Genomic DNA, 121,896 nt, shown 5'->3' on the forward strand with positions numbered 1-121,896 from the left:
AGTAAGAGGGAAAATGAATCAAAAGTGTGTAATTTTTTAATTTTATTTTTACTACATTTCTGCAGGTTTAATAGAACTTTAGTCAGAAATAGGGAGCTCATAACAAAATTACATGTAAACACGGGATAGAAATCGGATTACCACGACAAAATGGATTTTTTTCTTTACGAAGCGGCGCAAAGGGCATACATATGCAATTTAATTTGGTCCTGTCAAGACCAAAGACCTGCTAAAAACCAAAACAATGTGAAGGAAACATGTCTATAGGCGTTGGTTTCTAATTGGCATAAACTCTTTCATCAGAAAATTAAACCAGAGTGAAAGCAACGGAGCGGGACGACCATCAGTTACTAGTATTAGGACTTAAACATGCTAGTCAAACTAGTCAAAATGTAATTCATTAATTTGAAAATTTGAGAATTTCACTTTTTCCTAGTCAAAAATATCACTAACTTGGACATATCCATATTGTTTCTGATTTGTGTCTATTGTATGAAATCTTGTATTTAGTACTTAAAAAATTCGTCTTAACGGTTGCTGTTGCGCGATCGGTAGGTCTCCATATATGATCTTTAGATTGAGAACTTTCTAGCCGATATATTATTATTATTCATTTAGTTTGTTTGCGAAAAAAAAAGAAGTTTTTTGCGATTGTTTTTTTTTTTTGTTTTGTTTTGTTTTTTGTTTAAGTGGTTGTGGATTCCCTAATAGAAAAACATTCAGGGATCCCCCATTTTAAATGTCCCCTATTTGGTAACAAATTGCAATCAATTAAAGTATTGAATCCTTGGTAAAAGTCAACCCATTGTGTTTTAAGCACAAGAAGTCAAATGCCTCCGGAAATGGGCGATTGTTGGAGCTTCCTCCTTTGAACAATGTAAGCACGTCCGCCTTATCTTGTCTAAAATGTTGTTTGATTATTACAATAATTTATATGTATCTATTGAGCGCTGCATTTTAACATCGATATCCTAGAAAATATAATCCTTCCTTCTTAGACATTACGTTAAGAAGTAAGGTGTTTATGTAAATCCAATGACAAATTAGAATGGATGTAAATAAACTTTACAATGAAAACATACTCTAAATAAAGCAATTTTATTAATTTAAAGACTATTGAATGTATATCGCCTTCAATCATATGTTTAATCTCATAACAAACAAATCAGTCTGTCAAGGAGTTGTATTTTTAGTCCCCTACCGGTGAAACCGGAGGGGACTATAGGTTTCCTCTGAGTCTGTCCGTCCGTCTGTCCATCCGTCTGTCTGTCTGTCTGTCTGTCCGTCTGTCTGTCTGTCTGTCTGTCAGTCTGTCCCACTTGGTTTTCCGCACTTTTTTCCTACACGCTTGCAGATATTGAGCTGATTTTTGGTATGTGAGTGTATCTTGATGAGTTACAGATCAAGTTTGCATTTTGTTCCGCTTTATTGATTTTTGACGGAATTACGGCCTTTTCAATTTTTACGGGTTTTCCGCAATTTTCTTCTAAACGCTTGCAGATATTGAGCTGATTTTTGGTATGTGGCTTTACCTTGATTAGTTATAGATCAAGTTTGCATTTCTTCCCGCTTCATTAATTTTTGACGGAATTATGGCATTTTCAATTCTTACGGGAACCAGATTACACTTGCCGGTAGGGGACTAGTATTGCTAATGCAATACTCTCAGAATGCTTGTCTTATTTATTATTCATTTGAAGCATGCTCCATACGCATTTTGAAATCTTCATGTCTTTGTCATAGAGAGTATACTAGTAGTTTGCGCTATAATAGATTACAAACGTGCATATTAAAGTCTGACATATATATAAATATTTACGCAATAAATGATTTATTTTGTTTGTTTACTCTATAATGCAATGTGTATATTGTAAAAAAAAAATGGAATAAAGAACTATTTCAAAGAAGTAATCTCATTAAGAATTGCAAAGCAAAGTCAGACTAGTTAAGTACATGTACTCGTTTACTAATTAACCGATTACCGATAAGTTTGGTAAAATGTTGAATGTCATAATGAATACCGCCTGATTATGAAGGTCACTGAATTGATATATATAGTATATCCATTATTTTTAATTCTGTTAAAATGTTTCCTAAATACGTAAAAGTTAGGAGGTACATAAGTCTTAACATTTTCACCTAAGAAAATCCGCTATCCGCCTCTCAGAAGTTTTCATTCAAATTTTGACGCCAAATTTGATTTTCTGTAATTTGACTTGTTGACGATTTCTCCAACACTATAAATAGTTCCACAATAAATATGTGTTCATCAATATTAAACGTCTCTTGGAATTAAATTCGAATCCTTCTTCTCTCTAACATTATTAGACAATAGACATATAAACATCACTATAAAAAAGCACCTATCCTGGTGGTGAGTGGGAGAGAAGTTTCATCAAACTTTTGACAGGAACTATACTACCCTGGGGCGACAGGAACTACTACTCTGGGGCAAGCGAGTTTGATAAAAAGAGCCATCTTACTCACAGCCATCCGCGTCTTCCTATTTTTTTACGCTCTTTAGTACAATGTAGTCGTAATCAAGAAAAAAAAGTTTACCCAATATATACTAGTAAGTGTACCTTACATATGTATACATATGTCTTGTTTTTGTCTGATGGATTCTTTTACCACAGAAACTACGTATATTGACAAGTGATATTTTTTTTTTACTCTAACTTTATCAAATAATCCAATTTGGTTAATGTGTTGAAATTTATTAACTACTAATAAGAACTAAAATGGAAAAATCTCGCTCAAAGAGGAAGAAGTCAATTTATTGTCTGTCCTTTTATTAAACCCTCTATTTCTATAAAATGTGTGACTTTTCTTAACTCTTAGTTAGACAGAAACCACCATTATGTCCACTGTAATCCAGAAAGGACGTTAGAATCCCCTATTTTGATAAATAAAAGGTTGATAACAGAAAGACCTCTCTTAATTGTTTCAAGCAACAAATTTCAAATGAGGTTAGGCCTTGAGACAAGAAAAATCAAGGAAGACATTTTTCGTCTGCAGATATTTTGTGAAAGTATATAACTCCTTCCAGACAGATGACGGATGTCCGCTATGTTCTGCAAGTATAGAATGTGTATACCTTTTTTGGATTAGTCATTTTACAGTGGATCACTCTAAACAATGCATAAAAAAATACAGACATCTATTTTAAATATGAACAAATCATTGCTTTAAAGGTTAAATCTTAAAAGATATCATTGGTTAAATATGTCTGAAAAATAATTGGAAAGGTTTGTTGCAATTTTCAAATATCAACACAAATACTTAAAAACCATTCCTTTTTGCAGAAAACAGGAATAGGTGAGCACAATTTGTAAAGAAATAAAAATTTTAAGAAAATTGTCAAATATTTCACATGGTTTTAAATAATTTATGCTATCTTGTCAAGACACACGAGGCAGTTTCCGCACTTGTAGTGCAGAGAACATTTTTGACAAGAGATTTTAAGTGTTCAATGACTGCGTCACCCCAACTTCCTATTTCGCTGAAGCAAAGCATACAAGCCGGAAAAAGAGAGGAAAGAGGATTTCAACAAGAGAGATCCTGATAAACAATGGCGGAGATTGCAGCAATCCCTCCATTCGGTTGACACGAGACGTGGGATTTATGACGTGGAAGGAAACGAAATAATCGCCACCCAATGAAAGCTCGCTACGCTTTGTATCCTGTCTCCTCGGGAATAAAAGGCCACCATCGGAAAAGCTGAGAGGTTGTAGTTGAAGAAGCGGTAGACAAAGTGTGTCTAGCAATGTTTCATCGTCTTTGTTGAACTTGTAGCTAAAGTTGGATTTAACTCTTACGTTGTCACTTGGCTTCAATTTTTGCTCATTACGCACTGAGATAGCCATATATGGAATATATTCTGTGAAAGGATATATGCTGCATTGCATGGTTTGTTTCCTGGTTTGAACCTCGAGAACGCTGTTAGAGTTCCTCCAGCCGACGTCCACCATATTGGATGCAATAGAAGAAGGCTTGAACTTTTCTGCTAACAAGACGTGTCATGACTTACCTCTTTCTCTTCTGGTTGTTGAGCCTTGTTCAGTTGGGTTGTTGCGTGACAGCTACGTCACAACCTGCTTGAATGAGGCTTGACGACTCAGTACCCTCAGCGGCAGACGACACCATGCATGGCTTTTATATTTATTGCTTTTTGTGATTATTTTATATTTTTCTTTGTATTCAAAATGAATTCTTTTCAAACCATTAAGCATCACAACTAATACACCTACTTGTTAATATAACATTCTGATTCTCAGGTATTTATTTTGCATGATTTGGCATATATCCATCTTTTTTTTTAAATTACGCAAAGAGACGAAGAGAGGACGAAGAGTGTGATTTTGTACAGGTCCTTATTCAATCTGGTTGTGGTGCCCTATTCACCTTCATCACAACCTCCTTGAATGAGTGTTCTTGCAAAAATTTGACCAACGTAACCTAGGAATCAATGGTGGGCGTCGTAAATAGCAGTTGTTTTTATGTCAATACTTTGGTGTTCATCAATTTGACATTCCAATTCTGGACAACAATATGCCCGTTTTAGAAAAAAAACAAAAACAAAAAAAAACAGTAAAATTAATGCACTGTTGATAACGGTCATTTTTGTCTGAAGACGTCAGACTTACAATGGTTAAAATAAAATGTTACAATTATCACATGATTATCATAATATCTCCTAATTTCTTGTCTGTAAACTTCCTCGTCACATTGACCTAGCTTTGCATACATGTTTGTCTCTTGAAGTGTCTGATATATATATATATATATATATATATATATATATATATATATATATATATATATATATATATATATATATATATATATATATATATATTGTATTGATATATTGTTTGTTTTGTATCAAAACAATAAAAATTAAGTGACAAACACGAGATATACACTCTTATCCTACATACACTCATGCAGCTGTTTTCATGATAGTTCCAAAAAGTGCATACATGTATAAGTGTGTGTGCGTGAGAGAGGGTGTGTGTGTGTGTGGGATGACACAGGTCACTATAGAGTACATATTGTAAATCTACTACATACAGCGTAAGACTGACGTTTAAAAATAAGCTAGCTTAGTCAGTTTTTTTCCCTGGTACGTTTGTCCGACGAAGGAGGGGTACGAATCGGAAACACTTCACTTGCGGTGATGATTATACATGAAGTATTATTATTTAAATAGTCATCCCCTGTAATATTGTTGTTTGTTTAGATGCTGCTACGCCTTATAGGCCTAAATCGTCTTTCCCGAAATGAAAAGAAATCCATATGGTACATTGTAATAAATGTAAATTACATGCATTCAAGGAAGGCGGATCCAGGATTTGTACATGTATCGGGGGGTGTGAGACAGACTTATAAAGACACAAACAAATGCAACTTTTTGCTAAGAGTCAGCTTAAGTACCAAACCCCTACCCCCAAAGCCATTTGAAGGCTCTCCCCTTTCTGAATTTAACAAGTTCTTAATTACTTATGACCATCGATAGGCTGACATTTTGTCGATTCGGCATTAAATAATATCAATCAATGACATGAGTACAGAATAAAACATTGGAGACGGAGATAATATAGGAGGGTTGTCTGGTAAAATCGTGGACCAGGGGTGTGCAATTAAAAAATCAAGTACTAGCCCACGGGCTAGTGGCAGCAATAAACTTACTAGCCCCAAGTAAAAGTTACTAGCCCAAATGTGGGGGGGGGGGGTTAACAACTTATATTGAAAAAAAAGATTATCGTTGAAAAAGTTAATTAATTAAAGTTGAATTCTCACTAGTAAAATTGAATCATGTATAAATTAATTATTATGATAGAAAATAAAAATGAATTTAAATAAATCATTTTTCCTTTTTCTGTGCATTGCACTAGCTCATCTAAAATGAAGTGAAATCATTTTTTTTTTCATCTTAAATTATTAAAAACACTGGAAATATATTTTATGTAAATCACATAACATCTGTCTTTCAGTTGATTGAGTGATCGTAAATAATTTAATGAGATATCTGCCTTTATTTACCATAAATACATGGATGGAGGAAATTCGGATTAGAAAAAAAACGGTCGTTTTTGGAAGTAAATAAGTCAGGAAGTGCTGCAAAATGGATAAGATTATGGAGATTTACGAACAATCGGAGCATGCTGCCTGGAAACTTTTCATTGGTTGGGAATTTAATAGCAAAAAATGAGTGAAAATACCGTTAGTGAATTTCATATACTACATTGGTATTTTTTAAATTTTACTAGCCCAAGGGGCTACCTGCATGCAGAAAACCACTAGCCCGACCCCCAAAAATGGTAGCCCCGGGCGTCGGGCGATGCTAATTGCACACCCCTGTGGACAAAGCGTTTTCATCGAAAAATAATAGGCACACTAAGCTGAAATTTTTAGCAAATGTTAATTTTATTCATCATATAAGTACATTTTAATTTCTTTGATAAAATGTAGACAAAAATAATTTTTTTATATTACTTAATGTGTACAGGGTACGGTCCTACGGCGCATGATCAACAAATGCACGTTTCGAGTATTATTTCGAAATAAAGTATTACGTAGGTATGGCTGGGGTAAAAATATATAATATTTTCAATCCACTATCTATGGTGGCATATTTCTGCCCCTTGTGTGCAAGTTATTTTTCCATCAAATATGTCGACATGCAAGATAAATATGTTGACATGCAAGATAGTTATGTCAACATGCAACATAACTATGTTGACATGAAAGAAAATTGCAATCAAATAAAAATTATTAAAAATCTTCAAAAATCTCAAAGGCAAAAATATGCCACCATAACTATCTATTATGTAGTAATATGGAAATTTTCAAGGCATTTGCTTAATTTTTAGCATTTTCCAGACCATTTGAAAAGGGAAATTGGCCAACACAACACACGAAAAATGGCGACGTTTGACGAAGTTACGGCGCCCCGGATCTAGCAGTTCAGTTTGATTTAGATGTAGTAATGACGCCCTAAGAGACCTTAAATGACTACAGAAGAAAAATACCTATATATAATTATCGCTAGATCTTTAGTATACAAGCCAAATTTTCTAAGCGGAGGCTTTTTGATCGAGTTACCGAGTAGAACAAAACGAAAGCCGCTGCATGAACAGTCACTGAAGACTGTCCTTATAAGATTGCCTATTCAGTTGAATGATAGTGAGTGTACTGTTCATAACTTACTAATAAATCTTCAGATTGGTTCCTCGACTGTTTATGGAGGAGTAAAGGGAAACTCGAGTATGTGCATCAATGAAATTCCCGAATTTAAGTGGGGCTTATGACATGGCCGTAGGAACCGGGGGGGGGGGGCGTGCCCCCCCCCCCAATAATTTTGCCGATATATAGATTACTATAGTAAACATAGATGATATATGCTTGTGCCCCCTCAATAAAAACGGCTGATGACTTTTTTTTTTATTGCTTGTCAGGAAATTTTTGGTAGTGCCCCCTCAACTGTCAACTGAAAAATGTATGGCTGTGCCCCCCCCCCCCCCCCTAAACTGAAATTGCTTCCTACGGGCCTGTTATGTATCCAACTTTTTTTTTTTTTATTTTTTAGCAAAGAAGAAACTTGACGCTGCTCTAGACACTTTGACGTTATCATCTGTGCGCCTAAGGCGATACCATACATAATATAAAATCTCATATTTTGTTTATTTGAGCAGATATCCATGTGAAATTTGCTAGGTATATTGATGAAAAATATTCTAAAAAGTAGTGAAAATTTTAGAACGCAGTGATGATTATTTTTCATTCTTGACAACTTGTCCACGATTTTACCGGACAACCTTTGTACATTGCTTGTATACCCTCTGTTCACTTTTTAAAGACCTGAAATTTTCGCATCTGAAAATACGTATGGTATATATTTATTATATAAATTGTATTTTAGAGGAACTGGGATTTAATTCTACAGGTGGAAATCCAACTTTTACCCATAGTTGGTGCTTAATCTTTCAAACTTCACAAGTGTATTCCTTGTGACAAGACCTTTCTTTTGATACCAACAACTTTGACCTTTGACCTTGATTTGGAGTTTGACCTACTGTTGAAAAACTTTAGCCTTGGTCTTAACTTTCGAACAGTTTGTGCTAGGGCTTTCGTACTTCACATGTGTATTCCTTGTGACAAGACCTTCCTTTGCATACCAACAACTTTGACCTTTTGACCTTGACCTTGGAGTTTGACCTACTTTAATTTTGAAAAACTTTGATTTTGGCCATAACTTTTGAACAGTAGGGTTTTCATACTTCACATGTGTATTCCTTGTGACAAGACCATCTTTGGATACCAACATCTTTGACCCTTTGGCCTTGACCGTGGAGTTTGACCTATTTTTAAAAAAAACTTTAACCTTGGCCATAACTTTTAAATAGTTAGTGCTAAGGCTTTCATGCTTCAAATACGCATTCCTTGTGACAAGACCTTCCTTTATATGCCAACAACTTTGATCCTTTGGCCTTGACCTTGGAGTTTGACCTACTTGAAAAACTTTAACCTTGGCCATAATTTTTGAACGATTGGTGCTACGACTTTCATATTTTACATGTGTATTCCTTGTGAGAAGGCCTTTCCTTGGGCACCATTAAGTTTGACCTTGACCTTGATGTATGACTTACTTTTAAAAAAACTTTAACCTTTTTCATATCTATTCAATAGTTGCTGCTAGGTTTTTCATATTTCACAGGTGTATTCCTCGAGAAAAGACCTTACTTTGGGTACCACCATATTTGAATTGCATATGAGAAAGTTTAACCTTTGCTATAAGTTGCCATACGGGGACATCAGTGTTTCACAAACAAATCTTGTTGTTAATAGTACTAAAACAATGTTTAAGTTCATTGCAATTTTATCAGTGCAAGCTTAATTTTAACAAGCTATTTCAGATAATTTGTGTCCCCCGCTTTAGGAAAAAAGAAGATGGTGGAAAAATGGACAAAATTTTGCAGATGGAGGATAAAAAGGGTCAATCTTGACATTTCAGGTTTTGGCCTTCAAGTCAATAGGAGGCTTTTTAAAGCTAAAGAAATTCATGACCAAAAGTTTTTTCAGAGAAGAACTAAAATTAATATCTGAAAACTATATATGTAATTTATATTTCTTACCTTGACCTTTGGTTTTTCTGAGGCCACGGGGAGTTGTGATATAAAATTTCATTGCAAAATCTCAAAGTCTTTTTAAGATATAGTTTTGGAAAAAAGTGGTACACAAGTAGATTGATGAATTTATTACCTTGATCTCTGATCTTTTGACCTCAAAAATCGATAGGGTTCTTCTTTAGGCGATAGGAAGTTGTGATATTAAAATTTATCGAAGAAAGCTCAGAGAAAACTTAAGCTGTGTTCTGGAAAATGTTATTTGTAATGTCTAATATTTTACCTTGAACTTTTGACCTAAAATCAAAATTAAAAAGTGTCTTCTTTAGACTAAAAGGAGTTGTGATATAAAATTTCATTGCAAAAGTTAAGACTTTTAAAGATATTGCCCGGAAACAACGAAAGTGTTACACACAGACAGGATGAATGAATTTATGATCCTCACCTTTAACCTTTTGAGCTCAAAATCCGTAGGGGGGGTCTTTAGGCCATAGGAAGTTGAGATATAAAATTTAATTGCAAAAGCTCAAAGGCTTTTTGAGATATCACCCGGATATGAAAATGTTATACACAGAAAAAATGTATGAATTCATGACTTTGACCTTTTAACCTCAAAATCAACTGGGGTCCTTTTAGACCACAGGGAGCTGTGATATAAAATTTCATTACAAAAGCTCAAAGACTTTTTACGGTATTGCCCGGAAACGAAAGTATAACACACAGACAGAATTAATGAATTTATGATCTTCACCTTTGACCTTTTGACCCCAAAATAATTAGGGGTCTTCTTTAGACCACATGGGGTTGTGATATAAAACTTCACTGCAAGAGCTCAAAGACTTTTAAAGATATATCGTCCCAAAAAGATAATGTTTTACACAGACAGAAATACACAGACGAACGGACGGACAGACAGACCAAAATTATTATCCCCCACTTCAAAGAAAGCGGGGGACAAAAAGATAGATGAGCTAGCGCTGTAGCCATCATAAAACACAGAAATAGATATCCGAACCATTGGTTTAATTTGCTGAGTCGATTAATTATTAATAAGAAGATACAGTGGTGCAGTGGGGGTGGTATTGCCGGACGGGGAGATCTCAATTCAGAATGGAGTAGGCGTATTATTTAGCGCCTAGTTTATAATACTCCAGTGTAGTACTGTTTTATAGCAATCCCATCTTCTCGGGCCTTTCCGGCCTGCTCGGAAAACATATCCGAGGTTTTTTTGAGCTTGCTGGGAAGATATGGGACTTTCCTGTAGATAAGTAAAGCAAGGTTTTTATTATAGTTTTAGAAATAACCGATCTCTACAGTCTTGGCATAATAAGACCAAGTATTTATATTAATACTTTTTTGTATATTTGTTTACAGGTTGGACAACAAAACACAAAACTTCAGCTCAAATGTATTTTCAGATAATAAAACGAAATTGATATAGTACTTTTTAATTACAAGAGTATTCCCAGAATACCCTGATCTGAAGTCGAGCATGCGTATTTCAGAACTAAACAAGAGGTCCAGGGGCCATATCGCTCACCTGAGCACTTTGGCTAGGAAAAAGCAGAAATAAGTTCAGTATTGAAAAACTTGCATATAAAAATGGTTCGGGGGAGGGGGGTATGATTTGAACAAACTCGAATCTACACTTCCTAAGGATGCTTTTGAATTAATATGTCACATAATGGCTTGCAATTGCTGTTCTTAAGAAGAAAAATTTTATTGATTATATATCCTATATATTCCTTTGTATAACTATGATCCTCTAATATAACCCCTCTATTCTCCTGGGAGTCATGATTTGAAAAAAATTGAATCTACATTACCTGTGGATACTTTTATATTATTATGACCAATCATGGCTTTGCTGTTCTTGAGAAGAATTTTAAAGTTTTTTCCTGTGTAGTCCTCTGTAAAACTTTGATCGCCCATTGTGGCCCCACCCTACCTTCGGGGGTCATGATTTGAACAAACTTGATTCTACACTACCTGAGGATGCTTCGATATAAATATGACTAATCATGGTTTTGACGTTCTTGAGAAGAGGATTTTTAAAGAGATTTTTCCCTAGGTATTCCTATATAAAACTTTGATCGCCCATTGTGGCCCCACCCTACCCCCGGGGGTCATGATTTTAACAAATCTAAATCTAAACTACCTCACAATGATTCCATATAACTTTCATATTTTCAAGCACAGTGGTTCTCGAGAAGAATACTTTCAAATGATGCCATTAATTTTTCTTGAATTCATTTTTATATCTCACCTTGGAAGAAAGTGTGGCCCTTCATTTGAACAACTTGAATCCCTTTACACAAGGATACTTGGTGGCAAGTTAGGTTGAAATTGGCCCTGTGGTTCTTGAGAAGAAGATGAAAATGTGAAAAGTTTATAATTTCAATCCACGGGCACTTGACATTTTAAATCTTTCTCTTTAATTATGGATGAAAATATCACCATAATAATGACCTTGTTATTATTATTTTTATCAATAAAGAGAAAGATTTAAAACGTCAAGTGCCTGTGTTTCAATCTTAGTGAGATTCCAGCAAATTGTGGAGATTTTACATACGGTATACTTTAATTTTAGATGAAATATCAAAGAAAATTTTGTTATAATTGAGATTTAAATTTTCACCTTCATGTTTGTTGCACTGTGGGCATCGCGCTCACCTCTTTTAAGTTCTATGTTAGATAGTTTGATAACTGACATTCTCTCTCTCTCTCTATATATATATATATATAGGAGAGAGAGAAATTCTGTTATTAAAAAAATAATGTGTTATTCGTGGGGTTCGAACCTAAGCAATAAAAATCCTGAGTATATATATATATATATATATATATATATATATATATATATATATATATATATATATATATATATATATATATATATATATATATATATATATATGGGGGGGGGGTGAGGGTGTGTGTGGGGGGGGTGAAGTAAAAGACAATGTTTGACATGTCTCTTTCGAATTAACAATCAGCGCTAAAGTGTCGTTTTCAGGATTGACTCTCTGCCCCTTTGAAATCCTAGATGGAACACTGAATAACTGCACTCCCTGCATTCATTTATAGTTTGTATACATTAATGGCATGTTTTTATTATATCCACGGAAAAATAAAAATAACATTAAGAAAAGAATTAGGGCTATAGACATTACCATATATATGTATACATGTATAATGAAAAGTAAAGAAAAATATCAAGTTATAATTATATATATATTATTTCTAAGATAAACTCAAAATGCGTTGACAATATCTTGCTTAATGTTTAATGGCTATGAAAAGGTTGCTCCTATCTCTACATACTGAAATAAAAGGATCTATGAGAAACGAATTAGTACATGTATGTAGCTTAAAGTCTTTGACCAGAACGAAAATCGAAACCTTTTTGTAAATTAAAACCAATCCCGGCCCTATATAGGTCATCACCCCATTTATGATGAAGTGTTTCTTAAAAAGCTATTTTTCAGTAACAACAAAAATGTCCACCGAACCTGATGTTTATTAAAAGAGAATCTTTGTATATTACAAGTATTTATTTTCCTGTATTTTTCTTTTTTTCCCAATTCAAATCACATGGCAACATTCTAGAAGATAGGAAAGTTCTCCTCAGTGAACAATTAGTCAGCTTTTTCTTTCTTTCTTTCTTTTTTTTTCAATTTATTAAAATCTTTATCTATTTTTATTTCAGAGCACAACAGATATGACACCCCCTTCCACCCTCACCCCCCCCCCCCCCCCGAAAAATGAGAGAAAAAGAGAGAGAGGTTGAAAAAACTCAAATTGTTCTCTTCTCTGAGAAATTCCGTTTCTGGTTTCAATTTTAAACGTTAAATTTAGGATCACTTCCCCAGATTGCTACAAAATAGGTGCTCATTGGATCTACTGATCTTTAATTGTTCACCTCAAATTTGAAATTACAGTATTAAACTACAGAATTCTTAAAGCATAGTTAATGAGTTAAGCCATTGTCAATGTGATTTAAGCCCACTCTAGATTCACCATTCTGAATTGAGACCCATCCTAAACATCACCCCAGGTGCACCACTACATGTCGTTCTATTAATAATTAATCGGTTCAGCAAATTAAACCAATGGTTCAAATATCTACAAATATCTATGTTTTACAGCGCTAGTTCGCTTATCTTTTTTTAAAGATAAGCTTGTATTGTATAATACCAAAAATACATTGTAAACTCGCAGTAACTGCAAAGATGTACCTATACTGAATACTCCGTTAATTGTCAACACATTCCATGCAGAACCGGTATATTGACGATCACAAACGATTTCCAAAATTGGGAGTGGGTTCAAGTGAAAGTATTAAAGAAAAAACTCCCGGTTGCCCAGACTCGAAAATCCTTGGGGGGGGGGAGCAAAAAGGGGGGGGGCTTCCCAAGTAAATCTGACAAGCAAGAGAAAAAAACACTTAAACTGACCAAAAAGTGAGGGGGCCAACTTCCCAAATAATCTGACAAAGAAAAAAAAAAGAAAAAACATAATCAACAGTCCAAATCCTGGAATATGCCAGTGTTCGACCTTACTGCAATAAAAAGTGGGGGGAGGGGGTATAAAGGAAAATTTACTACAGCAAAATACTATATTCAGAAAAATGGGGGGGGGGGGCGCGTTCTACGGACCTGAAGCAAAAAATAAAAAATTAAAGAAAAAAACTATACCGGTTCCCAGACTCGAAAATCCTGGCGTGAGGGAGGTGGGGGTGACTCTTACTTTTGGACCAAAAATTTCGATTAATACCATTACATGGTCCGAGATTTCGACCGAACTCCAACGTAACAAGGGGGGGGGGGGGCAAGCGGCCCTCAGCAAAGGACTGCCCCCCCCCCCCTCGGTTCTGCAGGCCTGGGATAAACTCGATAATTCTTTTGACCATCCGTTTGGTTTCATTAATTCTATTTAGAGGAGAAGGAAGAACAAAAAAAAAATCTGCAAAAGGAAGAATGCCTACAAAAACATCATAAATAAAAAAAAAAAAGAAAACAGTGTAAGTCCTTTAAAGGATCTCTAACTTGACTCATTTCTGGTCTGTAGGCTTACAATTGATATATGGAACCATTTACGACGATAATTATACCATGTATACATAATGATAATATATAATGCGTCACTAAATAAAATTTTACGAAAGCTGAGTGTTCACCTTTTAAGGTGTTAAAAATAAAAGCTATGATTTCTAAATTTGGTTCGATATATGTCCAAATACATAAGATTGCTTTACATCTGAATGTTTTTGATTTATCCACGGTACCGTCTATCTGAGTCACACACCCATATATGGAAATGGGTCGAAAATATTTTATGGTTTGAGCATGCGGCTTTTCATTGATTCGAAGGGGATCGGATACGACAATGTTATTTTGTGTATACTGATTATTAACTTAGTTAGTAATTTATATAAATAAACGATCAGTCATACCATCAAACATTCGAATAAATGCATATATATATATAAGTTGAAAAAGTTACTATTCCAAATCAAAAGTTATAACCCAAGTGAAATTAACTACTTCCGGTGTAAGTGAAACATCACATTCCACTTCCTTTAGCAAGAGGCGTAAAATTCGGGAGGACTGAATATCGAAGCCAAGTAACACTATTTTTATCGAAAATGCCGGGTGGTGGAATGTCTGGAGTTACTGTGGCGGATGATGCTGTAACAGTTTATCAATCTTTACAAAAGAACAAAGAGCATAGTTATATCATTTTCAAAATACAGGACGAAAAGAAAATCATAGTGGCGGAGACAGGGGATAAGAGTAAAACGTGGGACGATTTGGTCTCCCGGTTACCACCTCAGGATGGGGCATATGTTGTATACGACTTATCTTACAAAGCCAAATCAGGAGCAGAAAATAACAAACCCATATTAATAACATGGTAAGTTACGAGGAAAACCGCCAAATTCCTCCTTTTCTTAAAACCGGAAGTCGGTGCCATTATGTTGCGCGGAACTGAAGTTAGCTGTCTTTATCGAGGCTAATTGGTATTAAACACTTCTAGTATTAATACCCCAGTAAGATAGGCATCAGAAAGGACAGACAATTTAAAGACAAAAGTAAACAGTATTAAAAAATCATCATTAATGATCCCCAATATATTTGTAAAACGTAATCAAGTGGTATTTCGTAACGAAACGGTTCGGCCCAATCATTTTTCTGTATAACTGTCAAACAAATCATGAACTTTCATTGGGCCAATGAAAGTTCATGATATTGACTTGTTTGACAGTTATACAGGAAAATGATGTGTCAAAATATTTTGACACTTAAACCCAACAACCAGATTGACCACTGGACTAGTTTGAGCATGGAAATGATGATATGTATACTAGTAATTTAAAATAGGTTTTCAGACAGGTTTTTTTTTTACTTAATGTAACATATTAAGTATTTTTAGAAAGGTGTTTTTTTTAAAACTAAGTAAAGTTAATGTGTCTGATATTGAAACCATTAGGGAAAGCACAGTTTCATTTCTGTGATGATTAAGAATTCTGTAACTGACGCTATATCTTGGAAATCTCATTTTGCATACTCCTAAATATGTCACAATTTTCAGTAAACTTTTGTATCGAACATACAGCTAGCCTAGCTACTAAGTGTTGAATTTCGAATAAAAATATACCAGTAAAAACTTGTTTTTTTGGAACAAAAAGAGGCTATATTTCAAGTGAAAATATATATGTGAATTTATATTTAATTAACAAAGGTATAGAAAACAATCCAGCATTTTTTTCCTTATATAACAGGTACCAATAAACTGTACCATTCCCAATGCCAACAAATGTTAATTTTTCGGATGTTTCTAATTTAGAGAATTCAACTGCAGAAGAACAGACTAAGATGACATCTTTTCTTTTCATATGAAACATTGTACGAGTTAACTAAAAATTTTACTTCCTCTTAAATCGAAAGTAGAGATCAGCAGTAATATGGCGGGACGCGTGCTGTAGACATTGTCTAACATTTTTGACAACTTGAAAGCTTGACAACGTGAAAACAAGGGACATTTATATGTCAAACATTGAATATTTGTAGATTATTCTTTAAAGCCTGACTTTACAGGTAGTGAGGTTAGAATAAATTTCATTTGTTGACATGACAGGAATTCCCCTTTGTTCCATTTCATTGCTATTTTTCCCAATTTGAAGCGGTGCCGGTCCCATTCCCAATAGGTAGAAAAAAATCACTGCAATCTCTCTTTTTGTTAAAATCTTATGTGCTGCAAAGTGGTAACTGAGAAGGCGATCTTGGATTTTGTACTTGGCATAGAATATTTATGCCAGCAATGCTAACTTAAAGTTCAAGATTGTAATTGTATGTAAAGGCTACTCTCTTGAACGCACTCCTGAACTGAAAACTTGAGCTTTTCTGATCACCTGTCTGGCACCCATCCATATGTCTGTCTGTCTATCCATCAGTCTGTAAACGTCTTACATGTTTGACTTCTTCTCAAGAACCACTGGGCCAATTTTAACAAAAGTTGACACAATGCTTCCTTGGGTTCTAAATTATTCAAATGAAGAACTAACCCTTGTTCCAAGGGAAAGATAATGGAGAAAAAGTAGAATTAAAGTTGGATCGATAAAAAATCTTCTCAAGAACCACTGGATCAGAAAAGATGAAACTTATATGGAAGCAGCTTGATGTAGCTTAGATTTAGAATTGTTCAAATCATGGCCCCTAGGGGAAGGATGGGGCTAGGGCTGTCACAGTTCCAAAAATTTTTTGGGTTGGGTCAGGTCAGTAAATTTTTAGTTCAGTTTCTGTTGTTTCGATTGTTTATTTAAATCTAAACTTTAATTTCATGAATTAAAATCGAAAATTTTTTATTTGCTACATTGAATTCACTGTAAAAACAAGTCTTGACCATGTTAACGTCTTGATATCAGTGTTTAGGACTAGTTAGCTGACTGTTGGCAACATATCACTCTTGCTCGTTTCGCTAATTATCGTATCATGACAAGTGTTTTGTCATGGATGAAGTAGATTACAGATGTGATGTGATGTTTATCACTATTATTGTTATCATTCTTTTCATTATGATGCCATTTTACCCAAATCAAAATCTGGAAAAATGGAACGGAAAGGGAACCGAACAACTTGTACTGCAAGTTTTGGTTATTTTGTGGAATCGTGACAGTCCACATGGGGCCACAATAGGGATCAAAATTTAATATTGAAATATATAGGAAAATTATTGTTAAATCTTCTTCTCTAGAACCATGGGACTGGAAACAATGAAACTTAAGTTAAAGTATCCTGAGGTAGTTTAGATTCTAAATTTTCAAATTTAGTCCCCTGGGGGGGAGGTTGGACCATTTTTTTCAAAATCTTCAAAAATCTTGAGAACAGCAAAGCCATGATTAGTCATTTTTATATGGTAGGGTCTAGGAGTGAAACGGTTCACCGCAGTATCTATTCACCGCGGTATTTTTTCTCCATTTGATGCAAAATCTCTAATTTTCGGTTCGGTTCATTTTTCGGTCGGGATCGTTATTTAGTTTTGGGATAAGGTAAAACACATAGCCTGGTTCCCTGTCCCTGTTTGCTTTCTGTACTCCGCGTCACTAGGGCCAGGTGGACTACAATGGATTCAGGGCGAATCTGCCCTGAATCTGAGCCCATAGTGACGTCGCATTTAGCTGCACTTCCGGTGTAGAAGTTCATTGTGACGTCATATTTTTCTAGGCTGTGGATGTAATGAATCATTGTGACGTTTATATTTATTTCCGTGGTTAACGACAACAGCTCAAAAATGCAACGATTTAGCACGATTGTTCGACCAATTAGGGGACAGCATAGATTGTAATCCAACTGGCTCTCCTGCCTTGGCAAGGATGAGTCAGGGGACCAGGCTAGTAAAACACGTTACTCAGTCATTCGTAACTACTTGGCCATTTTCCGAGGGAGAAATAACTGTCGTTCACGGAAATGGTCGAGTAGTTACGATTGGTTACTCAGTATAAGTAAGTATAGAAAACGTAAATTTTTGAGGACTGATAGTTTGCAAAGTAATTGTTGACAGTCAAATAATTCTAATCAATTTTTTTTAGTCAATTTCCAAATAAAATTCGTAAATTGTGACTAAATTTAGTAAAAGAAAGCATAAAACAACGTTGAATTTGTTTCCTTCTATCAAATGTATTGTATCGAAAATAACCGTACCGAGACAAAATTATACAATACGTATTGAACCGTGAAGGAGGTGTATCGTTTCATCCCTAGTAGAGTCCTCAGGTAGTGTAGATTAAAATTTATTCTAGAGATGAAACTATACACCTCCTTCATGATATGATACGTATCATATATTTTTGAATCAATATGGTTATTTTCGATACAATTTGATAGAAGGAAGCAAATTCAACTTTTTTTCATGTTTTGTTTTACTAAATCTAATCCCTTAATCTACGTGCAGATTGACTAGAAGACATTGATTAGAATGAATTGACTGTTAGAGATTATTTTACAAACTATCAGTCTTCAAAAATTAAAGTTTTTAAAATTTAATTATGTGGACTGAGTAGGGTGTTTTACCTATGCCAAACCTGACTGAATAACGATCCCGACCGAAAAATGAACTGAACCACAAAATGGATATTTTGCATAATGTATCAAACCAAGAAAAAATACAGCATTTATCGATACCGTGGTGAACCGTTTCAACCCTAATTTATTCAAGTCATGACACCAGGAGTAGGGTTGAGCCACAATGGGTAATCACAGTTTTATCTAGGAATATATAAGAAAAATCTTTTTAAAATATCTCAAGAACATCAAAGCCGTATTTAGTCATATTTATATGGAAACATCTGCAGGTAGTGTAGATTCAGGTTTCTTCAGATCCTGACCCCTCGGGGTAGGGTGGAGCATAAATGGGCCATCAAATACTGTACATGAAAAAAACTTTCAAAAATTTCTGAAAATGTCAACAGAAAATAAACTGTTACAAACAAAATTTAAATCAAAATAGGATAGATTTCTTGGTAAACAAAAAAAAAGAAAGAGAAATTAAGATTTGGGGGATTGGAAATGCATCATACTTTGAAAAAAATGGCCTGTGGAAAATACTGCTTATTGGCATACCATAAATATGCCAGAAAATAAAAAATATTTGGTATAAAATTTATTGTAGACAGTTGTGTAAGTGAAAAGAAAAAGCTTTAAAAAAAAAATTACTCAGAATGAAAAGTTTCCTCTGTAGACTAAAACACTTGCTTTTCCTGCAGTTTTCAGTTGCATACAGTTGCCATGCAGTTTTTAGTTGCATATAAGTTAAGTTGTTTTGGTGGGAAAAAAATGAAGATGTTCATGTATTCATATTTTGCAGGGCTCCAGACAACGCAAGTATAAAGGTAAAGATGATGTACTCCTCAAGTAAGGATTCACTAAAGAAGAAACTCGGGGAGGGTTTGGGCATTGAAATCCAAGCCAACGACAATTCAGATTTGGATTTGAATGAAATCAGGCAGAAACAAGAAAGTAAATACTAGTAGACCTTGACAAACCACTATTTGCGTAGAGTGATCTAGACTTTGCAAAGATGACAAAAAGCTTTTCTTGATGACTTAATTTTATTTAATATCATCAGTCTAGTGCTAAACTCAATTTGAAGATGGGGATATTATGTGATTTTAATATCATGTATTTTTTTTTTTAATTTTAGAAAATGTCACATGCTTTGTGGGCTAAATTTTGATTTTTCTCTAAGCTGAAGTAAATTTTGACGGAATTTCAAAATCATGCTATATACACAGAAATTGTGTTGGATTAGTTGAATTCTTACTTAGCAAGAAGATAATTTGTATGAAAAAAAAAATAATTGTTGATAAATATGACACGCTTAGTGCTTGTACTGTATTATAAGATTTTATACAATTATCAAGAATTGTAAGTCCAAATTTGTTTAAATTGTGTGCATTGTTCCGAAGCGGGCTTATGACATAAACAAGTACAAGTGGTGCCATAGAACATAACTTAAATTGGACTGTGTTATTGGACAGAAGAAAATGACAAATCTTTGTTAGACACTTTACAACAATGAGATAGTGAACATGTACTCGATTTGTAGCTTGTAATACTATTAAAATGCACTTTATACTTCTGATTGTGATTAATCATTTCATTCTAAATTATTTTTTTAATTATAATTAAGACAAGACTTTGTGAATCAGACATATCTCTCGTGTGGCATATATACAGAGGTTGTTTTTCCAGACAGGTATATTTGCAAATTTTACATGTAAAAGTTGTTTGATATTTTTTTTTTCTTTTTTTATGAAATGAAAATTAGGAAAGTTGTGTTTTGTTAATAAAGTAGTTTCAGGTCAGTTTGTCCCCACCTATAAAAACAGTTGTCAAAAATGTAATGTATCTACAGAGTAACCAATAATATCGAGCTCAACTAAAGTAATGTAGTAACATACACTGGGATGGTATTTTTCATATTCATGTAAATTACAAATTTGTATGCAAGAATAAAAACATTTCCATTTGCAGATTCTTGTCAGTTCTTTATGATGGTATTTGTAGAATAATGATTCAGGAACAGCTGTACAGTTCTAATCCACACTTTGCAAAAGTGTGTCCCTTTGCAGGGTTAACCAAAAGGTCAAAAAGGAAAGAAACAATATTTCTCTTCTTTTTGCTATCAACCATTTGGACATGCTCTTCAACTAAGAAGTAATTATTGTAAATAATTTTATTGGTCGGTCAATTTGAATAAAAGAATTAAACAGGAATTTTTGATGTATAAAAAGTACTTGAATAGTTTTTAGATGGTTTTGAGTGAGCTTTTCTAATCAAAATTTGTCTACCCTTGTCTTCATTCCTTTTATAAACTTTTCACAATTTCATCTTCTCCAGAACCACAGGGTCAATTTAAAAAAAAATCTACTCAAGAACCACTGGGCCAGAAAAGATGAAACATGAAAGCATCTTGACATCATGCAGTTTAAGTTTGTTCAAGTCCTGACCCCTGGGGGTAGGGTGTTGCCACTATGGGCAATTGAAGTTTACACTGGTATATATAGGAAAAATCTTTAAAAAGAACAAGTCTCAATAAGGCTTATCTGTGGTCCCCGGTTACTCGTCAAATTTCGAACATTTATTAAAAGATTTAAAAATTAAATTTTATTATTAACTAATGTCTTCATTATTTGAATCATCATCTAAAAATGTCAAACAATAGATATAGGCAGGACACGAAGCTGCGTGTTGAAGATAGGGTCCTTTGATTTTCATGAATATCAAAAGAAATCAGTGACACGTACACACTTCAAAGCTTTCGTAAACACCGAGCACAGGTTTGTTCAGAGTCGAGTTTGAAATATAATGTGTACATTATATGTGTAAAGGTTGAGTGAAAATATCTTTGTTGAACAACCTTGTGCTCTATGCTTTCTAATTAGAAATATTGTGATTTTGAATCTCTTCGCTGACTTCATTTACATGCGATTAACCTCTTTATGACCTGTTTAGAATCATAACAAGCCACGTGGATTTGTATCGTTACGGGTAATTGCCCCCAGTAAACGTGCTAGCTCTCAGCTGAAACGTACTCAGTTTTATATCTGTCAGCATTGACTTGTTTGGTTCATCTTGATATAGCGTTTTATTGCCAAAGATTTGTAAACAGAAGATTGTATTTGTGTTTGATTGTGAATCTTGAACATATAATTCGTCTTTGAAAGAAAAATGTCACATCAAGATATTCTTTTTATAGTATCTAATCTAAATGTCTCCGCCCATTTCCATGTAATAGAAGAACCGTAGTCTGATCGGGGGAAAATGTTCCGGCATTTTTTAGTGCAATAGGTTTAAAAAATTGGATTGTATTTTTTGATACGTTTAATTATTCATTATAAATACACAATGCTTTAATTAGAAATACTTCGTTATACACAATGAAAACAAACAAAATACCGTATGCTAATATTTAACCGGTAAACCAAGGGTGTAAAAAGGGACCACACTACTATACTTAAGTAGAATACTCCTTTCTTTCCAAGAAAAGCAAAGCCATGATCTTTCAATATAGAAGCATCCATGGGTAGTGCATGTTCAGGTTTGTTAAATCTTGATCCCTGGGAGGTAGGGTGGGGCCACATTGGGCAATTTAAGTTTTACATATGAAAAATCTTTGAAGAACAGCAAAGCCATGAGCAGTCATTTAGATGGAATCCTCTGGTAGTGTACATACAAGTTTTTCAAATCAATGGTCCCTAGGGGTAGGGTGAGGCCACATTGTGTAATCAAAGTATTACATAGGAAAAGTCTTAAAAATACTTTTTCTCATGAACAGGAAGGCTATGGTCAGTCATATTTACATGTACGTGGAGGCACTCACAGGTAGTGTATATTCAAGTTTGTTCAAATCATGACCCCTGGGGTGGGATGGGGTCATGGTGGGCAATCCCAGTTTTACATAGGAATACATAGGAAAAAAAATTTAAAATTCTCCTCAAGAACAGGAATGCCTTTATAAGTCATATGGAAGCATCCAAAGGTAGTGAATGTTCAAGTTTGTTCAAAATAATCATGGTAAGGTTGGGTTACAATGCAATCAAAGTCTCTAAAAAAAATTTTCCCATGCTCAGCAAAGTCGTAATTGGTCATATTTATATGGAAGCATCAACAGGTAAGGTAGATTCAGGTTTGTTTAATTCATGACCCTGGAGGGTAGGGTGGGGCCACATTGGGTGAATTAAGTTTTACATAGAAAAAAATCTTGATTTTTTGTTTCAAGAAAGGCAAAGCCATGAGCAGTCATATGGAAGCATCATCAGGTTGATCGTTTATTCAAATCATGACACTTTGGGGGGGGGGGGGGGGGGTAAGGTAGGACTTCATTGAGCATGCAAATATGTAGGAAACAGAATCTGGTAGGGCCATAGTTTTCTCAGGTGAGCATTGTGGCCCATGGGCCTCATGTTTATCTTTTGCTGAGTTGTCGTTCGTTCCTCTCTCAGACACCTCTACAATGGGCTTGCATAAAGATTTCTGACATAAAGTAAAAACATGATATTCCAAGGATTGTTTCAAATTAAACTAATATAGTTCAAGATTTATTTAGTAAATATCTGTCTTTAACCAAGACGGTGACCGCCAAGTGTTCCGACGGTCCGGTAGTCCGACTGTCCTGTTGTCCGACTGCATGCCCGATAGTCCGACGGTCTGATAATTTGTGGCCACATAAAAGAAAGAATGAGTGCACTTTAGTACGTCATTTGGAACCTTTTCGGCTACCCATTTTAAGCTTTACATTACAATATATTGCTTAATTAATCTATGATTATTGTGCAAGCATATTCTTTTGATATTTATTCCTTGAATTTTTTGTCATACATATTTCTATAATTACAGACAATGTCATTGAAAAGAACATATACAAACCTTAAATTCCGGAAATTTGAACGGGACCACTTACGAATTTAAGGTATCCGCAAATAGGCGGAGACATTTAAATCGCATGGATGTGGAATGTAAACATTAGCACATATATGATTTTTTTTCGCACTGCGAATTTAAATGGAGAAGAGAGAGATTGTGTAGTTTTATGGTGCACAAATAATAAATGATTCTAGTGTTTAGGGATGGGGAAGATGTCTCGCCCTGCAGACCATTATACAGAGGCGACATGAGCCTGTACATGTACTTACTAATCACACTGTCAATACCAGAATTCTTTCAAAACACCCGTAATGAAAAATACAAAGTAAAATAAGAGACATATAATCTTCAAACCCTATTAAAATTAGCGCAAAAATCTTCCATAGTTTGAAGTTGAAAGTACGATAGATACTGTCACAATAGAAACTTTCAATAACAAACACAATGAAATGCTCAATGAAAGCCTTAGCGTATTGATCAGTGGAATGTCACGTGAGTAAAGTGATTATAATATCAATCGTTGACACTCAGTGAACTGTTAATTTAGTGGCTAATTCGACCGTAGTTTGGAGACTTTTTCAAAAAATTAGATATGAGCCGCAATTGTCCAACATTGTCCTTTGGATATGTTGAAGTTTAAATTAAAATACACATTCTGTGCAAATGAGACCAATGGACAAGTTGCGGCTCGATGTAAACAATGTCGTTGAAAACTGGTATGCATATGAATAACAATAGAAATGTGACAAAACTGTTAGACCCCCGTCTCAAAAGCTAGTGTCGCTCGGCATTATTTAATACTTTCATGTAATATAATATACCAAAACCTGCTTTTAAGACATTGTTTAATACCTATAAAACGTAAAGTTTATGAACTTTGGAATTTTATTTTGCGCAAAACACCGGGACCCAGCTCTCATAGCTTAAGTGCACCTTTCTTTTCTAGCTACAAGAGAGATTCATATAGATATTTTGAACGTAGAGAAACTGCAAAGAACACAGTTCAAATTGATTAAATTGATTAAATAATGTAGGATATACCTGTTATGATGGAGATATACAGATTTCCAGTAATAAATTCATCAGCATTTGTTTATCCAACAAACTATCAAGACCTCCATTGCACCTGATCCCACCTCTGATGTTTTAGAGGTCCATGTTTGCTCTGCTCCAAAATTTGTATTGTTTAATGGACTTGAATGGAATGAGCTTGAATACTGTTCGTTATCTCCATACACTTCATGACTGAATTATTCCGAGCTCTCTAACTGGTTGAGATCAAACTTTGTATAAATAAAATACTACCTTGTGTTCGCCTGACCTCCCGGGTAACATAAGGATTTATTTTTTTTTTCGTTGGACTAAAATAGATAGGGAAATTTCAAATTGATACAAATATTTTTTTGAAAGATATTACGCTTGCACCTGACCATTCCACTTAGGTAGACATGTTTTTTTAGGCACGTAAAATTGGAGGTTGGTGTTTTCGGACTGCAGGGTACCTGTTCCCTCCCCACACTTTTTTTCTGAAAGTAGATTTTTACTTTTAATTTTGAATGAAAATGTTTATTGAAAGGTTATTCCCCTCCCCAAAATAATGCAACTTAACGTCCCAAAATAAAAGCTAGAGTCTAGGGAAATCTCTTTTTTCTGGAGGAAGGGTGGCTAATTCAAGATATTTTTCCCGGAAATTTTACATTTTCCCCAATTATGCCCCCGGCCTTTTAAAAGTCTATCTTACAAGCCTGACATTTGATGATTTATTCCCACATCGCACTAAAATAGATTTTGAAAATAATACAACTGCTAATGTTTATTTTAACCTAGCCTGTCTCAGTTGCGTTTGACTAGGACTTCAGTGAATGTAAACAAGACTGCATGGATTGCATAATGAGTTTGTATAATTTGATCATTGAATAATATAAAAAAAATTTGCTGTTTTTTTTTTTTAGCTCACCTGAGCTGAAAGCTCAAGTGAGCTTTTCTGATCACCGGTTGTCCGTCGTCCGTCTGTCCGTCCGTCTGTAAACTTTTCATATTTTTGACTTCTTCTCAAGAACCACTGGGCCAATTTTAACCAAACTTGGTACAAAGCATCCTTGGGTGAAGGGGAGTTTAAATTTTAAAAATGAAGGGCCAAGTCCTCATCAAAGGGGAGATAATCAAGATAATACAAAAATTGGGTGGGGTCATAAAAAAATCTTCTTCTCAAGAACCACTGGGCCAGAAAGGCTGAAACTTATGTGGAAGCATCCTGGGGTAGTGTAGATTCTAAATTGTTCAAATCATGACCCCCGGGGATAGGGCGGGCCACAATAGGGAATCTAAGTTTTACATTGAAATATATAGTAAAAATCTTTAAAAATCTTCTTCTCAAGAACCACTGGACCGGAGAAGCTGAAACTTAAGTGGAAGCATCCTGGGGTAGTGTAGATTCTAATTGTTCAAATCATGAACCCTGGGGATAGGGCGGGGCCACAATAAGTACTGGGGGGGGGGGGTTAGAGAAATCAGGTGAAAAACAGCAAGGCCAAAGTTACTCAGGTGAGCGCTGTGGCCCATGGGCCTCTTGTTTCAGTCAGTACGATAATTTAGCCACCGTCCTTCGGGCTCAGGGAATATTATACTAATGACTTACTGGTAATCATTATACACCCCCAAAACAGCAATATTTGTATAAAATTACATTTTTGATCGATTTGTTAGTCAATGGTATCTGATAACTATATTGCAAAAAAATGCATAATAAGGGGAAATTTTCTATAATTCTCATTTTTACTAAGAAATCAAAGAAATGGAAAGTTGCTTCTGAGTAACATATTGTTTCTCGGCTGTTTAATCCTAAAAATTCTTTGATGTAAACTATTATAAACGTTTTCTTCGTCACGGACACCATTTTATGGCATGGAACTGCAAGTTACAATCTTATTCGGTAACAAGTGATATTTTGAGTTTTGTACACATTTTTGGAGGGATATTTACCAGCACAATACTTTATTTGTAATAAAAATAATGTTTTCAATTGGGGTATATTCCACGTTTTATTGTAACAGCTTCTTCTACAATAAGATCACTTTTTATATTACATTGGAAGGTAGGTTCTTGGCTCACCTGAACAACGACTGGGGCTCTGTTTTTGCCTTGTTTGCTCTGTTTGTTTTTTAAAGACTTTTTTCTACAACCACCAGAATTAATGCTGCAATCTTTAAAAATCCTCTTCTTTATTCCTGAACATCATGAAAACAAACTATTGGCATAATTGTAATAAGCATTGGGCCTTAAGTGGGGGGGGGGGATTATAGTGAAAAAATTCTTTGAAAATCCTCAATTGGGTGCATAGTTATGATGATGAGGGTACCTCTTCCAAATTTGTGAATTTCATGACCCTGGGTCATATGTTCTGATGTTAGGGTAGGGCTGTGTTGAATCTTTAGTCGTACAGTACTTGCATTACGAAAAAAAACATTAAACGACGAAATATGCGATAAAAAAAATGAAATTCGGAAGGATGACTTTATCATAGAAACAATGTATCTGAATGATCAATGATACGAAAAATAATTTCAATGCATATTTAAATATACATGTATATACACTTTTAATAATATATTTTCCCCCTTTTCTTAAAATTGACGTTCACTACAGAATTGGCAAAGAGGCGGCAAAACAAAATGAAAACCTGAAGAGCAGAGATAAATTACACGAGCCGAATGATCAACTGACATAAGAGGGAAGGAGATCAATCAAATTTTAAGTTTTTAGTTTTAAAATATAGAGTTTATCTGAAAACAGCAAAGCGAAAAAACATAGAGAAAATCAACCAAATTCAATAACAAAACGAATCCGTTTTAATAATTTTGTTTCGTTTTATTTTTGGAGATGGACTAACAACCAGGTGGATCGACTGACATGATACGTCTGCCTGAATTGCCTATTTTTTAAAGAACATCATAGACTCCGGCCGATACATATACGTACCATACATAGCATAGCTTAACAGAACAAGAGAATTGTAAATGCAAGAATTTTTATTTTATAAAACAAAAATTACTTTCGTAATTTTAATGATCAGATAGATTTTAAACAATAGATAAATGAAAATGAAACAAAAATAACTTATTAAATGTTATTCAAAGATCAAGGGAGGCCACTGTGAGAGGTTATAATATCGGGTTAAAAATAGTACAGAAGCACAATCAGATCTTTGTTACGCTGTACAGCGACTATCAGAATTTCGGAGTGTAACAAAGATCTGATTTTAATCAGATTGTATTTTGCCTGTACTTCATCAGTTAGCAATTTTATTTTTCATAAATACCGGGTTTTTCACACTGATTTTTGACAGAAATTGATTGTCTGATTTATAATCAGGCCGTGGTTTCTCGTAATTTCCTTAAAATAATGTCCGACAGAAATAAAACTCTATTAAAATTTTCGGTGATGGTCAACATGTCGGACTACCGGACCGTCAGACTACCGGACCGTCGGACTATCGGGCCGCCGGACTATCTGACCGTCGGAATACTAGGCTTGAACTTGAAGGACAAACATTAGCGCAGATATTAAATTTTAATGAATTCAAACAAACGCACTATTTCTCGTGCTTATCACTGTGATATACGCGAGCAAACGAAAGAGATGAATTTATGAGCCGATGGTAGAGAGTGATGGTCAGGTAGACTTGTAAGTAATAGATAAAAAAACCCATTTGTTTGTACATTAAATATTCTTCAAAGACCAAGAGAGGCCAGTGAGGGAATGCGAAGAATCATTAAATAAATACATTACTATGTATAATGATAGTGTGTGTTGATACGATCTCCTTTATGATTTATTACTGAGAACTACACTAACTTTCGTTGATCTCTTGATAATCTTTTTTTTTTTTTTTACTTTGGGGTAAAATATCCTCATCACTTAGTTTATCTTGTTTTATTTGACATTTTAGTGGATCCTTTAGAGTAGTGTATTATACTCAGGTGACCGGTAAGGCCATCGAGCCTCTTGTTCAACTTAAATTTAAATTGTTTTATTTTTTTCTTGTTTCAGAATTTAACGTTCATGTTGGATTTCTCTCAAAAAGCACAAAAAAAACGTTTGTTTAAATTTGGTTGAAATTACTCTGCTGTTTGAAGGGCTTCAAATTTATCTAGATCTACACTCGGCACTCAGTGTCAAGTGTGCAGTGAGGGTTTTTAATCGTGCCAACGGGACCTCGGTTTTTAAGGTCTCACCCGAAAGACCCGTGACTTTCACTTCTCCTCCGGGCGCTTGGCAAAGGAACTGTCACTACCTATTTGTTAACCTATTAGATTTGACGCGGCGCGGCAAACGAGAATCGAACCCTGGCCTACCGATCACGAAGCGAACGCCCTACCACTAGGCTACCGTGACCGGTTATTTCGAATAAGAAGGGACTTAAAATCATCAAATTTTATTAGTTGGCCGCATCTTGGGTCCACAAAGTGTTTCAACTAAAAAATAAGGTCACCGTTACCTATTTTTGGAATTGCACATTTTCAATTTTTTTCAGTTGCTGTATCCTGGGTCCTCGTGTTGTTTCAAGTAAAAAAAAAAAAGAAAAGAAAAAAAACTGCTGTGACTATAATTTGGAATTTCACACTCTTATCTCAATATTTAGGATACTAAAAGGCTTAGAATTGCTAAACTTTGTTAGTTGACACAATTGGGTCCTCAGATTGTGTTAACCGAAAAGTAGGTCACAATGACACATTTTTGGAATAAGGCTTTATCTAATTATTTCGGATAATAAACAGCTTGGAATCATCCACCTTTGTCAGTTGATGCATCTTCGGTTATCATGATAGTGTTAATCAAAAAGTAGGTAATTTTGGCCAACTTTTGGAATTTCAAGTCGTTTAGAATACAGTTGTAGAATATATCAGAAGCGCGATTCTAGACCCTTGAACCTCTTTAAATTTAAAATAAAGTAGGATTAATTAATAAATGCACGCTTAGCTAGCGCTATATATTATTGTCTGTGCCGTGGGGATGCATCACAGAGGTGCAAAAGGACTCCAAGTCGGCACTAGTTATGTAATAGCACCTTGCAAAAAGCAAACCGAAAAATCCCAAAACTTTCAAAATGATGCGGACAATATAATTAATATATGTATATCAAAAGAAATCAAGCTTTTGTAATTTTTTCGCTCAATAAGTTTTAAGAATTCAAGACTTTGAGACTATCAAAAACGAAAGAACCTGCAGTAATTAGATTGTATTGCATGTACACAGTCCAGATAAAAATCCAAAAATAGTATATAAACTATAAGAACGGCACTCAGAAAGAACTGCAACAATCTTGAAACAAACACTCATGATGTTACTGAATAAATTATTTATTTTTCGGGCCGGGGTGGGGATGAGGAGTAAAGGACATTGTAATCTCAGGTGACCTATTGCTATCTGTTTTCGTCTGTCGTTGTGCGTTAACATTTGTACTTTTTTAGCTTCTTCTCTGAAACCGCTCAACCAATTTCAACATATAGCATCTATGGATGAAGTGGGAAAAAATTTTGAGTTTCATGGTCCCTACCCCCTGGGACCTTAGGGGTGGGGCCAAAACCACTAAAATTAATGCAATCTTTAAAAATCTTCTTTTTTACTCCTGGACATCAAGCAGTCAAACTGCTGGCATGATTGTAATAAGCATTCTCTAAGCGTCCTCTACCAAAATTGTGAAATTCATGGCCCTAGGGTCAGGGGTTCTTGTGCTAGGGTGGGGCTCTGTTGAATATTTAATTTCATTAATAGATTAATTTGTTTCCTGAATTTTATTACAAAATTGCTTAATTTTAACATTGAGGGGCACAAAAACATATACAATTCCTATCCAAAATAATCTTTGTGCACGTCTTTAATTAAGGTGAAAAACAACTTCAAAGCTGCTCCATTGTTGAAAAACATTTTTTTATTTTTTGATAAGTGACATTTGTTGTTCACAATTCTAAGTACTCAGTTTTTTCTCCAACTTTCACATATGTAAACATACATATTACTGTGTTAACCTTTTAACTGGAGAAAATATAAAGTCTATTGCATTTCTCTCCTGAGAGGAGATATCTGGATGCCAAAGGTCCACAATAAGCACACAACGAGACCCCTCCTCCTCCCTACCCTGGTGACTGACTCCATGGAGAAAAGAATCATTGAACAACAAACATTTTCCCACCTGCCACTTGTTCTGCATCCCAGAAACTGTTAGAATACACTCATCAACAGTTTTTAGTCCTGGAAGATAAAATAAGACAAAACATTCAACGAACATTGCATGTCACAATTCCATTATGTTTGCAAGCGTGTATAGTTATCAGCGATGATGAACCCCGCATCGATGGAGCGCAAAATTAATAACCAATTATAAATATAACAGAATTGCTTCATGTAAAATAGCAACAATTCGATTATTGCATACAGTAATTGAATTGATGACCGTAATACATGTACTAGTATTTCAATTAAAGATAGCAATACATGTATTTCAATATCTGAGCGCATTAATTCAAATTAATTGTTGCTCATTAATTTAATTGTTGATACCAGACAAAGGAAATGTATCCAGATTACCTACAGTCTTTCAAGATGGTAATTTATGTTTTTTGGCCTAGCTCTTCTTTAAAGTATTTGCTGGGATTACTTTTGACCTAATTTTAAATTGAATTCTATTAAAATGATTCATTTTCTTCATAATTCAATTACTAGTATAGACATTAAGGTGGGATTCTTGTCAGATTTCTGACTTCTTAAATTTTTAAAGTATTCTTAGATGCCTTTACATTGAAACAATATGAATTAGAAAAATCATAATTTCTTTCCTTCTTACGGCCTTACAACTTGTTTTAGAAAATTGTATCCTGAATGTAAAATCCAGCTGGGACTACTAGTTTATTTTTAGCAGAACAGCAATGTAAGAAAATACATGTACCAAGTTTTCCTTATTATGTTCCCCAAACGAAGTTTGGGAACATATTGTTTTTACTCGGTTTCTTATTATTATTATTATTATTATTATTATTCTTTTTATTCTTATTTCTTCTCCGGTACTTTTTTGTCCGCGAGTGTTCTCGGAAACTACTCATCCGATTAAGGTGAAACCTTTTTAGGGTTAATAGGCATGTTATGTAGATTTGCGGAACGAAGGTCATTTTGCGCGCACGCGCATGCACGTGCATGCGCGTGCAATGCGTAAAATGACCAATATACTTGATATAGCTATAACTTTTATATTTTTTGATGAAATGCTTTGATACTCAGAATATAGGGATATATTAAAATTGTAAACAAGATGACATGGTCAACATGCACATGCATGCACGTGCGCGCACGTGAAAAGCGTAAAATGACCAATATACTTGATATAGTCGTAATTTTTATACTTTTTGATGAAATGCTTTGATACTCAAAATGTTTATATATATTAGAAGTGTTGACAAGATGACATGGTCATCATGCACATGCATGCATATGCATGCACGTGCGCGCGCGTGCAATGTGTTAAATGATCAATATACTTAATATAGCCGTAATTTTCATATTTTTTTTAATGAAAAGCTTTGATATTAAGAATAAACAGATATATTAAAAGTGAAGACAAGTTGATTTGGACATCATGCACATGCGCGCGCGTGCAATGTGTTAAATGACCAATATACTTAATATAGCCGTAACTTTTATATTTTTTGATGAAAAGCTTTGATACTAAGAATAAACAGACAAATTATAAGTGTAGACAAGATGGCATGGTCATTATGAACATGCATGCAGATGCGCGTGCGCGCAATGCTAAGATGACCAATATACTTGACATAGCCGGAACTTATGTATTTTTGAGGAAATGTTTTGATACTGAGAATATAAAGATGCATTAATAGTATAGACGGGATGACATGGTCATCCTGCACATGCAAGCACGTGCGCGCGAGAGAAATGCAAAAAACGACCAATATACTTCATTGCCATATTTAATGAAGCTTACACGAAATAAGACCCCAAAGGGGTGTTGGGGAGCGTTTGGGGAACATCTGTAACGGTCCCCGTTACAATTATAACTAGTTGATAATGAATTAAGTTCACAGGTGCTTGACGTTTAAAAGAAAAAATTATAATTTACCGGTCTTCCTGACCATCAAAAACTATGAAAGCGTTTTTTGATTATATATTATAAAACATAGGTAATCGGAGATTACAGAGCTCACCTCAACGAATGTTGCCTTTAAGTAAGGCAAAGTCCCACACTGAACTAATAATCTAGGAGTGTGCATCCCTAGATGCAACATTTATGCAATTTTGGTCTGATAGGGCTTGTAGTTACTTGGTAATAGACTTATCTGAAAACTTAAAACTAGTCACTCATCCAGAAAATGTAAGTCAAATCCAGCATCCGAGGCAAGTTTTGAGATTGATCGTCCCTTGATGCATCATCCATGCAAGTTTGGATCAGATAGGCCTTATAGTTACTTGGAAATGAGATCTGCTCCAAAAATTTTAATCTAGTAACTCATCCGGAAAATGTAGGTCAGATCCAGCATCTGAAGCAAGTCCAGTAGTGTGAATCCTTAGATGTATCATCCATGCAAGTTTGGTCAATATAGGGCTTATAGTTACCTGGAAATGAGATCTGATCCAAAAACTTTAACCTGGTCACTCATCCGCAAAATATAGGTCAGATCCAGCATCCGAAGCAAGTCCAGTAGTGTACATCCTTAGATGTATCATCCATGCAAGTTTGGTCAATATAGGGCTTATAGTTACTTGGAAATGAGATCTGCTCAAAAAACTTTAACCTGGTCACTCATCTGGAAAATATAGGTCAGATTCAGCATCCGAAGCAAGTTCAGTAGTGTGCACCTTAGATGTATCATCCATGCAAGTTTGGTCAATATAGGGCTTATAGTTACTTGGAAATGAGACCTGCTCCAAAAACTTTAACCTGCTCCAAAAACATTAACCTGGTCATTCTTTAGCTGAAATTGCAGCATCTGAAACTTTGACTGGTACAATGAAACACACTAGAAGCATCCTCCATGCATCTCTGACTAATAATGGCCATAGAAGTACTTGAAAAGAAAACTGCTCCAATAACCTTAACCTGGGACTCCGACACCGACGCCGAGGGTATTACATAAGCTCCCCCAACTTCGTTGAGGTGAGCTAAAAATTCTTGTATAAATCTCTTATTCAATTGACCTTTCAGTTGCATCATTAACAATGGTTAATTATCAAAGATAAATAGCAAAGGGGATCGAATAACCTCTCAGTATAATGCAAATTAATTCATCCCTGCCCAGCACCACTCCACTCTCTACCATCGGTTCATATATATATGTACCTCTGTCGTTGGCTCGCGTATATTATGAGAATAAGCACGAGAAATAATTCATTATAGTTAAACACCTGTGCTAATGTTTTTTTTTTTTTTTTTTGTTTTTTTTTTTTTTTTAAGATGGATACATATATTTATTAAATAAATCTAGAACTATTAGTTTAATTTGAAATAATCTATGGAATGTCATGTGTTTTTTTTTTTTTAAATTATGTCAAAAATCTTTGACGCAAGCCCATTGCAGAGGTGTCTGAGAGAGAAACAAACGACAACTCTGCAAAGGAGGTTGGCCCTGGCTGAGTAGTCCAGAATTTAAAAAATCTGGTAAAAAATAGCTTTACAACTTAGTACCCTGTTTGCCTCCTAGATGCCCAAAGCAGAGATTTTAAATAAAAACAGGTTTATAAAGGATCAAATCACGCGACCAGCCCCGTATTTATATCCTGATAGATGTTTACATGTAACAAGATGCCCATGGTCCACAAAGCTCACCTGTGATACTTTAGCCCTCCAGAAGATTTTTATATTCCCTTGAAAAATTGTGACCCCATCTTATGGCTATATTTGAGCCACGATACGATATGTATCACGATACATGTATATTGAATTGGCTATAAAATTTTTTTTTGTATTGAACAAAACATTTCTTCACAAATGAGAATAATTTATTCAAAGAAGTTGTACATGTGTATCTGTTGTGAAACAAAATTATTTTACACAAGTGGTGTTAATTATTATCATGTATTTCTTATTTATATTTATCATATTCATTTTATATACTAAACCAAAATGTTATAAGTTAACAAAAAAAAAACATAAGTCAGAATTTTTTTTGTTGTTGCAATATTTTGATATTTCTTCATATGTATCGATATGCGTATCATCCTCACACAGAATCGATATTATCGATATCTCGTCCCAGCCCTACTTATGACCCCACCTTAACTCTAAGGGGTCTCTGAATCCAAACATCATGGTGTTTCTTTAATATCAATATGACTAACATGACCTTGCAGTTATGGAGTAGAAAATGCTTTACCTGTAGTATACATGTACATGTGCATGCAACATGCGTCATTTTAGACAACTCTAACTCAGAGTTCCTTATTTTAAAAGCAAAAGCCAGAAACGCTTCAATGCCATTATTCACAAAAAATAATTTCAAAGCTCCTTTTGAGTTTAATATAAAAGTTTAAAATGTGATAATTAAATTTTAGAGGCCTTACATGTATGCCATTGTCCGAATAGAGCAGGGTTCGAATGACCAGACACAGTCGAACATGTTCGTACTGAAAATTAACTCATCTCTTTTCAGTCAGTTGAAAAACTATGAAGGATTTAATGAAAAATTACATTGTTTTTATGGAGTACAAAAAAGCATGATAGATACCACAGATTTACATAAAAAATAATAAAAATGATTATTAGATTCTCAATTTCCTATGTTTAAAATTTCAAGAGCATGTATCTAATACTTTTTATTTTATAGCATAATTAATGACCCCTCTTAAAGAACTTCGGTTATTCATAACGTCAAAAACACACTATAACGACGTCTTTATTACCCATCATTCGAAAAATCGTTTTAAAAAATCAGTTATTTAAAAACGTAATTAGATTTTTTAACCTGAGATTTTCTAAATTTTTTTAATTTTTATAAATTATGTAAAAATAGTTGCTTTCAAAGAGTAAATACACTTTATGTTACTATGCTGCGCGAAGTATTGCGCAATGAAGACCTCAGTCGGCCCCCTTAAATTTTTGGTTCACCAAATTCATTTTTGCAGAAAATTGAAAACTTCAACATTAGCAGTAATAAAAAAGTTAAATTTTTTATTTATTTTTGCACAAATTGGGTCAGCAACAGTAGATCCATACACCAACTTGATAAAAACAAGAGGCCCATGGGCCACAGTGTTCACCTGAGTCAATATGGCCCTGCTGTTCTTCATCAGCAGATTTTTTTATTATATATTCCTATGTAAAACTTTTATCCCCATATTGTGACCCCCCCCCCCATTTTTATAGATGTAGCCCCAACCTACTACTCAGAGTCATGATTTGAACAAAATTGAATCTACAATACCTCAAGATACTTCCATATCAATGTGACTAAATATGGCTTTGCTGTTCTTGAGAAAAAGATTTTAGAGAATTTTTTCCTATACATCCATATGTTAAACTCTGCTGGTGCATTGTGTTCCCACCCTACCCATGGGGATCCTCATTTGAGCAAACTTGATCTACACTACCTGAGAATATTTCCATATCAAATGACTAAACATGGCTTTGCTGTTTTTGTGAAGATTTTTGAGTATTTTTCCCTATATATCCCTATGTAAAACCCTATAGTGACTCACCCTACCTCTGGGGGTCAAGATTTGAACAAACTTGAAATTACACTACCTGAGGATGCTTCCACATCAATATGATTATTCATGTCTCTTTTTTCTTTAGAAGAACATTTTTAAAGATTTTTTCCTATATATTTTCCTTGTAAAACTTTGATCCCCCATTGTGGCCCCGACCCTATCTCTGGGGGTCATCATTTTAACAAATTTGAATCTACACCACCTGAGGATGCTTCCATATCAATATGACTAAACATGGCTTTGGTGTTCTTGAGAAGGACAATTTTTGAAGATTTTTTCCATCATATTTCTATGTAAAACTTTGATCCCCCATTGTGGCCCCACCTTACCTCAGGGGTCATAATTTGAACAATTTAAATCTTCACTACGTAAAGAAGGTTTCATATAAGTTTCTACTTTTTTGGTCAGTGGTTCTTGAGAAGATTTTTAAAAGATACAACTAAATTTTCACTAATTCTTAATTATCTCCCCTTGAAAGAGGGCATTGCCTTTCATTTGAATAAACTTGAATCCCCTTCACCCAAGGATGCTTTGTGGCAAGTTTGGTTGAAATTAGCCTAGTGGTTCTGGAGCAGAAGTCAAATATGTAAAAAGTTTACAGATGGACGGACAGCTAGATAGACGGAAGACGGACAAAATGTGATCAGAAAAGCTCATGAGTTTTCAGCTCAGGTGAGCTAACAAGATGTCAATGAGCCACATCACTCATCTGAGTACTTTGGCTGGGAAATTAAAAAGTTAAAATATATAACTTGTCTCAATCTACCACCCAGGGGGGATGATTTGAACACACAAATCTACACTATAACTTCCATATTTCTTTGACTAATCATACCTTTAGAAGATTTTAAAAGACTTTTTCCTATATATTTCTATGTAAATGTTTGATATTCTATTTTTGCCTCACCCTACCCCCAGGGGTCATGATTTGAACAAACTTGAACAAAGCTTGGTTGAAATTGGCCCAGTGGTTCTGCAGAAAAAAGATGAAATTGTAAACAGTTTATGACAATGACAGACAACTGAAAAATGTTGTTCAGAAAAGCTCACTTGAGCCTTCAGATTAGGTGAGCTAAAAAGGCCGTACTAACCCATAATCATGATAATTATAATATTAATTATAATATTAATTATAATATTAATTATAATATTAATTATAATATACCCATACAGAGTTTGAAATGAGACTTTAGTACCGAGACAAGATTTGTTCAGTTCTTTTCTTTAACTTGTAAATGTTTTATTTTTCAAACTCTGGCATAAGTTAAATAGGATTTGTTATACAAGGGAAAACATATTTTACAAAAGTTTAAAATTCTACCTAAATGACATCGGATTCTGATGTTTGTTGGTCCACAGTGTGTTGATATTGTCGTTCCTGGGTTGACAACAGAAAACAAAACATTTCCAAAGACATTTCTGTTCATTATATTATGTAATTTTGTTATTATCCCAAATGTTTTTTCACATATGGCAACATTATCTTGCACAACCCTTCCCTGGTTTATGAGATGAAATACACACCACTGTCCATTTGGAGTGTTATTCTTTGACCAAAGGTGCTGATACTTTGGCTTACTCACAAACAGAAAATCAGAAAAAATTGTTTCTTTATTATATTCTAACAGTCTGACATCATCTGCGAATTGGTGACATGATTGCGGGCTGTAAACCGCTTCCAATTTCAAATCTTTCAGGTGAAAAACCAAAGGATCTGTGGCACTGCCATTCAGCATTTGTCCATTTGACCCATGAACCTGCAAAGATTGTTCTACTCTGCGTGTTGATTCTAGTGTTTCTGTCTGAAACTTACAGAGTTGTTTATATCTCTGACACGCTCTCACTGTAACTTGACGATACAGAGTACATCTTACACAGTTAGGGTTAATGCAAGAAGAAAATTCACTAACACTGTCATTGGTCACCTCTGTCTCTCTTAAAATCCGTCGTAGTAAGTAAAATATGAACAGGGAACACAGAAATGTTGTAACTGTTACCACAAACAAATGCTCAAACATTGCATTTACAGTAAACTAAAGTCTAACGTTAAATAGAATCTACGTTATGGGGGCAGACATATTGGATTTGCTATCGGGTACTACTAAACAGAGTTCGCTAGAGTACGATCGATAAAGTACTTTAGAGTACGCTGGTACATTTTTTATAATTTAATGCAACTAAATTGTTTATTTATATACATACACCTTAAATAAACATTATTATAAAATAATATTGCAATATTTGTCTCATGCATCCCGATCCCGATTATATTTTGTTTTGAGAAAATATTGAGCGACATATTTCATCGATGACTAATCCAGGATTAATACTTTCTCTGAATAATTTAATTTATTCAAGATCTTTGATTTACTTGTTTTCTTTTCCTATTTTTGTTTAATTGTATGTTTTTAATCTTGTCTTTTTATTCATTTTTTCTTTCTTTCTTGATTGTTTTTTCCCTTTCGCGTTCTTTTCTTTTTCCCCTTTTTTAAAAGCTGTAGAAGAAAATAATAAAAATAAATCTATATTTTTTCTTATTTTCTTCAAGCGATCCATGTAAGAATGTACGCCAATCTGGGTAACATGGGCCCTAAGAGGTTAGATCATGATTTTTGATGTGAATGGGCATGGAAATTTTGGTAAAACAATTAAGTGACAACACTATACGAGTTATAAGTATTTTATACATGGCCGTAGGAATCGGGGGGGGGGGGCGTGCCCCCCCCCCAATAATTTTGCCGATATATAGATTACTATAGTAAACATACATACTATATGCCTGTGCCCCCTCAATAAAAACGTCTGATGACCTTTTTTTTGGGGGGGGGGGCTTGTCAAGAAATTTTTGGTAGTAGATAGTGCCCCCTCAACTGAAAATGTATGGCTGTGCCCTCCCTCCCCCCCCCCCCCCAACTGAAATTGCTTCCTACGGGCCTGTTATATATCGAAAGACTCTAAAAAAAAGTTGCAGATAAGTCGGACTAAAATGAAGTCGAACTAGATCTAGGTCTCAAAATACAGGTACATTTACTATAGGTTTATAAGGAAAAGTGCAAGTTTTTGCTCTTCAAAGCAAATTTTACGATTATCCCCGAGTACCCAACCTCCTATTCTCTTTAGAGAAGTGGACAGGCTTTCGCCTACATCCAAAAAGCCTGTCCACTTCTCTTAAGAGAATACCCAACCTCCGCCACCATTAGCGGACCGCATTACTCTCCAAATATATCTTTTGATTTGTTCGTGCACGGATCTAGAGGGAGGTCGTGGGCAGGGGGAGGGGGGTGCCCCCTCCCCCCCCCCCCCCCGATTTTGCAGAGTAAGTAAAAGTATATACTGAGGCAAAATAAACAAGATGTGTTTGTGAAACACTGATGCCCCCGTATGACAACTTATAGCGAAGGTTAAACTTTCTCAAATGCAAATCAAATATGTTGGTACCCAAAGTAAGGTCTTGTACCGAGGAATATACCTGTGAAATATGAAAGCCCTAGCAGCAACCATTGAAAAGATATGGAAAAGGTTAAAGTTTTTCAAAAGTATGTCAAACATCAAGGTCAGGGTAAAAATAAACGGTGCCCAAGGAAAGGCCTTCTCACAACTTGAGAAATACACATGTGAGGTGTGAAAGCCCTAGCACCAATCGTTCAAAAGAAATGGCCAAAGCTAAAATTTTCCAAAAGTAGGTCAAAATCCAAGGTCAAGGTCAAAGTTGTTGGTATCCAAAGGAAGGTCTTGTCACAAGAATGACATATATGAAGAATGAAAGCCCTAGCACCAACCATTCAAAAGATATGGCCAATGTTAAGTTTTTCAAAAGTAGGTCAAACTCCTAGGTCAAGGTCAAAGGGTCAAAGGGGTTGGTATCCCAAGGAAGGTCTTGTCACAAGGACTACACATGTGAAGTATGAAAGCCCTAGTATATGGAACGCCGGGACTGTCTTATATGAGTATTAAACATTATATGCAGTGTTCTCTTCATTATATGTGGTATCATTTTAATTATATGAAGTAGTTTTTACAGTTTATCATGTGCAACTTCCATTATATACAGTACTTTTTTCATTATATGATGTAGATGTGTCATTATATTATGTACATCTATCATTATATGAGGTGTTTTTATCATTATATGAAGTGCTTTTAACATTATATGCGGTAGATCTAACATTATATGCAGTAAACACAACAATATATTATGTACGCCCCGATAATTTTGAAGGAAAAAAAACCACACACACACACACACTCACGCACACACACACACCCTCACACACACAAAGAAATGAAAAATGAAAGAAAAATAAACGAGAAAAACAAAATTACAACATTTGTAATGGCAATATCTGTGGTCAATGGAGCGGCGAAGTGTGAAAGCTATTGTTTACACAGACGCAAATTGGGATGTACATGTACGTGTATATTATATACCTGTACCTGGCGTTTGTAAACAATAAGCATGATATCCATCTCTCTACGTGCAAGTTTGCTACAAAGTCTTCATCAGGCCCACAGCTAGCAACGTTTTTGGAAATTCTATTTTTTTTTGGGGGGGGGGGGGACTCTCTAAGTTGCCGGAATTTTTTTCTTTTCAATTCTTTTGTAATTTACCCGATTTCGACCTGACAGCAACAGAAAGTGTGTATGAAAGGGGGGGGGGAGCAGCGTCTAAGTTAATGAATTTCTACATATCGAAACTTAAGCAAAAAAAAAAAAAAAAAAAAAAAAAAAATTCTCAGAAAAAGTGGAGAAATAGGTCAAAAATTAGAGCACCCCTTCCTGACACCTTCCCCCAGCGTATAACAGGCCTGTTCATTGTCTAATGAATTGGTCTATCGATGTTTGGAAATCTTTGATGAATCGAAGTTGTAAGCTATTAAAATTAAAGCAATATACTAAAATACTGGGTAACAAATACCATTTAAGGATGGATTCTTGTCAGCATTTTACGTCGTCAATGGGTCTCCATAAATTATGCAAGTCGTAAAATGCAAAATTCATATTTAATTATACTGAAGGAAAAACTATTAGTTAATTTGTCAGTTTAAGTAATGTTGAATCTATTTCTTTTGAAATTAATAAATTTTTCGTAATATTTTCTTTGATTTGCGACAATCGTCATAATATTCGCAGTTCGGTAGCGAATGTCAACATGTCCAGATCAAACCCCGAGAGGGTTGTTTTGTAAAATCAACAAACTGTGAACATTATCGAAGCATTGCAGAAACCCAGGGACAGTTATGACAAATTAAATCATAGTTATTTATGCTCGGGAAATTCCGATCAGCCAAAAGGGAAGCTTGAACTTGAAGCTAGGTCACAAACATGTGCAAGATTGCAGATCCACGTTGCCTCGTCTGAAGTCATGTCGTGTGCAGTGAGCATGTAAGTTAGTTATATATGTCTGAAGATTTTTATAATTTTGAAATTGAATTCAATTACATGCTGGTTTGTATTGATTTATGGGAATTCGCACGGAAATTATAGTCCTGTTATCAATATTTCGTCTGCTTATTCCCGCGACTTGTCAACATTTGAAGAGGATATATTTCGTGTGTTCGTCAGGTTTATGAATTCACAAAAATAGCATTTTTTGTATATGATTACAACAAATTTTATATTTTAACTAGCCTACTTTGTTCAAGACACAACAATCATCAAGTTATTAAAAAAGTAAGGTGTCCCGCTTGGGTACAAATCAAACGGAAAAATAACTTGATATTGTATGTGGAAATATCAATAATATTGAAACACACAATTGTCTAATAAATAGAGCAAAATGAAACATTATTGTTAAAAAACTATTTATATTTATTGTTTTTTTTTGGAACACTTCTAGTATGCCGGTCCCCATAAATATGGCGCTAAAATATGTGCCGCCGAAGGCGGTGTATTATAATAAAGCGATCGCGTGAGCGATCGAAAAAAATCAATAAAAAGGCCAAAAAACGTCAAAATAAGCCCAGAAATGAATTCCTTGTAAAAAATGAGGTTTAAAAAACTGGTTTTTAAACACAGTTTTTTAAATTCGAAGTAAAACATAATCCAGAAATAAAACTACACGCTTCTTGTAAAATCGACTTTTAATGTTGTCAACTTCGAAGGTTGTCTCGAGCGCGTTCTGTAGAAATAAATGAATATTCATGAGATTTTCGTCACTGATACATACTAGCATGTGACGTAATTTGTAAACAGAAACAGCTGATTGTATGAAATGCCGGTGAAATTAAAGGATATTTACCAGAAAAGCGCCGATTTAACTTGTTTAATTCAGTGGTTAATTGGATTGAATGTTCTGATTGATTTAAATGGGGAAACATGTAAAAGTTGTGAGACGGGAAAATTTGGATTAAGGAAGGATTCTAGTTATTCCAGAGACGAACATGTTTGGAGATGCTCCAACAAAAAATGTCACAAGAAAGTGTCCGTGAGAGTTGGGAGCTGGTTCGAGAATCATAAATTAACTCTGGAAAAAATTCTTTTAATTACTTATTTTTGGGTGTACCAAGTAAGTGAATTATTTGTCAGACACGAACTTGAAATTGCATGTCAAACCATCGTAGACTGGTACAATTTCGCACGGGAGGTTTGCACCTGCGTATTAGAAAAGGAATCTGAGAAAATAGGAGGAGAGGGGAAAGTTGTCGAGATAGACGAGAGCAAATTTGGAAAGAGAAAATTTCATAAAGGACGAAAAGTTGAAGGTGTGTGGGTGTTTGGAGGGATAGAGAGAGGATCAAAGAAGTGTTTTTTCACGACAGTGACAGATCGCTCGAGAGAAACATTACTCGGCATCATAAAACAAAATATTTTACCGGGAACTACTATTATATCTGACTGCTGGAAAGCATATGACATTCTCGACCAGGAGGGATTCGATCACTTAAAGGTTAACCATTCTCTGCATTTTGTTGACCCTACCACTGGTGCACACACAAACACGATCGAGTCAACTTGGAGAGCATTGAAAAAATCACTGCCAGTGAGCGGGACTGTTAAATCTCTCTATGACACTTATTTTAGCCAGTACTGTATACGTAAAAAATACTTAAAAGATTCCTCAGATCCTTTCCTAAAATTTCTAGAACTTATAAAGTCCGTGTATAACCCCCAAATTCTCATCCCTCAACTTACTTCCGACAAACCTACATCGCCTAAGAAACAACGACATGTGCTACTGCCTATTTTGTCTCCAAATATTAATGACAGCATGGATGATTTTGATATTTAAGGTAAGTAGTGTTTTTATTTTTTTGATACCGGCATTTCATTATTACCTAATCACTCGATCGAATGCGTTTTGTTGAAGCGAGGAGAAAATGGCGGTTTGTTTACATTGTGCATAGCAACGGCAAGGGAAATAACCGCTCATGCGCAGTCGCGTGATTCTGGGGACCGGCATACTAGAAACTTCCCTTTTAAATTTTTACTTTTCTGTACTTTTAGGATAAAAAATGTCTATTTATTTATATCCAATACATTATAATATAAGACATTATGCATATGGTAGAATCTATTAAAATATCTTCATTCATTTAAATCAATAAATGAAATACAGATGAGATAAGTTGTTTAATCTTATAATCAATTTCCATTTATTTAATTTAGAAAAATAGTCTAAGGGATGTTCATGTTTAATTCTTAGGAGAAAATCAACCCTACTTTACCCTAGACTAGAAAAAGACTGGAGGTCAGAATGCAGGATGATTGAGCAAGGAGTGCTGGCAGATGGACTATTGAGGTACATGTATAAGAAATATGGACACAACTTTATCTAACTATCATGTAATGCAGCATCTGTGTTGCTATGTAAAATATATTACTTTTTTTTAAATTATAGGTCAACAAAAAATTTGGACTTTCATCAGGTGGACACATGTTCAGCAAGAAATTCTCACATCAAATGAATGATGGCTGTCTGTGGAAAAGAGATTTTCTCAGAATATATCACAGATCAGAGGCAGGAATTACATATTTATCTGATCAAAGAAATGTTTTTGTAGAAATATGGAAGTCAATGCAATATGTTATCATAGTCACTGCTGCTAAATGTTGCATGATTCCATTCTTGATTTTTTTCAGGAACTTTCAGTCAAAAATAGTTTTATTTATAATTATATAATGTTTAATTATGTGATTCCCAAGTACCCGATACAGTGGACACTTTGTAGAATGTGATTACTTTGCAAAATCTTTGATTCAGATTTGAAATCTTACTCCCAGAGTGAATTTTTCAAGCATTATCTTTCATTAGATTACAATGTGAAGATTTACATGTACTGGCATTACAACAACTTGTAAATGATATATACCTAGCTCTATGTATTCAGTTGTTTTACATTTTCAAATACAGTTAAAATCTTAAAATACAGTTCTGGAATACATAAAAATGTGCCTGCTTTAGATCATTTAGTTAAAGGGTGATTTTAAGCAAGAGCATGCCGAACAAAATTGCTGGTAGTGGCCGGGTTAAAATTTAGATTTTTACAAATGAACTACATACATGTACTTGCAGTAGAAACCCTCAAGAGGTAATTTTTAATTCATTTCAATATAAGTTATTGACACTGATCAATAAATGTTTGTGCTACAAATTCTTAAAAAGAAATTTCATCCTTGAATAAGTATTTTGCATCTAAATGTGAAATTAAGTTTGATAGCTGCATGCATATTATTGTTACAAAGTTCAAGGATGTCATTTTCAGGCAAAGATGTCAAAGGGCATTTGATTGTCATAGATGGCTTTTGTTATCTTAAAACTCCAGCAAATTTTACGCAATATGTGATCACAATGAGGAGTTATATTTATTGGTGCTGAACAAACTATATACTTATAAATGTGTGTAGGTATTTATTGTCCCTCGCTTTCGCGAAAGAGAGGGGACATTAAATCTCATTCGTCTGTCGGGCTGTCTGTCACAAAAACTTTAACCTTGGCCATAACTTTTGAGTGAGAAGAGATTGGGCTTTTGTATTTCACATGTACATTACCTGTAACAAGACCTTTTCAAATATACTGTGAATTTTGATCCCGTGGCCTTGGCCTTGAAGTTTGACCTACTTTTCAAAAAAATTAACATTACCTTAAATTGGTCATAACTTTTGAATGAGAAAAGATAGGACTTTCATATTATGCCTGTTTATTACCTGTGACAAGACCTTTTGAAATTATACTATGACTTTTGACCCCGTGACCTTGACCTTGAAGTTTGACCTACTTTTCAGAAAATTAACATTTCTTTAAATTGGTCATTAAATTTAAATGAGAAAAGATGGGGCTTTCATATTAAATATGAACATTACCTGTAAGAATACCTTTCCAAGTGTACTATGATTTTTGACCCCATGACCATTACCTTGAAGTTTGACCTACTTTTCAAAATTTTTATCTTTGCTTATAACTTTTGATTTAGAATAGTTAGGGCTTTCATATTTAACATGTGCATTAGTAGTGACAAAGTGTTTCCAAGCATGCTATAATTTTTTACCCCTTTACCTTGACCTTCATGTTTGACCTAAATTTCAAAAATTTTATATTTGGTGATTACTTTTGAATGACATATGATAGGGTGTTCATATTTGACAAATGCATTACCTGTGTCAAAATGTTTCTGAATATGCTATGATATTTGACCCCGTGACCTTGACCTTCCAGTTTGACCTAATTTTCAAACATTTCATCAGTTTGCTAACTTTTGAAGGAGTAAAGATAGGGCATTCATATTTGACAAGTGCATTACCTGTGACAAGCATTTCCAAATGTACAATGATTTTTAATCCCATGACCTTGACCTTGAAGTTTGACCTAATTTTTAAAAAGTTTATCATTGCTAATAACATTTGACTGAGAGAAGAGATGGTATTTACATTTGACATGTGCATTACCTGTTTCAAGACCTTTCTGATTGTATACTCTGGTTTCTGATATTTTTTTTACATGTGCATCACTTGTGAGAAGATCTTTTGGATTTTATTATGATATTTGACCTCATGACCTTGATCTTGAAGTTTGATGTAGTTTTGAGAAGCTATAGTCTTTGCCATAACTGTTATTAATTCAATAATTTATGTTTTTTTTTTTTGTATGATGCACAGATAAGACAGGACAAACAAACAAGACAGTTAAAATATGCCATAAATAATGGCATCCCATCCACTAAGACATCGAAAGCGGGGGACCACAATTCTTTGAATTTGCTTGTTGTTTTCAAAACTCAGTTTACAAATGTAAAATATCCAATAATAACATAATACCAGGGACCTATATGTATATAACTACATATACATGTATAGGTATATATATTAGTTCCTCTAATATTCATATATTAAGCTTTGAATGGCATGTTCACTATACATGTATATTGATTTCATGTTTATGTCATAAATAATGTATTGAAATCTTTTCTAGTCTATGAAAATTTTATATATGATTTTTCTCATAACTTTTTGGAAGGTTTATTATTTATTCCTGGTTATATTAAAGGTTAAGTTGCTTTGAATTAGTCCTGTGCATGTGAAGAATTTATGTGATAATTTTTCTGTAATTGCCACTAGAAAATTGATGTATTTTATAAAATTGTCAAACATAACATTCATAAGAATAAAATGACAGAGGAAATTCGAAATGAATATTTTGAATATCATTAGTGTAAAATACCATAAAAATAGAATGTATAACTGGGAGAAATGAATTTATTTATGTCACAATTACACCAAATTGATATGTTTTTGGGGATTAAAAATTTTTTTTATAGACATTTAAAACACTCTGTAAAATGAAGATTTCTGAAAGTATAGAGCAAATTCGGGCTAATTTTTTTTCCGATAATTTGCCTGATTACTATATCTTTTTTACCTTGTAAATTAATCTTGAACCTTTGAATATTCATCAGACAAAAATCTAAATATTTGACATTATATGGTCAATTGTAAAAATTGAGATGAAATTTCATGTGAATTCATAAAAACTGAGAATTTTGAAAAAATTTCGAGGAAATTCGGATTAAATATATTTATTGAATATAAAGGATTTCATGTTATCTTTTCACCAGCTCATTTCATATGAATTAGTCATCAAAAATAAGTAGCAACTTTAATTTTATTGTGAAAGATATTTTTTCAGTCAGCAAAATTTATTCATATGCATAAATTTCAAAACTTCTCTGTGTAAAAGTACTATTTTTAGGACTGACTTTCAAATGACCTTGACTGTAAATCAAGGTCGATGACACCAAAGTTTTTGGATGTTAAAAGAGTGTAAACAGTCTGAATATTGAGTATTCAGAAAATCAAGATTCTGCCATTATAGGAAATATGAGAAGAATCCATCCTTAAAACAACTTCAGATGATTTTTTTTATGTCATACACATTTCTGCATTTCAAAAATGGGGGGGGGGGGGGATTATGAAGGATTAATCACCCTGTTCATTTTAAATTTCATAACTATGCATTCTTTCGGCGAGTAACAAAAAATATTATACAATAATAGAAAATTATATGTATTTTAATCTTTAACTCATAAACCCTTCAAAGTTCTTTCTATGCCGTTTCGGAAAAAAAACCACACACTAGCTCCTAGCTATTTTAAAATATTCCGGTTTTTTAAATCTATAATACATATATACAGATGATTTATTGCCATTCAAGGGCCCCGAGAGGCATAAAACAATGAGACATGTTAAATTAAGCATGGTAGTAAACAGATTTGTATAAATACAGCCTAAAACAACAACAGAAGGTACCAAGGGACGATGCTTCCGGAACATACGTGAACCTATATATATATATATATATATATATATATATATATATATATATATATATATATATATATACATACACACACACATAGAAACATGTTTGACTCATGCTGGGACATTTCAGTAATTTTACCTTTTAATACTATATAGTATAAATTGTATTTAAATATGTTCCACCTCGTACCTAATGTGGTTGTCCCAGGAAGTGTATACAATATATAAATTACATCTATAATTATGAATATATACAGTACAGTTTAATAATTTGGAAAGATTCCATTAATCACAATTCAGGTAAATGAATTTTGCCAATTGCAGTAACACCTTTTTAATTTCATTGTTCATTAGCCAAACAAATTTATCAATTGGTTGTAGGTTAGAAAAATTGTAACATTCTTCATTTACAACTTTCAATAATTCTTGTCTGTCTACCTTGTTTTTCTCACAAAATAATAAAAAATGCATTTCATTACCAATAGCATTTGAATTACAGTGTTGACAAATTCTTAGCTGTGGTGGAATTTTCTTATAACTTAAATCACATAAAACATTTTTTTTTTGGTTGCATGTTTAATTGTTCTTAATTAATCAGAAAATAAAAATATCAAAATTTTGGATGAAGTCTTATTTTAGTTGGTTAGGACCCCTTTTCGATCCAGTTCGCCTCCCCAATGTCAAATTCTTGCCGACGCCCCTGTTTTTTATTATCTTTTTTGACATTGATTGTCCTATATATGATATGAATCTTTTTGAAAGTCATAATGTTCACAAAAAAGATAGAAAATGCTTCAAATTTTCTTCCACTCCCAAAATATTTCTATCAACAACCCCCCTCTCTCTCTATTTACTTCATACCATGAAATAGAATGCATGGATTTTATTTTACTCTATTACCCTACTTCATATCTTTAACAAGATGTGTTTGTGAAACACTGATGCCCCCGTATGGCAGCTTATGGCGAAGGTTAAAGTTTCTTCAAATGCAAGTCGAAATCCAGGCCAAAAGATAAAAAATGTTGATACCCAAAGAAAGGTCTTGTCTCAAGGAATACACCTGTGAAATTTGAAAGACCTAGATACAACTGTTCAGAAGTTATGGCGAAGGTTAAAGTTTTTTAAATAAAAGTCAAACGTCAAGGTCAAGGTCAAAGTGGTTGGTATCCAAAGGAAGATCTTGTCACAAGGATTACATATGTGAAGTATGAAAGCCCTAGCATCAACCATTCAAAAGTTATGGCCAAGGTTAAAGTTTTTCAAAAGTAGGTCAAACTCCTAGGTCAAGGTCAAAGGGTCAAAGTGGTTGGTATCCAAAGGAAGATCTTGTCACAAGGATTACATATGTGAAGTATGAAAGCCCTAGCTCCAACCAATCAAAAGTTATGGCCAAGGTTAAAGTTTTTCAAAAGTAGGTCAAACTCCTAGGTCAAGGTCAAAGGGTCAAAGTGGTTGGTATCCAAAGGAAGATCTTGTCACAAGGATTACATATGTGAAGTATGAAAGCCCTAGCTCCAACCAATCAAAAGTTATGGCCAAGGTTAAAGTTTTTCAAAAGTAGGTCAAACTCCTAGGTCAAGGTCAAAGGGTCAAAGTGGTTGATATCCAGAGGAAGGTCTTGTCACAAGGAATACACATGTGAAGTTTGAAACCCTAAGCACCAACTGTTCAAAAGTTATGGCCAAGGTTAAAGTTTTTCAAAAGTAGGTCAAACTCCTAGGTCAAGGTCAAAGGGTCAAAATGGTTGGTATCCAAAGGAAGGTCTTGTCACAAGGATTACATATGTGAATTATGAAAGCCCTAGCATCAACCATTCAAAAGTTATGGCCAAGGTTAAAGTTTTTCAAAAGTGGGTCAAACTCCTTGGTCAAGGTCAAAAGGTCAAAGTGGTGGTTGGTATCCAAAGGAAGGTCTTGTCGCAAGGATTACATATGTGAAGTAGGAAAGCCCTAGCTCCAACCAATCAAAAGTTATGGCCAAGGTTAAAGTTTTTCAAAAGTAGGTCAAACTCCTAGGTCAAGGTCAAAGGGTCAAAGTGGTTGATATCCAGAGGAAGGTCTTGTCACAAGGAATACACATGTGAAGTTTGAAACCCTAAGCACCAACTGTTCAAAAGTTATGGCCAAGGTTAAAGTTTTTCAAAAGTAGGTCAAACTCCAAGGTCAAGGTCAAAAGGTCAAAGTTGTTGGTATGCAAAGGAAGGCCTTGTCACAAAGAATACACATGTGAAGTTTGAAACCCCAAGCACCAACTGTTCAGAAGTTATGGCCAAGGTTAAAGTCTCATAAAATTTTGCAAAAGTGGGTCAAACTCCAAGGTCAAGGTCATAAGGTCAAATATGATGGTACCCAAAAGAAGGTCTTGTCACAAGGAATACACATGTGAAATATGAAAGTCATAGCTCCAACCAATCAAAAGTTATGGGCAAAGTTAAAGTTGACAACAGACAGACAAACAGACAAACAGACAAACAGACAAACGGACAAACAGACAAACAGACAGACAGGACAAAAACAATATACCCCCGGGATCTTTCGATCCGGGGGCATAAAAAAACATTTTAACCTGTTCACGGAGCATTAATTGTTATATACGCATGCTTTTATTGTACTGAATTCAACAGGTCGGAATTCTCAAGGTACCGAATTTTTAACAGAGAGTCCCAAAAGTTACATTCCGAAAGATCATACACATAAAGAAGAAAGCACCGCATATAATACTGTGTCTACATCATAACGAAATGCAAAATCTACCGCACGGAATGCTAACAGGACCGGACATAATATTTAACGATCAGTATCATCATAATAACAGAAATACTACATATAATGATGAATATACTGTATAAAATGTGAGAAGTACATAATAAATTGTTGTGTTCACTGCATATAATGTTAGATCTACCGCATATAATGTTAAAAGCACTTCATATAATGATAAAAACACCTCATATAATGATAGATGTACATAATATAATGACACATCTACATCATATAATGAAAGAAGTACTGTATATAATGGAAGTTGCTCACGATAAACTGTAAAAACTACTTCATGTAATTAAAATGATACCACATATAATGAAGAGAACACTGCATATAATGTTTAATCCTCATATAAGACAGTCCCGGCGTTCCATACTAGTATCAACCGTTCAAAATTTATAGCCAATGTTAATTTTTTTCAAAAGTAGGTCAAACTCCAAGGTCAAGGTCAAAGGGATTGGTATCCAAAGAAAGGTCTTGTCACAAGGATTGCACATGTGAAGTATGAAAGCCCTAGCATCAACCGTTCAAAAGTTATGGCCAAGGTTAAACTTGGAAATTTTTTTTTGTAAAACTGGGTCAAACTCCAAAGTCAAAAGGTCAAATATGATGGTACCCAAAGAAAGGTCTTGTCTCAAGGAATACACATGTGAAATATGAAAGCCAGAGCTCCAACCAATCAGAAGTTATGAGCAATATACAGTGCACTGATTCAATAACAGTAAATTTAAAACTTTTTAGCATCTTATTTGCAAATAAAACAAAAAAAAATCATATAAAAATAATTAAGAGCTATAATATCAATCTTTACATGCTGAAACCATATTTCAAATGAGATCTCTTAGAGATCCATTGACAGTAAGTAAAATTTTGGTGTAGCATTTGCTCTCATACTTAGTTTTGACGCCATCGGCATGCCATAGCCCGTCAGGAAAAAAAAATGCCAGTAGCAACGCGTTTAAACAACATGGCGGCCTAAGTTACTGATATTCATCCGCCATAAAAAAAATTAGAGGTAATTTTTCAACAGAAAAATTGTACATCATAAAATAGAACTGAAATCAAATTATATTACAACTTTTGATATTTCAAAAGTAATAGAAGGCTTATATACTCTTTATGAAAGTGTTTTAACTGAGAACTTTTTAATGCGGATGTGCAACACTTGACAAACTAACCCACTGAAAGAAGCAGGTTGTTGTGCCGAGAAATGATAAAATGAAAAAAAAAATGTGAACAATCGATGAAGTTACCAATTATTTGATCATCAAAATGGATGATCCCAGATTCGAATGGGTTGGTAAACAAGTGGCTTTGGCGCTTGACATAAAAGAGCCCGAAGTTTTCGAAGAATTGTTAGAAAGAGACGATGGCGTTTTTGAAAGAGGGTTAGGAAAATTTCTCAATGACACACCCGAGGAAAACGAATCTTCTATTTTATTTTATAAAATAATCAAAGAAGAAGAAGAGGAAGTAGAAGTAGAATGTGGTAGGTTATAGATATATATCTATATGATAGCTTTTACCAGGTCCAGTACAATCTCTTTATTTAGCTATATAGCTTGAAATAGCTATATAGCTTTATTAAGCTATTCAAAATAGCTTGATTTAGTTATTTATATGCAGATTTTCCCAAATTTTTTTTTGTATAAAATAGACAAAAAGTCGCATGTATTTGACTATTCGTATACGTACTATGGGCTATCAAAACAACAACCAAAATCAAAGATAGTTTTATCTTTGCCGCTTTTGAATACTTTTAAGCAAAAGATAAATTTCTATTGTTTGAGTAACTGTCCACTACCTTGTGTGCATTGAGGCATGGATAAGTATGATTGCTTCTCATTGTACTGAATTATTACCAATCTTGTTGACCATAATTGGCCTCCTTTATAATTTCATTGAAGAAGTAACTGTATCAATTGTGTTATATAGCCCCAAAACTCTTAGAACTTTGAGTACAAAGTCTCTCAAGGAGACACAATTTGATGAGTGATTTTTACATGCATCAATTTCAGAAGAGTTCAAGGTTGAATATCATCACTGCACCAAGGTGCGACTTTTTGTACCTACTGAGAAAATTACACATTTAAGAAAAAAGTGTGATAAAATAGCTAAATTAAGCTATTCTGAATAGCTTAATAAAGCTATATAGCTAAATAAAGCTATATAGCTAAATCAAGAGATTGTACTGGACCTGTTTATCTGTGTCTTAAATTGGTGGATAAGGGGAAGGGTAGAACACTGTAGAATGGTGCAATTTCGACCAATTATTTCTTTTTACTTGAGTTTCAAGTATATCACTGTCTGTTTTGCTACAGGTTTTACTGGACTAGGTATGACCTACAAAATGAAACAGTATTTAAAATTTATTTACAAAACAGACACAATAAAATTAGAAAAACAGCTCGTGGACCTCCGGCCTCTGATCCGAGGATAATATAAAAACAATATAAGGCCGAAAATAAAATTAGCTTTGTTTGGCGTTGCCGGCCGACTCACATAAATCGGTGCGGTCCGAAGAATTTTTTCAACAGATACTGATCATAATTTTTATTTCGTTATATTCATCCGGATTTAGGTGTTTGTACGTTTGCGTAATATATAAAGAATGGGAAACAATCATGTAAACGCTTGATTGATCACACAGTTTTCATTTATAAGCGTCTACGTGATGTTGAATAAATGCGTGTCACGCTGTCGAAAGCGGTAAAATGTAAACTCAGTATAACAGAAGTTGATGGCATAACTCTCTGTGGTAATGTGGTTTTAAGAGTAAACTGATGAATAAGATATACCAGTTCGAAATAGAAATTTCACGATACAATGTCCTGTTCAATTTGCTAGTCTAACTGCCATGCTTGGATTCGTGCACATGATTCGAATTTACACTAATTTAATGTCAGTGATTTTAAATACTATGTATATTAAAGGTTTAAAACTAATAGGGTTTTAATATCAATGACAAAATCAATGAATTCGGACTGTGGTTGTTGTTAAACTTTCAGAAACCCATGACGTTCGGATACTAACAACATGTGCCATTTCTGAAATTTAAATAAAAAAAAAAATATTTTCCCTACCTACCGACCCAAACGTATAAAGACTAAGTCGGCAACGCCAAACCAACAATATTTTAATTGTGGCCTAATCTGAAAAATATAAGGTATTCTCGAACCCGTTTTACTAAAGAACTTATGACTAAGATCAGAATGTTATTATTCGAATAACTTACATTCTTACATTAATTTCAAAATGGTTTTAATCTTTTTGAAAAGATCAAAGAATAATAATTTATGCAATTAATTTTTTAACAGAAACCCAAGTTCTTTAAGATTTTACAATCAGCTAAAGTTGTTGATCTAAGTCTTAAGTTCTTTTCTTATATTTTTCTGGTCACATTGTTTTTAATGTGTTTAAATATAAGGTATCCTGAAGGGCACCTTCAGAATACCTTATATTTTTCAGGTTACATTGTTTTTATATCCTCGAAGGCCGGAGGTCAACAAGTTAATTGTTACCCTTATTTGATTGTGTCTGTTTTGTAAATAAATTTTAAATACTATTTCATTTTGTAGGACATACCTTAGTTATAAATATTTTTTTTTTTCAATTGAACTGATCGTTTAGAAAAATCATGCCTTTATTGATTGTTTACTAGGACTGCAGGGCTAGACAAATAGAAATTTGCAGTACTTGCCCTCGGACAGGTTACAATCGTAAAATTACTTGTCCTACCAAAAACTATGCTTGTCCCACTTTTTTCTTAAATTACACAAAATTAAAGCATTAATATTAAAATTATTTCTTGACTGAGACACTACACGAGGACCAACCTAGATCTAAAATCCCACGGATAAATTTTTGGGGCTAATTTTAAGGAACCTTCTTCCTCAAAATTCTTCAATAAGATCCTCTTTTTTTAAAAATTAATGTGTATTTATTTGATGAAAAATGTGAAAATAACGAACAGTGATCAGTCTCAAAATACCTACAAACACTACAAATCTGTGAACACTAGACTGCATGTCGATTGAGCTATCTACATCCTGGCTGTGTGATTGCCAGGGAACACCAGTCAGTCAATTTTGATACCACTAACTCGTCTGTATTCACAGTATGAATTTAATATTTGACAACAAAAAAAAGTCTAAAATCCCATTCAACTTTTTTGGCAACATCGGCTAGCTACCATGTTTTACGACTTCTGTATATCTTAACAATACGTTAATCATGGGTAAATTCTAGAGGAGTTCTGACCGAGTATTCGATGTAGTGGTCAACAGCAGTGAAAACAGGTGCTTTGCTGTGATAAATGATACTTTAAAAGTGATAACACAAAAGACATTTGAGTAAATTATTGTTTTTTTTTGATAATTGGTAATTTGATAATTTGATAAGTCCGCGGGCAGGCGCCACTTATCAAATAACTTGCCCAAAAAACAAAATTGGTCTTCCTGGGCGTTGGGCAATGCTATTTGTCTAGCCCTGGACTGGGACGATACAACTTTTTCTTTATTGATACTTATGATATTTGATCCACGATATGATTTGTATCATGATATGTTGAATTGATTATAAAATCTTTTTTTATGTATTGAAATGAACAAAACATTTCTGTACAGATAAGAAAAGAAGTTGTATATCTGCTGTAGAACAAAATTATTTTACACAAGTGGTGTTAATTATTATGTATTTCATATTTAATTATTTATCATATTTATTATTAATTTATATATTAAACCCAAAATGTTAAGTAAACAAGGAAAAAACATATGTAAGATATTATGTTGCGATTTTTCAATATTTCTTCATACACATCGATATGCGTATCGTCCTCACACAGAATCAATATTATTGATATCTCGTCCCAGCCCTTTTGTTTACATCTTGTCAAAGTACTGGTATCGGGTGGTTGCATTTGGATTACGTGTTCGACCCAAGTAGTTTTGTCCTCCTTATCATATAAGCTAACAGGTGTATACACACAGTGTGTAGTAAACACACTGACATATGGTAGCTGTCAATAGAGAGCAAATGGCTTCAAATATATACTTGTCAATTAGTTCGTTTTCATCAAGCGAATAGCCCTGATAAGAAAAAACATTAATGTAGAGCCCTGAACTTAAATAAAAGGATTCCTTTTTGCATCATGTCAAAGTGGTTTCTGTAAAAAAAAAAAAGAATTGTGACTTGCCTGGACAAAGTTTTTTGCCATGGATAGAACAAGTTCAGTTTTCATAAGACTTCACTTTATTTCTTTAATTTGGCAAAAAGAAAAGTTGAGGTCATGTGACCCTTGTGTTTGGTTAGTTACCTCACCTATTCAACTTCATACATATAGAACCAGAAATCCCAGATATAGAGGAAGAGGAGGAACCTACAGAACAACCTGAGGAACCAAAAGACCCAGAAGAAGGAGAGCCATTAGCAGAACAGCCCCTGACTGTTTCAAGTCCTGCAGAAGAAGAAGAAACGTCTAGAAAAGGTATGAAGACTAATTTGTTTTAAAACTTAAATAATTCAACAGTTATATATCTGTTGCATTTTGCTTGTATAAAAATGATTTTTTTTTTTATCTATTTAAGGAAATTAAACTGTTTTCCATTCTTCAAACATTTTAATGTTAGAGTTTTTCCTTACATCATTTCTTGTTAGCCTGCCTTAGTTTATAAGTCTAAAGTGATTTTTTTCTGATCAACATTTTTCTGTTATCCATCCATCTGCCTTAATTGTGTCTTTTAACTTCATAATTTCAAATTTTTTCTGTAGTACCAGTGGACCACCCAAATATGCCACAATACACAAAGCATTCTTGGGTGAGGGGATTTTAAATTTGTACTTATGAAGGACTATGTCCTTTAACAAAGGGACATAATCAAGAAAAGGCAAAAAATCAAGGAGGGGTCATTCAAAAATCTTCTTTTCAAGGACCACTGAACTAGAAGAGATGAAACATATGTAAAAGCTACCTGACATACTTGTAGTGTAAATTCAAGTTTGGGGGATCAAAGTTCTACAAAATTTTACATGTACAATTGAGAATAATGCAAGCATTATGTAAAATTTGATCCCAGTTTTAAGCCCCAAACAACCTTAGGGTCCATAGTTTGGAAATAATTTCAATACACAGACTTTATGAATATGAATTTGATATTATTACATGAATGCAGGTGATCAAAGGTTGATAAATATTGTCACTTTGAGGTTCTTGTGCAGTGACACTTGCATATCAACATCTTGGTACATGGGTTGAGCACCATTTAAATGTCCAGGTGAAGGTGCTAATGAGATAAGGCTAGGGTATTCAAAGCCACTAAAATTGAGAGTAAATTACAATAGAATATGCACTAGGGACTGCATTTTGACTTTGAGAGATCGAGGGTTTTGAAAGATTGAAGCTTTGAGAAATCAAGAGTACATTTCTTTATCTATATAGGAGAAAAAATCAAGACCAGTGACTCATTTTGAGAGATCAAGAACTTCGAAAGATCAAATTTCGAGGCAAGGCCTTGATTAGTCATATTTACAATGCAAGCATCCTTGGGTAGTGCAAAAAATCAAATTATTTTCAAATCATGGTACCCTAAGAGAAAAGGGGGGGGGTTAAGATGTGGCCACAATAGGGGATCCTCTCACATACAAACAGGGATGGGGTAATCGTAATAGAGTAATCGTAATCGATTGTAATGATTACTTTTTTTCAAGTAATTGACAGTAATCTGTAATCAAAGAGATTTTCGATTACTTGTAATCGTAATTTAATCGATTACAGCTAAAATTTTCAATGTAATTATAATTACTTTTTCAATTACTTTCGATTATTTTATACATAAATGGATATTATTTTGGAGAATTATTTCCAATCAGTCACATATAAATATCAAATATAAACCACCTAGTGTAATGTTTGGATTTCCTAACTTTTATTATAAGTTTAATAATATTCTCAATAAAATTTGCATTATAGACCTACTGGTCTAGTATTAAATAATTCAGAAGTGTATTTCAACCATTTATTAATAAAATATACAGATTTTTCGTGTGCATTTTACATTTGACAGAGTCCTCTTGCTGCATTGTTCTTTTTCATATTTCAGATCTTGAAAAACTTTGTCTTGTAATAAAAAATTATAAATAGCAAAAACAGATTTAAATGCTGTATTAAATATAAATAATTTGGTAAATAAACTATACATTGTACTCCAAAAAAAAAGAGAAGAAGAAGGAAATACTTATTCATTTTTGAAAATGTTTAAAAACTTCAAACTTTGCAAAATATTTCTCATGTTTTCATTCAAAATTGTAAGGTTGTTTTTATATCAATGAGGGGTTATAAGTGTCTGTTAGGGAGGGAGTGTCACTGTGTTTGCTTATCTTGGCTAATTAATTGACTGAGACATCCCTGATTTGTAGATAATGAGGTGTAAATTGTGAACTACCTAGTGTTTAACTCTTATAATTGATAGTTCCATTGAAGACAAATAATATCATTATAAGAATTAATAGCTCTCAAAACACTTATTTCAATACAGAATGAAATTGTGCGATTAGTTAAATTACTTGAAGACACATTTAATTTACATGTTTATTAAGTACTAAGAGTTTAATTGTTCTAATTTATTTTTTGAAAAAGACACATACAGGAATGTTTAATGTGTACTGTCAACATACGGGCAGCCCAAATACTTCTAATAAAGTAATTCACAATAAAATATTAAAAAAAATTTTGCAACAAGTCAATAAATTTGGAGGTTCAGATCCAAGGTTGAAAGGAATAATTAATTCCTTGCAGATTTTATTGTAGGAATCATGTCTCCTCTCCATGGTAGAGAATCCCTCATTTGGGCATTTAGTGAGAATGTTAGCCAGAATAAAACCTTAAAAGAATCTGCACTGAAACTGCAGGAACACATTCAAACTTCAGTGGATAACATCAACATTTACCATTTAAATATTGCTTTGATATTTGAAGGGATAAAAACTTGGAAGTAATCGATTATTAATCGATTACATCTTCCAAAGTAATTGATTACAATCGATTACAGGATAAAAATGAATGTAATCGATTAATAATCGATTACACCAAATTCCTCTAAGTAATCGATTATTAATCAATTACATTTTTCAGTAATCGTGCCCATCCCTGCATACAAGGGAAAAAAATCTTTGATTTTATATCTCAAAAACTGCGATGTCATGATTTAATAATCATACTGACAGGTCTAGGGGGCCTTCAATTTTGGAGGATAGTCAAAATTCAATATGGCAGCCAAAATTTTACAATTATATATGAGAAATTGCAATACATTATGGGATACCTTATCCTATTTTTCAGAGGATAACACAGGTAATTTTCAAAAGCTTCATGCCTACTATTTATAATAAACAAGAGTATACACAAGAGTACATGTAAATAAAAACTTCAAACATTGAACTGTTACTGTTCTTTGTCTGGTTAATCACTGTTAATAGCTCACTGCTCTTTGATTTGAAAAGTGTGGAAGGTAGTGAGACATCTTCCCTCCAATTTCGGAGAATAAAAACTATCCTCTGAAAATGGAGGCTGCCTAGATCTAAGACTTGTTCAACAAAGTGAATGTTTGCAAGCGCTAGCCATAATTCCTTAGGCCTAGAAAAAAATATGTTTGTTTCAGCTTTCCTGAGGGACCCTAATTTATAGTGCTGACCCTAAACCTTTTTTTATATGCTTTTGTCCCATGCCACATGTGCAAGAGCTACTTGGGTGAAATAGTCGCCAACTTCACAAACTTTTCAAGACAGAGAGGTTTCAGTAGCCTTTTTATTAGCTCACCTCGAAGAAGTCAAGATGAGTTTATGCTATACCCCTGGCGTTGGCATCCTAGTTAAAGTTTTAGGAGCAAGTCCATTCCCAAGTAACTATAAGCCCAACCTGGACCAAACTTGCATGAATGAAGCATCTAGGGATGGACACTACCACACTTGCTTTGGATGCTGGATCTGACCTAGATATTCAAAATGAGTGACCAGGTTAAAGATTTTGAAGCAGGTCCATTCCCAAATAACTATAAGCCCTACTGTGATCCCTGTCATGTATGAAAAATTCTACTATAAATTCAAGTCACAGAAATGTTTCAAAGCACCATTTCTTTTGTCATTAATGTAGATGTTTTGATTCAAGAAGTAAGTAAAAAATAAGTCAAAAAAAAAATTGTCTACCTAGCTACCGGGTACCTACCCTATTTTTTTCAGGAAACAAACATATTTTTTTCTAGGCCTTATCCCTCTGACAGAAATGTTTGCTTGTACTCTGATGAACAAGCCTCTGATTTTTTAATATGCAAACATCCAAATTAATAGATAGTACAGATTCAAGTTTATTCGTATCAGTGCCCAAATGGAAGGATGGGACCACAGTAGGGGATAAGAGTTCTACACAAGAATACATGAATATGTGAAATTTAAAAAAAAATTGAATGGTATAGTAGAATCACAATAAATAATGTAATTTAGTCACTAAATTAACATTCCTAATTAATTTCTGTTGATTGAAGTTATTTATAAATGTTGGACCTTAGGGTTGATTTGGGCTTAAATTGGGGATAAATTTTTACATAATGCATGTACACAGGGAATTTTTTGTTCTCCAGAACATCATGGCCATTTGAGTAATATTGTTTGGGCTGTCAAAGTTACACAATTTTACTGGTCAGTTTTGTTCAGTAAATATTTTATTCGGTTTCAGTTTGGTTCTTTCTAGATATTTATTTTAAACTTTATTAATTTTATGAACTAACTGAAACAACTTGATTGGTTAAGTAAATTCAATTTCAAAAATAAACACAGTGTTTTAATTTGATTAAGATTTTTAAATATCTTAATTGATATTGGTAGTTAGTACAAGTCCAGCTATTAGTGACAAAAAGGCTACTCTTGCTTGTTTCTATATCCCATCCTTTTGTGATTTCTTTTAATTGTCATGGATGAAGTAGATTTAGTTCAATATATTAATTGTGTTATATTTAATACAGTAACTGTAATTTACATCATTTGTAAGTCCACACTTTTGATTTTGATTCCTTTTTTTGGAAAAGAGAGTTTAATATGCATTAACCAGACTGGGAATTGAAATCTGGAAAATTTGAACCAAACCCAAACCGAACACTTTAACAGGGGTTTTCAAACATATTGGGAACCTTGGCAGCCCTGCAAATTGATATTGAAGCATCCCCATTTTGTATGGATTAAAGTTCAGTTAAGGCATGACCCCTTGAGGCTAGAGTGGGGCTATAGTATATGTAGTAAAAACTTTTCATGAGATAGAAGGGGAAATCTTTATAATCCTCTGATGAAGAGCAGCAAAGCCAAGGTAACTCCGGTGAGATTTGTGGCCCATATTCTATTATACTTATTAATATTGATATATATATTATATGTAATATGTATGTATTCTTATGGACAAACTTAGGCCACAGTAGAAAAGGTAAAGTGGTGGGAGACAAATAGGTAGCTAGTCAATATGAAAATATTTACTGGTTTATATATATGTTTTAAATGTAAGTTTATTTAATTTGATTGTGTTGGTGGTGTGGTGGGATAGATAAGTAAAATGTACAGGAGTACAATTTACTGATTTAGATGCTAGAAACAAAGGATGGTGAAAGGCAGAGTGTCAGCTGACTTTATAGAATGTAGCAATTATTTCAAAATTATAAATGCCTGTTGTATCTGTTGGTGACCAATTTTGATGAAAGTTTGCTCATTATTATAGCTTATTTGACACAAGAAACATATATTACACAAATTTGTCTGTTTTTATCTTGGTTTCCAAGGTAACAGCCAGAAAAATTTGAAACACGGATATTTTCAACTACTTTGAATCTTTACAGAGTAAAGAATAAAGAATAAGAAAAGCAAATTAACCACGCTCGCAAAAACATTACACCTTGTTGCCACCTATGCTGTAAAGAAATTAATAAGAATGTAAATAACCAGTCAAATAGCTCTCATTTCACTTTTAATACTTATTTTCTTATATTTAATTGTGCTGACTTCAAACAAGGTCTTTGAAATCCCTGACACATCAACTCGATCAGTAGCCTGTCTCTTTTTTAAAAATGATTGTAAAGGTAACCTTGGATACATTTTGAATACATTTTAAATGCTGAAAAATGATCAATATTGACTAATGATAGGTATTACATGATCAAATTCAATCAACAACACACAAAAAGAAACAATAAAAATATTTGACTTTATATTAAAAGGTTATATAACATTTTTGAATAGATTTTTCTATCATATTACAAATGTAATATGTTTCACTAAATACCCTGAAGAATGCTGATCGAATCACACCAGAAACAGTTATGGCATAATTTAAGCCAGAAACAATTATAACACACACTATGGTGACATGGTATAATTTTTCAGCTTTGAACTCTTCTGAAAACAATGCATGAAAAATTTGCTTTTCAAATATTGTGGCTCCTTCCGAGGACTGCCATCATAAGTTTTTAAAGTGACATACGCCAGAAACAATTATAACACATGCTGGAAACATAACACACAACTGAAATAGTTATAACAACCTCCTGATCATTCTTGTGTGTTTTAATGCTACACATTATAGCTCAGGTCGGAGATTTAATGAAGTCTGTTGCTAAGCAAATGTAAACAACAGATCTTAGTTAAAAATGTCAACAAAAAAAACCCCCACCTTTAAATTATTTGTCTAAACTTAAATGATTTAAATGTTTTTGTTTTTGTTTTGTTTTTTTTTTTGGTATTTTAAGAATCTTATTTAAGATACACCACATGACTTCTCTGGTGACTATTTATATATACCAGAATATTTGCCCCTTGGTAACAGTAAAGTCCTTAAATGTTATGTCAACCTTTGTCTTTGACATTAGGTGACAAAACACTCCAGGGCTTTCCTGTCACCTTGGGGTAAATATTCTGATATGTCACCCTCAGAGCCATGTGATATGTATAATAGCAATATTTTTCTTAAAATAACTTTCACTGTTGCCATGGAAATATAGAATAGCCGAATTTGTTTCTAAGTTTTGATGAATGCTACTATCTTAAAAAACATGGAAAATCAAGATTGCCAAATATATATCTCTAGGACACAGATAACATAAAAAAATTGGGATTAATTTCTACACTGTAGTAAAACCATTCATTTTCCCCCTTTATGTGAAAAGGATTGTGAAATAAGCCTTATAAATAATTGGTAAACTTTTATAATATTATCACTAGGAAGATTTTCCACTAAGACAGAAGACCTTAATAATAAAAAAAAAGTAGAAAAGGAAGACATTGAAAATAACAAACAAAAGAATTGTTTCCCAGCCAACTTACAAGACTCAGGAGCATGATCTGAATACTGCACTGTAAGGTCTTTCATTGGAAATTCAGGAGACCTTGAGAAGGAACCAAGTAAAAAAATTGTTCTTTTGTTTGGGGAACATAATAAGGTCTTCCAATCGTTGTTCAAGCCAGAACTTTGAATTGGAGAAACTTAAGATTCTAGTATACAGTAAAACTAAAACACCATTATAGTAAAACTTGTCTAATCCGGACATCACTGGTTCCAAAGAAATTGACCGGATTAGGCAACATTCAGGATTAGACAACATCTTAAACAATTGAATTTATTGAACGGGACTTAAAGTTTTCATCGTATTAAAAAAGATTTCAGAATATACAACATCTGGATTAGACAAGTTTCACTGTATATTTAGCATGCTTACAATGAACTGATGCTTATGGCTAACTTCACCATGGTTAAGTCTTAGAAATGAAAAATTCCTTTCTTGGCTATAAATAACTTTAAAGCAGATTAAGTCAACAGCAAAAAAAAAAAAATACTATACACAAGTGCAATCTTCAGAGATTGCCTGTGACCAGACAACCCTGCACCATGGTCATGGACAAGGACAAAAGTGTAAAATTGTAGCAATATGTTCTAGCTGATTTTGTAATGGAATAACATAGGGGGTCATACTTTTCCTTAAGATTGATTGATTGTTTTTTGCAATTAAATTGATCTTGGTTATTTGAATATATATAGGGACACCTTCTTCAGGTAAGCTAGCTCCACAGATTTGAAGTAGATTTAACCCAGACTTAACACTAATGTCTATAAGTAATTATGATTAACAACTGTGATTAACAAGTGGCAAGACTTCATGCAATCTATACAACTACGTAGCAATTTCAGATTACAAAAGCCTTTAAATCAGATAGCCAAAAACTATAAAATACAAGTGGTAAAAAATTTATGCACTCTGCACTTTAACAGGTCAGAAAATTTACCTTAATTTGCTTGGAAACTATGTGATTCTGTTCTATATGACATAAAATCAACTTGTATTAAATTAAGGTGCAAGAAATAGCTGATTTTCACAACCTTCTTTTACTCACAAATATTTATTGTCATGAATCATTATTTTAATTTGTGTTCATGTAGTCTAAGAAAGGATTCTAATTAGCTCTACTGCTCAGCGACCAGAAAGAGCTTGTGCGATAGTAAGGTGTCCATTGTCTTAATTTACCATATGTCTGTCTGTCCATTTGTAATCAATTTTTTTATACTGCTGCTACTCCTACAATTTTGGTCTGATTTCAATATAACTTGGCACAAGTAGACTACACTATGATGCATAATTCTCTTTATCATTTTTTTTTTATTTTTCAACGAACAGTGTTGCCATGGTAACTAAAAAAAGAAGTTTTAGTTCAATATAACTTGGCACTCAAGAAGACTACACTAAGATGCATAATTCTATGTATCGTAATCGATTACTTTGAAAATCCAAAGTAATTGTAATTTAACCGATTACTTTTGAGAGTAATGGATGCAATCCCTGCATGGGCATTGGATGTAAAAAATGTACCTCGATCTATCTGAAATAAAGATAAATATTGTCTATTTGACCTTAATTTGGTAAAAATGATATTTCAAGAGGGTGACATATATCAAGGATTCAGTAAAAGCAAAAATTACGTGTAAAATTCAGATTTTTTTTATTTGTTAATCTACGAGGGGGTCTGTAGATATCCTTTGTTAAAACACAATCTTAAAGAAATTAATTGATCAGATTGGTGGAAACAAGTGATAAATAGAAATGCAATAGTTTATATATATATACATGTATATGGTATATATATGGTAATTTTTCTGACCTGTTTATATATATTTCAATTCTAGGTATTTTGCAAATAGGGTTGTTGCGATAGTCTAAGTCACATTTTATGGGGGGAAAGAAGCTGCAATCTTTAAAGACATAATGAAGTGCACATTATTAAATTGCAATCTATTAATTTTTTGATAGTGTGAAATAGAGTGTGTAATCAATACCATCAAAGATTTATCCAGTGCTTTTCCCTGAAATGTTTGAATATATGTTCATTATGTTGTATGAACTATACCTGTCAGAATGTAATTTTTAACCAAGATTTTGTGTTGTTCTGTGCTGAATGTCAGTTAAATCAACATGATTGAATTACTATATACCTGGCAGTAATTAATCGGAATGTCTGCTTGTGAAATTAATAACAATTGTAATATTTTAAAACTTAAATAACTGTATTTTAATCAAATTGAGTTTAGCAGTCTTATGTAAGAAATATTTTATGTAAAGTGCTTTTTATTGATTGAGTGGAAAAATCTACAAATGGTCAGAAAATGTTGGTTTTCAGTTGGGTTGCTTTCTTAACACAGATATATATCTTTAGTATAGAGGAATAGAGACAACACAGCTACATGTACTTTATGGAAATAAAAAAAATACAGATAGAATATCAGAAATGAACATATTTTAATAGCAATATTATTTTTAAAAGGGTAAATTTACCATGCTTCATAAAATTCATAATATATTAGAGACATATTTCAATTTAATTCAATAAAATTCTTAGAAAACTTTTTGAACATATACTGTAGTATAAATGTAAAATATCAAATTTAATGCACAGTACAATAATATAAAGATTTAAAATAAAATAGGCAGACGAAAGAAGCGAGCCAAAAGTGAGGCTACAGATAAGGATGGGGCTGAAGATACTGCAAAAACCCCTCAGGATGGAGAGGGAGGCAAATCAGAGGTGGGCGATCAAGGGGAAACAGCGGAAGGAGAGGGAGCTGAGGAAGAAAACCCAGAGAACAAACAGCCAAAAACTGTAAGGGTAGTGAGAAAACAAATCTTAGATATTAGTAACAGATATACACATATCATCTTCAATTTATGAAGATGATAATATATAGAATATCATTTTATATAAACCATGACATTTCTTGTTTAGAATTAGAACACATTGATGCCCTGCCATGAATATGGCCAAGGCATGTAGTGTTTGTCATCTATCTTCATTCTGTCCTTCCATCTGTCTATTTGTTATGATTTGCATCTAGTTTGGTTTCAAAGAAACTGTTCAAGACAATTTTTAGGACACCTGAGTCACTCAGGTGATCTATTGCTCTTAAGTCGTTGTATGGCATACATTATTAATATTTAAACATTTTCATCTTCTTCTCAGGAACTGCTGAACCAAATTTCAACCAATTTTGGAAAAGCATTTATGGGCAACAGGGAACAATTATAGGGTTGGATAAAAACTGGGAAACACTCATATTTCCCAGGACACTGGGAAATGCTGGTAATTCCTGGGAATTACTTGTATTTCCCAGGAAATACTGGGAAATAAGAAATAGCTACATATTTACTGAAACATTTACTGCTACAGAATGCTTATGGGTAGTAGTGATACACTCTGAATTTGTTAAATTGCAGTTTGAGACATACATATTCAATATTATTCATCTTCTGTTTTATGTTTATTTATTACTTCTGAATTTTGCATAAGATTGAATGAATGAAAGAAATTTTCCAGTATTTCCCAATATTTCCCTGTTTAGAGAAAATCTGTAGTATTTACCATGATGGGAAATACAAGTATTTACCACTGGTAATTCCCACCACTGGTATGTTGTACTACAGATGTACCTTGGGTGAGGTATTCATGTCCTATGGACATATTTCTAGATAAAGTATTGAATTTCAGGTGTGCACATTGCTGATAACCCTAGGTTTTTAGTTTGAATGGATAGAAAATCCATGGTTTACTGGTGATGCCCATTGTAGTTTATTTTCAGAGAATGAATAGTTACCCATAATTCATATTTGATAATGTGTTTCAGAAAATAATAATTCAGAAAGTAATGAGGACCTACCTGTACATGTGTTACCAACATCTTCCCGAGGAGGTGGCCGATACAAAGTGTGTATATTTCTTGAGAAACACTCCAGGGATGGTTCCCCTCCCTAACAGTTCTGAAGAAGCCAATGCAGAACTTCCAGGATACTTTGAGATGGGTATTCTCAATGGCCATTCCCTTGTTATGCTTGAACAAATCATTTCTCAGGTATGAGATTTTAAGTTAAGTCACTGTGCAAAATCTTTTTGAATATAGGATTCAAATAGTTGAATGTCATCACACATAATTTCCAGCAAAATTTATCCAAACACAACATATAACAGTATAAAAATTACAATTTATGATATTTAGGTGTACATGCCTCTATTGTCATACAACCAACATCGAAATGGGGATCGGAAACAAGAGGCTAGAGCTGTAAGTCGTGCAGATACCAAGGCAACAGAAGCTTCCATGGTAACAGAGGATAGTAGTGAAAAAGAGGAGCCCAAGATTAATATAGCTGAATCTAGAGCTAAAGCCATGTTGAGAGATGAATTTCTTATAAACATGCAGAAGTTTGCCTCTGGAATTAACAGGACCATTCAGCAGATTGAGGGAGAAGTTAGATTGGAAATTCCAGACATTGAGCTTGGTGACCTTAAAATGGAAGAAATTTTGGCAGATAATGATTTAATGTCCATTATAAGAAACTCATGTTGTGAGTGGGCAAAACAAGTGAGAGGTGCACTGGATGCAGAACTCAAGAAAATGCCACAAGGGAAAGGGCCTCTGGCAGAAATTGATTTTTGGAGAGAAAGAAATGCTTCTCTAAGTGCTTTAACCGAGCAGTTAAAACTCCCTATTGTTGATCGCATGATTGAAATTTATAACCAAGTAGAGATGGACTTCAGTGATTTGAAGCCAGAGTTAAATAAGTACTATGTTGAAGCTAAGGACAATGTGAGATTTTTGTCGACTCTCGAAAGGCATTTCAAAAATATTACTCATGGAGCTACATTCCAAGTAGTAATTGAGACCATTCCTTCAATGATGAATGCTCTACGTATGGTCTGGATCATATCTAGGCATTATAACAAGGATGAAAGAATGGTGCCTCTCATGAGCAGAATTGCCTGGGAGTTGGCAGAGAGAGTCTGTAAAGTTATCAACATAAGGACAATATATGGGTAAGGTTTTCTTTGTATTTATTTGTTAGGATATTGAATGATCTTAAAAACATGAAAATTGAATAAGTTGCTTTAACTTTAATGATAAGGTCAATTTGTGTATTATGATATGTGAAGGTTCAACCTTTTCATTTACAGAGGTGAAGGTCCAGTGACAAATACTGAGGAGGTGAAAGTCAAAACTTCTGAGGCCAAAAGGATGCTGGAGGTGTGGAAAGAGCAGTATTTTGAGGTCCGTGCTAAAATTGAGGCTTCTGGGCGGGACCAGAGGTGGGAATTTGATAGGAAGAAGCTCTTTGAAAGAACAGATCACATGGCTGTTATCTGTCAGAACTTGTATGATGTTGCCCAGGTATGTAAAGAGCAGTATTAAAGTTGAGACAGAAAATTTTGAAATCTGCAAGTAATGGCTTTAGTGAGGTGTTGTTTTTGTTTGTTGTTTCTTTCTTTTTTTTTTTTTTTGGTTTGTTTGTTGTTTTGTTCTTTTTTGTGTTGTTAATTTTTTTTAATACCTATAAGAACTGAAATACATGTAATATTGAAAATAAAGTCAACTTTTTATGGAAAATATTTCCTTTTTTGTGGTAAAATAAATGTGTATTTTCAATGTAGGTGCTTGAGGAATTTTACAATATTTTTGGACCTGAGCTTAAAGCTGTCACAGGTGACCCTAAACGAATTGAAGAAGTCTTACTCAGAGTGGACAACCTAGTCAAACCCCTGCAGGAAGTGGGATTTGATCCATTTGAGATTCAGCACAAAAACTCATGGAAAAGTCAGATGGAACATTTCTACAAACAAGTGGAGTCCATAGAAGGAGAAGCAAAGATGTTTATTGACGAGTCTTTTCAGTCTTTGCGCTCTGCTGAGGGTGCTTTTGATATGTTGCTTAACTTCAAACACATCAGATCCAGGAAAGCTATCAATGACCAGATGATGCAGAAATTCAAAGACATTTTGGTGCAATATGAGAAAGAAGTAATTAACTCTTATAGGAATTCATAACATATGCTTTTGATAACTTCAGTGGTAGAAGTGGGTTCATAACAGATCATTTGCTTCTCATTAAATAAGCTAAATTCCTTATTTATCACATTTATGTTCTAGGACTTATAATGCTAATCCAATATATTTTTCAACCACAGGTGACGACAATGGATGAGCTGTTTCAGGCTCAAAAGGACAATCCTCCTCTTCACAAAAATCACCCCCCAGTGGCAGGAGCTATATTCTGGGAAAGATCCTTATTTCATCGCATTAAGCACACCATTGTTCGTTTTCTCACTATGGAGGATATGATGCAGAGTGAAATGGGAAAACATGTAAGTTATGATTTAAATTAAAAAAAGTTCATTATTACAGTTTTTAATTTTAATGTCTTAATCACTTGTCATACTTGTGATATTACTGGTACATTCTCGCAATGCCAGGGGTCCTGAGTCAACATGTTGCCGTTAGACCCCTGGCAAATTTCATTTGATATTTTAGGGTTTGCTTCTCTCATTGAGAAGCACCAATCAAATTAAAGCTTTCATAAAGAGTTAGATAATGTAAACAGAAAGGATTCAGTTAACACCTCAGATGCACGTGTTACCAGTTGTTTATCATAGAATGGCTTAATGTGATTGGTTGAGAGATAAGAAGAACAATCAAGATTTGTAATTTTTCTGAAAGATGTCGCTACAGTCAGCCCACAAATTATTGAATTAAATTTGCCAGGGGTTTTCTGAGAAGTGATCATGGTTGATCCTTTTTGGTATAAAGTTCTTCACTAGAATCTTCTTCGTAAGACTCAAGCTTTATTTACAGTTCCTCTTTTCTGTCCATCATTCTATCCTCCTGTCCTTCCATTCTTCTGTTATAGCAGTTTTACAGACTTTGCTATGCTTGCATATATTGAGCATGACTTAATATAGATAGTTTGAGTTACACATGTATTCAACTACTTCAGCAGACATGTGGTAGAGAGGGTTCAAAATCAGATTCCTGATAAAATCTGGAGAGAGGACAGTAAATTAGATACTAAATGTAAACATATCTTTGATTTCATAGGCACGGGCAAAATACCTAAGTGTAGCAAGGCAGATGAAGTTCTACGAAGATCAAAAATATGAAGAATGGAGACAGAATGTAGAGCAGCACTTGCCATCTCTGCTGAAGAGAAATCTTCTGATAAAGCCCCATCATGCAGCAGAGGAAATGAGAGTAGCTGCCCAGAAAGCAGCTGATGAAGCAGGTACATAAAAGGAATTACTACAGCTAGGTTGTAAACAAATGAATTGGATATGTTAAAAAAAAAATTAAACTTCAAATAATGTGCTTAAAAATTGCTTTTGTCATTTTTAGCTCACCTCGACAAAGTCGTGGGAGCTTATGCTTTACCGTCGGCTTCAGCATCACAGTTAAAGATTTGGGAGCAGATTTATTAATTTCAAGTAACTCGGCCCTTTATTGATTACATCTAGTATGCTTCATTGTACCACTTACGTTTCAGACACTTCATTTTCAACCAATATTTTCCAGACAATGACCAGATTAATTTTTTTGGGAGCAGAATTAAATTTTTGAAGTAGGTTAAAGTCTTATTCCCAAGAAACTATGAGGCCTATGGTGACTAAACTTGCTTTGATGATGCATCTAGAGATGCACACTACCGAACTTGCTTGAGATGCTGTATCTGACCTACATTTTTCACATGATTGAACAGGTTAAAGATTTAAGAGCTGGTCCATTCCCAAGTAATGATAAGAAAATTCCATGGGTGATGCTTCTAGGGATGCACACTACCTGACCTACTTTCAGTGCTGGATCTGATCTACATTTTGTGGATGATTGAATATGCTAAAGTGTTTGGAGCAGGTCCATTCCCAAGTTACTACAAGAATAAATATGGGTTACTCCATATCCAGTTAATATATTTGGCTTATAACATACTCAAATGACTTGGAAAAACTCATAGCTTAATTGTCCCATTTGATGTTGTTGCAGGCTATCTTTATTTAAATTTTCCAAAAAAAATCTTTGATTACCGTATGGAACTGTTGTATGTTTGTTCTTGTCCATTACAATCTTGTATTCCTATGACCAGTCTTCTATCACTAGCAAACAGTGCAAACACTTGCACATTTGCAATCCTTGCAAAGAATGTAAAACACCTGCACAATGGATGGCAGAAAACAATAGGGTACATTCAACAATTAATTTTCATTTAAAATATATACATGTTTTAAGAAAGTTAATTGAGTTGATGACTGATCTGTACACGCCCTTATGTATCTTGAATTGATAGTATGTACTATCAGATGCTGAATCTGACCTACATGCTACCAGAAATACTTTGGATGCTGGATCTGTCACTTATACTGGGTGATTGAACAGATGAAGTTTTTTGGAGCAGGTCCATCCTTAGGTATTATAAATTCTACCCAGACCAAATTGCATAGATGTTGCATGTTATTAGGGATGCACACTATCAGAACATTTGTTTTGTCGAGGTGAGCTCTGTAATCTTTAAATTGTGCAACATCAAGCTTTATTAACATTTTCCTAATTTGTTTGCATTAATTTGAAATAGAAATGATTAATCAAATCATAAATCATAAGATAATACGCTACTGTAGACATGCATGCTTATTTCAACTGGGTGAGATATTAAGCTAGTAGATTTTCAGGTTCATTTACAGTCTAGTCTACAGGTACAAAATTCCATGAATTTTTATGTAAATTCAAGTTTAAGAATTATCATGATATAATTTCATTAAAATCCGTTTGTTTTGATTGCATTATAATCACGTGCTAAGCATTGTGCAGTATACATGGAAACAAAATTCAATAAATACGTATTTTTCAACTGTAGTAAATATGTACCAGGTGGAAAAACTATATGTCTACAGTAAATTATTTACTGCTGTAATAATTTTTTTCCTAAAGACATGCTTTAATATATTATGGAAATGAAATTTTTTTTCCAAGCTTTTAACCTAACTATATTGTAAATTGTGCATGCAGAAGCATGGATTGTGGATCTTTTCATGACATGATTGTTCAATATATGTAGCACACCAGCATCATGCAAATATAAACCCAGAACAAGAGCAGCAGGGTGTTAAACCCGAGGGAGAAACTCAGGAAGCTGATCAGCCTTCTGATCAGAGTAACCAGGGTAAACTAGCCTGTTGCTGTGCCACTAATGTGTTAGCCATGTTTTTCTTGCAGACTTCAGTATAGAGAACACAGTCTAGGAAAAGTGTTGATCAATTGCAAGCAGTGGTCTTAATCAGACAAGATGTCTTTCATAGATCTGTGTTCTTGTGTGATTTACACCTGCTTGTATAAATTTAAATGTTCGTGTAGATTATTTTTACCATTATAAATTGGAAAAAAAAATATTTGGTATTTGGAAGGCTTAGAAATACAGGTGTAAATTATCTTTAAAGTGTTATCCATCTGTAGAAACCCTATGCTGAGCCTCTTGTGCTGGACTAGCTCTCTCTTAACGCTCATAGTCCTTTAAATCTCCTGTACAATGCACTTTCCAAAATGCATGTGGTTGAAAATTTAGCTCTCAATTCAATTAAAATTAAACTTCATTATCTCAAACAACATCCATTTTAGATACATCTCAGCTTGACCTTTTATATAGATATAAAAGAGCCAATGGAAACTGTCTATGGCATCATAGATTTAAGATTAGACCTGCACCTGTGGTAAATCTCACATACACTCAGTAAGCGCGTATAGAAGAGACCATGGGTTTCTGACAATGAAATCAATCTTGCAGTGTGTTTTCCCTAGGAACCAGCCATCAGCAAATTTCTGACCACTTCCATTCAGTTAATAAAACTGCTGGATAAATATCTCAAAGTTAAACAAATTTTGTTGTAACAACTTGACTTTAAAGTGTTAAAAAGGCAGAAAAAATGTCAAGTTACATGTATAATTAAAGCCAAAAATATTTTAACTGGAAAAAGATTGAGAAAATCATCAGATTAAAGTGAGACATTAACATTTTTTTAAATAATCAATTATAGAAACTTATACTTTGATACTTTATGGCTGAATTAAATTACAGAAATTTAATCTGAATTATTGAATGATCAGGTCAAATCTTCTGATAATACCTGCAATCATTCAAATTCATATTCTGTAATGACATTTTTTCTTTATTTCACATTTATGCATCTCTATATTTAACAATAAGGTGAAATTTTGTCTTTCTGGTTAAAGCATATCCCTTCAGCATCTGACTTTATTTGTCCAGTGTCCTATAGATACCGTTTTATTATGTCTTTCTATCAAAAAGGGTTGGCAGGTCTGCCACTGATCTGTCGAGGTACCTGTTAAAACTGATCTCCAGCCTTTGATATATACATTTAAGAAAAACACTGTTAACACAATTTGTTTCCTGCTGAGCATGTTGCAGATTTTGTTAATGTCAAATTGAAGTCATATCAATGCACCAAAATGGAACATCTGGTCATTATGAAGGATTACATTGCCATATTAGCAATAAAGTTTTGTCAATCTTTACCTTGTCCTTTATTCTCATTGGTTTAAGCAATGTGATTGATAGTTTATACCAATGGTTTTGATAGCTATGGGCTGATTGGCTAGATGAAAGGTCATGCAGTCTGAGATGAATCTAAATGAAATGTTGTAATGTTAGATCCTTTGTGTCTAGTCAGATCTTCATGAGCAAATCAAAGAAAGTAATTCTATTTAGTTTGACTAATGGCTCTAGAAATATGTAAAAGAGTTTTGATCTGACACTTACATGTGCACATTAAAACTAGGAAAATAGTTGTCAGATAGATGATTTACTTTGATATATCTATCTTAATTTTTATAATTTTAATGTCAGAGATGAAGAAAAAAACATGCTTCAATTGTGGTATTGATCATACCATGTAATTCTGTAGAAACCTTTAGAAATTATTTTGATATGACTTGTGAGAATTTGTACGAGAAAGTTGAGAGATCGTAGACAATTTCTAAAGTAAATTATTTTTTAAAAAGTCAGTCCTCTAAAAGAAATCATGAATAAGCATAAAGAAATAATTAAATTCTTTTTGTTTTCTTTTTACAGTAATTACTTGTAATACTTGAATGCTATAATTCTTCAGTTAAGATTTAGGAGTTTTGACTGCACATGTATGAGCACCTGTTTCTGTTTGGAATTGTGTCTGTGGGATTTTAAAGAATTTTATAGCATAAACAAGAGAATTCATATTTTATCATATTGATTCAGATCTTATTTCTTAGTTTAGGTATCTCAAGTTCACAATATTTCTTACAGCACATTCTAAACGTTCTTAAGTAGACAAACCATATACATATTTACTAATATTAAAAACAAAATTGTTTTAAAAACTTTTAAGACATAATTAAGAAAAATGTCAGATTTTTCCCCAGAATTTAATAATGCTAACTGATTTTGCAGGAGTTCAACTGAAATTCTTAGTAGACTTTGATCCACAGCTGACAGAAATTATATCTGAGACCAGATACATGGAACAACTGGGATTTTCGGTTCCTGAATTAGCCAGAAATGTAGCTTTACAGGTAATATAATGGGTATAGTCACAAAATAATAAAATGAATGAAAGTGTTAATCATTTTCTTTTAGTTGTCTTTGGAGCAAGAAATTATATATGAATAATGCATACAATTTTGTTTAAATTAAGCAAAAATCAAGTTCTTGGTGTCCTGGTTAATGGTATCTTCACTGAATATCACAAAGTAGTAAATTTGTATTTATATACAGTCAAACCTTATTATCCCGAACTCCATGGGACCGAGAAATAACTTAGAGATATCCAAGGATTCAAGAAAAGGGTAAAATACTACAAGAATACATGTAAGTGGATGGGACTTCTAAATTACTTCATGATTTTGTTTTCATTCAACAGGAAGAAAAGTACATTAATTATGTTGAGGGTCTACGCTTCATGCTGAGTAGGTATCATGCATTGCTGTCCTCTTTGGATCAAGCAGAGGTAAGAAAATAAAACTGGCTGCTAAAATTGGAAAAAAAAAATTTAAAAAAAGGAGAATATTCTTGATTGTGATCAACAATTAATACACCAACTTCATGGGGCTAGAGATGTGGAGGTTCATTGATCACACTTTTTGCAAGTTTATTTGAATGATTTCTTTAAAATTCAGTGATAATTTTACAGACAAGTTTGTTGGAGGATCACATGAGAGACCTTCGTCGGGTGATTAGACCAGGGTCCAAACGATTGAACTGGAACTCCTTGGGTATCAATGACTTTGTTCTCAAGTGTAGAAATGTAAGTCATGTTCAGCAAAAAGTGATTGCGACCTCTTATTTGAAAATACAAGAAATAGGAAAATACAATCAACTTCTAAATTACTGTTCTTTTACTGAGGCAGAAAAATTGAGAACAAGTCACACATTTCTTTTTAGGCTATTGGAAAATTTGAATCTCTTGTCAACCAAATACAAAAGAATGCAAAAGATATTAACCAGAGACTGCAGATGATTGAGAACTCAAATCTATTTAAACCACAACCTCAGAAATATCCAGACACTCTGCCAAGCTGTAAGGTAAGAGTAGGAAGGGCAAAGTTAAGTCACCTGAGTCACTCAGGTAATCTATTGCTCTCTCTTTTCATTGTACATCATGCATTGTCTATTGTGTGTTATCTGTTGCCCATCAGGGCTCAGCTAGGATTTAGGTTCCAGGAATTGGGACTGAGTTGATCATGTATTGAAAATGCATAGTATCTCATAAAATCTTCTTATACTCATGGATGTAGGACAGGCATACTGTTTGCTAATAATTAAAATGACTACTTAACCTTTAACCAAAATTTTGAAGTTCACAGCCCCTGGGTTTATGATTCAGGCCTTGGATGTGGCTAAATTGGTCACATATTGAAAATACATTACATCTTTGAAAAACCTTCCTGTGGCCAAAGTTTTAATTTTTTTATTTTTGGTTTAAGATTTTTTGCTGGAATGCTGGTATGAATTGGGTGGTTGAAAATTAAAACAATTCTGTACCTGCATTCTGATTTGAATAAAAATTGTAACACCAAATGAGTATATTTTTCAGCCACTGTTTACATATTGTTCACTTTAAATGCATTTTTCACTTTGGGCTGAATAGCTCCATCAATATAGTTCTAAATCCTTCTGTCCTGGACAACTTGGGAAGTATTGTTGATTTCAGTGCCCAAAATAGATAAACAAGTACACAGACTGAAACTTCATGGTCATTCCTACAAGAAATTTGTTATTTTTATTTTCATAAATGGGGGATAATAGGGTCAGCTAAATAGTAAACCAAATGAAAAAAAGACATGTCTATTCATGGGCATTGAACAGGCAAACTGTCTCTCTTTCTCTCTCTCTTTTAAAAAAAAAAATTAGCCCCACACCAAATTTATGACCTTTCAGACCCATTGTTCAGGCCCCAGGTTCAGCTACATAGGTCATATATTGGAAATACATTACATCTTTGAAAATTTTCTTCTTTTCTTGTAAGACTAGTTGTATTATTATCATTAACACTTAGCCCTCTACCAGTTTTGGGCTAAGTTTTATTTCCTATTTATTCAAGGTCTTAAGGTCTTGGGATCAGGCCCCAAAGTGGGGCTATGTTTGTCATAAATTGGAATTTATTATGCAGTGTACCTTATCTTCTTTACTGTCGAACTTCCAGGAGACAAGCTGTATGAATTTGATAATGATAATTAGAGTCCTCATCAAACTTTAAATTTTTGTCACCCGAGACCAGAGTTTGGTAAAGTGGTCATAGCCTGAGAAACTCATGATACCCAGGTGACCATGAAGACTCAGAGACTGCTAGTATTATACACATTATGATTTCAAAATGTTGAAGAAATGTCAAATACTATTTTATTCAGGTTACATTTTTTATTTGTAGGAGTATTTTGAACATGTGGAAAAAGAAAGAGCCAAAGATTTTGAGATTCTAGCCAGAAAATATCGAGCTATAGGACCATTACTGACAAAAATGGAAGGACTTGTTGTGCACACAAACTCTGGAAGATCTCCCAAGTTACATGCATATTACTCTTACTGGGAGAAGAAAGTGTATGATGCTCTAACCAAGTTAATTATGAACAATTTACGCAGATTTGAATTGGCTCTGCGGACAGACAAACCTTTATATCAGGTGGAGACTCTTTTAGCAGCTCCTGATGTGGTGCTTCACCCCCAAGCCAATGAAGTGTACAAGTTGACTCTTCAGTGTGTGAGAGATAGTGTGGAAGGGTAGGAAATTTAAGCCTCTTTAAAAAGCTGCATGTTCTGTTTTATTTTCTATTAAATTTGTAGTGAATAGTCAGTTTGAGATTATCAGAAAACCCAGTACATGCATTTGTTAAAATTTAATTGAATATGTTAGCTCTAGATCTGAGTGATATTGATTGTTATGCCCCTATAATCAGATTTTCTGGGCATATAGTTTTAGATCTGACTGTCCAAAAACTTAACCATAAATTTTGAACAGTTTGTGCTAGGGCTTTCATATGTTACGTCAAGTGTATTCCTGTACCAGTACTTTTAATCTCATGACTTGACCTATGTGTTTGACCTAATTATGTAAAATTTTAACCAACTTTAACCTTGGCTATAATTTCTGAATGGTTGTACTAGGGCTCTCATATTTCACATGTGTATTTCTTGTGACATAACCTTTTTTCAGATACCATTATTTTGACCTCATGGCCTTGTAGTTTGACCTAACCTTAGCAATAACTTGTCAACAGTTGTTGTATTTCACAAGTGTATTCCTTGTGGCAAGACCTTTCTTTGAGTACCACTATTTCTGACCCCATGAACTGGACCTTTGAGCTTGACCAACCTTTGAAAAATTTAACCTTAGCAATAAATTCTGAATAGTTGGTGCTAAGGGTTTTTATATTTCACAAGACCTTTCTCTGGGTGCCATTTTTTTTACCTTCAAGTTGGATTTTAACCTACTTTTGAAAACCTATCATCTTGGCCATGAGCTGCTATATGGGGGCATCAGTATTTAACAAACACATCTTGTTTTATCAATAGGGATTTTGTGATTGTAAAAAAGACATTTTATTTTACTTAAATCATTGTTTATATATCATTTAACAGAACTAAGTTATTTGTGAGATGGATGCAAGGAACCTGTATTGAGACTCCACCCCAGAAGGTAGAAGGAGATGATGAACCTTACATTTTCTGTTTTTTCACGGATATTTCTGCTAATCCAGAAGTCATAGACTATGTCCAAACCATTCAGACTGATATCAAAAATACTCTTACCAACATGACAAGGTACCTCAACAGATGGAAGAAATATAGGAGTATTTGGAAAGTTGACAAGGTGTGTATATTTATAATGTGTATGCATTAATATTTTAAATATGTTTAGAGAAAACATTTACAGAGGAATAAATAAAATTGTATTATTTGTAGGTGCCATTGAATTTCAAGTAAAAATGCCAGTATAATTCAGGTGACCCAACAAAATTGCTATGGGTTTTCATCTCTTCTGTTTTTATGGTTTCAACTTTTGAGCATTATCAGCTGTTTCTCTGAAATGGCCGAACCAGTTTCAACCTGTTTTTGGTTATATATCAATACATGCACTTGGGCTCCATGTAGAATGGTTCCTTAGTCATCAAAATTAAGAGTGGCGGATTGATTTCAAACTAACAAATCACCAATGAATAAAAGTTGTGAATAATAGTTGGTTAAAAGTATCTTATAACTTCTGAATGATATTTTTAAAATTTTGTAGAAATGATATTTACCATTTTAACAAATGACCCTGATATTTTCAGATTGATTTCTCAAAATTAAAAAAAAATGATGTGGCTTTTTAGCTCATCTGATCTGAGAGCTCATGTGAGCTTTTCTGATCATTGCCCGGCATCAATCTGTCCTTCTGTAAACTTTTCACACTTTCAACTTTCTTCTTAAAACCATTGGAACAATTTAAACCAAAGTTTGCACAAAGCATCCTGGGATAAAAGATATTCTAAATTGTACCAAAGTTTGCACAAAACATCCTTGGATAAAGGGAATTCTAATTTTTATAGATTTAAGGCAAAGCCCAATTCCTAGGGGATATAAACAAGAAAAGTCAAAAGATAGGATGGGTGAGACTACCAACATTTTTGACCTTTTGACTTACCTTGAAGTTTGACCTAATTTTGAAGAACTTTAACCTTGGTCATAACTTTGTTTAGGGCATTCATATTTCACGTGTATATTCCTAGTGACAAGACCTTTCTTGTGTACCAACATTTTTGACCTCAAGACTTTGACCTTGGAGTTTTGAATAACTTTAACATTGACCATGATTTCCAAATGGTTATTGCATACACTTTCATATTTCACATCTACATTCCTTGTGTCAAGACATTTATTTAGGTACCAACATTTTTGACCTCTTGACCTTGGAGTTTGACTTGCATTTGAGAAACTTTAACCTTGGCAATGAGCTGTTATATGTGTTTCACAAACACGTCTTGTTCTTTTTAGTTATTCACCAAAAGAAAAAGAAAGAAGAAATGAAAGAGCATTTTTTATCTCTTTAACACCGAGAAAAAAAAAACAAAAGTACAAAACGGTCCTCTCTGAATACAGTCCTTTACAATCGCTTTTCATCCACATGCAGTCCTTTACCACAAGTGGGCCTTTTGAGATGGTCACTATCTCATTGATACCTAAATGTTTCTTTATTGATATATACTGATATTTGATGCCTAATAAATAGATTTAAATTTCAGTAGTGATCATAAATTTGTGTACTAATTACAGCACCAAAACATCCTAATAAGCATTTATATCCAAGTAAATAAACTGAATATAAAGAATACATTATACCAGTATATCATTTAGTATGATTTTTAACTGTATTGTGATGGTTACCATGTGTAAAGGGAACAGATGTATGCAATGATTATTGTGATTTTAATGAAAATGCTTTTCATTGCAGCAAGCCATTGCTGAAAAGTGGTACCAAAAGGGCCCTACAGTTGTGGCATTTGATGACAAGCTACAGTATTATTACAAAACCATAGATGAAGTTGAAACTCTTCCACTGGTAAAAGACCAGGACTGTATTCGTCTCCATATGGGACCACTGGCTTCCTCTGTGAAAGAGCATGCCAAGCAATGGATTGGACATCTTGGAAAGATCTTAAGGGACTCAGCTAAAGAAGCTCTATACAAACTCAGGGATGAATTGGATGTAAGTGAAAAACAAATTTAATGCTTAGAATTTTTAAACACAGTGACAGAATTTGATTGTGAATATTGGGTTTCAAACCAATGAATAAACAGCATTCATTTTAAAGTTTGTATTTGTCTGCATTTCAATGTTTTCAGTAATTTATTTGTTTTATTACAAAGGACAAGTCAGATGATTTAGAACAAACACCCAGCTCTCTAGAGGATCTCAAATTTGTCCTGACAACAATATCAGATATCAAGTCTATATCCCTGGATGTAGAAACTAGAATCCGAGATATCAGGGAGCGCTACAGAACTCTTGCCATGTATGATATTGAGGTTAGATATTAGCTAATTTCAGCATGGGGAACGGAGCTATATCAATTAAGAATTGGAATTACACACATGAAGTGTAAAAGTTTATCCAAGCTTGACATTTTTAATTCTTAGGTCACTGATGAGGAAAAAGAGATTCAAGAGAAACTGCCTCAGATCTGGGATGATTTGGTATTGAAGTCAAAGAACACAGATGCTGGTCTTACTCTTGTCAAAACTAAATTTACAGAGGTAAGAATAGAGAAGAATTTTATATAAAATGTAGGTCCGGTGAGATGATAGGCATTGGTATAATAAAGAATCCTCGTGCTTTGGCTGCAAGTGCCATGCATAGGTCAAAATTTTGGCACTTCACCCAAATCTGATGATGTTTTTACGAGTTAAAAATTCTTGAATGAGACATAAAACAACACAGTTAATCGATCAATCTTATTGAATTCCTTGAAGGATTACTTCATACAAGTGCATACAAAGATAATCTCTATTATAGCTATGCCTACTTGAATAAGAGATGATAATATAAATTTGCTATTTGAGACTTACTATAGGTGGTAGATCAATTGGATGATAATCAACACTACATACTATGCTACTAAACTACTAAAGGTAACAACTATAGGGAGGGCATTCTGTATGAACATTATTGTTTATTCATCATATTTTACGCTTGGCTCAGACCAAAGAAACAAGATACATTTCTTTTATGCATGCATGTTGCAATACATGTAGGGTGGAGCATTCAAGTCCAATGGACATATTTCTAGTTATTTCCTATGGACATATTTCTACTTATTAAATGAATCATATTCATATCAAGAACATGATTGAGAGAAGTGCAGTGTATGATCTTATATATTTCTGTCTTTTTCAGATCACCCAAGATCAAATTCAAAACTTCAAGAAAGAACTGGAGAAATTTTCAGAAAAGTTTTATGATAATGGACCTGGGTCTGTTGGTACAGATTTAGAAAAAGGTGGATCAGCATTTAATAATGTGAAAGAAAATAATCTTTTGCTTGCTCAGACTATTACCATTGTATGTGATTTATAAAGGTTACAACTGCCAACATTCTGTTATTTAGGTCTGGAATTGATGAAGACTTTCCGTGTTGAGGTTAATGATTTAGAGGCCTCCAGACAAGAATTAGCCAATGCTGAGAAGCTATTTGATTTGCCCATTACAATGTATCCAAACCTCCTAGAAGTTCAGAAACAGATGAAGGGACTAGAAATGATCTATGGCCTGTATGAAGAACAGAAGGCAAGTTTATCTTTTAAGAATAATAAGTGAAATATTTTTTCAGGTCACCTGAGTCACTCAAGTGACCTACTGCTATCTGTTCATCGTCGTCCATTAACATTTGAATATTTTCAGCTTCTTCTCTGCAACTGTTAAACCAATTTTGACCAATTTTGGCATATAACATCTACAAGTGAAGGGGAACAAAAACTGTGAATTTCATGGTCCCTGCCCCCCTGTGGCCTTGGGGTTGGGGCCAAAACCATCAAAATGAGTGCAATCTTTAAGATTTTTCTACTTTACTCCTAGACATCAAGCAGTCAAACTGTTGGCATGATTGTAATGAGCATTGAGCCCCCTATCAAAATTGTGAAATTTATGGCCCCAGGGTCAGAGGTTCTGGAGTTAGGGTTGGGCTCTATTGATCATATAGTGAAAATGCATAAATTCTTTAAAAATTTTCTTCTCTTCCCCTGTTTATAAAGCAGATAATCTAAGTGCATGATTATGATGATCAAGGATGCCTCTACCAAAATTGTGAAATTTGTGTCCCCAGGATGAGGGGTTCTGCAGGAGGGGGGGGGGCTCTATTGATTGTATAGTGAAAGTGTATTATTTCTTTGAAAATCTTCTCTGCCCATTGTTATTAAAGAAAACATACTAAGTGCATGGTTATGATGAGCAAGAGTGCCTCTTCCAAAATTGTGAATATCTTGGCCACTGGGTCAGGGGCTAGATATTAGAGTGGGGTTATATTGAAAGTATAGTGAAAATGGATTATTTCTTTGAAAATCTTCTTATCTGCTCCTTGGCATCTAGGAGACAAACAAAGTATATAAAGTTGTAATAAGCAAGGGTGTTTTACCCGATTTTGAAATTCTGTACCCTTTGGTCAATTTATTATTTTCTACTGAAAGAAGTTATTCCCCTTTGCTATTCACCTATCATAGTCAATCACTGTAATGTAACTTAAGGTAGTCCGATCCTCAGGTTCTGGAAATTAGCTTTTAAGTAATTGAAAATGCTCACAAAAATGTCTCTGATTTCACATAGTAACGTGAATTTACCCATGGAATTTCTTCAAAGTTCTTCATTATAGATAATCATATTATATAGGGAAAATTATCAAATCTCAAATATATTTTCAAGAAATGCGAATAAAATTACCAGCTATGCATTTTTAGCTCACCTAGACGAAGTCGAGATGAGCTTATGCTATACCCCCCGGCATTGGCATCGGAGTCCCAGTTAAAGTTTTAGGAACAAGTCTATTCCTAAGTAACTGTAAGCCCTACCTGCACCAAACTTGCATGGGTGATGCATCTAGGGATGGACAACACCAGACTTGCTTCGGATGCTGGATCTGACCTAGATTTTCCAGATGAGTGACCAGGTTAAAGTTTTTGGAGCAGGTCCATTCCCAAGTAACTATAAGCCCTACCTTGACCAAACTTGCATGGATGATGCATCTAGGGAGAGACATTACCAGACTTGCTTCAGATACTGGATCTGACCTACATTTTCCAGATGAGTAACCAGGTTATTTAGTTTTTGAGGCAGGTCCATTACCAAGTAACTATTAGCCGTACCTTGACCAAACTTGTATGGATGATGCATCTAGGGATGGACAATACCAGACTTGCTTCGGATGCTGGATCTGACGTAGATTTTCCAGATGAGTGACCAGGTTAAAGTTTTTAGAGCAAGGTCATTCCCAAGTAACTATAAGCCCTACCTTGACCAAACTTTCATGGATGATGCATCTAGGGATGTACACTTACCAATATGCTTCGGAGCTTGATCCTAGATTTTCCTTATGAATGAATTTTAGCCATATTTTAACCTGATTAGCAAAGATGATATGTCTAGGGATGGACACTTCCGTACTTGCTTTGGATTCTGAATCTGACCTACATTTTCAAGATGAGTGACCAGGGTAATTTTTTTGGAGTAGCTATGTAATAATATGGCCTGTTATGATTACACTTGCATAGATGGTGCATCTAAGGATGAAAACTTTCAGACCTGCTTTGGATGTTGGAACTGATCAAAATTTTCTTGATTAGTAAACAGGTTAAAAGTTTTTTGAGCAGGTCTATTTCAAAGTAACTATAAGTCCTACTTAAACCAAACTTCCATGGGTATTGATCTTGAGATGTACACTAACTAGAAAAAAAAATAGGATGTGAAATTTGCCTTACTTATAGATAACATTCGTCAAGGTGAGCTTCATAATCTTTGATTACCTATGTTCTAATTGAAAATTGATCAACAAATATAATTTAGGATAGAAAAATGTAAGTATCCAGGCATTTGGAGAAAATTGTATCTTTTTTATGCTTATACAGTATTTTAGTTCCTCTTTTTACTTTAGTTGTCATATAATACATAGTGTAAAAAGCTTGTGCTATCAACGCTAGACATCACATATCATGTCTAATTTCATATCATGCTAATAAGCAGTCATATCTAATGCTAGATTAAAAGAAATTCAATTTCTCTAAAAATGAATTCATTTTTTTTCTTTTATGGGGTACAAATGTCAACGTTTTACAAGACCATTTCTAAGACTTCAAAGAACCTTGAATCATATTAAGATGCATAAAATGAAAAATTGTTGCATGAAAAGATCTCAGTTTCAAGCTTCATTTGAGACTTTTTAAATAAAATAATAAATTTAAGAATGATTCTTTCTGGCTGAGGATCGGATATCCTTAAAAGGTCAGTTAAATAATAGAATTATAGTAGAATTTTTATAATATTTAAAACAAAAAATACTTTTATAGTTCTTAATGATCAGGTAGACTTTTAAATAATAGATAAATGAAAATGGGACAAAATTACCATATCTTTGTACAATAAATAATCTTCAAAGACTAAGAGATGCCAGTGTGAAAGGGCCAGGGAATGAAATGTGCTAACTAATAGTGCTCAAGAACTATAATTGTTTTGTTTAGTCTGCACGAGTATAGTGACAATGGAGAAAAGTGCAGACAAATAAATAGATCAACTTTAAGGTTTATTACTAAGTACTAAATTAATATTTTGCTGATCCCTGAATCCTGTTTCTTTTACGTTTGGGCAACAGAGCTTCATTTATCAGCTCATTTTATTTTAATCTATGGATCATTACATTATACTCATGTGACCGTTAAGGCCCTTTGGCCTCATGTTTTTTTAAATTATAGAATTTAAAAAAAAATCTAAGAGAGTTATTACATATTCATGTCAGTTGCAACACCAAGAAGTATTTGAATGTGTAGTCTCATTGATTTTCAAGGCTGCCAGAGAACAATGGGCAGAAACACTTTGGTCCAACTTGAACGTACAAGTCCTCCAAGATGGCATTGAAGGCTTTCTGAAGAGTCTTCGTAAGATGCCAAAAGAAGTAAGATCCATGCAGGCTGCCCGAGCCCTCGAGTCCAAGATGAAAGAATTCAGAGATTCTTTACCACTGTTTGTGGACTTGAAACATGATGCTCTTCGAGAACGGTACTGTAATGTTTTTTATAGTAATCATTAGATGTGTTTGTCTCTCAGCATTTTTATATGACAAAATAACTTGAGTTTTTAAAGAACAAAATTGTTTGTTAATTAGAACAAATCAACTGGGAAAAATGCTTGTACTTTAAATTGGACATCTCTTTTTAGCCATTGGAAAGAGCTCATGAATAAAACAGGGCAGAAGTTTGACATCAATCCTGAAACATTTACTCTGGCAAATGTATTTGCCATGGAGTTACATAGATTCCAAGAAACTATTGGAGAGATTGTCACGATGGCCAGCAAAGAAATGGGTATTGAAAAGGTTAGCTGAAGATTTCAGTGAAATTACTAAACAATTAGTACATGTATAAGATAATTTTTTAAGTAATGGAAATAAGATTATTTCCACTTTCACATTTTAATATAAGAAGCTTTTTGAAATTAGTCCTCTTTAATGTTTTTAGCTAACCTGAGCCATGCAAAGGCTCAAGTGAGCTTTTCTGTTGGAAAAGTATCAAACATCCATTTGTTAGTCCATTGTCTATTGTCCTTTGTATGTCACCTGCATACAAACTAAAATTTTTAATTGCTTCTCAAGAAACACTGACCAGGGCTAATTTTGATTAAACTTACCACAAAGCATCCTTAGGTTAAAAAAAAAATAAAAATAAAATTTGTGCAACTGAAAAGCCACAACTTCTTTCAAGGGGAGATATTCAAGAATGGATGGTATCGATATTAAAAATCCTCTCAAGAATCACAGAGCCAGAAAAGAGAGTTTCCTGACATAAATGTAGTGTAAAGTCAAATATGTTCAAATCATGGCCCCTGGGCTTAAGGTTGGGCCACAATTGAGGATCTTATGGGAATTTTTTTTTTGCAAGAACAGCAGATACATGATTAGTCCTATTAATATGCAAGATCCTTAAGTAGTGAAGATTCATATTTATTCAGTTTATGGCTTCTGGGGATATCTCTACATAAAAATATAGAGTAACAATTATTTTAGAGTCTTGTTCTAATGAATCTTTAGTGATATGCAAGCATCATCAGGAAATGCAGATTGAATTTTGTTCAAATCAGGGGTGGGGTGGGGGGGGGGGGGGGCTACAATAAGGGATCATAGTCTTACCTGTGAATATGAAAAAGGAGAAATCTTTTTGAGAACACTAGGTCTAGTAGATCAGTCATTTTATACATGCATGCAAGCATCTTCAGGTAGTGCAGATTCTTCATCATCTCTTGGGATAGGAAGGGGCAACATTAGGTTTTCAAAGCTTTACATGAGAATTTGAAGTTTTAAGAAAAATTCTTAAACAGAGAATATTATTGATGCAAACATCCCCAGGTAGTGCTGATTCAAATTTGTTTAAACCAAGGATTGGGGTTTAGGTTTAGGTTGAGCCACAATAAAGTATGTAATATTCACATGCAGTATATTGGGGTAAAATTCTTCCAAAATCCTCTTCTTGAAAATAGCAGTACTCATATTGATATACCAGCATCCCCATGAAGTGGCAATTGATATTTACTCAATTCATGGCCCTGCATGGGGCTAGAATGGGGATATTAAAAATTTTACAAAGGAATATATAGGATTTTTTTTAGAGTAGGAGGGTGACACTAAACCAAGTTGATATATAAACTTTACCATGTCAAGCGGATTCAATTTTTTTTCAAATTGTGGACACTGGGTTTTATGGGGCTAAAATTTGAGATCAAATTTTACATACAGGTAATAAATTTATGTAGGAAAGATCTTAAAAAAATATTCTCCAGAACAGCATTGCCACATTACTCATATTGATATTTAGTATCCCCATGTAGTGTGGATTCAAGATTGGTTAATTAAGTCATGCCCCTTGGGACTAGGATGGGGGAACAATGAGATCAAATTGATTATGGAAATATAAATAGCAAAACCTTTTAAACGAGGCGAGTCTAATTCGAGTGTGCATATCTTTGGGCAACTTTTTAGTTTCATGCAGTCATAGTTGCAACATAACACCTATCCTAAGTATTGTAATTTTAATACAAAATTAACATAATATTATATTATCTGTAACGTTTATGGGTCTTCAAATGTGTTTTTAAGACAATAATTAGGAATAAATGCTGAAGTGGCCTTCACGACGTCACTGTTTTCTGGTTCTGTAAGCAATGCATGACGCTGAAGAACGACGCATAACTCGTTGAGTATATATTCAAGACGTCCATGGAAATTTTATTAAAAACTGTTGACAGAGCATCAAAAGAAACATACCAGCAATGGAAACATGGTTATTTTTTACCAAAATAATTCATCTGCGCCGATATATATAAAATTTATGCCGTAATATGGCAAATTTAGAGGTACTGGGCATAGGAAAAAAAATAAACTTTGTAATAATTCCTAGACCAAACCAGATGGTTAACTTTTTTTGAAATTTCACAAATGGTGCCTTTTTACAATAATTTTCATGTATTTGAATGAAAAGGAAAATCCCTAGGGCAGAAATACAAAAAATATTGGGAAATTGTGATAATTTGGCGCTTTTCCAAAAAATTCCCATAGGGTCCAATAGTAAAATTTGACAACTTTTGAGATAATCAGGATTAAGAAATCGGGATGGTAAACATTTGATTTCTTAATCTTAAAACAATTAGTATAATAGTAAAAATTCATTTAAGAAATTTTATCAAAATATCTAGGGTAGAAGTAATTAGACAAAGCCTCATTAAATCTTTAAAAAATCTGAACAGTAATTAAGAATAATTCAAGGTGACTCAGGTGAGGAGGTCCTCTTGTTCACCATCTAAATGTCAAGAACATATAGCTGCAATTTTTTCTCTATTAATAGGGAGTCAAAGAAATTGAAGAGCAGTGGAGCAACATGAAGTTCACAGTCCATGCCTACATGAAGGGCACTTCAAACAGGGGCTGGATTCTTGGGGCAGTGGACGAGATTCTTCAGATTCTTGATGATAGTTCTATGAACTTACAAAGCATGTCAGCATCTAGATTCATTGGACCTTTCTTGAATTCTGTACAGAACTGGGAAAAGAGTCTATCCCACATCTCAGAAGTCCTTGATGTAAGTAAATGTGTAGCAAGTCAAAATTAGATGGTGTGCAACAGATATATAGGGAACGTGTTGTTTCATGTTTTACTAAGGAGTAAAAAGAAATGTATAATGTGGCTAAAAAATCTTCATTGACAACCAGGTGACTGTTGAAGCCCATTTGCCTCTTATTATGATGGATGTACATTTTTTGACTTTTTATAGGTGTGGATGGTGGTGCAGAGGAAGTGGATGTACTTGGAGGGAATCTTCATTGGAGGAGACATCAGATCACAGCTGCCAGAGGAGGCCAAGAAGTTTGATCAGATTGACAAAATGTTCAAAAAGGTATGTTAATGGGTTAAGTAAGGAATTTTCATACACTAAAATGCTATTACCATTGTGGGAATATTACAGGAGGTACAATTTAAATAAATTTCATGTACCTCTGGTTACAGATTATTTTCGTACACTTGCATGCTATTAGCAATGTAGGATTTAAGAGGAAGTACCAAAAAAAAAAGGATTCATGTATTTATTTCTGATTTCAGATCATGAATGATGTCCATAAAAATCCAGTCATCAAAAGTTGTTGCCATGCTCCAAATCGTCTACAAGACCTGGAAGCCTTAAGTTTGGGGCTAGAGAGATGCCAGAAATCACTTAATGACTATCTGGATTCCAAACGTAATGCTTTCCCAAGATTCTTCTTCATTTCTGATGATGAGTTACTCAGCATTCTAGGTAGCAGTGATCCATCCTGTGTACAGGAGCATATGATCAAGGTAGATTTCTTATCATAATGTTACTATTTCTTTATTTTCACTAGAATCAGTGTCTTTAAATAATTGTTGAAGAGAAGAAATTATAATGCAACTTCTGATTTATTTTTTCAGATGTATGATAATATTTCTGCCCTGAGATTCCAACAGGGTCCCAATGGTGAAACCTTAGCCTCAGCCATGATCTCAGCAGAAGGGGAAGTTATGGAATTCCGTGATCATATCCCAGCCGAGGGGCGAGTGGAAGACTGGATGACAAGTGTGCTAGAAGAAATGAGACGTACCAACAGACTCATTACGAAAGAGGCCATATTTTATTATTGTGCAGATGGCAAGACAAGGTAAAATTTAAAGTATTGGTAAAAATTTTCAAAATCTAGCTTCAAGTTTACACAGTTACATGATGGATCAATGTGTAAAACTAACTACTTTGATATTATTTCCTGGCTGCACAATTTTTTCTGATATTCAATTTTTTTTTTTTAGAGTTGACTGGATGATGGGATACCAAGGTATGGTCTGTTTGGCTGGTAACCAAGTGTGGTGGACTTGGGAAGTGGAAGATGTATTTCGAAAGGTTAAAAAAGGTGTGAAGACAGCCTTAAAGGACTACGCCAAGAAACAACACAAACAGATTGGAGATCTAGTAGTGACTGTCCGATCCCCTCTCTCTTCTAATGACAGAAAGAAGTTTAACTCTGTCCTTATTATTGATGTACATGCAAGGGATATTATTGATGGATTTGTCAGAGACAGGTAATAAATGAGCAGAATAGAAGATACAAGAAAACAAAAAATAGATAAACTGGCAGCTAACTTAGCTAAATCTGTAGTATTTTTATGCAAGATGGGGATAATTTTTATGACGTCGAGCAGAGCTTGATCTTCATCTATCTGCAGGCATCCCATCTAAATTGGCACAAGAATTTATGCCACCAAAGGTGTCAGTCGATGCACCGACAAAAGAAAAAAGCAATTGCAGTATATATCAATTTCTTTGAAAATGCTCAGGATGAATAATAACTTGAAAATAAAATTGCATCAATTATATCTACAATTAAGTCTGTTACAAAACACAGAGCCTTTATTATTTTCACACAAGAAAAATGTGTTGTTGTGGATGAATTTTTCAAGCAGTGGGTTGAATGACATGAATAACAGTTCGGAAGTATAAGCATGTTAAAGAAACAACCCATAAGGCAATTAAATAATCACAAAATTACATTAATACGAATACTGGAAGACTAAACCATTGAATTTCAAACTTACTTTTACAATTTTGATACCAATTTTATTATAAAAACTGAAGATATCTACCCTTTTACTATATTTCTCCATTTCCTTCATTTTGTAGTATACCATATACCACGTACACCCAATCGTAACTCTCATAGCAGAGACTTGGTTATAGTTTAGGTGCAATCCCTAAAACAATACTTAGATATTGACAATTAGAATAATATTATATAAAATTTTAAATCCTTTATAGTTTTCAACTGATTGAAAAGGGATGAGTTAAATATTCAGCATGAACAAATTGTTTACTTTCAACAGTGTCTGGTTGATTCGAACACTATTCTATTCGGACCATATGGCATAATTCACCAAACATGTAATTGATATCTTGTTAGAAGAAGAAATTTTATATCATATCAAAAATGAACTTCTGAAATTATTTTTCATGTTCATGTCATTGAAGCCTTTCAGGCTTTTGATTTTTGTCTTGGGATCCAAGGGATCGGTTTTAAGTTGTACTGCATTTATTTTATTATCTTTTATATGTAGTTTGAGGAATTGTGAGCAAATACCGTATGAAATAAGGAACAATCATGTACATAATATTGTTTATATGCACTGGCCTCAGCATTATTCAAACAATCATGATATATACAGAGTGGGAAGATATTGATGATACAGAGTTTAAATTTGTATGATTGTAACAATTAAGGTAACTTTCTAACATTGACAAAATGATATTTGCACAGTTATTGCTGCAAGATCACATGATTTGAAACATGCAATATGAAACATTGATAAATTAAACCTGATACAAGCATATCACTTGCATATTACACTTGACGAGAAGTTTTGATTTGCCTTCAGTAACATTGTAGATTGAAACTATAAATGCAGAACATAATGAAACATATTTTTAATTTATTTCCAGTATAATGGATGCCAAAGAGTTTGAGTGGGAGAGTCAGTTGAGGTTCTACTGGGAGAAAGAGCCAGATGAGTTAGTGGTCAGACAGTGCACTGGAGAGTTTGGTTATGGCTATGAGTACATGGGTCTTAATGGTCGCCTGGTCATTACCCCACTGACAGACAGAATCTACCTCACACTTACACAGGTAAGAAAAGGAATATAATAAACTTGATAAGAATTTTTAATGATCATAAAAGCATATCTTTTTGGCAAAAAAAACTTTTTTTTACATTCCATAATGCTTGGTATATTTGAAGAATGTGGGTATAATGATGAAGGTATTACATGTATTGGGTAAAGACTGGGATCACAATTGGGAATTGAGGTTTTACAGGGAAATTTAAAAAAAAATTCCAGGCAATCTATTTTTATTAGTGACAAGAAATTTATAGGAAATTTTCTTTCAAAATCTTGTTTAGTTGTTGTCATAAACTTTTTAAGTTTTGTCTTCTTCTTTAGAACCACTAGCTGAGTCAATTTCAACCAAACTTGACATAGAGTAACCTTCAAGTTGAGTAAAGGGAATTCAGTTTGTTTAAATGAAAGGTTACATCATCTTCCAAGGGTAGATAATTAAGAAAGGGTAAAATTTGGGTGGGGTCATTTAAAAATCTTCTCAAGAACCACTGGGTAAGAGAAAATGAAACTTAAATGAAAGCTTCCTGACATAGTGTAGATTTAAGTTTGTTCAGATCATGAGTATTAGAAGTACTATAAAGCATTAAGGACTCCTTACTTAATTACAGGCTCTGTCAATGAATTTGGGTGGAGCTCCTGCAGGTCCTGCTGGTACAGGAAAGACAGAAACCACCAAGGATCTGGCCAAGGCTCTAGGACTGCTCTGTGTTGTCACAAACTGTGGAGAGGGTATGGACTTCAAGGTAAGAAATCTGAAATATATATCATACCTACAGGACTGCTTTTGAATTAAATCAAATCTTCACTTTTAGTTTATTTTTTGAGGAATTGAAAAAAAAGTTAAAAGTTATAAAACAAAAATAATAATTTAAGCAAAAAAATTATATTGAAAGTATCAAAGTTGTGTGTACCTAACGTGGAAGTGACATTGTTTTATAGGCTGTTGGTAAGATCTACTCAGGATTGTGTCAGTGTGGTGCCTGGGGATGCTTTGATGAGTTCAACCGTATTGACGTATCTGTTCTTTCTGTCATTTCCACTCAGTTGAAAACCATTCAGAATGCCCTTATTCTCAAGTTAAAAAGATTCCATGTGAGTTGTCTACACTAACCTCTTTATTAACAAATATGTTCCAACCAAGCTTTTGGATCTAAAATATAGATTAAGTACATACTGCATATTGATTTTAACATTTTTTTATCAGAGAGCAGAATGAATTAAAATGTCACATTATAACATTTCAGTTTGAAGGACAGGAGATCAGTTTGGACTTGAGAGTTGGTATCTTCATCACTATGAACCCTGGTTATGCGGGTCGTACAGAGTTACCGGAATCTGTCAAAGCACTCTTCAGACCAGTGGTGGTCATTGTTCCAGATCTGCAGCAGATATGTGAGATTATGTTGTTCTCAGAGGGTTTCCTCACTGCTAAAGTTCTAGCCAAAAAAATGACTGTGTTGTACAAACTGGCAAAGGAGCAGTTGTCTAAACAGTACCATTATGACTTTGGTCTCCGAGCTCTGAAGTCTGTGTTGGTCATGGCTGGTGATCTGAAACGTGGCTCTCCAGATTTACCCGAGGTACAGAATTTGTACGAAAAATAGAAATGAAATGAGCTTTAATAGGGGCATGAAATCTTTTTCTGTATGAAAACAAGTTGTGACAGTTATTTTCAGTTGTTTCAATTGTTCATAATTTCATTTATAGGATGTAGTATTGATGAGAGCTTTGAGAGACATGAACCTGCCTAAGTTTGTTTTTGAGGATGTTCCTCTATTCCTGGGACTCATTGGGGATTTGTTCCCAGGTCTGGACTGTCCTCGAGTCAGATACCCCAACTTCAATGATGCTGTGGAGGCAGTGCTTCAGGACAATGGATACAAAATGTTGGATGTGCAGGTACAGTAGATAACAATATTAGGAGTAGGGTTGGCAATGTTTAACCAGTTAACCAACTAATTGTTCAGAAAGATTGTAATTATTGGTACAAATTTAATAACTTTTTGAAGGAAATCTATTTTTGGAATAATTTTTTTCTTTCAAAATAAAACTCAGTGGAAGCTTGTTTAAATATGAAATGCTCAAATGCTGAAAGTGCCAATTAAATAATTTCGAAGACATTGCTGCTGTCAGAAAAGTTAATGTAATCCGAAAGATTAAAGTTTAAGTATTACTAAATATTTACATGTGTAAAGAAAAAAAAAAGTTGTACCTGTTTTTGTTCCAATTGCTGTGTAAAAAAAAAAAAAAAAAAACAGCAATGAAGTTTCTCTTGAGCAATGCACGGATTATACACAGAAAGGTATTTGTTACTGTAGATTCCTTATTTTACGCGAGTACTTATTATCGCAAAATGACCCAAGGGCGTCAAATCGCGAGAATAATAATTCGCGAATGGTTGATTTATCTAGAGATTTTACATACATTAAAGCACCATAAAAATAAAAGCGAGTAATTTTATTTCGCAAGTGGTGCTTCTCACGTAATTACGCGATAATTTATTCCTCGCGTATATTTAGGAATCTACAGTACCATGAAACTGCAATTCATGGTAAATTTCCTTCACCAACATTGACACCATGTTGATATATTAAGAAAAATTTACAACTAACCAGTTACAAAAATTTATCCAATGGCCATCCCTCATCAGTGAAACAAATTTACAAACTCTCATGTCACAGCATAATACTAGAGTAGTTAGTGTATCCATTGGCCTGAGATTTTCAAATTGGGTCAGAAAGAATGTTACTTGTAGTTTGATTATTGTTTGCTTTGTTTGAGTAGGTTGACAAGGTGGTTCAGTTGTATGAGACTATGATGACACGTCACACCACCATGATAGTTGGCCCCACAGGAGGAGGAAAATCAGTTGTCATCAACACACTGGCTCAGTCCCAGACAAGGTGGGTTTAAGGGCTCTAGGAAGTCTTTCTTTAGAATTTATTACAGTCACGACACCCAGCACTAGTTAATTGTAGAAAGTTTCTTGTTTGATAAAAACCCTGTATGATGTGTAAATTCAGTGGAATGACTAATGACTATTTGTTATCTTCACTTTTTCATTAGTTCTTTTGTATCTGATTTCAGATTGGGAATTCCAACCAAATTGTTTGTGATCAATCCAAAGGATCGTTCTGTTATTGACCTTTATGGTATTCTTGACCCAGTGACCCGTGACTGGACAGATGGACTTCTTTCAAACATTTTCAGAGACATTAATAAACCCACAGACAAGAATGAAAGGAAATACATTGTGTATGATGGTGATGTTGATGCATTGTGGGTTGAGAACATGAACTCAGTAATGGACGACAACAAACTGTTGACACTGGCTAATGGTGAAAGAATTCGTCTTCAGAAACACTGTGCCATGTTGTTTGAGGCAAGGTTTATTTTAATTGTAGCAAGCTTGCCCTAGAACAATATTCACATATTTCATTGATGAAATTAAATCAAAATCAATCAAAATCAATCAATCATCTTGACTCTTATTTAACATTTGGTGTTGTGGCTGATAAAAGTATGTAATATTTTCAAGTTGGGGGGGGGGGGGGGGTGCATCCCCCTAGTTTAGAACCTAATTATAGATTTCTCCCTCAAAGTTTGATTTTGGGGGCAGATATTGGTCATTACAAAATAGAGTCCACTGTGTGTAAGGGTAAACTACAAAATCCATGAAAATTAAAATTGATGATTTCACAGTAGGAAAATCTTTGAAAAGCCTTTTCTTAGATACTCTATGGCAATAAATTATTCCTACATGCAGGCATCTTCATTAGTGTTCAAATCATGAGCCCAGGAATAAAACCACAAAAAGATTCAAATATTATATAGAAATGTAGAGGAAAGAAATCTTTACTAAATCTTCTTCAAAACTATCCAGCAAATTTATATGAGAGAATGTCCATGGGATGTAGGTTAAAGTTTGTACAATTAATGGTGTTTTAATGGCATGTTATAGCTGAAAAAATTTACAATAGAGTATAGAAAATATAAAATCCATTAAGTGGCTTGGGAAAAAAAAACAACTTACATTTTTGACAGTCTGGTGACTGTTAATGGATAAAGGCCTATAGATCTATTGTCTTTGTAGGAATTTTCATTATTTTGCATTGATTTGGAATGTTTGTTCCTACAGGTATTTGACCTTCAGTATGCCTCCCCTGCTACTGTGTCCAGATGTGGTATGGTGTATGTGGACCCCAAAAACTTGGGGTATGACCCTTTCTGGTTCAAATATGTCAATTCCAGACAGAACAAACAAGAAAGAGAAGACCTACAGAGACTGTATGATAAATATGTGGTCTCTTTGGTTGATATGGTCATTGAAGGAATTCTTGATGGCAGACAGGGAGACAAAATGAAGACAATTGTTCCACTCACAAATCTTAATCTGGTAAAGAATTAACATATGACTTTGTTCTTTATTTTGCTCTAAAGCATTGCTTTTAAGAATCTCAATTTTGCATAAAAGCATTATTTTTAAATTGTAGTATGTTTCTATCAAAACAAGTTATTCCAGTGTTATATTACAGATTATTTCTTTTTTAAGGTAACACAACTTGCTGCCATGTTGGATGCCCTTCTCATTAAGGAGGTATCTGAGCCAGAGGAGCTGGAAGCCTACTTCTTACAGGCTCTGTACTGGTCTATTGGAGCTGCTCTCTTGGAGGATGGCAGAGTCAAATTCGATGCTCAGATTAAGAACTTGGCAGCCATGACTATTGCCAGTGATGATGAAAAGAATTTTGCCAAAGCAGGTAAAATTCTTTACCAAGTGTTTATAAAATCTTTTACTAGATGCAAGGAACTACCACTTAGGGTTCTATGAAAGTTCATTTAGGACCTATCAAAAATAAACAAATTGTCAAATTTGGTTGAACAAATTTTATTCATTATATCATTTTTTTTTTTTTTAAAAACTTGTTAAAATGAATTTAATTTGTTATAACGAAGAACCATAGTTAATTAATAAGTAAGCATCACCTAATTTAAATTCTAGATCAAGTTTGTTTTAAGTCATGGCCTTGAGGAGTAAGATGGGCCACAATAGACAGGGAATTTAGAAATTTTTTTGTCAAATACATGTACTTTATATGTTTGTTATGAAGCATCTCCATAAAGTGAAGATTCATGTTGCTTCAGATCATATCCCTCAGAGCTAGGGTGGAATAAATGCATTACTGAATGCATAGCTTAATTTAATTCTAGAATTTATGTCATTTGTCAATGAAAAGTAATTTTATATGAGCTCAGTGCAAAGTTAAAGTATATAAACTTGCAAAATTTTCCTAATTTTAGGAGAAATCCCAAGTGCCCATGCAACTCTGTATGAATATTTCTATGACGGAGAACTAAAACAATGGGTGCCATGGACTAAAAAGGTACCCAAGTATGTTCACAGCCCAGAGAGGAAATTCAATGAGATTCTAGTGCCCACGGTGGACACTGTGAGAGCCACATGGTTACTAGAGCTAATGGTGGGCATTAAACATCCAGTGGTTCTGGTTGGAGAGACTGGTACATCAAAGACTGCCACCACTGCAAACTTCCTAAGGACTCTTAGCACAGAAACACATGTAAGATTTATATAAAAAAAATCCCCAAAATTGAGATTCATTTAATTCAATTGTTTAGCATGAGCATCTTTTGTTGACATTCAATATATTTTTTTGGATAAAAGAATGCTGGAGGTACTGATAGTTTAAACCTCATTTACAAGATAAATATGGTTTACAGAAAATTAGCAATTAATTAGGTGTGTAGACAGGCAATCATAAGTTTATTTAGATATAAATTGCTCTTGTATCTTGATGGTAAAATAATATTAGCAGTAGAGTTTGCCTGCCATTTGTAGATGCTGCTGAACATGAACTTCTCCAGCAGAACCTCATCTTTGGATGTACAGAGAAATCTGGAGGCTAATGTAGAGAAGAGAACCAAAGACACGTATGGTCCTCCACCTGGAAGACGACTGCTTATCTTCATTGATGACATGAACATGCCACAAGTATATCAATTCATAGAAAGTTTGAAAAATTCTTAGAAGAACTATAAAAATTGCTTTTGTGAATAAATGAGACAATTTTCTTCATAAAAATTTTGTTGTTGCAAGGTTGACAAGTATGGAACACAACAACCCATTGCTTTACTGAAGCTGTTGCTGGAGAAGGGAGGAGTGTATGACCGTGGGAAAGATTTGAACTGGAAGAACATGAAGGACATCGGCTACATTGCTGCTATGGGCAAAGCCGGCGGTGGCCGAAATGAGACTGACCCACGTTTCATCTCTCTATTCTGTGTCTTTAACATGACTTTCCCCTCAGATGAAGCCTTGTTCCTCATATATAATTCCATCCTTGCCGGACACACTCAACCATTTCCCAAGGAAATCCAAGACACTGTGTCCACTCTTACCAAAATGACAATGGCCTTATACAGGTATTAATCAATAACTTTCGTCATGTACTTAGCCTAATATTAAAAATTCAATTAATACTATGTAAATAACCAGTATTTCTTCTTTAAATAATTTACACCATTCCAAAATGGGGGTTGGTTGGGGGGGGAAGGGGGGGGGGGAGGTTATATACTGTCATTTCAGTTTTCTAATGATATTTAAATTTTTTAGCTCACCTGAGCTGAGGCGTTTCTTCACTAGATATGTTTTTTGTGTATCATCCTTACTTATAGCATTAAGATTGTTATTTTAAACTGAAAATATTTTTCAGTTTGGTCTCATAAATTATGATGTTCATATAAATAAGAAGTGATTTACTGTGTAATTACATAATTTTGATTTTCTAGTGCCATTGTGAATGATCTACCACCAACACCATCAAAATTTCACTACATCTTTAACCTGCGAGATCTGTCTAGGATCTATCATGGCATGTGCTTGACCACACCAGATCGATTCTCAAAGGTCGATAACTTTGTCCGAGTGTGGAGAAACGAGTGTTTGAGAGTCATAGGAGATAGGCTGATCAGTGATTCTGATAAGGAAATTGTCAATGTAAGGGATGCTGCTGTTGCAAATTGTAACAAATCTTTCAATCATCAAAGGAGCTGTTGAATTATTCTTTAACAATTTACAGATATCAAACTTTTTGAGTGGAAAATTATATAAACTTTATTCTCATTTATCACCTTTAATGGGTTTTTTTTTATGCCCCAACATTAAATGGCCGGGGCATATGGTGTTACCTCGTTCCGTCATTCTGTCATCATTGACTTTCCATTCATAATCTCAGTTTCACACATTCAACTCATGTTTGACATATGGATATGTCATAGAAATATGCAGGTCAAGTTCGAATTAAGTCGTGGTCCAATGATTTTTGACAGAGTTGCAGACCTGTTTACTCTCACGATTTCGCCGTATTTTGTACGGATTTTGAGTCCTAAATACCTCTAATGTTTTACTTTAATGAAATTACGGAAATCCTAAATCTGTTCATTTGGATTTTAGCAGATAGTTTTTGTTATGATCTGTCTCAGTTTGACGCTTTTTAATCACTAAAAAAGAAAGATTTCAAACACTTAGGTGATGTCGGGTTGCCAAAACACGGTAATATATGTAAAATCGATGGAAAGTAAAATCTTATGGGTAAATGCCAAATCTCACTGACAAATCTAATAAAAAATACTGAGAGACAACAATATGGGTAAACAGATCTGGAGTTATCCCTCTTGAACTCAGAAAAAATTAAGAAATTTTTAGTTTCCGCTCTCTAACTTTTGTAGGGATGTATGTATAAGTATAAAATTGCATATGCAGGTATTTTACCAAAAAATGCAGGCCAAGTTCGAATTTGGTTCTGGTCCAATGATTTTTAACAGAGTTATCCCTCTGGAATTTAGAAAAAAGTAAGAAATGTTCAGTTACTGCTCTCTAACTTTTGTTATTGGCATTTGAAATTTGGCTGCCGGTGGGGGCATTTGTGGCCTTACGCCACATCTAGTTTCTTGTACCCCTTAATCATTAAAGAGGACTATCTACTTTAATGAATATGCATGTATATACTCTGTAGGCAAAACTAAAGGAACTGTTGGAGGAGAACTTCAAACCTTACACAGACAATGCTCTCAGAAATCCCATCTTGTATGGAGACTACAGGACTGCCCTAGAGGAATCAGAACCCCGCCTCTATGAGGACATCCAGGACTATGATGCCTGTAAAGCTCTTTTCCAAGAGGTAAATATTTTTTATGAAGAGTGATATTACTATTTTTCAAATAACAGTGTTGATGATTAAATAAAGATTTTTTATGTATCTAATATGTATTGATCTTTTTTTTTCATATACATTTTACTGTGAATTTTAAAAAAATGCTACTACCACATGATAGATTGATTTTATGAGGACTGTCATGTTTTTGGAAACTTTCAAATTTGTAAAAATGAAAGAAGTGCGTTTCATATAACCTTGTCTACTTCTGTTTTTTATTTAGTTGTTGTTTTTTTTTTTAGATTTTGGAGGAATACAATGAGAACCACACTCCTATGAACTTAGTTTTGTTTGATGATGCATTAGAACATTTGACCCGCATTCATCGTGTGATCAGGATGGACCAGGGCCATGCCTTACTGGTTGGTGTAGGGGGTAGTGGTAAACAGAGTCTGTGTAAGCTTGCCTCTTACGCTGCTGGTTGTGATGTGTTTGAGATCACCTTAAGTCGAGGCTATGGTGAAAGCAGCTTCCGTGATGACCTTAAGATTCTCTACAACAAACTTGGAATGGAAAATAAAAAAACTGTCTTCCTTTTTACTGACCAACATGTAGCTGAAGAAGGTAATTTTTGCTTGCTTTTGTTGTGAAGAGTACCTTAATTTTGTGATAACTGTGGCTGTATTGAGTGCTAGGAAAAGAATTTATGTAAATTTTTTTTGCAGGTTTCTTGGAGTTGATCAACAACATGTTGACATCAGGAATGGTGCCAGCATTGTATGCTGATGATGAAAAGGAATCCATTATTGGAACAGTAAGATAAAATTTCAAGAAACTCTTTAATTTTGAAAAAAAGTTTTAGAGGAAAAGCATTAGAGGCAAATTATTCCATAGACAATAAATAATGCCTGATAATGATATCAGGGAATACAGGAAAAATTTATTTGGTTATATTTTAAAGTGAATTCCATTTAAAAATCTGCACGTGTTATGATTTCAGATTCGTCAGGAGGCAACAGCAGCAGGTTGTCCTCACATTCGAGAAATGATTTGGCAGTACTTTGTAAACAAGTGTGCTAACAATCTCCATATAGTGCTAGCCATGTCTCCTGTAGGAGATGCTCTGAGAACTAGATGTAGAAACTTTCCAGGTAATATACAATGTATATAAATTTCACTTAATGTGGATTCAGCAAGAATTTATTTCTGTTGGGGCTATGCTAGTAAATGTACTGTTATGTTGTCTCTCAAATTAACAAAAAGCATATCTTATTATTTTTTCACATTAAGGTATGGTGAACAATGCCAATATTGACTGGTTCTTTCCCTGGCCTGAACAAGCCTTGTATGCTGTGGCTAGCGTTTTCATCTCACCAGATGTAAGTATTATGATATTAAAGAGTTTATTTTTGTCAAAATATCTTTACTATTAAATCATTGAATTTTTGTTTTGTGTTTGCTCCTTATTTCAGAACCAACTGATCCCTGATGACAAGCGACAGGAAGTGGTCAGTCATATTGTGATGGTCCACACAGATGTAGTCAAGAACAGTAAACTCTTCTTACAAAGACTCCGAAGGAACAATTATGTCACACCAAAGAATTACCTAGACTTTATCAACTCCTACCTTAAACTGCTGGAAGAAAAAGACAAATACATTTTAGCCCTTGTGAGTATCAATACTAACAAAATATTATCTACTGTGAAATCACTCATTTTCATGGGGTGTTAATCTTTGTTGTTTTGTTGGTGTGAAGAGACCCACCAATTATGCCCTCCACTAAATGTAAAGGTTTTGAATATATATAATAATACATCACTTCAACACAAAATCAAATCCCCTTGAACCAACATTTTTCTTAAAACCACAAAAAAATTTGAGCTCATAAAAAGATATGATTTTACAGTATTATAAAAAAAATTTTAATGGCAATTCTGTATGTCATGTTTTAAAGGAAATGTTATTTGTCAGTTTGTGCAGTAATTTGAGGTCATCTGAATCACTCAGGTGAACTGGTAAATGTTGTCATCATTCAAACATCTCTCAGTCTTAGAAATGCATGAAACTCAGGTGAACGTCAATTCCCATGGACCTCTTGTTTTTAATATCTAATGACAATATAGAAAAAATTTATATAATTATGCTTAATTAAAGGTAAAGATAAAATAATTTTAGGAAAAAATATAATTTTACAATGCTAATGTTGAATTATTGTCCTTTGTTAGTGTGAACGTCTACAAGGAGGATTACAGAAGATTGCAGAAGCCAGTGAACAGCTTGCTGTTCTCAATGACAGACTGGCGGTACAGAAGGTGGCTGTAGCAGAGAAGAGTGAGGCTTGTGAGATTATGTTGGAGGAAATCTCCACAGGTACAGCTCAGGCCACAGAGAAAAAATCCCTGGCAGAGTCAAAAGGCAAGGAAATAGAAGAACAAAATGTCGTCATTGCCAAGGAGAAGGTAAGAAAATTGTCTCTATAAAACTGATGTTAAGGAGATATTGAAGGTGCAATTGTTAATCCTAAGTATATAGTAGGTATATGATGTTGTGCATGCTTTTCCTGTATTATACATGATGTCTCTTTGTATGTACAGGCAGAAGCTGAGGAGTCCCTAGCTGAAGCCTTGCCTGCTTTGGAAGCTGCCAGATTGGCTCTTGAGGATTTAGACAAGGGAGATGTTACAGAAATTAGGTCAGTGTATTTTGTAAAGTATTTAGCAGATGGCATCATGTTGTTTCTATGTTAATCCACTGCATGTTTATATAGGGCATTTTTAATCTGCTGTTTCAACACAAAAAACTGTAAAAGAAAGTTATGGTGGAAGTTAAAAATGTTTCTTAATTGATAACAGATCCTTTGCCAAACCACCACCTGAGGTACAGAGAGTATGTGAGTGTATTGTGGTGTTTAAAGGAATCCGTGAAGTCTCTTGGAAATCTGCAAAGGCCATGATGGCTGAAGCTAATTTCTTGAAAAGTCTTATGGAAATGGATGTTGACAGCATCACACAGAGACAAACACAGGCAGTTAAAGGTATTTCCTAGGAAAACTTCTGTTCATATTGGTAACTTTTACTTTAAAAATACAAAGAAAAATGTACAAGTTTGTTTTAAAGTGGGTAAAAAAAAACACAAAAAAAGAAAAAGTAAAGAGATAAAAGAATGAGAATTGATGCTTGTTCTTGATATATATTTGAATGTTTTGTGAATGATTGAAATGACTTTTTGACACTCCCTAAGAGAATGGGTAATACAATGCACTGATGGTGATTATTAGGTTTGATGAGTGACAAGAACTTGAATTTGACATTGGATGCCATGAAGACTATCAGTAAGGCTGGGTCTGGATTGTTAAAGTTTGTGGAAGCAGTCATGGGTTATTGTGTTGTGGCTAGAGAAATCAAACCCAAAAGAGAAAAGGTATATGAACTATTGAATAACAGAAGGAAAAAGAAGTAGAACAAAGCTCATTGCAAATCCACAAGTTGTTCTTATGATGGAGGACAGATGTCAAAAGTAATCTGTTTAGAGTTTTGATTTTAATAAGAATAAAATTGAAGCAAATTCCTGAAAATTACACGAAAAAGAACAATTTTTTTGACAATTTCCTGATTTATTTCTGACATTTCCAGCCACTTCTGGTTGAAGTCAAAAGCCACAAAGGCCAGAAAAAACACAAATTTTGTGATGCAGAGGCCACTTAGACCTGTAAAGCTTTATTCTATCTTTCGATCCTTAAAAAGTGATGATTTTGTCTTGAGTGATTATAGAGAAAAGACATTGACAAATTGATAAATAAATTTAGAATATGACAAAAAATTGAACCAATTTTTTTTTTTCAAAAATATTTAAAAAAAAAAAAAAAAAAAAACCTCTTGAGGCATCATTCATGACAAAAAAATCTTTGAAATTGGTCTCATTGGTATGAGAAATCACTTGTACTATGAAAAGGGTGTAATAATAGGAAATAGAAACAAAGAAAGTAAGGTCTTCCAGAGGAAGTCTGAAGACTTTAAAAGGATGAATCTTGGCCCCCAAAAATGTTTAAAAAGTGTTAAATTGTTTTCTTTTAGAGAAGGTTTACTGATATAATAAGTATACGTTTTGTTGTGTGAAAGATTTCGTCAGTTATCCACGTACATGTATTTGTATAACTAAAGATGTTTATTTCATAAATGACAAATAAAGGTGGCAAGACTAGAGAAAAACTACCACCAAGCCAAGAGAGATTTGGACAAGATTACAAATGAAATCAACAAACTGGAAAACGAGTTAAAGGAATTGGGACTGAAGTATGAACAGGCCATGGCAGAAAAACAACAGCTGGAGGAAGAGGCAGCCATTATGGAGCGTCGATTGATTGCTGCTGACAAGCTAATTTCTGGTCTGACTTCAGAAAATAAGAGGTTAGTTTGAATGACTCCAGTATTAAGCCAAAAAAAAAAGTAGGGCTTGAATGATATATGTCAAAATATCAATAATATTGATTCTGTTAGAAAAATATTATATGTGTATCTATACAAGAAAGAAAGTTAATTCATGTCTTCCGAATGCAAACATTTAAAATTTTCTATGAAATGAAGAAGTATAGAGAACTGAAACTATATGCAAATATTACTGAACTCCAGATGGCAGTTGGACTTGAACGAGTTGAAACAGAAGCGTGTGAGATTGTTAGGAGACTGTCTGGTAAGCTCAGCTTTCCTCAGTTATGTGGGTGCCTTCAGCTGGGAATTCCGTAATGATATGGTATACAAGGATTGGGTGGAAGATCTTCAAAAAAGGGATGTCCCACTCAGTGATCCATTCAAGCTGGAAGATCTTCTAACTAATGAAGTGGAAGTTAGCAAGTTAGTATACGAAAAACTTCATGCTTGCTCAATATGCTCTCAGGTCTATATATCTATAGGGACTGAGCTCATAAAAAGGCTTTATTTGTATAGAATTGTGATCTTGATAAAATTCAGTAATCACACTGTAACAATTGGGGATGTAAATTGAACAGGTGGACATCAGAGGGACTACCACCAGATGAGTTGTCTATACAGAACGGAATCCTGACAACCAGAGCAAGTCGCTTCCCTATGTGTATCGATCCTCAACAGCAAGCCTTGAGCTGGATCAAACGCAAAGAAGAACAAAACAATCTTAAGGTTGAAATTTTTCATGATTTGTTTGAATTTTGTTGGCATTTGTCAAGACAAAAATTAATTAATGGACCATTCAAATGTTTTCATGTGGTTAATAGAAATTATTATGTATTTTGATTTTTTACGTTGTAGGTGTGCACTTTCAATGATCACGATTTCCTGAAACAACTGGAATTAGCAATCAAGTATGGTTTTCCATTCCTATTCAAAGATGTAGATGAATACATTGACCCAGTTATTGATAATGTACTGGAAAAGAATATCAAAGGTAAGAGATTATCATTGTATACATTTAATTAAGTATGTAGTACTAGAACATTTGTTAAAAATTTTCTATCTTTGTTTAAGTGTACATGTATAAAAGAGATGACAAAAAGAAAATGTAATAAATTTTATTCATATGCTATAATGACTTAAATAATTTGTTTCAGGAAGTAAGTCAGATTTGAAAGGAAGTATAAAGCATGAATGAAATGTTACTTAATTTGTGCTTCATTTGTGCACCTGAGCTGAAAGCTCAAGTGAGCTTTTCTGATCACATGGTGTCCTGCATCCGTCCATCTGTCTGTCTAGCTGTCCGTCTATAAACTTTTCACATTTTCAACTTCCTCTCAAGAACTACTGGGCCAATTTTAATCAAGTTGGGACAAAGCATCACTGGGTGAAGGAGATTCTAAATTGATAAAATGAAGGGTCAAGCCCTATTCCAAGGGAGATAATCAAGAAAGGGCAAAAACAGGATGGGGTCATTAAACAATCTTCTTCACAAGAACCACCGGACCAGAAAAGCTGAAACTTATGTGGAAGCTTCCTGACGTAATGTACATTCTAAGTTGTTCAATACATGGCCCCCAGGATTAGGGTGGGGTCATAATAGGGAATCAAAGTCTTAAATTGAAATACCGGTATATAAGAAAAATCCTTCTTTTCAAGACCAGGAAAGCTGAAACTTATGTGGAAGCTTCCCAAGGTAGTGTAGATTCTAAATCATACAAACCATGGCCCCCAGGGATAGGGTGGAGCCATAATAGAGAATCAAAGTTTTACATTGAAATTTTAAAGGAAAAATTTTCTTCTCAAGAACCATCAGACCAGGAAAGCTGAAACTTTTGTGGAAGCTTTCTGAGTTAGTATAGATTGTAAATTATTCATATAATGGCCTCGGGAGTCAGACGAGGACATAATAGGGATTATTTAGGGGAAAATCTTTGAAACTCCTCAAACCCATGATGAATCATATTAATGTGGGAGCATTCTGGGAGCATTCTCTGGTAGTGTAGATCCATTTTTGTTCAAATCACAGCCCCTGAATGTAGAATAGGGCCCTGAATGTAGGATGGTGCCACAAATGGCGATAAAAATACAGAGGAAAATATGTATGTTGGGGAAAAAATCTGACTCAGAACAGCAGGGCCAAAGTGAATGTTGTGGACCATGGGCTTCTTGATATTATGTCTGTTTTGTTAAACATTAAGTCAAAATTGTTCTAAATGTAATTTATTAGTTTTGAAATGAAGTAAATGGCATGAATGAAATGTTGTTAAATGTTTTTATTTATATATTTGTTTTGTTGAACACATACCAAATACAAATTGTTTTAGATTCCGGGATAAAGTAGATATCAAATTTGCACTTCACCTTATTTTCATAAGAAAATTACTTGGTCTTCATAAGCAAGACAAAATTTTTAACAAATTTTGGTTTTTGATGTTTATTATCTGTAAGAATAAAAATACATTACACAAGAATGTTTTGTTTTTTTTTTTGTGAGCAGCCAATATCTCACCAAAAAAATGCAAAAATAAACTTTTTGCAAATAAAAGTATATAAATGTCAAAAAAGAATACAGGACTGCTATTTTCTATCAGTCATTATGGATGTGCTTTATATTTAATTTATGAGGTTGATTTATTAAATCCATAATTGTTGTATATTGTATTATCACATCCTGGTTTTTCACTATGAGTTATCTCATTAAAATAAGACTTTCTAAGTGCAAACACTCTTGAATATTTTTCAACAATTCATTCATTTTCAACATGTTGTAAAAAAAATTATATGAAATCCTTGTAGGAGACAAAGGTAGAGAATTCATTTTACTGGGCGACAAAGAGGTGGATTATGACCCAAACTTTAGACTATACTTGAACACCAAACTAGCTAATCCCAAGTATTCTCCTAATGTGTTTGGTAAATCTATGGTCATCAACTACACTGTCACACTCAAGGTTAGTCTATGTTTGTAGCAGTTTATATTACAAACTTTCTTATTCAAAAGAGTGCTCAGTCGGGTAAATTGGCCAAAATTCCAGTATAAGTTGGAAGAAGCATATAATTTGACAAGGGAACTTGATAAATTCCTGTGATAAATTTTTTCTTCAAGTTGGGCATTGTAAAGGTTTCAACTAGGGAGGAACTTAATGTTTTTTTTAATTGAATAACAGGGTCTTGAAGATCAGCTTCTCAGTGTCATTGTGAAGTTTGAAAGACGGGAGTTAGAAGAACAAAGAGAGAGATTGATCCAGGAGACCAGTATGAACAAGAAACTGCTGAAGGACTTAGAGGATGCCTTACTGCGAGAACTGGCCCAATCTCAGGGCAACATGTTGGACAATTTGGAGCTCATCCAGACCCTCGAGGAAACCAAGACTAAGGCAACAGAGGTACTGTATTGTTCATTTATTGATAGGACAATATGTCATTCATTAAGATTTGAAAATTTTAGTGTATATTTACAGTAAAACTTGTTTTGTAAAAACTCATAGATAGAAAATGTATAGAAATATAATATTTTGGATTTTTTGGAACCCATTCTAGCAACAGTCAACAGTTTTAGCAATTCCTTGTAAAAGTAATGGTTTAAACAATTCTGACTCTAATATAACAAGACTTGGATGTATAAAAATTAGTTTTCAACAGACTTGGGGGGAAAGTATTAAAATTAATAAAAATTAATGGGAGATGATGATTATAACTGGATTGAGATATGTGTTCATATTCTATTTCATTTATCATACACTTGTATTAGTGTAAATGAATAAAAATTTAGTGATAAATCAACGTGAATTGTAATGAATAATTTTCATAAACTTTAAACTATTAGGTATCAGAGAAACTGAAATTGGGAGCTAAGACAGCAGTTGACATTGACAAACTTCGAGATGGTTACAGACCTGCAGCTCGTAGAGGAGCCATTTTGTTCTTCATTCTGGCAGATTTGTCTACAATCAATACCATGTACCAATACAGCTTAGATGCCTATCTAGGAGTATTTGAACTTTCCCTGAAAAAGTCCATGCCAGATGCCATTCTACAGAAGAGACTGAAAAACATTATGGACACTCTGACACACAATATGTACAACTATGGATGTACAGGTGAGCCACATAATAGCTGTTTGTTTGTTTTTTTTAATCATTGCATACAATAATACTTGCATTTTTAAAAAATATTCATTGGAACATGACTGTAATGGCATGAACCTCATGAAAGAATAGGCCAGGGGTAAAATTTGTAAAGTATATTTTTCCTTAAAAAGACTAGACGTATAAAAATTTGTTTTTCTACAGGTATCTTTGAGAAGCACAAACTGCTGTTCTCTTTTCAAATCACTATTAAACTGGAACAGGATCTGAACCATGTGCCTCAAGATGAGTTGGACTTCTTTATCAAGGTAGGCCTCAAGGGGAAGTCTGAAATATTTCATGCTACTGCTGTCACATGTATCATCTTCTGTACATGATACAATGGAATATTCTTTACTTGCTGCTGGCAAGGATTTTTAAATTAATTTTTCAATGCCATATATGGGGTCAATTGGTTAAATGAATCCTGTTCATTATTTCTTTTTAATCTTTTCAGGGAAACATTGCCCTAGAGAAGAGCCGCCGTAAATGTCCACATTCTTGGTTCCCTGAGGCAGGATGGGAAGATGCCATGAGGCTTAGTGATCAATTCCCTGACAAATTTGGTACCATCATTGATGATATTGAAAGACATGAAAAAGTTTGGAAGAAGGTAAATTTAATACTAAACAAATCACAGTCCTTAATAATTTTGTTTTAGATCATGAAATCATATTTTACATGGTCTAGAAGAAATGATAATGGAAATTTATTCTATAACACCTCGAGACTAGAGAAATTATGACATGATTTTGTGACATCAGCCTGCCATATGTTTGTCTTTAAACACTGAAAATCATCACTTGAAAAAGTGAGGCAAAAATTAGTAGCCTAAGGGTTAAGCATTGAGGTAAAAGAAATGAAGGTAAAATCTGCAAATCATACAGTATAAATGGCCATAATGACTTAGGTGAGCAGTATTTTCTATTGGCCACTTTTTCTTTTGAACAATCAACTAAATTTCAAACTTGCCACATACAGTACAGCTAATGAGTAATTGCTACCACAACATGGAAAACACAAGGACCTGGTGTAAAATTATACAAATGGGTGTTTTCTTTTTAAAGCTATGGCCCTTTTTCAAAGGAATAAAGAGGAAAAAAATCAATATATACATTTTCTGCAGAACAGCAGGACCAAGGTGACAGTGAGCATTGTAGCCCATGGGCCTCTGGTCAATGTTTTGATTATAAACAAAATTTTGTATATTTTTTTCAGTGGTTTGATTCTGATACACCTGAGTCCGATCCTTTTCCCTTGAAGTATGAAGAGACCTTGACACCTTTCCAAAGACTTATGTTACTTAGGTGTGTCCGTGTTGACAGAATATACCGATCGGTGGAGGAGTATGTCACTAAATGTATGGGAGAAAAGTATGTCAACCCTCCCATCATAAGCTTTGAGTCCATCTTTGACCAGAGCACACCAACGTCCCCCATTGTTTTTATTTTGAGTCCCGGATCAGACCCTGCAAGTGATTTGATGAAGCTGGCAGAGAGAATTGACTTTGGTTCAAACAAGCTTAAGTTTCTGTCTATGGGTCAGGGTCAGGAGAAAGTTGCTCTGCAGTATTTGGAGACAGCCATCGCCCGTGGTCAGTGGCTCATGTTGCAGAACTGTCATTTACTAGTAAAGTGGCTGCGAGAACTAGAAAAGGAATTAGAGAAGTTGAACAAACCCCATCCTGACTTCAGACTTTGGTTAACTACAGAGCCAACAGACAGCTTCCCTATTGGTATCTTACAGCGATCACTCAAGGTTTGTCTTTCTTCAACTTCTGCGCAAGTTACACATTTGGACAAACTTTTCCATTGGCATGATATGATGTACTCTTACCTTAAAACCATTGAATTATTTTGATGAGTATTTCTACAGTTAACATAGAGAACTCAATTCACTAGATAAACAGTGGAAGGTGAGAAAATGATTTCTATAAAATAATGATTTCCAGGTTGTCACAGAGCCCCCTAATGGTCTGAAGTTAAACTTGAGAGGTACCTATCACAAAATCTCTGCTAATGCCCTGGCAGAGTGTCCACACACAGCATTCCCATCTCTGGTCTTTGTGCTGGCCTTCTTCCATGCTGTGGTACAGGAGAGGAGAAAATATGGAAAGATTGGGTGGAACATAGCTTACGACTTCAATGAATCAGACTTTAGGGTGTGTCAACAGATTCTCAATACATACCTGACCAAGGCTTTTGAACAAGGAGATCCTAAGATTCCATGGGCTAGCTTGAAGTATCTCATTGGAGAGGTAAAAAAAATATCATTATGAGTGCTAGTCAGATGAGAACATGTTATTGTAATGAAAGTGTGAATGTAAAGAAATCCAACTTTCATAGGACATTTATGTAATGATTTTTCTGTGCTGTGGTGTAGGTCATGTATGGAGGTCGAGCCATTGATGACTTTGATAGAAGGGTACTGAAGACTTACATGGATGAGTATATGGGTGACTTTATCTTTGACACCTTCCAACCATTCCACTTCTACCACAATGATGAGGTAGACTACAAGATTCCAGAGGATGGACCCAGAGATAATTACACAGGTAGAATATATACATAATATGTTTCTCAAATATATTTCTTGTTTTATTAAACTGGTACAATTACATTAAAGCTAACAGGAAATATAACAATCAATTTTTAGCTCACCTGAGCTGAAAGCTCAAGTGAGCTTTTCTGATCACCCGTTGTCCGTCTGTCTGTCTGTAAACTTTTCACATTTTCAACTTCTTCTCAAGAACCACTGGGCCAATTTTAACCAACTTGGTACAAAGTATCCTTGGGTGAAAGGGAGTTTAAATTGTTAAAAAAAGGGCCAAGTCCCCTTACAAGGGGAGATAATCAAGAAAAGACAAAAATAGGGTGGGGTCATTAAAAAATCTTCTTCTCAAGAACCACTGGGCCAAAAAAGCTGAAACTTATGTGGAAGCATTCTGGGATAGTGTAGATTTTAAATTGTTAAAATCATGACCCCTGGGGTGGGGTGGGGCCACAATAGGGAATCCAAGTTTTACATTGAAATATGTAAGAAAAATCTTTAAAAATCTTCTCAAGAACAACTGGGCCAGAAAAACTGAAACTTATGTGGAAGCATCCTGGGATAGTGTAGATTTTAAATTGTTAAAACCATGACCCCTGGGGGTAGGGCGGGGCCACAATAAGTATTACAAGGGGGAAATCTGGTAAAGAACAGCATGGCCAAAGTTACTCAGGTGATCGATGTGGCCCATGGGTCTCTTGTTTGTAGATTACATTGAATCCTTACCAAACATTTCTTATTTTTATTAAACCAGTACATTGACATTAAAGCTAACCATAAATTTTTTTTAGATTACATTGAATCCTTACCACACGCTAACACTCCTGAGGTATTTGGGCTGCACCCAAATGCTGAAATTGGTTATTACACTGCTGCAGCTAGAGACATGTGGGGCCACTTAGTGGAGCTACAGCCTCAGACAGGTGAATCTGGGTCAGGAATCAGTCGGGAAGACTTCATTGGAAAGATTGCCAAGGATGTCCTGGCCAAATTGCCCCCTGAATATGAGATGGACAAGATCAAGAAGAAGTATGGAGTTGACATATCCCCCACCACTGTGGTGTTGTTGCAGGAGCTGGAGAGGTTTAACAATCTCATCATCAGGATGAGGAGGTCACTTCAGACATTACAGAAGGTAAATTTACTCTCTCCCACAGGATATAACTATTATTTAGAAGAAAAAATTTAATTTACAGTATTTAATTACTTGTTATGACTTAATATTAGCACTTTTTGACATGACAATAATAATGTTCATTGTACCATTTATGTCATAATGACTAACTTAGCAATGTTGTTTTAGTACTGGGGTTATACATATATATATATATATATATATATATATATATATATATATATATATATATATATATATATACATTCTCCACATTGTATTGTATCTATAAATTCTATAACTTAGGCTTTAGCTGGAGAAGTGGGTATGAGCAGTGAGTTAGATGAGGTGTCTCGGGCCTTGTTTAATGGTCAGATCCCTGCCATCTGGAGGAGACTAGCCCCAGCCACACTGAAGTCCCTGGGTAACTGGATGATTCACTTTGAGAGAAGGCTAAAGCAGTACAATGGCTGGGTATGTTGTGAAAAAGTGTTATAATTAAGCTGTAATAAAAAGTCCTATCATAAATTCTTATTTGTGATTCAATGAGATAATGTACAATGTGTATGTTAAACTTCACTGTTCAACAGAATTGGTAATAATTTGGCATTGTGTTCTGTTAGAGTCACTCTTTTTTTCCTGTGGATGTAATTTTGTTGCAGATTCCTGATTAATATCCTGTTCAAGAAGTTTCTTTGTGTTTTTTTTCCCTTGTGAATTTGTATTCTTTATATATTATTATTTCACTAATATGTAATTCAGTATCTCCATGGAACAATTTGCTAAAGTATGTATATAAAATTCACAATATACATGTATCTTCTTATGACTACAAAATATGTTTTTTATATACAAAACCTGGAAAAGTATCAAGTTTTCTATTAAATTAGATTATGTTAGATCAATATTTTAAACAAGGGCACCACAAAGCAGAGCATCCCCTCACAAAGAGCATATCTGAATATCATCTCTAAAAATCAAGGCAACGTTCGACATCGATCCAGATACAAATCATTTCACTTCCATTTTGCACAAGGACAAACTAATTAACACACACACACACAAGTGCGTTACTTTATCCCCTTCAACTCTGTTGGGAGGGGATAATTACAAGGCCTTAAAGCATTCATGATTTTTTTACCTCTACTGAACACAAAATTACTATCTTTAAATTCATTGCCTCTGAGTTTGCTATAACCAAAAAAATTACTATATCCATGTTTGTACTTGACAACTTTTACTGTACACGTAAGATAGCAAGAGATAATAAAAGTGATTTCAGTGTTACTTGTTTTCAAATCAAGGTAAACGAAGGAGAGCCTCCAGTAATGTGGTTGTCTGGTCTTCACATCCCGGAGTCCTACTTGACTGCCTTAGTACAGGCCACATGTCGTAAGAATGGCTGGCCCCTAGACAAGTCCACACTGTACACCTCTGTCACTCAATGGCAGAATGCTGAGGATGTCACTGAGAGAGCCCATCAAGGTAAACAGGGTTTTAATGGGAAAGTACATTGTACATGTATATTATATAGAAAAAATCTTTAAAATCTTATTCTTAAGAAAACAGGGCTTTTATATGATATATTAATATGCAGGCATCCTCAGGTAGTGTATAGCCATTTGAAATGGAAGTTTATGTATAGGAAAAAATCTTTTAAATTCTTCTCAAATCAGCAGGACTGATGAGTCATATTAATATGCAAGTATCTTCACATAATATATATATACATATTGTACCCGCTTGGATAGGTAAGCCACAATGAGGGATCAAACCTTTACATGGAATATATGTAAAAACTTGTAAAAGAACAGTAAGGGTTTTATTTTGAAACCTTCTTTACAAAACAGCAAGGCCAAATTAGGTTGCATTTATATGGAAATATTCCCAAGCTATGTGGATTAGTTAAAAGATCCTAGGGTTAAAGTAAAGCTAAAATCAGGGAGCAGTTTTCACCTAGTGCATGTTAACATTTTCTGCATTTTTGTCATAATGCATGCTATATAAAAGCATTCAAGAATGTGTCTCAAACCTTTGGGGATTTGTTGGGGTCACAATATGGGGTATAATCGTGTGATGAAGAACAGCATGCAGGGTTGAGGGGGCTCAGCTGAACATGTGGCTAAGGGCCTTTTTGGGGGCTAGAGAATTAATTTCTATTTCTGATTGGTAGGATGCTTTGTTGATGGCCTGTACCTAGAGGGAGCTGCCTGGGACAGAGAAAACTGTTGCCTCATCAGACAATCCCCAAAACAGCTGATCCAGGAACTTCCTGTTATGAAAGTCATTCCTATAGAGGCCCACAGACTGAAGTTACAGAACACATTCAGAACACCTGTATATGTAACATCTGAGAGAAGAAATGCCATGGGTGTTGGCTTAGTGTTTGAGGCTGATTTGGCAACAACAGAACATCTAAGTCACTGGGTGCTTCAGGGAGTGTGTCTCATCCTCAACACAGACTAAAAAGGAAAGAGTTTATTTTAAACACTGGCCAAAGTGACAAGAATGGTAAAATATAGTGACGTGGAAGTATTTTGAGTGAAGATTTATATAATTTTATAAGAAGAAACTGAAGAGAATACAAAGTAAATTTGTGCTGAATTTGATTGTCTTTATGTATATATATTTATACATTTGATTAACAGTATTCTTTCTACAGTTGTTATGTGATGTATGGAATTTTAGAAACATCTTGTCTAAATAGTAGACTCTAAATGAAATTGAAATTCAATGAACATCTCTTTAATCATGAATCGCTTTTGCTTCAGAAAAAAAAATCAAATTCCGTCCTGTTTATGTAAGCTTGCATTTATTTTTATTTATTTTAATTTATTTAAACATTCAGAAGTTACCTTACCTGGTATTAACTGTGATAACCCTCAACATGCTGCTATGATAATGTCATCCAAACGAGATATTTGAATTTATGATACTGAAGGTTTTACAATTGATTGTTCTTATTTATTTGTTATTGTTGAAAAAGTAAATTAAATGATTTTAAAAAATAAAATGAAAAGTGTTTGTTTTGATTTATTAGGTTATTGGTTTTATTTTGAATAAAATGAATTCCATGGCTTAGAAATTTAAATATAATTGTGAGGTAAATGTCATGTGATGTCACATTCATATCATTGCTCACTATCTATAGAAACATTTGAAAAAAAAGAAATAGGTTTTCTTCTTATTCAAAAAGAGTGAAAAGATAAATATGGCCTACAAGGATTTTTGCAAGCCGTATAGTAATCACTGTCATTCTTTCTGTTACTTTTCTTGAGGTGGTTGTATAACATTGTGCAAAGAGAGCTAACTGCTGAAAATGCTCCTATTGTAAACAACGCAGCATTTGGTCCTGTATGCTGAATTAATTTGCCTACTGCAGAAAATCCAGAGCCTCATCTCTATCATATTTAGATTAAATAACACTTCAGCCTGTAAAAGAAGTTTCTTTTTCAAGTCTAAGTGATTTCTAGTATTGAACTTGCTGAAGGTGCAGGTATTTTATAAAGTGTATTATTCCATTCTGGTTCAAATACACATTTTAATGGTCGCCCGCGTGGCGCAGTGGTTAGAGCGTCTGCTCTAGAGTCGCGAAGTAAGGAGTTGATCCTTACGTCGCGGGTTCGAATCCCACTGTGGGACGTGGAGACCGGTCCTTCGGATGAGACCGTATAAACCGAGGTCCCGTGTCGCAGTAGGTGCTGGCACGATAAAGATCCCTCACTGCTCAATGGCCGTATGTGCCGAGCATAGGACAAAATTTGCAGCTCTCCACCGGCAAGTGGTGGCGTCTCCATGTGAGTGAAATCTCGATAGGGACGTTAAACAACATACAAACAAACACATTTTAATGAATTAACTTTGATTCTTTGGAAATGTTTAAAATAATCATTTTTTTACTTTTTTTTATTACTTGTATACATCCTGGTGGAAAGATGCGTGGTTCCGTCTTCAGTTGGATCCTCCTTCATCAGCTGTTTCGGCGCTGTCCACTACAGCCTCCAGAGGTGCGCCGACTGAGGTGATCAGGTCCCAGCCCGGAACCACTTGGCTTAACATCACTGCTGTTCTATTTTTAATAATACACATGTATAAAATAAAAGAGAGATTTTTTTCATTGCTGCTGTTTATAAATTTAACGATTGCACACTACCGGTATTTATTTTTAGAGATAATTGTCTATTACTGGTAACTTGATTCTGTCCATGAGAGGACAATGCAATTAATTAATCCCCTGGGATGAATTATCTTACCTGCTGCAGAAAATCAAAAACTTATCTATACATACCACATTGGATCAAAACCCAGGCCTGACAAAAGACCTTATTACAAAGACCGAAGTTTAATTCTGCAAATAACTTTCTAATTTACGTTGATTTCAAAAAGGTCTGAAACTTTTTAAAAAGAAATTAAAAAGATATTTTTACACAGCAATTTTAAACAGAATTTTAATTTTGCAAGAGTTTACAATCAACTTAAGCTTTTAGTCTTGGTCCTAATTAAGTTCTTTTGTAAAACGGTCCCCTGGTTTTCAGGTTAAGTTTGACTATGACAATGAATTCATTCTCTGACATTTTAACTGACATAAAGTATATAAGAATACTTATAAGAGACTAGAAATATGCCCGTAGGACACGAATGCCCTGGCCAGGATTCATTAGTAATACAACATGAAAATCTTATTAATGTATGAGGTTTTGATGAACATACTTTGAATAGTTTCTTTAAAACTAAGCTTGATACACAATAAATAGTAAGATCAAAGGTCATTAGGAAGGTTAAGGTAAATGATTGAATTCAAAGACACAGATAAATTGTGCAAAGATAGTGTTTTTGTGCTTAGTTTGAAAAATAAAATGATTTGCCTCAGTTACCCCAATGGTTTTTATGTACGGCCTTGATTTCTTAATTAATTGTTTAAAAATTAAATGCTTTCGACTAAGTTATCCGAAAAATTCACTGTACTTATATACTTTTATTTCTGTGTCACATTTACTTCAAAGTAACATTTCAAAACATGCAACTAATCAACAAAGTATGTCTTGAATAGATTCTGCAATAATGCCACTTTTAAAAGTCTGCAGCTAAGGTTTAATCATTGTTAATCCGCATTGGTCTTTTCTGAAAACTTAGTTAGCTTTGTTTTTCTCAGGACATGTTAATAAACGCAGCCCAAAGTTTTTGACTTCTTAGGATGATTACTTCGGGATCATAATGTCAGAATCCTAGGTGGCGTAGACGATAGACCACATTAAGATCAGCTGCATTGAACATTCATATTGTTTCGTAAGATTTATTTATAGAAAAAGTCCCTGTCCCTTGTTCTACATGTATTAATTTTTTTAATCCCCAGTTTTCACTTGTTTGTTTTAAAGTTTAATTTAAATCCGCTTGTTTTTTTTTTCTCTCGAATGATTATTTTTTTAAGTAAAAAAAAAGAAGGTAGAATTCAAATAAACAGAATAGAACTTTTTTATTCAGTACATGTGCCCTTTTTTTCACTCTCTGTATTTTTTTTTTCATATAAACATTACAAAGCGTAGTTCTGAAACATGCATATATATAATTACATTACCAATGATATACAATTTCTTTTAAGTATTAAAGCAAAATCAATTAGTTCTCATATCAGAATTAAATGTATATTAAATAAACATACACATGTAATATTTTAAAAACATGAAAGTTTCATAAGTGTTTAGAGTTTCCTTAAGGGAAAAAAGAACAGGATGGGAAAGGGAATAATGTCAACCTTGACCTTTCAGCTTTTGGCCTTAAGGTCAACGAGGATTTTTTTTAATAAAGGAATTCATGAGCTTAGGTTTCGTTGCAAAAGCTTATAAAGAAGTAAAGTCGTCATTTTAAAAATTGGTACCGTATATGATTTACATTAGAAACAATTTTTCGCAATGTAAGAATTTCTGAACTTCACATTTGATTTTATTTCACCTCTAAAATCAATAAGCATTTTATTTTTATTTATTTATAGTCATATGATTTTTTCATATAATATTTCATTGCAAAAAGCTCAAAGGACTTCTGGAAACGAAAATGATATACACAGACAAAATGCACAAAATTCCGACTTTTGACCTTATTATTAATAGGAGTCTTCTTTAGGTCACAAGTAGTTGTGATGTAAAATTAATTTCAAAAGCTCAGAGGCTTTTTAGATATCTTTAGGAAACGAACACGTTACACTTAGAAAAAAGGACAAACAAACGGACATAGACAAACGCGATATATCCAAATTACACCCCTCCCCCATTTTCATCAAAAACGCATTTCTATTTTGTCACTGCATATTAAATAATAAAAACTAGATATCAAAATCCTTCGATTTGAGAATTACTTTGTCCAGGAATGTACAAAATCAATTGTTTAATTCACAAAACTGTACACTGTATCAACAGTATCATTTGAACACATACTAAACCATCCAAAAATGTTCGTATGTCAAACTCTGAACACACTCTCGGCGGCCTCCGTGAATTATGGTCTATCTTTTCCAAAACGGTTATGAAATTGAAGTCTTGCACCTGACTAGTAATTCAAACGAATATACATGTATCGGTAATTCTTCAGGAAACTCACTGAATTAACGATGACAAAGACAGAGTTTCCTTGCAGGAAAAAAGATATTTTTATTGCTTGAATGAATTCTCATATCTGTTGAATTCTAAAAAAAAAAATTATTAAGCGTTTCACATGAATATGATGTAAGGATGTCAAGTTTCGTGTCTACAAGTTGTCTTGCATAGTTTACTTTAAAGCTATCTTAGCAACAAAAATGCATGTATTCCATTGCTTCGTTTTAGTCGCCAACACTTTGTAAAAAGTTGTCACTTTAGCGGTAACGTGAAAGAATAAATAACAAAGGAAGAGAGGTCACAAGTCCAATAAATAGAAGGTTTGGATTAAAGTTCTCGTGTGGATATTCTATCTGTAGCTCTACTGTTCTTGTCTGGTATCGTATTGCCATGTCATCTCCTATCAAACGACACTTTCGACCTACTTTTCTTGTTAGAGAATGATTTCTGGACTGCATCCCTTATCTTTCAAACAGAAATGTTCGCGAGCGCTCGCGAATGTTCGCTCTGTTGAACAGGCTTCAGCTGGTGTCCTGCTTCATTTAAAACCCCGTGTTTGGCCTCGTCTCGAATATCACGTGGGCATATCATTAACATATAAAACAAGAAGTAAAATATGTTAAGCTCTTATACTGTGTCAAGTGGAACAATGATTTTTGTTGTTGTTTGTTGTTAGGTAGAACTGAAATCTCTCACCAAATATTGGTCTCTTTTTATGTCTAATAATAAAGCACTGATGGCTGTGTTTGTGCAATATCCACCTCTTTTTCTATATTGATGTAAAGATAACACATTTAAAACGATCTGTCGTCTTTGATTAAATGTCGTGAAGATCTTGAATAACATAAATACAAGTCGGCAACTTTACAACTTTTTTGAAAAAAGACATTCGCAATTAAACAAGATTCAAAGGACATTGCACGTATCGCATTTGAAAGGGGGGAGGTAACTAGAGAAAAAGTTCTAGATTACCAGAAAATTTAGGACAAAAAAGATAATTATCCAAACTCGAAAATCCTATCTCGTGGGTGGTGGTAGGGCTGGGGAATAGGTTCCAACTTTTATCACATCCAAATTGTCTTTATATATTACTACATAAACGTGATTTTGACGATGCTGCAACAAAAAGAGGGCGGTAACAAGGCTTTCACCGAAAATTGTCTATAGTAAAAGCTTAATATGTTTAAAGGGGCCTAGACACAGACTTGAAGGTAATATTTTCTCAACTTTTCTTACAATATCATGACTTACATGTTGGTATAGCATTTCACACGGAAATATAATTAAAGCGTGTTCAGAAACTTCTTTTATCTGGAAATTATTGAAACTACGAATTTCGGGACTCGTTTGATTGACACATCCTTGCACTTTCACAAAGTAAACTTTATCCTTAATACTTAAGAAAAGTAGAAATTTTGCTGTGTATTAATGAAACATATTAAAACTATAATCTAGAAAATTCAGAGTAAAAATGTGAGAAAGCAAAACCTACTCACCAGTATTGTCACTCCGTGCTCAGTGATATGTGCAGAGTTTAACAAATTGAACACACCTGGTGAAACATTAACAATAACAGACCTCCTGCCCTGTTTACAAAAACAGATTTTGACCTGATGTAAAGTAGAATGTCGTTGTCATTGAATTCTAAGAATATTCATGTAAGTTCAATTCATTTATCTGGTTTTATTTTTTGAATAAGATGTATACAATGCAACTGTGCCCATGCCCCTTTAAGAGAGAATCCAGGTCCCTTAGATACTAAATGCCGCCAATTTACTATCATGCATGGCACTGCGCTGGTACAAGGCACGTGGCAGTATTGTCCAGAAAACTCCTGAGTTGTTTGCACACAGACACATACTCAAAAATTACAGATTCATTTACATAAAATTAAGATGAGTGTAAACTGATCATATGATTAAATGATTCATCGTGACAAAATATTTGAGATATTTATGATTGTTTCGAATGATTTGCTTTTACTACTATCTAGCAAAGTTTCTGTTTGAATTCCTTACATTTGTAGATCCACATAATTCTAACTCTGAAAAATACTATATCATACACAAATGCATAATTCTAACTAGATAGGTCAGTGTGATACTAATGCCCCCGCTTAAGGCTTACGTAGATAAATGATTTTTCACTGGTAACTGTCTTGACACTTTTGCATGAATGTAGGACACGTTGCAGTGCATTGCCGATACGAGATCAAAAAGGAATCTCCTTTCTAACTCCATTTTTGTTGTGGATTAATTTTTAAAATTAATTTTCTATATATGGGATTATTCAAGTAAAATTCCTGAGATGCCAAGTCTCGAGTGAGGCATTATGTCATTCGAAGGAAGATCACCAGAGATTTGAAGTGTTCATTTTACAACAAATAATATTACTTTGGTGCATAAAAAGCGGTTTAATTCTTGTGGTACAAGGCAAAGTTTTGAGAATACCCGAAGTCAGAAAAAGACAGAGTATTCAATACATCTCAATGATTCACAATAGATAAAAATTTTCCTATTACTTTTGACTTGTTTGAAAATCTTCTTTTTTATTGAATATTTCTGACTTAATGTATCGTTAAGAGTGTGTTTTCTCCTTTACTGACAATGAACTACAAAATGTGTTTGTAAAAACTGAAATGCATTAACAGTATATATCTGATAGATTTGCTTTTTTATCATAGAAAAAATGAAAGTTCCTCATGTCTACTTGTTATGATGGGTTTAATTTAACGTAGTTTTTGTATCTTTTAGCAGTATTTGTTTAGCAAAATAAACTCTATCTGGTCATTTCGTCACTGAGTTTATGCATTAATATTAGCTTCATTTGATTGATCGTTGTACTTACGTCGTTCAAAGGGAGGTCATCTGAATACAGCCAGAGTTACCTTATGCAAATTTAACAAAATAACAGTTAAGCATTAGAAAGATTAGTATAAATTCGCGATTTCTGGAGGGTGGTGGTGGGATAATCTATAAAAGGTTATTAACAAAAATTCTTTGCTTCCTCCAGGTAAAGAAGGCACTTTCATGCAAATGTATTAGTATGTGCACATGCATGCATAGTGCTGCAAATGCAGCCTGTGTACCAAATGTGCACCATCAACAACAAACTCGTACTTATTTAAAGTTTGACAAATTTATCCTTTTTATTCTTTCTTCTAAAACCTCGGATATTTTGATCTTAAGATACTTTCCTTTATTTACGCAAATGAGTAACCTGTGTAAATCACAACTGCGACGGAGTTAGTTGCATCAAAATGGTTTGAAAAGATAACCTTTTTCTTTACAATGTTTGAGAATGCAAGTTTTG

At 34.0% G+C, this 121,896-nt stretch overlaps 3 protein-coding genes across 4 annotated transcripts; 2 read left to right on the forward strand and 1 right to left on the reverse strand.

Moving 5' to 3' along the window:
- Positions 1–14,691: 14,691 nt before the first annotated feature.
- Positions 14,692–20,661, forward strand: LOC133171933 (uncharacterized). The gene is made up of 2 exons (XM_061306726.1): positions 14,692–15,044; positions 19,494–20,661. Exons 1-2 carry the CDS (start codon positions 14,776–14,778, stop codon positions 19,654–19,656), a joined length of 432 nt encoding a protein of 143 aa, XP_061162710.1. The 5' UTR covers positions 14,692–14,775; the 3' UTR covers positions 19,657–20,661.
- Positions 20,662–30,467: 9,806 nt separating this feature from the next.
- On the reverse strand, positions 30,468–38,359 carry LOC133205413 (aspartate beta-hydroxylase domain-containing protein 2-like). The gene is made up of 2 exons (XM_061341224.1): positions 37,590–38,359; positions 30,468–30,805 (listed from the first exon to the last, which is right to left on the reverse strand). The coding sequence occupies exons 1-2, from the start codon at positions 38,284–38,286 to the stop codon at positions 30,570–30,572; spliced, it is 933 nt and encodes a 310-aa protein (XP_061197208.1). The 5' UTR covers positions 38,287–38,359; the 3' UTR covers positions 30,468–30,569.
- A 13,681-nt stretch (positions 38,360–52,040) lies between these two features.
- On the forward strand, positions 52,041–114,995 carry LOC133171930 (dynein axonemal heavy chain 10-like). Of its 2 annotated transcripts, XM_061306721.1 has the most exons (67): positions 52,041–52,273; positions 56,129–56,272; positions 61,235–61,249; positions 65,786–65,958; positions 66,977–67,201; positions 67,346–68,163; positions 68,302–68,515; positions 68,776–69,141; positions 69,309–69,485; positions 70,216–70,399; positions 74,603–74,724; positions 75,072–75,158; positions 75,342–75,455; positions 75,593–75,733; positions 77,079–77,428; positions 78,287–78,518; positions 80,139–80,393; positions 80,555–80,713; positions 80,825–80,941; positions 81,582–81,684; positions 81,793–81,971; positions 85,231–85,442; positions 85,602–85,758; positions 88,277–88,510; positions 88,703–88,825; positions 89,029–89,262; positions 89,374–89,600; positions 89,746–90,015; positions 91,427–91,610; positions 92,212–92,346; positions 92,543–92,695; positions 92,848–93,183; positions 93,311–93,502; positions 94,388–94,506; positions 94,691–94,985; positions 95,742–95,999; positions 96,156–96,363; positions 96,905–97,182; positions 97,461–97,613; positions 97,719–98,044; positions 98,411–98,618; positions 99,637–99,801; positions 100,077–100,398; positions 100,500–100,588; positions 100,775–100,925; positions 101,065–101,153; positions 101,247–101,444; positions 102,002–102,235; positions 102,371–102,468; positions 102,629–102,810; positions 103,054–103,196; positions 103,965–104,182; positions 104,405–104,626; positions 104,782–104,929; positions 105,059–105,194; positions 107,000–107,154; positions 107,371–107,589; positions 108,030–108,303; positions 108,496–108,599; positions 108,788–108,943; positions 109,549–110,088; positions 110,282–110,587; positions 110,713–110,884; positions 111,672–112,015; positions 112,301–112,468; positions 113,299–113,479; positions 114,168–114,995. In XM_061306721.1, exons 1-67 carry the CDS (start codon positions 52,057–52,059, stop codon positions 114,458–114,460), a joined length of 14,001 nt encoding a protein of 4,666 aa, XP_061162705.1. In that variant the 5' UTR covers positions 52,041–52,056; the 3' UTR covers positions 114,461–114,995. The 2 variants fall into 2 exon arrangements, with proteins under 2 accessions (XP_061162705.1, XP_061162707.1); XM_061306723.1 differs by lacking the exon at positions 61,235–61,249.
- Positions 114,996–121,896: the final 6,901 nt, after the last annotated feature.

The sequence above is a fragment of the Saccostrea echinata genome, unplaced genomic scaffold, assembly GCF_033153115.1.
Source record: "Saccostrea echinata isolate AGI-Se365-2 ecotype Australia unplaced genomic scaffold, CSIRO_AGI_Sech_v1 ptg000054l, whole genome shotgun sequence".
In the NCBI taxonomy this organism is placed as follows: domain Eukaryota; kingdom Metazoa; phylum Mollusca; class Bivalvia; order Ostreida; family Ostreidae; genus Saccostrea; species Saccostrea echinata.

Bases quoted from the DNA above. Each gene is read 5' to 3' on its own strand.
- LOC133171933 (XM_061306726.1), top strand. From the start codon at position 14,776: ATGCCGGGTGGTGGAATGTCTGGAGTTACTGTGGCGGATGATGCTGTA. The intron at 15,045-19,493 runs GTAAGTTACGAG...CATATTTTGCAG, and splicing joins AAACCCATATTAATAACATG to GGCTCCAGACAACGCAAGTA.
- LOC133205413 (XM_061341224.1), bottom strand. From the start codon at position 38,286: ATGTTTGAGCATTTGTTTGTGGTAACAGTTACAACATTTCTGTGTTCC. The intron at 30,806-37,589 runs GTAGAATTTTAA...TTTATCTTCCAG, and splicing joins CAGAATCCGATGTCATTTAG to GACTAAAAACTGTTGATGAG.
- LOC133171930 (XM_061306721.1), top strand. From the start codon at position 52,057: ATGGATGATCCCAGATTCGAATGGGTTGGTAAACAAGTGGCTTTGGCG. The intron at 92,347-92,542 runs GTAAGAAATCTG...ATTGTTTTATAG, and splicing joins GAGAGGGTATGGACTTCAAG to GCTGTTGGTAAGATCTACTC. The intron at 110,885-111,671 runs GTAGAATATATA...AATTTTTTTTAG, and splicing joins ACCCAGAGATAATTACACAG to ATTACATTGAATCCTTACCA.